Source organism: Protopterus annectens, chromosome 5.part0 (assembly GCF_019279795.1).
Source record: "Protopterus annectens isolate FY-2018-M chromosome 5.part0, PAN1.0, whole genome shotgun sequence".
Classification (NCBI taxonomy): Eukaryota; Metazoa; Chordata; order Ceratodontiformes; family Protopteridae; genus Protopterus; species Protopterus annectens.
In genome coordinates this window covers 1315699172-1315843350 of record NC_056735.1, presented here as the reverse complement: position 1 = coordinate 1315843350, position 144179 = coordinate 1315699172, and positions in this window count along the sequence as shown.

The following is a 144179-nucleotide window of genomic DNA, read 5'->3' as shown; positions in this document are numbered from 1 at the left end:
GTCTCCAATGGTTTGAGGACATAGTTTCCAAGTACATGTCACTTTCTGAGGTGGTCTTGAGACTTGTGACAAAGTTTATGGACATTGTGCTTCACAATAATTATTTGTCCTTTGACAGTGAGTTTTTCAAGGAACATTCTGGTGTGGCAATGGGAGTAGCTTGCACCCTGCTGTTTGCAAATGCTGTGATCCTATGGTAGGAGTTGGAACAGGTGTTCAAGCTTCTGGGCTTCATGAACTGTTTGGGGTATTTTCGATACCCGGATGATCTGTTAATTATTTGGAAGGACTCCACTGAGGAATATGAAAGATTTCTTAACTTCACTATATATATGGACAAGGACCACATACATTTTTTGCGTCTATATTAGATTATCGAAAGTTTTGTTCATAACTATATATTCCAACTCTGAGATCACACTACAGTGAGGAAAGGGCAAAACATTCAATAATCTAATATAGACCCAATTTTTTGGATATAGAGCTAATCAAACAACCCGGAGGGAAATTGACCACACAGATTTTTAAAAAGCCCAGGGATGGGAGGGTGGCATAATGGTTAAGGTGTTTGCCTCACAAACACAAGATGCAGGGTTTGAGTCTCACAAGGGATAAATGGCTGAAGAAAATGGCTTAACCTATGATCCTATGTAATGCATCTTCATTAGAAGATGGGTATAATCAAAAGTCAATTTATTCATATCTCGAGACTGACATCTGATGATATTAAGTGCATGGTGAGCTTTGAGCAATTGTTCATCTGTTATTTTGAAGTTGCAGGAAAAAGTGTGAGCTGGTAGAAAGGACAAATACGCCCTCATTATTTTATATGCCATCAAGGATGTCAGTAGGCACGGCAACCAATGTGACTTTCAGACTAATATGGTTTTGCATTTTGACTTAGGCTCTAGAGAGATTCAGGGGGATTTATACAGAAGAACTGGTTTTAGTTACAGCAAGATGTTTTGATTTGTAGGTACTTTCAGGAGGGGCCCTCATTTACATTTAGGAACAAGAAGAACATCAAACAACTATTGGAAATGCCTACTAAACCTGATTTTGGTTTTCCGACCACTAGGAAATGCGGGCGGTGTAAGCAGTGTTGTTTTATCAACATTGATCCTGATGACTTTTGGAAGACAAGACTTCACGGTACATGTAAAATGGGAAAGTATAACTGCTGGTCCAAACGTATGGTTTACTTGGCTACCTGTGATTCATGCAGTGCTCTCTATATGGGTAAAACCCAGAATGCATTAAACAAGAGGATATACCAGCATGACTATAGCATTAGGCACAGTGACAGTAAAAGTGCCCTGGCTAGACATGTGAGCACTTGCATGTATTTTAAAAAGTTTAGTTTTTTGATCTTGGAGCAAATTGAACTGGGGGCATATTCAGGTGATTGGAGAAACAGACTGTTACAATGGGAAATGAAATGGCAGCTTAAGTTCGATGCTACGAGTGCACTAGGACTGAATGACAATATTTAGATTGTGAGCGAGCTGTGGGCAAGAGCAGCTTGCATTTGACTGTTCTAAACAGTTTGACAGGCTTATTATTGTGACTATATTGGGTTTTGAACTAATTGTCATTTTAAGTTTATGAATGGGGTTTTGCTGTTAGCACCTGATGCCTTTAAACTATAAGTGCCTTTAAATTATAAGGTCTGATGATTGTGGGTTGTAACGGGTTTGTTATGAACAGCTGATTTCATTCAAGTATTTTAATGCAAGTTGTAGTTCTTCCTTCACAGTTCTGAAGATGTCAAGACATGATGAAAGGGCTTAACTGTGGAGAGTTTTTATTTTTTATTTTTCAGAAAGTTTTTATTGTGTTGTTGCTACTGCAGTGTTTGCTTTATTGGCTTTATTAAACATGATTTAGAAGAGAGTTTCAGGTGGCCTGGTTCTTGTTTTGTTTGGGGTATTTCTAGCTTGGAAGATCCAGTTCCAGTACTCATTTCATTGTTTAGGTTTATAGAATTCTTTGGCCTATCAATCTCCATGCAAAATATGTTCTACTCTTCTCCCCTTGGCTCCACCTATATGCTTTCCTGTCAAACATCTTTGCCTCATCTTTGTCTATATGAGTCACTTAACTAAACTGTGCTCTGAGGTCACAATTGAAATGGGACATTTACGTCCAATGGACTTATATGTTACCTAGATCTGTGATCTACCACTCATCCTTGTTTAGCCTGGCCAGTTCTATTCCTTCCTTCCTTCCCTCCTTCATTCTTCTTTTTTTATGTCCTAATTTCCCTTCTTGATCCTTTTTCCTAACTCTTTCAGTATAGCATTTGTTGCTCTTAACATTTGTATTAATGTTTTGCTAGCCTTCTTATATTGTGCTCCAACTCTTAACTCCTACATTTCACTTCTTGTAGACCATAACTTTTGCAGTAATTGCTGGCCTCATATTCCTATATAGCCACACTGGCCTTCATGTAATTTTTATCTTGTCTTCACAGCTTTGCTCATGCTCCTGAATATTCCATCCTTGACATATTTCCATAGATTTTCTCTCTTGATGTGTTCTGCATCGCCCAACATCATTAAAAACCCTCCCAGCAAAGTGTAAGCCCCTTTGTTTCCAAAATCCCACACTTTTGTCTTTGTGTGTTTATTTTTACCATTGTCCCTGCTCTAAATCAAGCAGTGATATGGTCACTGTTGGCTAGTACTGCCTTAAACTGGATGCCCCTGGCACCCTTTTTATTTTATTTATTTTATACAGTTGTTGGTTGGGTAAGCCCACTGGAGTGCGTGGACTCTGACCATTGTGTTATTTTTTTGGTTTGGTTCTTTTTTTTTATTGCAAAGTCTGCTGCATTTTCGGTCATTAATCTTTTGTGGTAACTGTCAGACTGCTTAAAATTGTAACCAAATTTCTGTCCTTTCTGATACAGTGATGCACCTGTTGGTTAAATCTCACATGGTCCAAAACTTACTGATGTAATTGAGCAGGGTATTTTGCAAGCAGGGGAATTTTTGTTGGCAGTATATTACCAATGGCAGAAAAACACGTTTATAGATAAATGTATATGATATTTTACTTATTATGAAATTCCAGCTCAGCACAAGTTCTGGCTACCTCCATTATGTCTTCTTGAATCAACCAAGTTTGAAGCATAAAAGCTTGGCAATATTAATTCATACCGCAGTGCTCAATTACTAAGAAACTTTTATCAAAGGAACAAGAACTCATAAACAATATGTGAAAATGCAATATTAAAAACACATTTTTTTTGTATTGAGACACCCTCATGCAGGGGGAAATCCCCAAATCTCCAAACTTTATTATTCTTACTCCCAACTCATTGCTCCACAAAGGGGTAATTACAATGGGCAGTGTAAAGCTTGCCTCACTCTTTTCAGGAAGCAGCTGCCAAACTGGAGAAGTTATTAATCATTCCCATGTGAGAAGTATGAGCTCCCTCACATGTTTCTAGATCAAAGTAATGTGAGCACTGAATACTCAAGTGTTTATGCCAGCACAAGTGTGTACATCTGCAATTGGTGCCCTGTATGTAAATATCTCAAACATTCCCTGACATTTCTTTCTGTTTCTCTAAATGCCTTTATTAAATTATCATTTAAGACACAGGCAAACATATATTAACAGAAAAGAAAACAAACCATATTAATTTTTTTTCTGTTGACATATATATTATAAATTGCATATCCTTTCTATCTTTGTAACTATCATCAGTCTAACATTACAAAAATTGCTGAATTCCAGCCTTCCCTTAAATCATAAGCCTTCTCCTAAACATTATTCTTCATATATTGTTTCTACAGTTTCCATGGTTCCCTATTAAAATTATGAAGGTCCACTTACCCGAATACGGAAACGTTGACACATATACATCGAACCACGAAAACACTGATCGTCCTGAAGCACAAAATCCAAAATGTTGAGTTGTCATGGTTGGCCCTTCTGCAGTATAGCTCCGTAAGGTAAGTGTGCGATAGTTACGGACCTTAGGATTAGGATGCTGGTTAAGGTAAGTGCATAGATGGTAATGTATGTAAGGTTTAGTGTAGGGTTAGAAGTAGGGTTTTGTTAAGTGTCTGTGTGTGGGTTATTTATTTTGTTTGGGTATAGCTCTGTAAGGTAAGTGTGCGATAGTTACAGACCTTAGGGTAATGGTGCGCGTTAAGGTAAGTGTATAGATAGTAATGTATGTAAGGTTTAGTGTAGGGTTTTGCTTAGTGTATGTATGTGGTTTATTTATTTTGTTTGGGTAGGTAGTATGTAGGGCGTGGTGGGGTTGGGCAACTATGACGGTTCAAGATTTTTGAATTTCGCGTTTTAGGGCATTCAGTATATTCGCGGTTCGCGTAGTATGTGTCGATGATTATGTATTCGCTGAACAGGTCTTTCGCGGTTCTAATATAGACACATTTCCATTTATGTCTATGTGATTTGCTCCTGCCCTTTCCTAAAGATTCCTCTTCCAGTTCATTTATCTCTTTCATACTATTCAGTACTTCAGATGCAATTGTTTTAGACTTTGATTTCCATTTGCCAGTAATTGCTTTTTTGGAAGCCAATAGAATTAAACTTAATAAGACCTTAGTATGTCTATGCAATTTAGATCCTGTGTCTCAGCTTAAAAGAATCATTTCCTTGCTTACAGCCATTGCTCACCCAATGTTTTTGACAGAGTAGGAAATTATTAAAATCAATCAACCCATTACACTCCCAAAACATATGTTCCCAGTTACCTCTTTCTTCCCCATCACACTTCCAACATTTGCTATCTACTTGAGGAAAATACTTATGCTTGAAGTATGAAATATCTATAACACTTCCAACCAAAGATTCTAAACCTTCTGGACTATTTTGCATGCTTGAGAGTCGTACATAAGTCCTGCCATTGGTCTCATGTAATCACTTCTCCAGAATCTCTTCCCAATCTTTTCTAACTACCTCTGATTGATAATTATAGTTGTCATGCAATATTTTTATGCCCTACTAATTATGTCTCTTTTAACAGCAGCTGCTGTTCTAGATTCAACTAAAAACTTTACTAGGTCTGTCACTTAAATCTTTCCCCATTCCTTTCTCTTTGCCTATATGCTGATATCAGTCCCTGGTAGGGAAGGCAGTCTCTAACCTACAGTCCATACATCTTCTTGGCCTCATGCCACTCTATTACCTTCCCCTCCCTAGTTATTTGCTCCCAATACCTTGATTCCTTTGCCAGGTTTCTCAAGTAAATTCCAGCCCTTTCTAGCCTACTTTCTGAACCCCAACTGGCAGTCATCCCTATTGGCAACATCTCCTTTCTCAATTACATGTGTTAACTTAGTTCTTATTTTCTTCTACTTTTTTAGCATAACATTCTGTGTGGTTGTTATTATCCTCCTTAAGGATCTGCATCTAAAATTCAGGGTATTAGACTATGAAAGTTATATATGCAGTCCTTAGATTGTCTTTTCAGGTTTAAGGAAGTTTATCATGGAGCACAATGCTGATATTGGCTGAGACATTTTACACTTATCAGTACAAGGACTGTTGTTTTGTGTGCGCAAATGTATGTGTATCTATCTACACACACACACACACACACACACACACACACACACACACACACACACACACACAGATATATATTTATCACACACACACACACACACATATTTATCACACACATAAATATATATTTATCTCACACACACACACAGATATATATATATATATATATATATATATATATATATATATATATTTATGCATATGGCTATACTTAATTTGGTTGACAAATTTATAAGGATGACAGCAAGGATATCAACCACAAAAGGCTGACGATGCAAATGTCAACATGCATATTTCAAACAACAGCAACAATAACAAAAATAAATAACATAATTTATTGCAGAGAGGCAAACCTCCCTGCACCCCCCATGTAGGTTAGCATGTGTGCTAATTATATATACTAACTTTGAGATTGCACAGTCCCTAGGGAACGGGAACAGTTGATCACCTAGTGTTTCAACCAACTGTCTCACAAACACACACACACACACACACACACACACACACACACACACACACACACACACACACATACATACATATATATGTGTGTGTGTGCTTTATGATGTCTGGGGGTGTGAATTATCCCATGTAAAAAGCAGTATTTTGCAGGTTTTGCCCCTGGAGGTGTTTGTGCAGTTTGGGTGTCTTCCTTTTATATGCGTTTGGAAATGTTAGTTAAGTGGGTCTGCAGGGATGATGCCTTAACTGTTTTGACTTGTTCTGCATATACTTGGTTTGGTTAGCATTGTATGATTAGGGTGACTGTTTTTTGCTAGTAATTCATTTTATAATAAATAATAGCATAAATACAACTCCCCTACAGAAAAAGATGTGAGATGTCCTCTCATAAAATGGGATAAAATGTATTCTTATGAAAGTTGCTACTGAAATCTGTTTGGTCAGTACCCAAAGAATGGATCTGTGATGATGAGAAGAATTTTATGTGCATGAGGAAACCTTTTGCGTTCTCTATGCAGGTGCTGAACCCTCTTATAAGTTTCATGATCTTTGAGGTAAAAAAACACTTTGAGGTAAGTTAGAATTCTTTCGATGGACTCCCATTCAGTCAAACTATCTGGGCCAAAATGGCTTGAATGAGAGTGTTCTGCGGACTGTATGAATAAGTCTATAAAGGAATAGATTTTTGTGGGCACAAAATGAACTTATTCCATATTTATCAAAAAACTGAAGAACTGTAGCAGAAACACAGTGAGTAAATAGTCAAATATAATAATAATCTATAATATAAGTGAACCAAATGAACTACATGCATTATAAAAACAAACTTATAATAAGGATAAGCGGTTATGCAAAACCACATTCGTTTCTTCAGATCACACATAAAACTAAACACCACCATCAATTAAATATGAATAATACAAACCCTATTTATCTTCACAACCAATGAACATGCAGACAGTTAAGGTTGCTATGCAATTAATTATTTCTATAAAACTCAATGTGCTTTCCTAATAAAATCTCTAAGCTATACAAGTGCTATTAGCAGCGTAGTTTACAGTAGTCTGCCTACTATCTTAAAACAATAAATATAACAACTGCACTTTGGATTTATGTCTAAAATATGTAACATTAAAATTATACAATAATGTAATAAAATTGTCACCGAATTCATTACTTCTTTAACCTTCTTGCTTTCAAGGCAGGTTGCATAGAAATATATTTAGGCCATAACCTTGGTGTGCTCTCAGCTTTAAAATCCAATGCATTTCAGCCCATTCTGTAACATTAATCAAATCCCCTCGTCTAACATTTTGATGGATGACTTCCAGCACCAAAAATGTAAATGCATGCCCTTGACCCTTCTCTATAATATGTTTAGCTATTGCACTACAATTCAAACCATTACGTGTACAATACAGACGATCTCTTATCCTTTCACGTTATCACCTATTAGTTTTCCCTACATAAGAGGAACTGCAAATTGCAAACTGGGCAACATATACTAAGCTCTTGGTGTTATAATCAGCCTGTGCCCTTACATTATAAACTTTTCTGCTTTGAGGATGAATGAAAACTGAAGACCCATTGACAGAAGAGCAGAAAGAGCAAGCATTACATTTCCTTGTCTCAACCTCCCCACCAACATTCTGCATCTCACTTGCACGTTTGGGATAGCAAAGTTTATGTTTCAGTGATTTCTTATTTTTTATAACAAAAAAATGGATTAGAGGGGGTGGGAGGCTGGTATAATAGTTAAGGTGTTTACCTTACAGACACAAGGTGCAGAGTTTGATTCTTATGTAGGGTAATTAGCTAGGCTTAAAATTATCCACAAGGGCAGTTAGCCTAGTACTAAGCTATGATCCTACCAGTCTGGCTATACCTAGATCCACTTGTAATACATGCCAGTACTTTCATATAATGTCTCTAATTTCCCGGTCATTTGTGGAATAAGTTAGCATAAAGGCTATCCCTATACGTTGAAAATGATTGGGCTGTTTGCATGTAGAAGGTGATGAAAATATGGTTTCCCTATGGTGTTCCTATTCCTACTAACTTCATCTTACACTTGTATAATATCTAATTCCTTATAGCCCTCGCTAGGAACTCATTTTTGACTGTATCTAATCTATTGTCAAATTCATTATTCCTAACAGTAAGCCTACTAGTCCTTAATGTCTGTCCCCTCAAGATGTTACCAAAAACATGCTTGGGGTACATACTTTTCCAATGTAAATACATTGGACGATAGCAGTCCTTTCTATGCAGTGTGGTGTAAAATCTGCCTGTGTCTTCCCTGATTATTTGAACATCTAAAAACTCTATTCTCAAATCTGAAAAAGTAGATGTAAATTTCATGAAACTACAACCTGCATTCAAGTAATGTACAAAAGCTAAAAGTTGTGCTTCACTTCCCTGCCAAAGCATAAATAAATCGTCAACAAATTGGTGATAGAAGAGCACATGATTTTGGCCAATTTGCGATCTTATCACGTTTCTCTTCCCAACATACCATGACCAAATTGGCAAAGCTATTGGCACAAGATGTGCCCATAGCTACGTCTGAGTTCTGCCTGTAATAGATGCCATCAAATACAGATACATTGTATTCAAGTGCCAATTCAAGTAGATAACATATAAAATCTATTTGACTCATTCCTAATATACTCTTACTGATCAAAACACTCCTCACCATCTCTATTCCCTCTGAATTAGGTATGGCTGTAAATAATGATTTTACATCTGAAGTCACCATGTATTGAACTTGCAACCCCAGATCCTTCTGCATACGTGAAAAAAGATCATGCAAAAAGTGTTTACTATCATGTAGCACCACCTTACATTGATCAAGCACAGGTCTAAGTTATTTCTGTACGTAAATAGAGATAGATTCTATGAGCCATCCCCCTCCTGCTACTATAGGTCTAAATAGGGATTTTAATGGGTCTTTATGGACTTTAGGCATCCCATTTAGATGGGTATAAGAGGATTTTCAATAATAAAATATTGAAAGAGTTCCTATGTCATACGATCCATATTTAAACGTTCTGTTAACGTTCTCAACAATTCTTCCTGCATATGTCCATTAGACTTATTAAACAGTATGTGCTCTGGTCTTGCAACATATCATTCATAGTATACCATACTTTTCATCACCTTCTACATGCACACAGCCCAACAATTTTCAATGTAAAGGGATAGCCTTTATGTTAAATTTATTCCACAGATGACTGGGAAATTAGAGACATTATACAAAAATGCTGGCATGTATTACAAGTGGATCCAGATATAGTCAGACTGTTAGGATCTAATCCATTTTTTGGTTATAAAAATAAGAAATCGCTGAAACATAAACTTTGCTATCCCAAAAGTGCAAGTGAGATGCAGAATACTGGTGGGGAGATTGAGACAAGGAAATGTAATGCTTGCTCCTTCTGCTCTTCTGTTAATGAGTCTTCAGTTTTCAATCATCCTCAGAGCAGAACATTTTATAATGTAAGGGCACAGGCTGATATTAACACCAAGAACTTAGTATATGTTGCCCAGTGTGTGTTCTGCAATTCCTCTTACTTAGGGAAAACTAATAGGTGCCCATGTGAAAGGATAAGAGATTATCTGTATTGTGCCTGTAAAGGTTTGACTTATAGTGCAATAGCTAAACATATTATAGAGAAAGGTCAAGGGCATGCATTTGCATTTTTGGTGCTGGAAGTCATCCATCAAAATGTTAGATGAGCGGATTTGATTAATGTTACAGAACGGGCTGAAATGCATTGGATTTTAAAGCTGAGAGCACATCAAGGTTATGGCCTAAATGATTATATTTCTATACAACCTGCTTTGAAAGCAAAAAGGTTAAAGAAGTAATGAATTCAGTGACAATTTTATTAGTTTATTGTATAATGTTAATGATACATATTTTAGACATATATCCAACGTGCAATTGTTATATTTTAACTTATTGTTTTAAGATAGTAGGCAGACTACTGTAAACTACGCTGCAAATAGCGCTTGTATAGCTTAGAGATTTTATTAGGAAAGTACACTGAGTTTTATAGAAATAATTAGTTACATAGCAACCTTAATTGTCTGCATATTCATTGGTTGTGAAGATAAATAGGGTTTTTATTCTTCATATTTAATTGATGATGGTGTTTAGTTTTATATGTGATCTGAAGAAGCAAATGTGGTTTTGCAAAAGTGCTTATCCTTATTAAAAGTTTGTTTGTAATGCGTGTAGTTTGATTGGCTCACTTGTATTATAGATTATTATTATATTTCACTATTTACTCACTGTGTTTCTGCTGCGGTTCTTTAGTTTTTTGATATATTAGATTTTATAAGCCCGGGCAGTTTATCATAGAGGACTTATTTTTTACTGACATTGTTCCATATATTGTGAAGGTTGCCTTTTATAAATATGTGAGGGAAAATTAAACTGATAAACATGTTCATTATACCTCTGAAAATAAAATATATAATTATATATCAATGTGTTTTCTTCATTCAGTTATCCGGAGAAAGGAGACTCAGATATATCAGATATACATTTTTCTTACTAGCATAAGATTCATAAAGTATGCCCCAACACATACTAGCACACTACAGTCTGGGCAGTAACAATGAATTTTAAATGTGTGGAATAAAAGTGTGTCATAAATGCATCATAAATGCATCACGTCCCTTCAGTATTTTTACACTGACCCTTCATTCACTCAGTCTATACATCAGGACAAAGTGTCTATAAAAGTCAGTCTGAAGATCATCCAGAAATATCTGGACTTACTACAGCTTTTTCATCTTCCTTAACCCCTTCTTCTCTGAGGTCAGGTAAGGCACAGAGGTACAAGACAAGGCATCTAGACGTATTGCTGTATTTTCCCGCACCAGATACAGATAGCAGTGATGGCTTTGATCCCCACCATCCTCGCCTGACCCATTTCAAAGAGGTGTTGGAAATGATGAGGAAGGGGGGATGGGCTGTAGACTCCACAACATCTCCAAATTGTCTTTCTCATCCCTACAGTTGTTCTACTAGGTGGTCCCTCTGTAGATAAGATGTTGGTTCATACTGTTAGGATTGCATGAGAAGAAACTAGGTTTTTAGCACCTGATCCAGAGTGCTCATACAAGATCCTCTGACCTCATGAATAACATTACTGTTGCTGCAGCATCCATTAAGAAGGATTCTATTCTGCATCGCCTTGTCCACCCACCTGAAAAAGAATCCAGACTGGTGGATAGATTTGGGGTCTAGGTTTATGCAGCTTCTACTTTTTACTTTGAGAGTGTTAAACTATTTATCACACACATTGCACTTCAAATAAGAGCTGGTCAATAAGACTTCCTGATCAGTAGATGAGTTGCACAATGGAGACATCAAGAACAAGTTACACAGGTGCAACTATATTCTTCATTTCCAACCTCATCATATGGCTGTCATAAAATTTAGGGGAAAGTGTGGCTAAGCTTTAAGTATTGGTATAGCTCTATGATATCATAATCTGATCCACCTTACAGATTACTCTGGGATTCTAATGTGTCTTTCCTTAATGATTCCTCAGATAAAGCTCTTATTCAATCCAGTACTTAAGGAGAAGCTGGAGAAAATGAAGAAAGAGGGCAAAGGCCTCACAGCTATTGGCATATAATTCTAGGTCCCACAATGATGCTTTTCAGGGATGTAGAAGATTCTACATCAGTTATGTTGGTGTGGCTAGCAACAACAAGGCAATCAGAAATCTGGGAGAAACTAAGAATGACAGTGGAAACTTCTAGAATGAATTTCAGCCCAAACGTAAGAATAGCCATCAACCACAGGAATACTTTAGTCATTCACTGGGGGACAGTAGTCATATTCCTGAGGTCTTGTCTCAGTATCCCACTCAGAAAGGTGTGCCTTCATTTTTTGTGTGGATGACCATCATGCAAAACAAGTGGAAAATGGACAGTAATATCTAGAGGTTATATGATTATCTATACAGTACCTTTGTCTTATTTCTGCCACTGCCTGTTATCTCACCTTATCAAAAAAGGGTAAAAAGAGGTGTTAAACATCACTAGCAAAACAACCATCCAAGGGATCCTACCAGAACAGAAAGGATGTAGTTATTACTTCAGAATATTTTGCATTACAAAGAAAACAAAAGCTCTCAGGCTGATTTTAGATGTAAGTGGTTTAAATTACTACATCCCTACTTAGACCTACCAGAGTGCAGTCATCTATATCTCCATGCTTAGACTTACCAAAGTGCAGTCTGTCTATGTCTACCTGCTTAGAGTTACCAGAGTGCAGTCTATCTATGTCAGTCAGCAGGAGACTGAATTTGCTGTTTGGGCTACCAAGACACCTACCAACACATACTGAGTGTCAAGGAATTCGGGAGATTTCTATATTTCTGTGTAGGAGCCAATCATTACTTGTTCTGGACTTTTGCATTCAGGATCACCTCAATCTTCAGTGAGCTTATCAAATGTATTTCCACAGCTGCTGCAAAGTAGACTCTGTAAGCTGTCAAGGTGTTTCTTTACCTAAAGAACTGGCTCCTAACTGTAGTGACTTTAGGTAGATTATTTTCAGCTTGTATATTTGTTTCTTTTCTAGTCCTTGGGAATCATGTTGAACACTGTAAAGTTTCCAGATGGAGCTCTTGCAAATGCTAATATTTATTGTCATTCTGGCCAGCAGGTCACAACTTCCTTTATATGGAATTCTTCCAGTGTAGTCTGCAGTGTCTCAGTTAATTCAATCTCAATCAGTCACAGCATCATTTTGCCTCAGGGCACTAGAACTTATGGCATTTATGATCTGTATGGTCCCTTATGCCAGGTTTCAGATGAGGATTCTTCAGTGACCTCTGGAATGTCTCAGTTACCAGATCCCATAACTTTTCAAGTAGAAATCTGCAGGACGTTCAAGCATGCCTCTCAACCTGCGAATAAATAAATCCCTGTGTTAGAGTATGGGTATTCTTAGTGAATTCGCTATAGTACATTAAGGTGAATGTTTTCATGTATGCATTTTGTTTCAGGGAAAGACAATTCATTAGTTAGGAAAATAAAGCATGAGATGTGCAGAAATACAGAATGCTCCTTTCTCAAGGGAAAGATGTACATGCAATGGAATGCTAGATAAAGAAGCACATGCAAAACAAGGTTTGGAAACCAAGGCAACACAATTAGTGAAGTTAGTTTAGTTAGTTCAGGCTGATATAAAGAAATGATTAAAAATCCAGCATTCCAGAAAGAAAGCTATAATACAGACACTTGAGCCTGAGTACAGAAGACAGGTCAAATCAGAATCAGAATCACATTTATTGGCCAAGTCTGCAGGCATACAAGGAATTTGTCTCTGGTTTCAGTGACTCTCTGAGTATGAATTACATAAATGACATGCATATCACTATTAAGAACATAACAAATGTCATACATGCAACTATTAAGAACAAGACAAAAAAAAGGAAATATACATATACATATACATACAAGGTGCAAAGTGCAACTTAGTGCAAGAAATACTGAAATAAACTCTGAAAGAAACAAGTATTAATGATATGTAAGCTATACTGCAGAATCCTTGGAGGCTTGGGAAGAAGAATACTCCAACCTAATAAGCTCAGTTAACCATTTATGAACTTGATGGCCTGTGGGAAAAAACTGTTTGTATATCTGCTTATTTTGGTGCATATTAGTCTATAATGCCTGGCTGATGGTAATAGTTCAAAAAGATGGTGGCCTGGATGTGAAGAGTCGGTGATGATCTTCCCTGCTCTTTTCATGACTCTGGAATAGTAGAGGTCCTGTGAGGAGGGAAGACTAACACCAGTGATATTTTTGGCAGACCTGCCTATTCAATGTAGCCTATTATTGGCATGATTAGACAGAGATCCAAACCAAACTGTTATGGATGAGCTGAGAACAGACTCAATGACTGCTGTATAGAAGTGAATCAACAGTTCTGTGGGAAGTTGAACTTCCTCAGCTGTCATATAAAGTACATTCATTGTTGTGCCTTTTTTATGATGGACCCTACGTTGGTCTCCCACTTTAAGTCCCAGGAGATTATAGATCCTAAACACTTGAAGGATTCCACAACTGACAAAGCAGTATTAAATATAAAGGGGGGGTAATATTGTAGTACCACTCCTAAAGTCCACTGTCATCTCCACAGTTTTAAGAGTAAAAACAGAGAGAACCAACTACAGAAGCAAAAACACAACGAACGAGGAGCCACCAAGCTGGACAAATGATTCCTTGAGTTCTACACAAAAACCACACACTTTATTACTTCAAATAAAATAACAGATAATCCACATAAATTTGTAAGTGCTTTTGTTTAACCTTTGTTAAACTTCATCAGACAATTTTTAAAAATCATGACATCACTTCCTTTTATACTATCTGAATCACTTCAATTAAGAACATTATTAATCAATTAGCTCTTAATGCTGCTGATAATAACATACTGTAGTACTTTTTTGCTAAAGAATGCAATTAATAATAAAAATAATGAAAACAAATACTTAAGTAAAATGTGCATAGTGAATAGCTCTCATATTGGAGGGACATTCAGAAACTGTATGCCATATATATTAAAATTCAAATAAACGATCTTATAAAATTTAAATAATTTAAAATGTGTGTGTATATATGTCTATACATATATATATATATATATATATATATATATATATAATTAAATATTGCATATGATTATATGAATTAATACCATGTAAACAATCTATTCTATGATGTGTATTTTTAGAAATAAATCTTTAAAAACCATATAGAAAAACATTTGAACAGGAATAAATATATTTAAACCGCATGTTACCTAATTAATGTAGGCTCCATCTAATATAATATAAATCACACAATTTTATTTCTATGTAATGTTTTCAGTTTCAATACTGGGGTAATCGAGCTGCGCTCATTTATTCCAGGCCACATGTCTGCTTGTGTTCTTATTTGCCTTTGCAATTCTTTGAGTTCTAAGTACAGACCCCAAGGTCTCATATCCTCTATTTCCACATGGTCAATCACTATAAAAAAAAAAACTGGTGATCTTTGTACTCATTAATGTGTTTTGCTAGTGCATTGTTAAGTTTATTTTTCTTTATGGCATATTCATGCTCATATATTCTTGGGCTAAATGTCTTTCTGTTTTCCCTATATAGAAAGTTGGGCATGAATTACATGTAGCTACGTATACAACAGATTTTGATTTGCAATTATATTTACCATGTAGATACAACTTCCTATTTCTAACTTGAAAGATTCATTTATTTTAATTTTATGGCACCAATGATAGGCCCCACATTTAGTCATACCTATATTCATATGAATAGGCAAATCTTTTACATGTTTTAAAATTTTCTTAAAGCTTCTGCTTTTCCTATAGACTATTGTGGGTTTATCACTGATCTGATTTCTACAATGGGGGTCCTCCATCATTATAGTCCAATTGTCAACTAGTATATCCCTGATTATGTTATGCTCTTGGGAGAAAGTAAGCACTAAAGCTCTCAAGAAGTTAGTCTCTCTCTTTGGCCCACTTATTGCATCATTATTTTGACTGACGTCACTAATGTCAAGTGAATTGTTTGAATTATGTACTATAATTTGTTTATCTAAAATACGTTTAAAATGGCCATTCAGTCTCTTGGTGATAACTTAATGTATTAAAGTGTCAACTAGTACTTCTGGATAACTTCCCATCTGTATGCAGACTCATCACCATTTCTGATGAGCCCGATGATAGTTGCATCATCTGTGTATTTAATAAGTTTGACAGAGGGGTCCTTAGAAGTGCAGTCATTAGTGTAGAGGGAGAATAGTAGTGGGTAGAGCACACATCCCTGGGGGCACCTGTATTGATTGTGTGATAGCTAGATGTAAATTTCCACAGTTTTACCTGCTGTTTCCTATTGGTTAGAAAATTGGTGATCCATTGACAGGTAGAAGCAGGAATGGAAAGCTGGGAGAGCTTCAAGTGAAGAAGTTCTGGAATTATTGTATTAAATGCAGAGCTGAAGGTCACAAACATAATCCTTGCATATGTCCCTGGGTTGCCAAGATGTTGCAAGATATAGTGCAGTCCCATATTAACTGCATGATCCACTGACCAGTTCTCTCGATAAGCAAACTGAAGGGGGTCCAATGAGGGAGCTGTAATATCCTGCAAGTGAGCTAACACCAGCCATTCAATAGTCTTCATGACCACTGATGTCAAAGTAACAGGCCTGTAGTCATTCAATCCTGTTATAGTGGATTTTTTAGGCACTGGAATGATTGTGGCTTGTTTGGAACATAAGGGATAAAAGTTTCAGTTTATATTATTCAGGAGAATCAGAATATACATGCAGAAACTTTGGATATATTTGGCAGCACTATTATTACTAACCAGCATTCCAGCATTTCTACAGACTGTTATATTTATCAGCACTGTTAATGAAGACAGTATTTGGATATTGTGAACCTTTAGTAAAGCATTATTAACTGAACGACAGTGTTTGCAGAATTCATTCTGGAACGTACAAAAGACTTGGCCCATATAGGAGAGACTGGCACCGGTTTAGTACATGTTTGGATAATTAACAGATAAAGACTTTCATTCCAGTCTCATTTCAGTTGTTTCCAGTTAATTCCAGTATATTACAGTCTTATCAATTCTTTCAATGGTGAGTCACTATGAATGGGGTCAAACAGTTAAACTAAGCCCCAAAACCCCATAACAACCATGCATCAGCAGTAAGACTATATGTGTTCTACAAAGCAATCTACAGAAAAACAGTGTTTTGTTCAAAGTGACCTTATCAGCAGTCAAACTACATGTACCAGTGTTCATTCGGAACACTTCTTCAAACTTCAACAAATACAGCTGTAGTAAGTAACCTTTCAAGTACAGTTTGAAGTGCAGCAGCCAGCTTAACATTTTTTTTCCAGTCTGTCAGTAACTACAGCAGATGTTTCATAACAGACTTTTCAGCAGCACATCAGTATTTTTCCAGACAGGAGACTGTGAACTCCATACAGAATAAGGCCACAGCCGACAGCACTACACTTACTCCTTACAGAGCTTACAGAGCAGACCTTTGGTAAGAACAAACTTTATACAGAAAACAGACAGAGCATACAATGTCTCTCTACATAAAACAATTGTAGCTGTTAGCCAAATTGCAGAGCACTGGTGTTTACTTCAGAAAAAGACTCAAAGAACTTCAACAGAGCAGCACTAAATCATCAAACTTCAGTAGTGTTCCTTCAGAACATAAAAGACATTAGCCAGTTTCAACTACCTACTTCACCATCTCTACAAACCTTCAAGTTTTCAGTGTGACATCACACAGCCAAAAAGCAAGAAAAAGGTTTAAAAAGCTGTAGATGACAGAACACATTCTTCCAGAATCATAAAGTTATGTATGCACTTTTAAGCTAACAGCTCATAAATGTTTAAGTACATCATATGATCATAACATCATAGGAAGTTACTATGCTAAAGACCCTAAGGCCCTTACAAGCCTAGCCAAGTTCTTACCCTTATTTCCATGATCAGCACCTATTTCCCCTGTCCAAGGAGGACACAGGTGGAACCCCTAGGGTGAATTTACTGTCAGCCATGCAATTGTCCAGATTGCATTTGAACTGAGCCAATGAGGTGCTCTGTTTGACATGAAGTGGGAGTCTGTTCCAAAGGTGTGGTAACCTCTGGGAGACAAATCTGTCCCTCCAGCAGGTTTTAATAATGTCACATACCAGGCTAAGGTCTTTAGAATGAGTAACCCATGTACCATTTGACTTATGGATATGCAGCATTTCTAGTAAAGCAGGGTCAGAGATTTTCTTGTATGCAAGGCAGAGATCACCTCTGAGTAGTCTGTATGAAACATAATAAAGTGACAGTGATTTCAGATGATCCCCATGGGACAGATGCTAAAGACCTTGAATTTTCTTTGTGAGGAACATTTATGGTTTCTCCAATTGCTGCAGTTGCTTGGAAAGGTATATACCAAAAGGGGCATTGTACTCAATTATTGGCCTGATGAGGGAAGAGTACATGGAGGTTATAATTTCTTTTTTCTGGAGGCAATGCCCTTACTTAATAGATGGGTAATATAGAATGCCCTTCTTACCACTGTGGAGACATGGTGGGCAAAGTTAATGTTGCTGTCAACCTGTGTGCCTGGGTCTCTCACCACTGAGTGCATTGTTGCTATTGATCTGGCATTTAGCAGGAACAATGCTTTTACTGAAAGGAATGATAATACATTTTTTGCACTGAGTTTAAGGCCATGACTTTGGCACCAATCATTTGTTTGTGTAAGACCCTCTTGTAGGATGTTGACATCATTTGGAGATTAAATGACTGCTCCCAGTTTGCAGTCATCAGCAGACTTCATCAGTTATTGACCTTTAGTTTTTGCTTGTACTTTGGAGAAATAGATTCCAAGCAGTAGGGGTCCCAGGACTGATCCCTGTGGAACACCACTGGTTACAGGTCAGCTGTTGGAGGTAGATTCCCGTTTTGACTATATGAGTTCTACCAGTGGGCCAGTTAGCAACCCATCTAATGATATAAGGGTTGATGCCTAGTTGGGTGAGTTTGTCAATGATGCCTGAGTGGTGGATAGTGTTAAACACCTTGGCTAAGTCCAGGTAGGCTGTACGCACAGATTTCCCCTCATCGATTGCCTTGGTTACTATCTCAAAGAAGTCCACTAGGTTTAACAGGCATGATCTCCCTTTGACAAATCCAAACTGAGTAGGGTCAAGTGTTTGGAGATTACCTATATCTTTGCTGATAGGGTCCATGATAATTTGCTCCATGGCCTTGCAGATAAGGCTAGTCAGGCTAAGTCTACAGTTTCCAGGGTTAGTGGAAGCACCACCTTTGTGCAAGGGAGTAACAGTGGCTGTTTTCCATTCAGCTGGTACAAAGCTGGTGCTTAGACTATGATTGAAAAGAGTACCTAATGATGTTGTTAATTCATGTTGGAACCCATGTAGGATGCAGCCTGGGATGTTATCAGGTCCCATAGAGGCTGTGGTTTTGCCCTTAGAGAGGGCATTTATGAATTGCTCCTTAGAGATACAAGATAGGGGATAGCTAGTGGGAATGTCATGGGGTGCATGAGTGGGGACAGGGGAGAGAAGTTTTCACAGAACTTGTCAGTCAAAAGGTTAGCTATGGTCACAGGCTCAGTATATGTGGTATCATTAACTACCAGTTTGGCACAAATCTGGGCCTTTTCTTTTAGGCTATGGATGTAACTATAGAATACCTTGTGGTTGTCCTTTGCTGAGGAAGCTAATTTGGACTTGTAGTTTGCTTTGGAGGACTTCACAAGAAGTCTTATTAGCTTGTTTAAGCCAAGGAGGCAGTGTTTCCAGTTTAGGAGATTTTGCTGTCTCTTACTCTTAGACAGCAATTTCTTCCTCTTATTGTAAAGCCTGTTAATGACAGTTGTCCACCAGGTAAGTCTGTTGTTCCTTGAGGAGCTTGTTTTAGTCCTATCAGGTATGGTAGAGTCAATGCAGTTATACAGGTGTTTGTATAAAGCACTGGTGAATAGCTTGGCATAGTTGCCAGTTGAGGGAGGAGAGGCTGTGAGGCTATTTATTCCATTCATTAAGAGGCTATAATCTGCTCTGGAGAAGTTTTTTTAGTTTAGTTGCTGCTGGTGGGAGGGGGGTCAGGTGTGATAGTTACTTCAAATGAGAGTGATTTGTAGTCAGATCCCACTAGGGAAGACCTCACAGTGAGAGTGCTACAGTGGTCCCCCATATTGGTCAGCACCAGATCCAGGATGTTGGCACCCCTTGTGGGGGTGTCAACCAGCTAGTCTAGGGCATTGGAGTTAACAAAGCTGAGGAACCTTTGGGCAAGTGAGTTTGAGCATGAGTAATTTACCCAGTCAATTGATGGGTAGTTAAAGTTGCCCAAAACCATAGTATTTGGATGTATAGACTCAAGTAGGTCCAAGTAGGCAGAGTGGGTGCCCTGATTCATGGAGCGGGACCTGTAGCTGGCAATGACTTGAATAGGTGTCCTACCAACAATTAATTGCACCTGAAGTGTCTCCAGGTAATCATACTGTTTAACCAATCTGGAGGTGTATTTATCTTTAATGAATATTGTTACACCGTCTCCTTTAGTTTTCATGCCTTCAGTTTGAGGTCTGAATGTGTGGAAAGAGGTGTAACTTGGTATGGCTGCAGTGCTCTCCACAGCCTTGAACCAGGTCTCCATGACTGCACAAATGTCTGCGTCTTCCAGGGTGAGGACAGCTTCCAGTGAGTGTAGTTTCTTATTGAGACTCCTGGAATTTAGCAGCATAACCTAGAGGTTGTTTTTAGATGGAGTTTTTACATTGGGAATTTTTTTCCTGAGACACAGCTTAAAAAAGGCACTATGGGGGTGGCAATAGCCTTAGCCAGTAGCCGAAATCCCATGGGTGACAAATGAAGACCATCTCAGGCAAAGCATTAAGGTTTGTTGATCATGTCATCGTAGGCTGAGCTACTGGAGTCCATTAGAATGACACCAGAAGCTGTGCCAATTATTGAAGTCAGTCATTTTCTGTTTGTATTGAGGCATCATCCTAGGTGAAGGTAAAATGCTGCTTAAGGCTAGGGACATACCTGCCTGAGACACATAGTCTGAGAGCTCAGTCATGTCTCTCTTCATATAGTCCAGAGAGGTACATCTCAAGTCATTTACACCAACATGGACTATGATGGAGTCATAACAGTCCCTGTTGTTGAGAAACTTGAGTGCATGTGTGATATGATGTATCCTGACAACCGATAGTCAGCTGACTGTGATCTTTTCCTTATCCGGCCTGGTGAAAGGGACACTAATGTATCTCATGAAGGAATCACCTATGACTAATATGTTTGATTTTGTGTTTGGCCTTAAGAGTTTGACTGGTGAGACACTGAGGTATGAGCTATTATGTGTATATTGTGTTCTGCAGAGGAAGTATTATGTGTAGCATGCTTGTGTTTGTGTTTGGGAGGTCTCTGGTGTTTAGGTATGTTTCTGGTGAGGACCTCTGCATATGTAGGTATGTGTGATGTGGGTTTGGGTGGAGTAGAAGGTGAGGTGTGCATGCTAGTAACCCACTCATTGTCATATGTACTGACTGGTGTGTGAGAGAGCATGGATTCAGGGTTCTTAATATAGTTGCCTCTCTTACATGTTGTGTTTGTGTGGACTAGGAGTAGAGGGTTGTCAGTGAACATGAGGCAGTTGTTAGACTGCCTCAGGATGCCTATGTCAACCAAGCTGGCTGGAGAAACTGTGAGAAATTACTGTCCATAGTGATAGGTAAATTTATATGATTAGGGAAGGAGGTCACACTTAGGAGTTGCTAGTGGGTGAGAGATGTGTTGCTACCTCTGAGTCTAGGCTTAGTATTCCATCTGGCAGTAGAGCAGGGCCATGAGAAAGCACTGAAGGACCACAAACAAAGTGCTAAGAGAAAATTTAACAAACAAAATGTTTGCCTCTATAACCACCAGTGGTAATCACTGCTATGTGGCAGTGTACAATGGAGCACCTCACACAAACAAGTGCAAATGCGGAGCTTAAATAAAACAAAAAATACACTTTTTAATTCAAACTAGCCAACAAGCGTGCTCTCTCTGAGCTCTAGTCCAATCACCCTCGATTATATGGGACCCATACAGCACTCTCCTCACACAAGGGTGCAGAAGGGCCTTCACCAACAAAGGTGGTGTGAAGCTGATGCTCAGAAGTTACAAAACAGACCCAAAAATAGCAAACTTGAAACTGGATAGTGCTGCAGCTGAACTAGTACAGTGTACAGTAAAATGTGACAAAAATAGATCAGACAATTCAAAAATACAGTGGATTGCAAATACAAATTAAAAGTGCAGGCACATATAGTTAGTTGGAAGCAATGGATGCCTCAGATATTTCAGTATATCAGTGAAGAGCTGGTTTTACTGCTAAAGTTATACCAAACAGTTTAGACTGAGCAAGTTTGAATTTAGCCTTTGCTATAAAATGCAGAAATACTAGAAATTCAGAGTGCATAAAATCACAGTCACAACAGCAGAGAGCAATTTAAATAATGCAACAATTCACCGTCAATTCCCAGCATAGAATTTTGTAGGCTATCCCCTCCTGACACAAGAGTTTAGACCACAAATCCTCCTAATGTAAAGTAACTGGTTTGGAACCCAAGTGCTTACATCAGAATAAAGAAACTTAGAATAACAGATACAATAAGCATTCACCAGCAATTCCCAGCTTATAGACAGTTAGAATAATAGGCACAATAAGCCTAAACCAGCAATTCCCAGCTTAGAAGGGTATAGGCCACACTCTTTTGCCAAAAGATTCTAGAGCACAACCCTAGCAATGTAACGTAACTGGTTTGGAGCCCAAGTGCTTCAACCAGAACTAATACACTTTCAGAATAACAGACACAATGAGCCTTCAACCAGCAATCCCCAGCTTAGAAGGGTGTAGGCTATACTCTTCTGCCATAAGGGCCTAGACCACAACCCTCCCAATTTAAAGTAATTGGTTTGGAACCCAAGAGCTTAAACCAGAACAAAGACACTTAGAACTACAGGCACAATAGGCCATCACCCAGCAATTCCCAGCTCAGAAGGGCAGACGCTACCATTTCCTCCCTCAAGAGGGCAGACCACAAACCTTCTTAATATAAAATAACTGTTCAGAAGCCCAAGTCCTTTAACCAAAACTAAGAAACTTAGACTAACAATTACAATTTAATCAGGCTACTATCAAGCAATAATAAATGCAGTAGAATAAATGCAATTGAACACTTTAAGAACAAGCAGCAAAAACAAAATAAACTAATAAAGTAGGAAGAGACACAAAAACAGTAAAAGCAGTGGAATACATTGTTTTAAGTAGGAAGGAATGAAACATAACATAATTCAAGGTTAAGAAACTAAGGGGATGGGCCTTCCCAAATGATCTTACTGTACACAATAGAATGAGCTGATGCGATGGGACTGGGAGGAGTGTCCAATATCAAATTTATAGTAGAGGGGGGCAACTCAAAAGCCACCAAGTTTTAAGAACACAACAACAATTGGTCAGGAGGGTGGGAGAAAAATGGAGACCGAATCAGAACAGAAGTAAAGACAAGTGAAGAAACTTCGGAACTAAACCCTGAGATATGTTCACAAAACACAGCTATTGCAGGATAATGCTTAACACTACAACCTAAAAGCAGCACAGGGTTGTTAAATATCACTGAAACAGAACAAAAAATATATACTTATATCAGCTTTGTATACTTACATCAGCTTTGTATTTCCAAAGTCATTTGCATACCTCTTGTATAAACATATCAAGTAATACTTCTACAGTTAAGACATCAATAAATGTTTGGTTTAAAGTTAAAAATTGGGTAAAACAGTCTAAAAACTGTGTCCCAAAAATGTCCTTTTAAAGTTAAAGGTTATTAGTTCAGGAATGTTAAATATTTTAGACATAAAAGGGTTAAATCACAGAAACAGACTGCAACAGATTCAGAGTGAGTCAGCTTCTATCAATAATGTAATTCAAAATGCAGAGTTAAGTTACAATACAATTTCAAATACAAATGTTCAGAATGTAATAAATTCTACTTTACATATAATTCAAAGTACAGAATTAAGTTGCAGTATTAAACATCCAGATGTCAACACAGTCAATGTAAGTAACATGCAGGCAAGGTCTCAAGTTCATGTTACAGATGTTCAAAATGTTACCAGTGCAAATATTGCACTGAGGGTGATAAGAGAGATCAGAGTGCAAATTTTGATCAGTCTGATAAAGTATATGATTAGTTCTATGAAAAAATATTTTCAGCTTATCTATAAAGGATGTGGCAGTCCAGCACCAAACCAGTACATTTATCTGTCATTGTTTAAGTTTAAAACGAATAACAATATTTCATTGTTTACAGAAAAAATTATGAAATAATGTACTGATTAATACAGACAAATCAACTTCAGTTACAAACTGATCTTTATTTGAGGACATGAATGCAGTTTTGTCAGGATTTAAAGGGTCAAAGATTACAGCAGCTAACAGTTCAAAGTATGACAGCTCTGCACTAGGTATGGACATATCATTTGAGTTATATATTGTTTTAGACTTCAGTAACAAGATTTTATGTAAAAATAAACATGCTACAGAATGTACAGTAGTGCACATAGATGACACTTGTAAGAATTTGCAGGCAGTAGTGTGTGCAAATGTATAGAATTGAAAGAATTGGTTATGACAGAAACATGCAGATTTATGGGTTAAAGAAAAAAGAATTCCAGTTCAGCTGACACACTTAAAGTGCTCAGAAAGACATATTGGGTATGACCAGTTAGAAAAAAAGGGTAACCATATGCATCTATGTTGAGTAGGGTGAGTTCCTATTAGAACACTGAAAACTCAAAATAGCAAACAACCTAAAGGTCGGAAATGCTGGAGCTTCATCTGCTTTTTGTGAGATCACTGTGCAGTGAAGAGTGGAATATTTGCCCTTTCCTCACTGTAGTGTGATCTTGGAGTTGGTATATATATATATATATATATATATATATATATATATATATATATTTAGCGGGGGGTGTGGGACATAATAGCGAGTTTGAGGTCCTGCATTTTCAATCTTTAGGTCATTCGCTATTTTAGACTTTTGTTGTTCTGATATAGACCCGTGTAGGGTATACCAGAAATGATAGTCAAGTTAACTCGCAGAATAAAGGGTTTACAGTTAAAGATTTAGAAAATTAATTTTTTGTGTTATTGTTTTGTTTAGCAGTCATTGTTAAGAGCTTTGTATTAAAGTGTTGCAATGCATGAAGACTATCTTAATACAGACAGAGACAAAAAAGCATTCACAAATATTAAATGATGTTTTGCTAGTTTACAAAAAGTAAAATTTAAAGTCAATGCTACATTGTAAAAGTGACAGTGCAGTCAAGAGTTCAGATTCCATGCAGGAAAAGAGTGCTTCATAAATATTATATGTCATTAAAGCCAGAGGTTCAACTCTTACGTTATAAAGACCAGGCAAGCAAAGTTCCAGAATTAGATTAGTTCAGCTCTAGTAATAAATGTGTATACTATATAAAGAAACTTCATGTACTTGTATAAAGGACAGACAAGTAAACTTCCAGATAAAGAAACTTCACGTACTTGTATAAAGGACAGAGAAGTAAACTTCCAGAATCAAATCAGTTCAAATCTGTTTATAAATGTGCCTATGTAATTTGTTTAAGATTGCATATATTTCACACAGAAATTGCAGTTTACTAAGTACTCCAGATCAGATTACAGCCAGCTCAGCAAGCTGATCTAAAGACAGTACTGTATGCCATAAAACAATATGGTAAAGATCAATTTAATATTCTTAGTAATAATTTATGTAGTTAAGTTCTTACTATTTATCCAAGAAAACTGTAGACAGTAATAATAAATTATTGCAGCATTCAGTAATACTGAAAAGTTAAATGACGTCAGCTAGAGAAATGGCTATAGTAAGACAATGGGTGGAGTCTCACTCACAGACCAGTATGTTAAAATCTGAGGTTCACAAGAGTAAATAAAAAAGTTCAACTGCAAAGATTAATTTTATATTGGTGCAGAAATGCACAGTGTCAAATTACTACTTTAGTGTCATTTGAGGTTATGACAAGAAAACTGAGGCTTCCATTTGATTTAATAATAAAGTTACAGCCTTTCCATTTCACTGTAGTATGTTAGCAGTTCAGTTACAGACTTGCAAGAATGTATTTATCATTTACATCGGTTTAGTTTACTATACTACAGTGATGACCCCTCTCTGGGCCAGTAATCAAGGAGTCTGAATCTTCACCACTGACACTGAAGAGGGGCATTCATTTGGAATACAAATGGATACACTCAGTTTTTTTCAGATGCAGCTCTCTCCACCAAGTACAATTTCCCTTAAGAGCATACAGGAAACACAGTCAGACCAGGTTCTGGATTTGTTTATATCTGTCTCCCTCCAGGGTCCCAGTAAGGCTCCCTACTAGCACAGCTTATGGGTTAAGTCCTCAGCTGAGTGTCCAAGACAAGTCCTTCAGCACCTTCTCTGTGAAACCAGTGTTTCATGTCCCTGCTCCATGTAGCTGACATACACTCACACTGTGATACTTGATTTTCACACACACACATACACACACACCTGGGAAAGGCTGTCACAGATTTACCCGCTCAGACTATAAGGTAGTCATGACCACTGCCACCAGACAATCCACAATCAGATACTCTGTGGCCCTTAACAAATTGTGTACAATTATACTGTGTAATATTAATACTAATGCAAATAGTAGTAGTGGACTAAAACAGCTAGGCTTTCTGGAGTGGCCCACAATATGTCACCAAATAAATATAAGCACCCTCAAAGGTAAAATACTTTCTAAAAAAACCAGCTACAATAAAAGTTTTAAATATTTTTAATACTACTTAATAACAGAACATGAAACTATTGAATATATATTTACAGTAAACCACAGAGTTCAAATCACAGGAAATATTGAAAATAACACTGATGGACAGACTCAGGCCAATAAAGAAAAATAATATCTAAACTAAACTTCACTATATTTTCCTGACTGAATCTAGGAAAATTACTATTCCCTACTTACTTAATAGAGCAAGGCAGATGATGTGGAGATTGGTCCTTCTTGCTGTCAGGCCCAAGAAAGAATACTCAATACTGAGAGATTTCTCATTGTAATATCTAAAATTTCCAAGATGGCTGGCAGAATGACCTCATCTGGTCACCTGACTCTAGGTTCTCACACAATTCTACTTTGAAGTTTGAGGCAGGATGTTAGCATAGATGTGATAACATGCATATCTAAAGTTTTGCTATGTTTATGACAGTGCTTGGTACTTCCCCTCTTTTTACTGAGCTAATGAACAAAAGCTTCTTCCAGACATGCTGTCTCTGGTCCTATTCAGAGCTGTGAGATAAGTACTTCCATGGCCCAACAGGTGGTCCAATTAACAGCATTTTTCTTAAAGTAAGAAGTAAACTAGCTGTTAAATCCCTTCTCTTTCTGTGTCCTTTGATAATATATATACATACATTCTCACATATATATTCCTTCTCTGTCCAGCAGGACCCACTGTTGATACATTTTTTAACACTAGCAACTTTACAAACACATTTTGATTTTCAAATGCCATACAGTTCTAATACATTTGTAACATAAGCATATGTACAAATCAGTTTGATGTTCAAATGCCATACAGTTCTAATACATTTGTATCATAAGCATTTGTACAAATCAGTTTGATATTCAAATGCCATATAGTCCTAATGCATTTGTAACACAAGCATCTTGTATATATCAATTTGATATGCAAAGGACATATCATTCTTTACAGAACTCCAGCTTGCTATGCTTGCACTAGCCCATATCATCATATCTCTTCCTCCTTTGAAGACTCAATCCAATTTTTCAAGTGACCCTTGAGAAATGTGGCTTGAGAGAAATAAGTCTGTCAGGGAATATGTTACCCATTCCCTGTCTTGAAACCCCATGTGCATTGGCATTGCTGACATCACTAACATGTTGTACTGTCATGTCATATACCTGCAATCCTAAGCTCCACCATAGTAACCTGGGATTTTGCTGGATGGCTGCCTGTAGTCATAGATCCCCCTCAGACTACTCCTGCTTCATATTGCAAATACTTTGCAGAAGGTCATCCCTATCATGGTAAGGTTTTATCCTGTTAACATGGTGCAGTCTGTGCTCCTGCCTCCTGCCTAGCAATTCTACCATGTAGTTAACATCAGTGAGCTTCCTTACCACATTGAAGGGTCCCTCTCACTCTGCCTGCAGCTTATTGTGTCTGTCAGGAATGAAAACCATCACCTGCTGTCCCATAGCATACTCTCTGGCTCAAGCATTCCTGTCATACCAGACCATTTTCTGCTGTTGGGCTCCTGCCAGGTTCTTCTGGGCCAAGCCCATGAGCTCCCTGAGCCTTGTCCTGAGGTTTAGGACATATGCCACAACAGACTCCCTGTGGGATTAATACTTGCTCTCCCACTCATCACAAATCAAATCTAGAGGTTCCCATATAGCAACTCAAAGGGTGAAACAAATGTGGATTCCTGGGTCACCTCCCTGTATGCAAACAATAGATGGGGGAAATATTTGTCCCACTTTCTCTCAAACTGGTCTGCAAATGCCCATGGCATGGTATTTAGTGTAGAGTTTAACCTCTCCACAAGACCATTAGTCTGGGTGTACTAGGCAATGGTCTTTAGGTGCTTCACCCCATAGTGGTCCCACAGACAAGGCAGCAGGTCTGTCATGAAATTGGCACCTCTGTCAGTCAGTATTTCTCTTGGGAAACCTACCCTGCTGAAAATCTCTAGCAAAGCATTTGCCACCTTCTTGCATGGAGGGCAGAGTAATTGCCTCAAGGTATCTAGTAGCATAATCTTCTACCAGTAGGATATACTTCTTCCCTGTGGAACTTGGGGTACTCATAGGCCCTACAATATCATAGCTACCCTCTAAAATGGCTCTTCAATCACAAGCAGAGGCATCAAAGGAGCTTTGACCTTGTATCCTGCTTAGTCTACATTTTGGCACTGCTCACAGGTCCTACAGCTATTTTAGATGTACAGTAATGTACATTTCAGTCAAGATTCAGAGTATGACAGTCATATTCAGTTATGTGTTCGGTATAGTACATTTCAGTCCAGTTTCAGAATATAACATTAATACTCAGTTATAAATTTCTGCTTCACATTATTCAATCAGTTTTAACGACAAAGTGACAGAATTATATATAATAAACTTATTAAGATAAGTTATCTAAAGAATAGGTAGTAATAGTTATTCAATATATTCAAGGGATAACAGGTCAGGCTTAATTTTTTAATTCATTTACAGATTACAGTGCACTTTACATAATTATTGTACATTAATCAGAATGTTAAAAGGACACTAACAGAAAATGCAAAGGTATAGACCTGAAATGCAGAGAGCATAAGTTTTAGTAAACTGTTATAGCTCATAAATATTTATAGGATATTTCAAACACAAATTTAGGAGGCAGACATCTATTACAGCACAAAGAAGTTAAAAAGGTAAATGGCATTATTAACAAATCTAGATGTTAATTTACAGACACAGGTTAATACAGTATATGGTGATTATGCTTCAAGACCAATTATAAAGTTATCTCTTTAGTGCCAGTTTCAGTTAATCTTCAGAATATAGCCATCATGCTTGATAGGCTATACAATAAAAAAGAAAATGTACTAAACAGTACAATGTTTGACAATTTAAATCAATGGACAACAGGAAAAGGTTCCACTGGCTATAAGTGGGAGAGAGAGAGAGAGAGAGAGACATCATGGCACAATAAGGCACCATTTCATAAAGCAAAAAAACATAGGCAATAGACAGTGTCATTTTACCATTACAGCATATAGAGATAGGGAAGAAAAATAGGCAGGGTTAACAGTTTGTACTCTATCTAACTTAAAAGACTCACAGAAACAGGTTAAGGATGTGTATAGCATTTTCTCCATACTGTCCTGGAACATCAGAGTTAAAAGAATTACCTGGCTTAATCAGTTTTTGAAACCACAGAATTAAAAGACACATTTTCAGAATAATGTGCAGGTTGTAGAGATATCACACATACATAAGAACTTAGACTTAAAGATTCTAAAGACAATGGATCTAGGTAATACGTTAATTACTCAAATCCAAACAAGCCATAAATGCTCAAGTGACACCTAGTGGTCAATATGAAAATTGCAAATTTATTTACCAGATAAAGAAATTTTATTTTCAGATTATGAGTCAGGTAGAATAAAACCACATACAGTAGTTAGCAATACAAATATAAGGTAACTACAAAAGAAGATCTCTGTAAACTTTTGTCAAGGACCTCAAGGGGATCTGTTGGTGAATTCACTATAGCACATTAAGGTAGAATGTTTCATGTATGTATTTAGTTTCAAGGAAAGACAATTCATTAGAAAGGAAAGATAAAGCATGAGATGTGCTGAAATACAGAAATACAGAATGGTCCTTTCTCAAGGGAAAGATGTACGTGCAATGGAATGCTAGATAATGAGGCACATGCAAAACAAGGTATGGAAACCAAGGCAACCTAGGCTAAAGTGGTGTGAAAAGCATTACAGGATTTTGGTATTATTAGGAAATACTTCTGACACAGTCAATGATGTTAGTTAGTTCGGACTGACATACAGAAAAGATTAAAATCCAGCATTCCAGAAAGGAAGTTGCAATGCAGACAGTCGAGCCTGAGTGTAGAAGACAGGTCAAATAAAGACTGTTTCAGTTTATATTATTCAGGAGAATCAGAACAGATATGCAGATATATTTGGCAGCACTGTTATTACTAACCATCATTTCAGCATTTCTACAGACTGTTATATTCATCTATAATGAAGACAGTATTCAGATATTTTGAACCCTAAATAAAGCATTATTAACTAAATTACAGTGTTTGCAGAATTCATTCTGAAAAGTACAGAAGACTTGGCCCATAAAGGAGAGACTGGCAACCATTCATACAAGTTTAGGTAATTAACAGATAAAGACTTTCATTCCAGTCTCATTTCAGTTGTTTTCAGTTAATTCACCGGTATACTACAGTCTTATCAATTCTTTCACCCTGGAAATCTGGCCACTGGAAGTTGCTGATGTGTGAATGTTGTGTACTTCTGCAGTAGGAGAGGAGACAAAAGCAGTGTAAACTTGGCAATAACATTAAAATGTTTGTGACCGCAAAGGATAAATTAGGTGCACACGTGTGCACACACAACATGAGCACACTGAGCAGACATACAACTGCACACACAAACACATACATGCACACACACATGGGCGTGCATGGGTTGGGGGTGTTTGCCTTACAAACACAAGGTGCAGGGTTTGAATCTCACAAGGCATAATTGGGCAGTTAGCTTAGTACTAATCTATGAACCTTTGAACCTATAAAAAACACAGGTACACACATGAGCACATTGAGCAGACGTGAGTACATACACAATCACCAACATACAAGCACACATGCACACAAATATAGAAATTGTATGGGTAACTTTCATCACTAAAAATGATGTCTATATCTGATATTTTGTTATTTAGACAGTAACAGACTACTTGATGCCTTTTAATACTTTAAGCATACAATACTGATTAGCACACATTATCACTCTCAACTTTTTTCTAACTTCTCCTTACTTCCCTTCACCTCACATCAATCCTGATTCCATTGCTTTATATCCTTTTTATTTTCTTATCTTCAACAAATTACCACTGTCCTTTTCTTCATACTAGCCCTATTCCCATAACCATATGGAGCTCTCAAAATAACTTTTCTTGAAAATACTTTCTATTCCCACATCTTATCCAAATTATTTTTTTTCTCTAAGTAAGGCCAGCATGATTCTTATTTCTATAACATTTGATTTGCTAGTTGCATAACTGCACTTACTGCTTTAACTTCCTCAACATCTGATGTTTTTATATGTTGCTTTTTAAGACTTTTTCATTGTAATCTGCATTCATTGTACTTATTTATGAAAATTATTTTGGAGCTTTTCTCTGTTGAAAAGGAATCTTTTCTATCTTCTTCCAGCTTCTACTGTACATATTTATTCATTGCCCTGTTGGATCATCCTGGTAAACAAAGGCCAATAAATGCATAAATAAATAAATAAATAAATAAATAAATAAATACATGATGGGCTATGCATTGTCTGGTTACACTGTTGTCAAATGCCATAAATATCATGCTTTTTGCAATAGGGGAGGCTATATATACACATGCATACAGGTGTGCATCAGCTTTGTATGTTCTTGCTAGTCATGTGAAAGCTGCACGTGCTGAGCTGTGCATCAGTATGAAAGACAAGTCTAATGAAGACCAGTGGGACCTGGAGCACTGCACAGGATGTTTAGAGGCTTTCAGTAAACAAACCCTATACTGTGAATTAAGCTTTACTCTTGCTGCATTATCAGTGGAGGTATGCTTCAAACTGTAAATGCTGAATGACCCTTACAGCTATAGCACACAGCAAAAAGAGGTAGAAATGCTGTATAGCACATGTCCTTCTGCTGCAGTTTGTCGATGTCTTGGCACAGTATTATCAAACTGCAGAATTATTTACTCTGTCCCAAAGGCTGCTTGTTGAGTTTGCCTACTTTTAAATTAACATGAACCTTCCTATTATTTGCATCAATTATAAAGTTAAAGACACTTGTAGTTAAAAGTCTTGTTATGCAAACAGGCTGAACATAAATGCTTTCAAAACAGTGCAGTGACATAAACCTCCTGCATCCCAAGCTTCCTTCAGCTAACAAATCTCATGTCTTCTCTTTTGGCTACTAACGTATTATTTCTTCCCACTTCATTGCCAATCCTCTTCCTCTCTCCAACCTCCTTCTTCCTCATACCCACTTCTATCTTTCTCCAATGTCTTCCTAACTTTTGTATCTACTGCACATATTTATCACAGGATATTGAATTTAATTAATATTGTGCAATACAGACTACGTTCTTGTAAAAGTGAACTCATACTAAGCTGTTTTGTAATACCTGTATTACCCTACTTATACTTTGCAGTCTTTCTTTGTATCCTTGGACCGAACCTGAAAATGATCCATTGGGATTAACGTTGTTATCATGGTGAACAAATAAAATTAAAAATAAAATAAAAAATTCATACATCTCCATCTTTTCTTTTTGATTTTGTTAAGCAAATAGATAGATAATTCCCATTAGCAGCTCTGAATATTATTATGATAGCATTCTTCTAACGTATCAAATGTAGTAGATCCAGTTAAACTTAATAAAGTAGAATAAATGTTTATATGTTATCGCTTTATAACTAGATTGCCATTACTTAAAGACATAACATTACACATTTTTAAATATATAGTTTTAGGCACAACTAATTTAACATAATTAATATATCAACTGTAGAGGATTCATATAATCAAACTGGAAATGTTCAATGACTTAGAATATACTGTCCACTAAAACCACAAGGCTGAGGCTAATTTCCAAGTATGAAAGAAGTTAAAGGCCATAAACAAAACCAACATGCTCTAAATATGCTATGTTCACAGGCTTTAACCAAACTTCATATGCTATCATGGTTTATAGCTTTGTGCCTTAACAGATGACATTGGCTTTCATAAAGAACACCTTTTAGCAAGAGGAGACAGGTAAAGGATAGGTGCAGAATGGTAAGTTAATACTTGGACATGCCCACATTTACATATTTCCTGTCCTTTGCTTACTTAATCCTGTAAACCCCTTTGAAAGTAACAGGGCTGCTATTATGCATGTATACAGTAGTTTTGCAGTGGGCAGTTGACCCAGTCTCCCTGAAGCAGGGCCTGTTCTTATGTATGCACACTTAAGTTTTGCAGTGTGCAGCTGACCCCAGGTTTGCAGTGTGCAGTTGACCCTGTCACCCTGAAGCAGGGCCTGGTTTTATGTATGCATGTTGTAGTTTTGCAGTGTGCATTTGACCCAGTCTCCCTGAAGCAGGGCCTGATCTTATGTATACATGCTGTAGTTTTACAGTGTGCAGCTGACACAATCTCCCTGAAGCATGGCATACTCTTATGTATACACTCCATAGTTTTGCTGTGTGCAGCTGACCTGGTCTCTCTGAAACTCCATGAAGCAGGGCATATTCTCATATATACACTCTGTAGTTTTACAGTGTGCAGCTGACCCAGTCTCCTCATTCACTGGCCATGTTTCTAAACAACTCCTGAACTCGGTCAATGCAGGTATAGAGGATACTTTTGTATCCCTTTTCTGATGAATCCTTTGAGCAGTGGAGTATGACACTGGGTCATTTTTGGTATTGCATTCTACTGCAATACTCTGTTTCTAGATTGCAAACAAGCATTTTCAACCTAAGACCAGTTACAAATCTTCTTGAATCTGGGGCAAAGCATTTGTGAATTGTAAACTAAATCTTTATTATTAACACATTACTTGCTTTGTCTAGGGTAGGTTTCATTTTGTATGTATGTATGTATGTATGTATGCATGTATGTAAGCATGTATGCCAGTGTGGTTTGAAGTGTTCTAAGCTACAGAAGGAACAAATGATGCCAGTAATGCATGAAGATTGAACCTGGTACAGGTACTAGTGTATGCCAACTGTGCTGTATAACACTCATCAGAATGTGATTAAATGTGGTATTTCATAGGCTCATAGCATCATAGGATCATAGGAGGTTACTAGGCTAATGACCCTAGGGCCCTTACAAGCCTAGCCATGTTTTGCCCTTATTTCCACAATCAGCACTTCTCACCCCTGTCTAAAAGGGACATAGATAGAACCGCTAGGGTGAACTTATGGTTACCCGTCCAATTATCTAGATTGCTTTTGAAGGGGGCCAATGAGTTGCTCTGCTTGACATGAAGTGGGAGTCTGTTCCAAAGGTGTGGTAACCCCTGGGAGACAAATCTGTCCCTCCAGCAGGTTGTATTAATGTCACATAACAGATTAAGGCCATTAGAGCAAGTAACCCGTGTACCATTTGACTTATGGATATACAGCATTTCCAATAAAGCAGGGTCAAAGATTGCCTTATATGCAATGCAGAGATTGCCTCTGAGCAGTCTGTATGAAACAGAATAAAATTACAGTGATTTCAGATAGTCCTTATAGGAAAAATGCTGACAACCTTGAATTTTCCTTGTGAGGAACCTTTATGGTCTTTCCAATTACTGCAGGTGCTTTAAAAGGTACATACTAAAAGTGGCATTAGATTCAATTATTGGCTTGATGAGGGAAGAGTATAGGGATGTTATAAGTTCTTTTTACTTATGAGATGAGCAATATAGAATGCCTTTCTTACCACTGTGGAGATATGGTGATCAAAGGTAAGGTGGCAGACAACATGTGTGGCCAGGTCTCTCACCACTGAGTGCTTACGTAGTGTGTTGCTATTGATGTGGTAGTTAGCAGGAACATCACTCTTACAGAAAGGGATGATAATACATTTTTTGCATTGAGTTTAAGGTCATGACTTTATCACCAGTCATTTGCTTGCATAAGACCCTCTTGTAGGATGTTGACATCATTTGGAGATTCTACAACCACTCCAGTTTGCAGTCATCAACACACTTTGTCAGCCACAGACCTTTAGTTTTAGCTTGCACTTCAGAGAAATAGATTCCAAACAGCAGAGGTCCCAGGACTGATCCCTGTGGAACACCACTGGTTACAGACCTGCTGTTGGAGGTGGATTCCTCTATTTTGACTATATGGGTTCTATCAGTGAGCCATTTAGCAACCCATCTAATGATATTAGCGTTGATACCTAGCTGGGTGAGTTTGTCAATGATGCCTGAGTGGTGGATAGTGTCGAAAGCCTTGGCTAAGTTTAGGTAGGCTGTGTGCACAGATTTCCCCTCATCAAGGGCCTTGGTGACTGTCATGAAGAAGTCCACCAGGTTTAACAGGCATGATCTCCTTTTGACAAATCCAAAATAGGTAGCTTCAAGTGTTTGGAGGTTACCAATGTCTGTTGTTAAGGTCCATGATGATTCTCTCCATGACTTTGCAGATAAGGCTAGTCAGACTAACAGGTCTATAGTTCCTGGGGTCAGTGGAAGCACCACCTTTGTACAAGGGGATAATGATGGCCTTTTTCCATTCAGCTGGGATGAAGCCAGTGCTTAGACTATGTTTGAAAAGAGTACCCAGTGGCATTGCTAATTTTATTTCAGCAAATGTAGGATGCAGCATGGGATGTTATCAGGTCCCATGGATGCTGTGTTTTTCACCTTAGAGAGGGCGTTCAAGACCTGCTCTTTAGAGATACAGGGTAGAGGACAGGTGGTAGGGATGTCTTGGGGTAAGTGTGTCAGGGAAGGGGGAGTGAAGTTTTCACATAACCTCTTGGCTAACAGGTTAGCCATGTCCACAGGCTCGGTATATGTATATCTTTAACTACCAGTTCAGCACAAATCTGAGCCTTTCCTTTTAGGTTACGGATGTAACTAAAGAACGGTTTATGGTTGTTCTTAGTAGAGGGAACTAATTTGGATTCATAGTTAGCTTTGGAGGACATCACAAGTAGTCTTTATTTGCTTGTTTAAGCTGGGGAGGGAGTGTTTCCAGTTTGGGGCTTGCTCCCTCTTAGTCTTAGACAGCAATTTCTTCCTCTTATTGTAAAACCTGTTAATGGCAGTTGTCCACCAGACAGGCTTGCTCTTCCTTGAGGACCTTGTTTTGTTCCTATTAGGTACAGCCACATCAGTGCAGTTGCTCAAGTGTTTGCATAAAGCATTTGTGTAGAACTTGGCATAGTTGCCAGTTCCATCTGAGGGAGGAGGTGCAATGAAGCTATTTATACCATCCTGTAAGAGGTTGTAATCTGTTTTGGAGAAGTTTTTTAGTTTAGTTTGCGCTACAGGTGTGTGTGTGTGTGTGTGTGTGTGTGTGTGTGTGTGTGTGTGTGTGTGTGTGTGTGTGTGTGTGTCAGGTGTGATAGTAACTCCAAATTAGACTGATTTGTGGTCATATCTCATCAGGGAAGGCCTCATAATGGGGGGTGCTACAGTGGTTCTCCCATATTGGTAAGCACCAGATCCAGGATGTTGGCACCTTTTGTGGGAGTGTCAACTAGCACGTCCAGGGCATTGGAGTTAATGAAGTCAAGAAACCAATCTAGAGGTGTATTTATCTTTAATGAATATTGATATACTGCCTCCTTTAGTTTTCAAGCCTTCAGTTTGTGGTCTGAATGTGTGGAAGGAGGTGTAGCCCGATATGGTTGGGGTGCTCTCACAACCTTGAACCAGGTCTTTGTGACTGCACAAATGTCTATGTCTTCCAATGTGAGGATTGCTTTCAGTGAATGCAGTTTTGTGTTATGACTCCTAGTGTTTAGCAGCATAGTCAGAGTGGGAGGATGGTGTAATGGTTAAGATACTTACCTTACAAACACAAGGTGCAAGGTTTGATTCTTCCATGGGGTAAGTAGTTATATTTAAAATGTTCTATATGGACAGTTGGCATAGTAATAATTTATATAAACCTATAAATATACCCCTGGGATCCCACCTGTGTCCCTGCTGGGCAAGGCAAACAGGTGCCAACTTTGTGGGAACATGGGTGATATTTTTGGCTATGCTTATAAGGGCCTCCGGGCCAATAGCCTAGTATTGTTCTATGAACCTATAACCTTGAGGATGTACTTAGATGAAGTTCTTACATCAGGAATTTTGTCCTTGAGACACTGCCGAAAAAAGGCACTAGGGGTTGACAAGAGCCTTGGCTGGTAGCTGAAATCCCAGGGGTGACAGATGAAGACCATTTCTTGCAAATCATTGAGGTCTGTCGATCAAGTCATCCCTGGCTGACAAATACTGTATCCCTTTGGAATGACACCAGAAACTAAGCCAATTATTGAAGTCAATCATTTTCTGTTTGTATTGAGGCATCATCCTAGGTAAAGGTAAAATCCTGCTTAAGGCTAGGGACACAGCAGCCTGAGACACACAGTCCAACAGCTCAATCATTTCTCTCTTCATATAGTCCAGAGAGGTATGTCTCAAGTCATTCACACCAACATGGACTATGACAGAGTCATAACAGTACCTGTTGTTGAGAGATTTGAGTGCATGTGTGATATTGCAGACTGTGGCACCGGATAGACAGCTGACTATGACCTTCTCCTTATCCAGCCTGGTAAGAGGGACATCTGTGTGTCTCACAATGGAATCACCTATGACTAATATGTTTAGTTTTGTGCTTTGCCTTAAGGGCTTGACAGATGAGACACTGGTAAGTGAGCTATTATGTGTATTGTGTCTACAGAAGAAGTATTATGTGCAGTGTGCTTGTTTTTGTGTTTGGGAGGTCTCTGGTGTTTAGGTATGTTTCTGGTGAGGACCTCTGCATATGTAAGTATGTGGAATGTGGGTTTGGGTGGAGTAGGAGGTGAAGTGTGCATGCCGACAACCTCCTCATTGTCATATGTACTAACTGGTATGTGAGAGAGCATGGATTTGAGGTTCTTACTATAGTTGCATCTCTCACATGTTGAGTTTGTGTGGTCTAGGAGCAGAGGGTTGTCAGTGAACATGAGGCAGTTACTACACTGTCTCAGGATGTCCATGTCAACCAAGCTGGCTGGAGAAACTGGGAAATTGTGCATCCATAGTGTTGGTTGAATTTATATGGTCAGGAATAGAGGTCACACTTAGGAGGGCTAGTGGGTGAGAGGTGTGCTGGAACCTCTGAGAACAGGCTTAGTGTTCTACTTGACAGTAGAGCTGAACCATGAAAAATCTCTGCAGGACCACAAGCAAAGTGCTAATGAAAAATTTAAGAAGCAAAATGTTTGCTACTATAACCACCAACTGTAACTCCCACTACATTGCAGTGAAAGATGGTGTGCTACACGCAAGAAGTGCAGACACATGGCTTATATAAAACAAGACATAATCCCTTTAACTCTAACTAGCAAACAAGGATGCACTCTCTGAGCTCAAGTTAAATCACCCCCGATTAGATGGGACCCAGACAGCACTCTCCTCCCACAAGGGTGCAGAAAGGCCTTCTCCAACAAAGATGGCTTGAATTTGATGTTCAGAGGTTACAAAACAGACCCAAACACAGCAAGACTGGAACTGGGCTATGCTACAGCCGAACCATTACAGTATTTATTTATTTATTTATTTACATTTGTTAACTGGGTGGTGTCCAACTGAGCAAATAGCCCATTTTCAGTGGAGACTCAGGGAGAAAAGCTGCAGTACAGAAACAATTTAGTTAAGAAAAAACAAAATAGTCATGACACAAATATTAACAGCAATGCAGATAAAATTACTAAATAAATAAATAATTGTGAAAAACATGTAGTATAACATAATATAGAGATGTAGATAGCTGGAATAATTAAAAAATATATCAGAAATAAGCAAAAATCAGATCAAAGACATGGGCTATAAGTACTAGCTGCTTAAAGGTGCAGCCAAGAGATGCACTAGAATACAGTTATGAAGAATAGGAGAAAGAAAATTAGCCAGACGAAATACAGGAGCAGAACCAGTTGCTGTTGAGATAGTCTTTTAGGCTTTTTTTAAATGAAGAAATGTTGGGATTATTTTTGATGTGCAGAGGAAGAGCATTCCACTCCTTAGCTATTTTATTGGAATAGAGGGAGTCACCATGATAGTTGTGAGATTGGGTAACTCTTAGCATTAGTCTGCTGGAAGATCTAAGGGACGTGCAGTTAAAGTTGGGTTTGACCAGGCTTGAAAGTGCAGGGCACATACTAGGGGTGTGTATGACTATGCGGGCAAAGGTAAGTTGGTTTAGTGTTAACAGGTTGGGAAGTTCCAGCTAGTTGAGTTGCTGAAGAGTGAATCAATGATGAGTATTATGGTGATGATTTGCTGCAAACTTAACTATTTTATTATAGCAGGACTCTAGATTATTAAGGTCAGTCTTACGTAGGTTGGTGAAAAAATTTGAGCAGTAGAGGAGGATAGATAGTAAGTGAGATCTAGTTGTGGCTAGTCTGGCTTGGTGAGTAAGGTATGGTTTGGCACTATAGAGAGTACCAAGTTTTGTAGGCACCTTTTTGATTGTTAGGGAGATATGTTTATCAAATTTAATTTATCATCTATTGTAACTCCTAGGAGCTTAGTCTGATTAGTAGGTTCAATTTTTGTTCCATTACAGGAGAAAATATAGAGAGGTATTGAGCTGAGCTTGGATGATTTGTTTGAGAAAATCATTAACTTATTCTTGTTTGGGTTAAGGATAAGTTGATGGATGGAGAGGTCATTTTCAACATCTTGGAAAGATTTTTGCATTTTGTGTTGAAGTTCTCGGGGGGGGGCTGAGCAGGTAAGAGTGGAATCATCTGCAGATTGGATGATAGTGGCAAGTTTGGTGGTGGAAATTAGGTTGTTGGTAAATATGACAAAGAGGAGGGGACCAAGTATGGATCCTTGGGGTACACCAGTGGATACTGGTAGTAGTGGGGAGAGTTTGTTCTCCCATTTTGTAGCCTGCTGACAGTTTGTTAGATAGCTGTGAAACCATGTTAGGGCTGATGAATTGAGATTGTATAATGAAAGTTTGTTGAGTAACAGTTGTTGGGATATGGTGTCAAAGGGTTTTGATAAGAGACCTTAGAACACAGGTGGACAGTAGTCTCTCCTTTGATAATCACATCACCACAGTAGTCAGGAAATCCTTCTGCATGGCACACCTCATCACAGAAGGTTTCTCATCCAGAAAAAAAGAGGTCATTGTTCCCCTCTACTCATCACTCATTAGACCCATTATAGAGTACAATGCCCCTTTTGGTATGTACAACACAAGACATCTACAACAACTGGAAAGGCTGCAGAAATACCTCACAAAGAGGATTACCGGCCTCAAACAGATGCCCTACGCAGACCGTCTCAAAAAAACTCCAGCTTTACTCCATTGTATATCGCCTACTCAGAGGTGATCACTGCCTAACATACAAAGCTATGTCAAACCCAGAGCTGTTGGACATGCTCCACTTAAAGAAGTCCCAATCCCTCCAAGCTACATGCTATAGGGACCTAAACTTTGTCACCACAATAAACAGAACATGCCAGAGGGATAGATTCCTGTCCCAGAGACTTCCCATACTCTGAAACAGACTACCTATCTATGTCAAACAGAGCCCCTCATTAGTACTCTTCATGAAAAATCTTGATGACTGGATGGGAAATAGGAAATTCACCCTGGGGATCACTTCTGTGGCTCTGCTCGACAGTGGCACAGGAAAATAATTTTCTTGGGTGGCAAAAGCCAGGGTACCCTTTTGGCTGGGCTTGTATAGGCCCTAGGGCTGATAGCATAGTACCTACCTATGAACCTATGAACATATGCAGGAAAATTGCTGAGAATAGTTGCCCATCATTTTTGAGGGGATGGATAGTATCAGTAAAGGTTATTAGAGCTGAGTTTGTACTATGTTTAGGTCTGAAGCCATGCTGTGAGCTGGATAGTAGGTTGTTAGAGGTGAGGTGATTCTGGAGCTGTTGGTGTATACATTTTTCTAGGATTCTGGTTATGGGAGAGAGGATGGCAATTGGTTGGTAGTTTGAGATATCTCTAGAGGGGCCACCCTTGTGAAGGATAATGATGTGAAAAGTTTTCCAGAGATGAGGCACATAATGTTCAGAGATAGTGCAATTGATTAGGATGGATATGGGGTAGGCTATGGAAGGCGCGGCTACTTTTAGGACATCATTGGGTAGTTGGTCAGCAGCAAGACAGCAGAGTTTTAGTTTACTTAGGAGTTTTTTATGTAAGAAGTTTGAATGGGTTTAAAGAAGAAGGAGACTGTGTTATCAGTGGTAGGGGAAGGGACTGTGAGTGGTAGGATTTGTGTGCAGTAAAATGTGGCCGAAACATTTCTGACAATTCAGACAGACAGCAGAATGCAGATACAAATTAAGAGTGCAATATAAGAGCAGAGACAGGCACTTATAATTATTTGGAAGCACTGGATGCCTCAGATCTTTCAGTATCTCAGTGAAGAGCTGGTTTTAGTGCTCAAGTGATACAAGGCAGTCATAGATATAGATTTGGCTATCCCAAATAGAAAATAAAAAAAAGTCTTTATTTATCACACAATTAAAACAAGACAGACTACTGCCTTAGCTTAAGCCTTCAGTCATTAATCAAAAGTGAAAGCCAATGCACTAGTTTGACTTGTTTTAATTGTGTAATAGACAAAGGTGGATTTTCTATGCTCTATTTGGAGTAACCAAAGGTGTACTGATGAAATTCTCTGCTGGAGTTTGAAATTGGCAGTTACCCTAAGTGGAACAGTGAATAATATGATTAAATATGGTAGTCTAAAAAACTGCAAGTTCAAGCCTATACATTTTTTTTAATTACAAATGTTATGGTAGAAGCAGCCAATTAATTGTTACCAGTTAGTATAAGCAAATCACTAGCATGAAAGAGCACAAGTAATGTATATAAGTATTAACTTGGGCCATAATAACAATCATTGTCTCCTGCCTCAAGCTTTATAAACGTCTAGTAAAGTGAATATTGTATTACAAGAGACGTTTGGAATTCTTTCATCATGTATGCTCCTTTATGTGTTAATGAGGGTTCATTTGTGTGAGTGTTTGTGCTCACTCATGTGCATGTTTCACTGCAACACAGATATAAGGCAATCTGAAAATATACTTGTTTGTACTACCTGAGAACAAGTAGCACAGGTGTTTTTCCTGTATTATATCCCATAGTTCCTTAACATTAAGTCCAATGCAGACTGAAAATAACAAGCAATTCATTCATTAGCTACTTTGTAACCTTTATGTTGTATTAGGCAAAATGCAGAAAGATTATAAATCATATTTTATTTTGTTTTTATTTAACATGTATTAGCAGTGTAAGTGAACTAGTTGAAGGACCCTTTTCAACTATATCCTGCAATATATAAGCTCACATGATAAATATGCATGTACCACATACAATATAACCTCATATTTTGCAAATTGGTAGTCAAAGAATATCATACAGTGCCGAATGCTGGTTCTTTCAAATATGTAGCAATGCTCACTTGCTCATTGCCTTATGAGTCACATCCAAATCCTAGGGTGACCCTTGTGAAAAAACACCACTGCTTCTGGAAAATTTTGTATGGGGAGCCCAAATCTCTTTTTTACATCTGGAGGTGGCTCACGAGACTTTTCTGTGATTTGACAGAGGCTGAATGTGACAGTCTGCGAACCTAATGTTTTGTCCGACACAAACATATTGTCTAATATATTACATAGAGGTTACAGGATGGGAAGAATGCTTTCCCCATAACAGAATCTTGTGAACGCTATGGAATTCTTGTATGTGTCTTACTGCTAACTGTTTTGTCAGTTTTGTTGCTCTCCTTGCTCAAACCATTCATTTGTGACAACCCTGTTGTGAAACCCACTGCATTATATTCCTGTGGGCATTGAAGGCTGATTATACAGCATGTACTAATTTACTTTTTTTCTTTTCTTGTTTGTTTTAATGGTCTTTGATTAGCCCCCTCCCCCACACACATTTTCTGTTCTGTCAGAGATTGCTGTCTGACATTTTGTTTTCCATTTGCCTCCTTTGTAGGTCTATTATTCATTTTCTTTTGTCTCCTCACTTTGATCTTAATAGCGCAGCAATTAATTTGAATTTCTTTACCAGGGTGGTAAATCTCTTTCAGATGCAGCTCACATTTAGCAGAGCAAACATCAATATCTTCTAATGAATTCACTGAATGTGCAGTACAGACCACATGCAAAAAATATTTACAGTAATGACAATTATCAAAACTATAAAATAATAAGGTTTAGAAGTATGATAATTTCCCAAATAGGATATCTCATGTTAGATCAATTAGTTCTATGATATTAATTTTAAATATGCTGTAACTTCTTGATTACCATATTTAATTAGTACCAGGCAGTATAAGCATAAGCAGGGTTCGTTCAGACATTGAAGTTAATATATTACAATATAAATGAATATAAATGATTTGATGTATTTACATATCATACACACACACACACACACACACACACACACACACATATATTTTAAGAAGTTTAAAGAGTATTAGAAATAGTGCAGCCCTTTGTGGAACTGGGAGTTGTTTATCTTTAGATATTGCCTAACCCATGGCTTCTCAGACTTTTTCAACTACCGTGTTTCAAGCCATAGGAAATACTTCAACTTATTACTAAATATCAGCTAATAACATTTTACCTCCCCATATAAATAAACATGGTTTGCAATGAGCAATGTTTTGTAAAATTCCTGATGAATATTTTATTGTAATTTGGTTAGAGTTCTGAAGCAAACTTTCTAATTCACAAATACACACCTATGTATATTATGTAGGTTGTTTTTAACCAAAGCTTCAGTCAGATGTATATATCCCTGACTAATTCAAAGCATTGCCTAAAAGCTGTTTACTTCTTCAAAACACAGACTATCCAGGCTTAGGCTTCCCCTGAAATACCCTGGAGGCAGTTTACCTTTACATGTGCGTATTGCATAACGGCAAACAGCAATTTTCGGAAAGGCAGTTTGCAAAGTTTGCAAATGCCGAATGGAAAAAGGTTTGAATGTGCAATGAGTGAATGCACAGTGAGATTCACTCATTGCAAATTCGACATTCTGGGGCGGACTGCACTGTAGTGGAGATCAGGAAATGGTTCCTTTCCCCACTGTAGTGCGATCTCGGAGTTAGAATAATAAAGTAGGGGGTGTGGGAGGATCAGCACCCCACATGGGTGCAGGGGGGCTTGCTCCCCTGATTTACACTTTGTTTTTTTTTTGTTTGACATTAATGTTCGAAAAACAGCGAATCTGATTTTCGATATGCTGTTTTTCGAACATTACAGACTGTCAACGTTTTCAATTTCGAGGTTTTGAGTCACTCATATGAGCACTCGAACCACTGTCATTCGAGTTTATGAAGGTAAACCCTTGGAGTCTCTCCAGAGAGACTGACTGTACCATTGGAGAAATGCTGGCTTAAACCTTAGCATCACAAAAAAAAAATGGCAGAATAAGGAGATAAATGGTTGTATAAATGCCTGAATGGTAGTATTTGCTTTTATTTTTGTAGCTCCTTGCAGCTGACCATCAGCACCTCTACCTGCTCACCAGGTCTGCAGGACCTGCATTAGCTTTCCCTAGGTGCTATCTGACCCACGTCCTGTGGTGTTGAGGTGGTCAGAGATGTTGGTGTAGAGTTATATTGCTGGTGGGGAGTATACCCTAATACACCACATCACACCATGATACCCATGTGAGCTATGCCATAAAGTGTATGCTCACTTTTGTACATGCACAGCATTCCATACAAGCAATGGACCTCGACTAGGATCTTCATGTTGCTATTGAAATGAGTCAGGCTGATTCACTTTCTCCATGATGGTGAGCTGGCACTGGCCACCCACTCCCATCTTCTCCCACCTGGCCCTTCCAGAGTCTGTGCCACAAAGCAAATGCAGGACATCTAGGAAGCAGGGAGGGCTTTATCCATCTGTGACACAGGGCCAGGTTAGTGTTCTTGGAGGTTTTGACTTTTAAAGATGTACAGCAAATAATGTCTTTAGATGCAGTGCTGACTTAAAGTAATGGTGAAATTGTGAGGCTCAGAATGGTATCTTAATCTGTAAAGTGATATCTGTAGCCACTGCAGAAGATGAATGGAGCATTCTACTCTTTTGTTTAACAAGCCTGCACTAGCACTCTACTCCATTGTATGACAATCCATTACAATTTATTTCACTGAAAAAAAAACTTCAGACATGTGCACACTGACATTATTACAGTGCAACCACCTCTAATTCCACACAACCACCACAATATTACTATACTACTGACCTCACATACTAATCCTTTGAACTGGCCTTTGTATCTTTTCACTGTGCTCATACATACTGCACAACATAGCTGAAATCTACAAACATATAAGCACAAAGACAAATGTGACATTAACATTTTGCTACTATGCTTATCATTCAAACTATTAGTATGGCAAAACTATAACATTGCTTCATTCATTCTCAGAGACATTCTGACCTTGAACTTATATCTTCTGGAAAATCTACCAAATTTTCATCATCTGCACACTGCTCACAACTAATGCACCATGTAAAGTAATGTGGTGCATGCTGTTTGTTCTCTTTTACCACAGGATACTACCAACTCAACTGATGTTGTCCAAGTAATACCATTTTGATTTCATCCAGTCATTTGCACAATGACATTATTAATTATGCTTATTTCTTTCAAAAAATCTATTAGATGTTTTGGTCTGATTATATATTGTTAACTCAAGCTCTACTCTGTGAGGAGGCAATGAGTTCAATCTATTACTTTGCACAGTAGCACTGTGGCATTACACTTAAGTCTGTTGTGAAATCTATAAAAAAAGTTTTCATCATTTGCACAATGCTTGTAACAGATGTATTGCATGCTGATTGTTCAGTTCTGCTACAAGTCACCACCAAAAAGAGGTTTGGTCTTTCTGCATCTCAAAGAATCAGGTACAAAGCTATGGTGGAGGCAAAGTGGTCAGTTTCCAGAACGCAAGGTGGTAGGAGTGCAGACGCCAATTGGTCAGTGAATGCCAGTACTGCATTTGTTGTCAGGGTTTGAAGTGATTCAGCACTTCATGTGTTGTGTAAGTTGTAGCAAGTGGTTTGCTACAGTTTAAAATAGCCTTTTTTCTGTTTTGGCTTTCAAGAGAGGACTTTTTTGATTTTTAACTTAACAGTGACGTGGGAACGCCAGACCAGGGAACTGCAAAGGGCACTAGAATAACTAGATATGACTCTGCAAAGGATGTTAGTTGAATTAAGTTGGTCACAGAAATGACTATGTGTTTGACAGATTAAAGATCCTGCAGATTCTGAATGCTCTTTAGAGTACAATGGTATTTTACAGGTTGTACAGTGAGATTAATGGCAGAGCATGCTCCAACTGAGGATGTTTCGGCTACAGCTGTGCAGGAGATAAATGTGAGTAGGATGGCCAATTTGTTTTTAAAGCTTGTAAGAGCCTTGTCTGTGATTATGTCATTCTGCCACTGTCTATAGAAAAAGAAAGTGGAATCAAGATTCACTGCAAGAAATGTGTAAGAGTCTATGGGTGTAATATTATGCCCACAGGCATCTTAGTTGTTGCGAGGCATAGAATGGAGAATTGATAGTGTATATGTGTGTGCGTATTCATTTGTGTATATATTTATATTTATATATATATATATATATATATATATATATATATATATATATATTATATTTATTTATTTATGTGTTAAAGTGTGTTTTATGTCAATATGTTCATTATCAATTCATATGCATAGTTAATTATACATGAAACAAATTATATATGAAACAAATGAATGTTAAAAAAGTTTTTTTCTAAGGTCACTTTAAGCAAAAGTTTCATTTCTTTATTTAATTGAAACTTTAATTGTTTAATTAACTAATTGTTTCATATCAAATGGTATAAAATGTACCATCATGATGGATTAAAATGTGATCCTTGAAGGCGAATTGCCGAGGTACCAGATCGTTGGAACAATAAAGGAATTACTGGTGAAGTACAGGCTGATTGGTGTGTATTTATTTATATTATAGAATGGAGAATTCTCTGTGTGATCTCCCACATAACACAAAACTGGTTTTAAAGGAGTTTATTAGTTAGCCAAGCAGAACACAAAATTGGTTTTAAAGGAGTTTATTAGTCACCTAAGCAGAGGTGTAGCTAAAGTGAAGCAAAGGAGCCACCCCAGGTGCAAAATGTTAGTAGGTTTGATCGGTAGATGCCTTTAAGTTTTTAGTGCATTACTGGCTTTCAGAACTATTCCGTGGTGGTGCAGCGGTAGCGTTGTTGCCTCACAGCAAGAGGTTCTCCCATTCGATTCTCAGCTGGAGTGTGGGGAGTGCCTTCTGTGTGGAGTCTGCATGTCCTCCCCACGGTTGGGTGGGCGTTCGAAAGACATGCATAAATGGGCGCGCCTTCGTTGAAGGTTGAACGTCAAGCTGGCACCTCAGCATTCGTGAAAATCTACTGCCAATCATTAGCGGACTGGAGTTCTGCTGTGGCAACCCCTAACCAGGAAAAGCCGAAAGACAACAACAACTGGCTTTCAGAACTGAATGCCAATATTACATTCATGGTTAGGAGTGCAGTGATTTAGAATTCCTTGTGTAATATAAACTATAGATGGTGCTTTCTACAAAGGTATCAAGAGAGCTCTTCCTCCCTTAAGAAATGGAAGGATGTCTGTGTACATAATCATTTTGAGTTTGTTTAAATCTAAGGAGAGCTGTTTAGTAAAAAATGAATAGACCCAAAGACTGAGTCTTGAGGAGCCCCTGATTTACAGAAAATTCCCAACAGCCACCAAATATTGTTACCTCAGCAACTCCTCATAAAAATGGATTATAACAACTATTAAAATATTTTATCACATTTGGGCATGTGTTACTAATAGTGACCCTCCCTCCCTGCACCACACAAATTTTTCAGCAAGTAGTAAAGTGGGTGACTATTTTAAAACAGTGTGTGGTTCCTTACTTTCAAAGTTCTTTTTGCTCTGAAATGCACCTTGAACTCAGGATTTTATTTTATTTTTCATTTAATTGAAATATACCACTGTTGCCTTTTTTCATTTATGACTGGTTATAATAAAATTAAGAAATATTCTTAAGGCTGGGATTCAGAAATCGTTTTCATGTCATTGCAGCCAATTTTGTGCAATGAGCCGACATGTGCCAGGTGGGGGTGATTCAGAGACTCAGTGAACATAATTGTGGAAAGCTGAAAATCTCATACTTTCTATAATATGAAAACTGGTATAATGACATTGAAATGAGCAGCAGTAGTAAAATGGTAGAAAGAACAGAGGCAAGTGAGGATAAACAATGCATCAGAGCAATTCACACAGGGAGACGCTACCATAAGGATTGTCACCTGCAGCAACATCTTGGAGCTATGGGAGACAGATTGCAAAAGCATGTACAGGTTAGCCACCACAGTAGTAAATATGTATATACAAGAGGCTGATGTTGTCGTTGGTAGCCACAGAGGTGCACATCATTACTCTTGGTGGTGCCAGTTCATCTATCCATGCCATGACACAGAAACAGTGGATTGCTATCATGTGAATAGAGGCACCATAAAGGAGTTGGTTGAGATGTATAGCACTTACATGCAGGCCTACTGAATGCATGGAGTACCTCTCCTTGTGGACATCAAGGTATGTGTTGCTTTGAGAATACTAGCTACAGTGACATTTCCGTGACAGGTGGAGGGGGGCACAGTAGTGTTTCCTAGTCATCTGCCTCAAAAATAATCCACCAGTTCCTTGATGCAATGCAGCAGCATGTGGGAGAGCATATGTGGTTATCACAGAGAGAAGAGAGGCAGCACCATACAGGTATTTTGTGACAAAGCCCATTTTCCTGAAGTACTGTGGGACATAGACTGCACCCACTTTGCAATAAAGGCTCCACAATGGGAGCAGAAACAATGGTATATCAACCATAAGGAGTTCCACTCCATCAGCTGACAGGTGGTCTGTAATGCACTGACTATAATATACAATATATTAATAGTCCAACCTGACAGTGTCCATGACTCCCACATCTAGCACTTGTGTGACTTATACCAATGGTTTTTGTGGGGTGATATTCCCCAGGGCCACTTTATTGGCTATGGCTAAATGTCACCAATTAGAAACCCATGGACCATTGCAGAAAATGCCTACAATAATGCCCTGTCAAAGACCAGAGTCATTGTCAAACATGTGTTTGTCTTGCTAAAGGCTTGATTCTACTGTCAGGATATCTCTGATGGCGCACTGTAGTATGATCCTAAAGCATGCAGTAAAATTTCTGCAGTGTGCGCAATGTTGACATGGAAACAGTTACAGCAGGGTAGCGAAATTAAGAAGGAGGATGAAGTCCTGGAGTCAGCAGTGGAGCAGTTGCCTGAAGAGGAGCTTTTGGAGGAGATGGCTGCAGGAGATGACAATGCCAGATGGATGCAGGCACAGGATGCTGAGCCACTGGCTAAGCAGCAGCATCTGGTTCATAACTGTGGACCAGAATAAGTGCACGTGTAACTAATAAATGATGCAAGCAAACCTACACATATACCATGCATAGTCTGGCCACACTGTGCATCAGACATAGGTTCGCTAAGAAGCAGAGTACTGATGACAAGGCACAATTGTCCTCATATGCACAGAGGATGTGATACAATGACAAGGGACAACAATGGGTAGAGTGTGTGTGTGTGTGTGTGTGTGTGTGTGTGTGTGTGTGTGTGTGTGTGTGTGTGTGTGTGTGTGTGTGTGTGTGTGTGTGTGTGTGTGTGTGTGTGTGTGTGTGTGCTGGAACACAGCTCCAGTAGATGAAGCAGCATTGTGCTGGTTTACATGAATAGGTCCAGAGCACCCACAGAAGATAAATACACTGACTGTGCATGTTCTCATCCATGGGGTTGTCCTCTCCTGGGAAGGTAACAGGCATGATCTATAACATGCACAGAGGACAGAGTGCTCCATGAGTGTTAATGGTGTCTTATGTCACAGGTGGTCTCTGCACAAGCACCCCATTCATATATATGTTCATGTCACCCTGTAGTGCCCTCAGCACTGGATAGTGTTGTGGATATGGTGGCACTTTGGAACCTAGACTGTGCTTTCCCCCTCTCACAATGCTCTACTCCACTGGAGGCAGAGGTGGACTGGTCATGCGAAGTAGACTGGCTGTGATATGTGGCTGCAAAGGGGCATCTGGTGCATGCAAACTCCTGAGGCTACATATCCATAATGTTGCACATCTGTCTGGTAAATTCCCAAAAGTCTTCACACAGACCATTTATGACCTTGACCAGCTTAGCTATGGCTGTAGTGATCTCTGCCTGTCCATATCTCTCTCTCTCTCTCTATATATATATATATATATATATATATATATATATATATATATATATATATTATATATATATATATATATATATATATATATATATATATATATATATATATATATATATATATATATATATATATATATATATATATACATACACACAAAATTCCCCCAACACCAGCTCTCACCAGGTCATTTAAAGATGAAAACAAATACACTCTTCAGTGCAAAATATGCTATTCAGCACTCTTCCATGCCCCTAACACTGTAAATAATGCACAAATGATGTCTCTAAATAAAGCTCTGCTCTAACACACAAACTGGTTTCACCATATAGGCATCATCAGTGTACTTGTTTTCATCTTTATTAAAAGGTGAACTTTATGACTGTGTGGTGTGAATTATTACTACGGAACCTTTATTAAATGACCTGGTGAGAGCTGGTGCTGGGGGAATTTTGTGTGTTTATAACTTGTCCGTGCACAGCTTCACTTAGGGTTAGCCATTGGTTCGTGCACCATCTATGTTGATATATATATATATATATATATATATATATATATATATATATATATATATACACACACACACACATACACACATACATACATATGCCCTTCTAACTTGCCAATACACCAAAACACTTGTACCCATAATAAGTGTCCAGGCTGTTCTTAAAAATATCTAAATTAGTACTTGCTTTAATTTAACTTGGTAGTCTGTTCCATGCATCAGCTACTCTGTTAGAGAACCAGTTAGTACACTTCTCATTCCTACAGAATCTTCTACATAGGTTGTCTGATGATTCTCTAGTACTTTTTGATAGCCCCAAAGATTCCTAGTGGTAGTTGTCTCTAAATGCCCTATATACCTGAATAAGATCTCCTCTTAGATATCTGTAAGAGACACTGTACAAGTTCAGATACTTTAGTCTTTCATAATAACTTAAATGTTCGCATTCATGGATGCTCTTGGTATATTTCCGCTGTACTCTTTCCAGTTTACTCATGCTTATTTTCTTATAGGGTTTCCATATTGTTATTCCATATTCAAGTTTGGGTTTAATGTAACTAACAAACTTCATCATTTTTGATTTTCTAGGCTTTATTAATCTTTTTATATAACATATAGTTCTATAACTATCATTAACAAAATGGTTGATATGATTAGAAAAACTCATAGCTGAATCTACCCATATGCCCAGGTCCTTAAATGAGTCTACAGTTTCAATCACTATGTGCTGCATTAAATATTCACCTTTCAGTTTATGTCTCCCAAATCTCATATGCTTAATTTTTGATGTATTTACCAGCATATTATTCTCCTGTGCCCAAATGGTCAATTTAGTCAAGTTATTTTGCAGACATGCCTTATCTGTAACACGTGTAATCAGTTTACCCAATTTCAGGTCATCTGCATGTAGACTGTAGAACACCTCAGATGAAAAATTTAGGTCTGAAAGATACAATCTAAACAGGTAAGGGCCTAGGACAGAGCTCTGCAGGACACCCTGACTGTAACCAAGGATTTCACCTGTTGAGTTGCTGTATGATACTTCTCCCATACTCTGGAACAAGCTACCCATCTATGTCAAGCAAAGTTCCTCATTAGCACTCTTCAAGAAAAATCTTGATGAGTGGATGGGAAATAGGAAATACACCCCGTGGATCACTTCTGTGGCTCTGCTGGACAGGGGCACAGAAAGTTAACTTTCTTGGGTGGTGTAAGCCAGGGAACCTTGTTGGCTAGGCTTACTTAGGCTCTTGGGCAGATAGCCTAGTACCTACCTATGAACCTATGAACATATGTAAGCCATGCAGCTCTCCATCTTATCAAGAATACATCAATACCTAGTAGTTCTAATTTATTGATCAGTGTTTTGCGTATGACCCTGTCAAATGCTGAAGTTAAATCTATATAAATTACATCACAGCACAATTTTTCATTCATACCTGTTATTATATTGTTATAGAACATCATATTATAGGTTGTAATAGATCTATTTTCAACATGTGCATCCTGATATATGGTTTCAAGTCTCAACCTACCAATTCTGACAATAACGTATCCAATATTACCTTCTCCATTATTTTTCCACAACAAGAAAGTAGTCTTAAGGGTCTATATGACTCTGGATTTGTCCTACTCCCCTTTCCCTTAAAGACAGGTTTAATAAGCACATATCTCCAATCTTGACGAATCCCCCCAAATTTATATGACCTAGTAAATAATAAATATACTGGTATCATAAGTTCTTGCTGAAGTGTTTTCAGGTCATTGTTACTAATTCCGTCTCCTCCTTGTGCTTTGTTTGGATCCAGTTTCCACAGTTATTTTTAAATATAATCTAATTTGATTCCAGTATCTGAGGTTACCTGGATGTCACTAGGACAACTTATCACCTCTTTTGTGGAACCAAACTGTTTTGCATAAGATTTTGTAAATATATCTATACTCTGTTGTGTCTGAGAATAAATTTTAGAATCTGCACACAGTTTATCGATTTGTATTTCTTTACTCCTTCCACATCTTATGTATCTATAAAAAGGTTCCCTATTATGCTTAATATCTTTATATAAATTTTCTTCAATTTTTTCTTGTTCTTGTCTCACACTATACTCAATCTGTTTGTCCAGCTTGTTTATTTCAGTTTTCAAAGTTGTAGTTTGACCTGTTTTCCATTTCTTATATCTTTTGTCTCTCACCTTAATCAGATATCTTGTTCTTATGGAAATATACCCCCTGATGTTGTATGCCTAGATCCTGATGTTAAACATTTGTTTTTGATTTTTTGCACTCAATTTCTCTTTCAAAACTTTCCACATTCCATCTGCAGTTTCAGTTTGGCAGAATTATTTAGCAACAAACTAACCTTTATAACCCCATGATCACTGCATATCAATGCTGATAAAACTTGGCTCAAAGTAACAGCAATTTCTTTAAGAACAACAAATTTAACAATCATTTTATAAATTAAATAACCTCCATAATAAATCCCCCCCCCCCAGAAACAACACTAGCACCTCCACAAACTCTATACCTCTTCCAAACCCTCCTAACTCCTTCTCTCTAAAAGCAGTATCAACTAACTATGTAAAGTCATTACTCTCTAAACTTAAACCTTGCTCCCCAACTGTTGACAAGCTACCCTCTTACTTCCTGCAGATTGCCTCTGAACCTCTTGCCTATCATGTATCCATCTTAATCAACCAATCCATTTCTGAATACTATGTCCCCACTGTATGGAAGAATTTCTTTACTCTACCCATTCACAAAGAGGGCAACACCTCAGACATATCCAACTTCAGACCGATTGCCATACCTTCTCCACTCTCAAAAATCCTAGAGAAGTGCATTCACAAGCAGGTAATGCATTACCTTCACCAGGAAAACCTTCTAACACCCTCACAGCATGGTTTCCATCCCAAGCATAGTACAACCACTGCACTTATATCATCCTTCAACATAGTCTCCCTAGCTTGTGATAACAATAAACTTGTCTCATGCCTATTTCTTGACCTTTCTAAAGGCTTTGACACTGTCACTCACCCACTCCTTCTAGATAAACTCACTAACTTACATTTCTCTCCCTCTACTATCTCTTGGTTCTCCAGCTATCTCTCTACCCTGCCAGCAATCAGTTAAATGGCTCTCTGCACTATCCTCCCCTCTCACTGTACAAATGGGAGTCCCCCAAGGGTCCATACTTGGACCACTACTCTTTAATATTTTCACCAACTTGCTCTACTCCTCTTGTCACCAGTCATCTCTTGTGCAATATGCTGATGACTTAGCTGTTATAACCATTGCTGACAACCCAACTGACCTTCACTCAACTACCCAGGCATCCTTCCACACCATTGAGACTTGGCTTAGTGATAACAAACTAATACTTAATCCAAAAAAAAAAACTAAGCTCCTACTCTTCCTCCCTAAAAACATCACCACACTCAAAAGTACATTTATCTTCTTATCTTGCAACAACACTATCATCTTAGCTGAATCGAGTACTAAATTGCTAGATGTTACAATAGATGATTAGCTTAAGTTTGATCACCATATTACTAACTCGGTAAAACGAACTCATCAGAAACTTGGACACCTTTTCCATAGCAAGAAATACTTAACTAACACTGCCCAAATAACTCTCTCCCAGACTTTATTACTCCCAATACTCAGTTACAGCTGCCACATATTCACAAACCTAAATTCTACACTTATTTCCAAGCTTGAGACTACCTATAATAAAATTGTCATATTTGCAGCTAACCAGACCTACAAGTCACACCACTGCTTAGCACTACAGCAACTAGACTGGCTAGAATTCCCTCAGCTGCTCTAACTATACCAACTACAAATCATCCACTCTATCCTCTATCTGCTCTCCTTCTGCCCCAGCCTCTCCACTGTCATATCCAAATATTCCCCTGCTAGGATGCTACGCAGCTCAAATCAAGAATAATTAGACATCTAAAACCCAAAACCAAAATAGGCTGCCTTCTCTATAACTATAACCCAGCTACATCCTGGAACCAACTCCCCTTGGAAATAAAATCCCTCCAGCATAGCAAAAGTTTCAAATTAGCCACAAGGGAATACCTAAAAACAAAGTGGTCTTGCCACTGTAGCCAACCACCCTAAAACCACCATCCTTCCACCTATTTTACCACCTCACTCTTAATGTATCTCTAACACTATTCCTCTGCCTCTTCTACCTCTTCCCTTCCTCTAACTCCAACCATTCTTAATTCTTACAGTCTCAGAACAACCTCCCTGTCTAGTCTGTCTCCTATACTCTACCTCCCCTACATCTCCTACTAGCCATTCTTACTTTCCTTTCTTGTTTCCAAACTCCTATACAACTAGATCCTACTCACTTTAAATAAGCATCTGCCTAACTATTAACTCATTTTTCTCTAAGCAGCTTAAAAAAATATTGTAACTAGTCACATTTTCTTCTGCTAATTGTTTAAAACCTTGTTTGTAACAACTCACATACTTGTCTGACAATTGTTAATATTCTGTATAATTGAATTGCCCAAGGAGCTTTTTTTCTCTCCAGGTCTCTGCTTGTAAGATCCTATAGCTGATTGTTACTACCATGTTACTAAAATTTAATAATTTGCTTTCTAGTCTGAGGAGCTTTTCTCCCCGGGTCTCTGCTGAAAATGAGCCAAAAGGTCAGCCAGACTAACCTAGTTAACAAATGTAAAATAAAATAAAATAAATAAAATAAAAACACAAACAATGTCTAGTATGTTCTGTCCCCTGGTATATTGTTTTTTACAATATGAAACAATTGTTGTTCCTGAATATACGTTGTGAATAATTTCCTTACTAATGTTGTTGAATTAATATTATTCCAGTCTGTTTCTGATAAATTTAAGTCTCCAGCTAATATTATTCTTCCCTCCTGTGTTTTGTGCAAGAAAGGTATGAATTTCTCTAGGTCATCTCCACTTGACTTTGGTAGTCTATACACTTCAACAATTGTTATATGTTTCAGGGTTGTCTTTATTGTCACAGTCACAGTTACACAATTTATAGTATTGGTGTTATCAATGAACATGTCTCATAAGTATCTTTCTTCTTCTTTCGGTTTTTTGCCGGTTACACTGCCACCTGACTTTATGTTTGTTACAGTAAAAACATTTATACCCTGACAGAACTGTTTTCCAGTCATTGTTCTTTAACCATATTTCACAAGCAATAACATCAATCTTGTGGGAATGTAGCAAATTTTCCAATAAAAAAAACTTTATTATTAATGCTCCTAGCATTAACAACCATCAGAGATGCATTAAATGTTGCTATCTGTGAACTGTTCATGTGAATTTTCAACCTGACAAAAATCCTGCCTAATGTTTGTCAAATATTGCTAAATATCTGCTGCAAAATCTCTCTTCCCTGATTTTGACAAATGCACACCATCCTGTCCGAACACGTGTGCCCAAGACAAGGCTTGGATGCTCTACACATTTCCATTTTTTTAAACAGGACATTTTTTTCCATGCAGGTATTTACCCAAACATTCTTTTCATTCACAGTGACCTGACTATCCTTTCTACAGGTGATTTGTGAAAAATACATTCTGTTCAGTCAGTTTCCTATTAACAGTCAGAAAATCCTTGTAGATGAGATCATTTGTACTGAGATGAATAAAAACAGATCAATACTTCCTTACATTAAGGCGATTCAAGGCCTGTTTCACATCTTCTATTTTTGCTCTTGGCAAGCGTAACACTATTTGTTTTTTATAACCTTCTCTTTTGGAAAAATGATGCCTTTTTCAGTAGACTGAAAGTTTTCTGATAGAAAAATATTATCATTACCTGTTACCTGTGTGTTACATAACAAAAAGTGTCCTTTTTCATAGGTATTCTCTTTACTTTACAGACATTATCAGTTTTTTATCTTCCTTGTTATTTGTTGTGAACTTCTTCCTTCCTTTCTTTTTTTTTTTTGTTTCCTTCTAAACAATCCAGATCCTCAGATTGCTGAATACTTGCATCCAGAATTCCAAAGTTGTCAGGGGCATCATCTTGTTTCATACGGGTTAAATGATCTTTACAGACAATAGATGCAGCATTTCCTAAATGTGTTTTATATATATATATATATATATATATATATATATATATATATGTGTGTATATACATACATACATACCACTTCACTGTGGCTGTCAGAACTGTCTGGACCCCCATAAAGAGATGCCAGGAGCTTGTCCATGTCTATCATAGGTGATTCTTTTAGCAAACCACCTCTCATGTCCTTCTGCTGCTGTACCAGTTGATCTGCTTTACTGCATACTGGACTGACCATGTAGGTGGCTATTCTTCAGAGTTGATCATAGTTACAGTTGTGGCCACTGACAGTGTTGATGTCATCTATAATGTCCCACCAGACATGAGCATGTATTACACTTTGCTAAGATAGGATATTACTATACCCACTGGGAATAACAGTTTACATTTCTCCTATAGCTCAGTGAAAACATTGATAGTTTTGTTAACTTAATAAGTATGATAATGCTTCACTCCACAAGCAAACTCATAATAACACACATCAAATAAGGGTTTTAGTGATCAGTCTAATAAAATGAAAAAATACTAAATGAAATGCAAAAGACAGAACATATTATATTTGTGGTTAAGTCATAATATAACTGTGATTTAATAAGCAAACTTTTTTATATTGAAAAACTAAGGCCATCTTACTATGTGCCATCTAGCCCAAAATCTCTGCAGCCCAGAGAGATCATTGTAATGTTCTTTAATGTGGTAAATATGGTAATTCTCTGCAAACTCCCAAAAGACACATTGCCTGAAGGAGCAGCTTAATAAAATTAACAATAATACATTTAAAATTCTACATAGTATATGTAACATTTATACAGCAAACCTAGTATAAAATAATTCTTATAAACATATCACTTTATAGTGAAAAAAATGACTCTATTATGACTTCAGTCAGTAAAATAATAATTGTAGCATTTCAGGGATTTGGTGAAAACAATTCTTTGAAAAGGCTCATTATTGAAATAGGAAGATCTGATACTATGTACACCAGCACTCAGCACTTTGAAAATAAAAATGTATTTCCTCCAACTTACACAAGAATTCTGAAACTCACTATTGCACCTTTAAGTAGACCCCTTATATATAATATATACAGACCACTTATATACAATAGTTTCTTGCTACTTATATACTTTAACTCTGAGACTGTGGTTCCATGGAATATTCTGAGGTACTGCAATTTCAAACTTCAGACCTGTGCTTCTCTAAATTACATGTAAAAGTTCCATATTCAGAGAATTGCAATTACAGTCCTTGGAATATCAATGGACACCACTTTGAAATATGCTTTTAGAAATTAGAAAATGAATGCCAAGCTGTTCATAAATCTCTAACAATACCTAGTGGGGAGAAAAGGTTCCATCCTTCTTGAGAATGTCAATATTATGATGCCTGATGGGAATTGTCTTATGTTTTTACATGTCAAGTTGCTCACATGTCTGTACATGAAGAAATATGAGGTATAGAATAAGTGGGAAGCTTTGGCTACTGCAAAACTGCCGTTACTCTTATTGTTTTTATTGCCTAGCTGATCAATGGCTTACGTCCCCAGCAGGGATTGCCTTTCTGCCTGCCAGGAAAGCACTCTGATTTGGTCCACATACTTATTTAAAAGAAAAAAAAAGTTAAGTGATGTTGTTTTGGTGCTGTAACCCAGTTTTGATACATCTATGATTTTGCTATGTTGTGTCTACATTTGGTTGTGATCATTTGGACATCTAATGTTTTACAGAAAGATAGCAGCTAAGTACAGTAAACTCTCAGTTAACCGGAACTCAAGCAACCAGAAAAAAACCCTGAAGAAATACAGTACAATTTTCATGTGTTGCACTTTGTTTTCCTTCTACAGAAACATACCTTACGTTTTTAGAGTTTTAAAAAGGAAGATAGGAATAAATTCCCTCTCTCCCCAACCTAAGAACAAGTCAAACCAAACAAATAGTATAGGTTACAGTATTAGTCAGACCTATTTTTAATATTAACTCTCAAGTAACCAAAAACTACAGTTATCCAGCATCTACCAATCCCCGTGGGTGCCGGTTAACTGAGAGTTTACTGTAAAAGTAGTTAACTTTATGTATGTTTATCTTGTAACTATGCTTAACTGTCTCAGTGACTATATTGCTGGACCTAAGTGTTGACTGAAAAGAGGCTGCTGTAATCTAGATCAATTATTTGTAAAACAAGTAAGACAGAAATGTTTCTATGTATTCCTCTAATTAAATGACCATTTTATTACTTAACTTGCTTTATGATGAGTAATAGCTCTCTTAAAGGAAACATTCACTTTCACCTGCAGCTCAACTCAGTCCATAGGTTTTGTTTCTCCTACCTTCAATATGGTTTGTCAGCAGAAACAAGTCTGTACTTTATAAAACTTTATTTACCTTGGATTCAAAGAAAGGGAAAGCTGACTCACCTTTTTAAAGCCTAACCTCTTGTGAGTTTTGTCAGAGGACTTTGTCAACAACCGTGTGCCATATAACAGACACAGCAGACATAGTGAAAGCTGTAGCTTTTCCTATCAGGTACTGTTTACAGTCTTACAAAGGCAGTCCTCAGTCTTGCTAATGTCAGCAGCTGATATTAAAATGTGCATAGTGTGGAGAAACATTTCTCCACTTCCTTTGTTGCAGAGAGGGAGAGAAACTGTATTGGTGCACATGGCTGACACACTTCTTGGATATTGATCAATTTTTTGGTGATTTTAATTTTTGTGTCTGCAGCCTCTTTAAAGAAAGCGCAAAAGAAGTGGAAAATGTAATACATAAAGTTATTTTGCCTCAGTTTAAAAAATTTTCAACAGCATAAATTCATGAACAGAATGATGAACCTGTTTTGCAATGTGCAATACTCTGGCAGAGATATATAAATTAGAAAGGTAAAATACATTTTATCAAATGAAAAACATTTCTCCAACATTTAAAATTTATAAAAAAAAAAAAAAACATTTTTCCAACTGCAGACCTGCAGATACTGTTGAATAGCAGAACAAGTTATTTGAAATGTAATTTAGTCGCTCCTGATTTACAGTGATAACTTTGACCCATCTGGAAGGGTGTAAGGGAAGGTCTGACAATACTTGAAGGATTACAGATGACAGTCATAACTATGAGAACAAATAAAATCAGGATAATTTAGGTAAACTGAAACATGGGTTCTGGAAGCTGCTTAAAATATGAATGACTCACACTACTGTCATTCTATTTACATGGGAGTTAAAAACACCCCATTTCCATATGTGTAGTATGGCAGATATAAAAGGGACATGAAATCAATTCTGAGAACCAGAAGACAACAGTAAAACAAGGTCATGTTAGTTCTGCACTCTCATGATGGCTGTTTTATGGTAAATCATATTAAAATATAATAAGAAACACTTAGGATGATTTAAATGTGTTAAATATCTCAGAATTCAAACATACAATAAAAATTGAGTTCTAAAATGGAGTTTTCCTTTTATTATTCAGAAACCATTCTTGACAACTAGTCATCATTGTACTAAAAAGATACCAATGTGGGTGAATTTTCTGTTTTCCATCTACAGATCTAAATTGCACATGAATATGGACAGGGATGAACTTTGTTTATTGTAGATGGTGAGTCTGTTCCAACAACAGAGGTATCCTCTGCGAGATATACCTGTGCCTCCAAATCACTCTGTTGATTTTGCAAAAGAGGTTTAGAGCCCTAAACTGAGTATTTCTGATGAGCTTATGTGCAGTAGATCCATTAGTAATTGGTCAGAGGATGTCTTGTATGCCAGACACGTCATCTCTTAGCAGTCCATAGGATACCAAGTACAGTGACAGGGTACTGAGTTGGCCCATGTAGGACATGTTGTTTAGGCCTTATATCCTTTTAGTGCATTATATTCAATTATTGGCCTAATGAGGGATGGGTAAATGGGGACAAAGACATCCCTTGATCTCAACACAATTCCTTTGTTTATAAGCTGCACAATGTAGAAGGACTTTCTTACAATAATAGACATATGCTGGTCAAAAGTTAGGTCACTGTGCACATGAATTCTCAAGTCTTGAACAACTGTATCAACTTTTAGGGGCGAAATGTCAGTGTGGTAGTTCCCTCAGGTAGATGACTTCCCATAGGAAACAATAATGCATTTTTGGCATTTAGTTTCAATCCATGATATTGGTACCAGTTATTTATTTGAGACAAACCTTTCTGCAGGATGGCTGAGTCATTTGGGGATTCACTGACTGCTCCTAGCTCTCAGTCATCTTCAAATTTAGTCAGCCAGTGCCTTTTGGATTGGCTTTTACTTCAGAAAAATAAATGCCAGACAGGAGAGGTCCCAGCACAAGCCCTCAAGGACTCCACTGCTGACTCTTCTGCTTATGGAGGTAACGTCTCCTATTTTTATAGCAGCCCCTTTAAGGAGCTGCACACAATATTTGTGAATGTTAGTATCCAACTTCTTCATATCTTATCCAGCTGCGGATAATGGCAGCAGTATTTTCTCTGATTACACCATCCCTCGGATCAAAGTCGTTTGACTGTTGTCTGAGAAAAGAAAAAAAAAAAAAGCCTCCCACTTACAATAAACTAGATATTTAGAGTTAGTGTTACCGGTGAATAGCACAGTTCATGCACTTGTTTTGTTTTTCATTCCTTTCTGTAGTTGTATGACCATAGAGTTAGTATATACAAATAAGTGGGTGCAAGGGGTATAGCACACATATTTTTCTGTTCTGGGTGATTTTGTTAGAGTTTTGTTGTATTGATTTCATTTTGACAGATTTTTGAGGAGATGGGTTTGAGTTGCCTCATAACTGTAAGTGGTCTGTGTGACTGTCACACACACACACACACACACACACACACACACACACACACACACACACACACACACACGTGTGTGTTTGGGGAAGTGGGAACATTTCCCTACATGGGGATGCAGGGGGTTTGTTTACAGAAAAAAAAACTTAATTTAAGTTTTTCACTGGACTGAGGTTTCGTAAAGAATTTGGTGGGATGGTTCCTTGACAAGATGGGATTCCACAATTCATAATGGATTCTGTCTTTTCTTGGAGTAAGTATGTACTTTATTATTATGTGAGCTTGTAGATTAATGTATTATGCTGTAGTTCAAAATCATAATATTCTGCACATGGACTGTCAGGGATAAAAGTTGGGTAGGTACAGTGTCCTATGTGATTATGGATTATGAACTGATGACCTAGTACAGTTACTTCGGTTGGAGGCATGAAACATTGCTTATTTTAGAGCATACACTTTCATCTCATATATCTGCCAGGTGTTACAGGCTTAAGAAATAACCAAGTTTTATTACATGCCGAATCAACATACTCAAAACCATTTGAAACAGTCAGTTCTTATTTTGTGTTCTAAGAATTTCATCACTTTTCTACTTAATCTTTGCTGTGTTCAGCCCTTGTTTTCCTTTGTAGTAACTTACATGGTTGCTACACAACCATATTGTCCCATGAGATGTAACTAAGGTTGCAGGGAAAGCTAAGTGATGTAAGATTCAGTTATTGACAGCATCCCTAGGGGGTACCATTAAGAGTGTTAGAAATGTCACTGTATTTCCCAGGTGCAGTGTCATGTCATGTACAATACAACAAAATTCTTAGCCAATTGTATCAATGTGAAGGCTTAAATGATATTCTCATCCATGGATGTTTTTGGGATTTCCTGTGATTGCTGTTGCACCTCAGCTGACAGTTAAATGAATTGTTATAACACTTATCAATACTTCTTCTAGAACTCCCCAGCTTTTTCTTTTCTTTTTTTTTTGGTTTTCTGTGTTGATAAGTTGATCACATCACTATGCACAATGCCAGTTACACATATACTGCAAAGAGCTGTTAAATCCTGCTGCAATGTGTTGATCTTTTAAAATGGAATCTATAAAGTGAAAGTTCCAAAACAAAAGCTAGTGAATAAAAAGAAACTGCAATGGCTGTCTCACATAAACTGCAAAACATACATCTTTCATTATATCTTGCTCTTTTTACAACACTAAAAATCCATGCATCACTATATAACTGTCATAACATCATATCATAAAATTCCATCTGAAGGCTATTATGATGTTATCTAGTCTGCCTGAGTATTGTGCTCCTAAGGATGTTAGACCTTTCCTTCTCTTGCTACAGATATCTCACATACTTTCAAATGTCCCAAATATTTTTGACCTTTCATACTCAGTTTTACAACTCATTCCACCTATGTATTATCATTTCAGTGAAGAACTGTTTATTAATGTCCATGTTGAACTAGGTTCTGTTAATCATTTTTGGGGAGCTTTTTCTCCCCTCTGCATCATCCTGTGGCTCCCTATCTTTGCCCCACATTAATTCCCAGGTCTGCCAGCCACTACTTAACTACCTGGACCTGCTCAGGGATGGAACCAATGAAGATTTTAAGGGTGTCCTGGGGGTCTTGCCATCAACATCCACTGGAAGTGCAGTATTCTTTATTACCTACCCCATTACTCTCCCCTCTCATGTGTCTCTCTTAGTTACATCATGGGTGGGGCATGCAGTGGGAAAATATGGCATTTTGCCTCATCTCTGTAGTGGTTCAGCATTGTCCCCACCTTATGGGTGTACTACTGTCGTGGTTGGTGTTACTGCTTCATGACTGTTCTGCTTTTAGAGGCTATAACTATGGTATCCAGTGCCTAGTGATTGATGACTGATCTATAGCATGTGCATCCTGAGTAGTGCAAACACCTGTGACTCTACAAATTATTTATAGAACTTTAGCAACTCTGTCCTAGGGAGTGGTGATCATTCTGTGGTAAATAAGCCCCGCTGCTGTGTTCAGCGCCTGGCTTCCCTGACCTTAAAATTCAGCAAAAATCTCATACAACTCCACCCAAAATAGTTTGGTTTTGTCAGGGGCAGATCATGTTTACTCAACTTGGAAACTTCTTTGAGATAGATACAGAGGCTGTGGACAGTAACCGCCCTGTACACATAGCATAGCTAGATCTGACCAAGGCCTTCAACAATGTATCCCATAGTTTAAACAAGCTAAAAGAACAAAACGTAATGCCCTATTTGAATAAATTGATTGTAAATTGGATGAAGGCTAAAACTCACACAATTAATGTGGCAGGTGCCACTTTAGGCTGTAAGAAAGTAACCAGTAGATTATCACAGGCCTCAGCACTGGGACCCTTCCTTTTTGGTATATACTTTTCCATCCTAAGTATCACAGACTCTGACTTATGGCTAATCAAATTTACCAGTGACTACAAAGTAGGTGTCGTCATTCATTCCTCACTGCTGATACAGAATCTGTTCGTCAAGAACTAGCCTATACAAGTCAATAGTGTTTAGAGAAAAAGATCAAACTAAATGCAAAATAAAGTGCAGTATGATTGGCAAACACCTCTCATCTGCAACTCACAATGTGTCCTGTTACCCATTCCATACTGACATGATCGTCAGGGATCTCAATACGTGTCAACAACTTCCCTCACCTTTGAGGACCATGTTGCAACAGTAACTATGGAGTCATTCTATCTAGCACTTATTTCCAAAGATATCTCATATAGATCAAAGGATGTTATTGCCTGTCTGTACTTTGCTCTAATTAGACCAATTATTGAATACTGTCCCTTTCAGCATGTACATAGCCAGTCATATCATATAGCTAGAAAGGCCCTAAAGCCTTTTGATGAAAGAAGAGTATTGTTCTAAAAAGCCTTATGTATCATGACAGACTAGAAGCCCTATTCTTTTACCCTGTCTCTTATATACTTCTGTATGGAGATCTATGCCTACCTTTCACTGCCATCCAAGACCCACCCCCAATGGATTTCTTATACGTCTACATGATGAACAGCTAAACAAACACCTGAAACAGTGATATGAATCTCTACAACAGATAAAGATAAACAAAAACTACAAGAAAATCTATCCAAGCTAGAGTTTTCACTGTGTAATACCTTAAACTTCCTGTAATAGATGCCAGTGGCACATATGCAAAGAACCCTTAAGGACATCAAGTGTTTCAGCTATATGGCTTCTGAATGTCCATGACTTTTTTCTTTTTTTGTTTTAAGTGTTTATGGATACACTCAGGCCAATAAAGCCAAACACCACTATTTGTGGACATGCATGTTTCAGCCTTCTTATGACCTCATCAACATAGTATAAGTGGACTGTTTGACTATAATGTAGAAACACAAGGTCTTTACACAGAGTGAAAACTCTAGCTTGGCTAGTTTTTTCTTGTAGTTTTTACTTATTGGTTTGCCTGTGTGACCTTTTTACTCTTTGGTTTGGATAACAGATAAATAAATCACGTTGAAGGGATAGATTCATTACCCAATGGTTGTCTCATCTCTGGAGCAAATTGCTCCTGCACTGTAAGAGAGTGACACACTTTTCTCCTATGAGACAATCCCTGATGACTAGATGGGTAACCAGTAAGCTCATCTCTGGCTTGACATGTTTTGCTCTCCTGAAAGTGTAGGGGGTACACCTTGAGGCTGGCATTTAACAAGGTACTCATGGTCTTGGTCTTCATACCTACTTCCCTTGTACTTCCTATGATTCTATGACTGCGTGAACTTCCGTATTAATAAAGTGTATAAGAAAATAAGGAATATAATGAAAAGTTGTAAGAAATCCTCCTCATCTCCTTCCCTGAAGACTGCAGTGAAACATGCCAGCAAGGAGCTTAAGAGCACTATTAGAAAATGTAAACTTGAGTACAAACTTAAGATTGCTACAGATAGTGGGGGAACTGCAAGACTTTCTTCAGTTATGTCATGAAATTAAGGAATAATGTCCAACAAGGCACTGATCTCATCCATAATAATATCGCACATTCTGATCCTGAGGATATAGCTAATATATCAGACTTTACCCTACCTACCCACATTTTTGAGGCACCCAGCATTGCAATTAAGTTAATGAATTAATTTAGGGTGAACATCTCTGAGTTTCCTATTTAATGCATCGTGTACCAGCTCTGGACTGTGCAGTAATACTCGTGTCTGCCCATGCACACTGCATAAATGACTGCAAAGTACAATGCACATGCATGAATAAGTTTAAAACCCCTATGGGACTGCAGGCTTATTAATCAGCCTAATGGCCCCTGGAGGTGCTATGGTGCAAGCATGGATATGAACATGAGTTGTACAAAGTGCAGAAATTTAAATTAGCTTGTTTTCACCAACACCACCCTGACATAATGCGTGACTATAGAGTGGCTCCATTGCTTTGCCCTCCTGCCATTTGATGACATCATTTTACACCTGCGACATGCATCATTGTGAATCTGTTGCCATTTTCCTCTAGTTTGTAACCTGTGAAGTGGACATGGTTTCTGGAAATGCTATGTGTGGAAGGGCTTGGGTTTATATCACATTGTCGAATTCGGACAATGTCGAATGGCTACAATGTCAAAAGTGACGTTCATCGAAACTGTTCTTGTGGGGGGTTGCACCCCCCCCCCGCTAATTATATATACCAACTCCAAGATCGTGCTACAGTGAGGAAAGGGCATGTTTTCTGATCCTCACTGTACCGCGATCCCACAAAACACTTTTCAATGAACATCACTTTCGACATTCTAGCTGTTCGACATTGTCATTATTTGGCAGTGTGATAGGAACCCAGAAGAGCTTCCATGTTGCACAGGAAGGAAACAAAAATTGTTTTCATACCTGCTACATAGGGATCACTGAAATTATTTGCAGAAGGAGTCCTATAAGGGTCCCCAGTACAAAGTAGATGTACAGTACTGCCTTGCCAAGGCGGTGAGTGATGCCATGGGCATCACCTGCTCTGGTGAGTATCCCTACTGTGACCTTAGAAAGCACTATGATAACCATCTTAGCCAGTGGGAAGAGGAGATTATGGACAGTGAACCAGAGTTCTACAGTAAGTATTACTAAAAAGGGGTTGCTTGTAGGCATATGTATTCAGCATGCAGAACATGTGAGACTTGGACAGCTTTCTTTTTGTTTTTTTATTTTTCAGCAGCAGAGGAGATATAGAGAAGAATAAGTTGCTTTGCCAGAGATGCTTAGTAAGAGTGTCCAGGTGTAGGCATATGTATATAACAATGATGTTATACCTGTATATGAGGTAGAGACCTGTTGATTTGTCTATTTTTGCATGGCAGCTGCTTAGTTTACCCATTGCATATAGTTTTGATATGTTCTATGTACCACATACTATGGCGATGCAGGCTGACCTGTTCTGTTGTCCATCCTACCTCCAGGAATCCACACTCATCATTATAAAATTGAAAAGTATACACTGACTTTACTTCCTCCACCATTAAATAAAAAGGTGACTTCTATCGTTTGGCATCTGGTGTAGTAAACCATGTTATTGCCATGTCAAACTGCAATCACTGCTTGAATTTCCTCCAGATGATTGTCTTGTAAAGAAAGATGCAGAAGTGTTTTCATCTTCTGTTTCACTACCCTCTCATTATATTATTTTACCTTTTTATTCCAAGATCATCTGATAAAGCTCATTTCATTAGAAAGTCCATTGCATAGGTTAATAGGTTCACAGTTACATACTAAACATAAATCACTACTTCACATGTACCTTCTACAAATATTCTGCTCCTTTAAGTCAGATTTCCAAATGTTAGCTTTTAATAACTAGAAAACATTAACAATGTTCATTTCTTTTTTCATTAAATGTAGCCATTTCTGACACCATGTTGTTGTGTCTATGACAAACTGTATACAACTAAAACCATACTGTACCTCTTGATGGTGGTTGAATGTGAGTAAAGGATTTGAAACCTACACTATATTGGATGATGCTCATTGTCTAGTGGGGTGGCACCTGTCTGATCCTCCTTATCTGTCTACCTTGATTGTCTGAAGCTAAGTCTTTCTCCACTACTCCCCAGTGCTAACTGTTACATATTGATTCAGTGATTCTATTTTCATCACTGCACCATTAACTCCCCATAGGCCTTTGCAACTTTGGAGGCTGTTATATTAAGGAAGAGAGTACAGAGGCGATGGTCTTTCCATGGGGCAGGGGTGAGAGTCTTCACCCCTCCTTCCCCCAGTGCTGATAATTTAATTTTTGTTGTCCAGTTTTGGCAAAATTGTTCACTGATAAAAACTGAATTTCTAAATGATGCCATATCCATGATTATATTACCAATCATGCATCATCACCATATGCAGCATTTTAACAACAAAAACAACAGAGTATGGTTTATCTAAAAGCAGTTGGAATTACATTTTAGTGGTTCCTTCTACCGATACTTCAACTTGGTAAACATTTCTGTGAAGTGCAGACTGGGATGTCATATTTGCCTGACAACAGAAGGAGGCCCTAAGCCTGTCTAGAGTGCCCTTTAATTGTGTTTTACATTCTAACTCTAATCCATCCCCCGTTTCTCGACCTGTTTCATGCCCCCCCTTGAATGTCTTTGTGGAGGCGCTCTATACCATTCATTTTAGTAGGTCACCCTATGGGTCTATAACCCCTTCTGTGAAGTCCTTTCACAGATCCATGAAGCACTTGTTGTTTGCAGTCAGCTCCCTTTCTTCTCCATTTTTCTTCCTGTTCAGGACAAGGTTTTGACATCTCCTCATTTGACCTTGTGCACTCATATCGAGTCATGTATCCTTGTCACTTTTGGTGTATAGTGAGAAGTCCAGCTCCTCTAGTTTCTGATTATATCCTTTTTCTGCATCTCACACAACTTTCTTTTGGCTTTAGTTTGGACTCCTTCCAGCAGCCAGTACTGTAACTAGGGTAGAGTAAAGGGGGAGATACCACAATTGCAAGCTGTCAAGGGGCACATTAGATAGTGCTAAAGAGCTGCTGTGTGTGAATTTCAACAAAGCCATGGACGATATCACAGCTGCAGAAATTAATGTCTTAGTAGGGCAAGTGTAGTATGGACTACATAGTTTTAGAAGTCAGACTGACACCTGAAATACTCTACTAATCATTTTACATATTCATGGCATTGTCCATCTCACCACAACCCTCTGGGACCTGTCCAGCAGACTGCAGTCTAGCCTTTGTCTAGGATCCAAGTTATTATGTGCACTCTGTAGAATACTTTTTGATTGGCAACCCAGTAAATAAGGAAATGACAAGACTGCATGTGTCAGGTAACCAATCTACTTTCTTGGTATGTGGAGCATGCAGCTATTGGTATGGTGCATTAATCACACATCTTAGCATAGCTGTGTAAACTTTGACATGCACTAACATTGAAGCCTGCTGTAGTACTATCCTCAAGGCTTATGAACCTTAGAGATAAGGGAGTATTCTATTACCCCAAATATGAGTGACCTCTCAGTCAGGATATTCAGTATTAAGGGATTGTTGGGGTGCAGGGGACTTGGTTCTCTGGAAAAACTTAACTATTTTAGGAGTTTCTGTTAGTGTAACCAGATATTTTCCTCTGCCAGTGAGATATTTCTGCCAGTAATATACTGACATGAATCATGTGATTGGGTGACTATGGTTTTGATTACTTCATGGTGTATTCTGCTAAATATGAATAATATGAATGAGTTCAGATAGGTCAAGTGTATTTATTAATTAATTAGTAATTTATTTGTGGACCAAGTGAATGGACAGATCTTTTTCAGCCACTGCTTGAGCCATAATGCACAAAGAGATAATTTGGGCGTTTACCATATGAAGTTTTGACAAGATAAAGTTAATAAACTCTGTAATACTTATATGTTGTAAATTGATTTTGTGCTGTATGAGTGCTGTGTTTGCTGCTCATAGTGCTTGTGTCGTGGCTGAAAATAGTCAACAGACCTGTCCACTTACCCAGTTATCAAAGTGTAAATAAATAAATAAATATGGAAAATAAGTGGATTCCATACAAATAGATAGAACAGATTGATTGCATATAATACATCATTAAACAGGATGGATAGAGGACTATAACAATGTTAACTGTCTATGACAGAACTAAACACTTACCCTACATTCCCTGAAGTGTTATTTTGCTCATAAATGCCACTGGATATAATAGAACCACTAAAAGTGTTGCACACTCTGGTTACTGGTATTTTCGTTTCTGCACACTCTCTAGTTATTGGTATTTTCGGTGCTGCACACTCTCTGGTTACTGGTATTTTTGGTGCTGCACACTCTCTGGTCATTGGGGATAATACACTGACCAATTGTAATTCAGGTGATGGCATGATTCCAGTATTGTAGGAAGAAGACATAGTGATGTATCACAGGGATGTGTGCATGCATATTCTAGCTCTATGATTAGAAAACTAATATCCAGACCTTTTCTTGCACTGGGGGACAAAGGAGATAACTTGTTTGTAGTAAACCATGAGTCACGTCAGCACCTTCCTTGTGCATGGAACTGAAACTGAGAGGTGCATTGAGCAAAATACTGAGCTATGTATGCTGTGTGCATGTAAGAAGGCTGATAAGTGGATCCTTAACCTGTGTTGACAAAGACTCCTTAGACATTTGTAGTGCCTCAAAGTCATTGGCAGCTGTCTTGCTAGCTTAAAGATATATTATTTCATGTAACTATGTCTAAATACTGCGGAAGTCTCTTTGAATTTCATTTTGGATTGCTAAAGCAGTCCTAAGTTTCAGCAGAAGTAGATAGTTTGCACCCATTTTAACATGAATCCACAGAAAGTCTTGCATGGCTTTGTGAGAACAAGAGAGTACCCATTACCAAGCCATGTGGTTATACCTCTTAACAGTCCAGATTTCCAGATTTTTGCCTTACATTTGTTGTCTGTTCCTCATAAAATTGGGGGTTTTCTGACAAATCAGGCAGGACTGAATTCACTAGATGATGATGACATAAATTTGAGTTTCAGCCTTCATATCCTTCAGAAAATGCATGGCAACACATAACCATTTATTCCAGCAACTAAGTTTGTAAGAGTAATATTTAAAATATGTCCCTATTATGGATCTTTGTCCCTCCATTATTTTTGGCTGTGTCCAGATTTCTTGTGTTTAGAGACTAAGAGGTAAGCATGTTGTACTCCAGGATTAAGATTACCTCTAAATGGACACCTCTAGCAGTTACCTGACTTGTATGGTTCATGTTTGCAAATACAGCTCCAGTTAACAGTCGCTCGTCTGTGTTATACATGTATCACACCCGTGATATTGTAGATGGCAATCCAGATATTAATCATGTACTGGAACCACAAAAGGAAAAATTAACTGTGATAGCTCTTTAGCTGTGCATTTTAAAGAGTTTCATGCAAGTAATTTTAAACTGTTGCACGACTGTGTCTTAGAACAAGTGGGGTCTATTTTTTAGACCCTGTAGCAGTAAAAAAATTGTTGTATAAAGAAGCACTTTTTACTTTGAAATTTGATACCTTGGTTCCCAAGGGTTTAAACACAGAACTTAACTGGAAGTATTTGATTTAATTTGATTTAATTAATGGTTTAATTATTGATTGAGTGAGTATATATGGGGTGAGAGAAGATGCATTGTATTTGTACTCCAAAAGCTGAGGTGTTAGAGTGTGTGAAAAGAGAATAAACTTTTTGTTTGAAGACTGTGCCTTCCTTTTGTGGTTCCAGTACATTTTGTTTGGACTTGCAGTGGCTGTAAGATATTAACCATGCTCTGCATTAGACAGCAATCAGTATTTTTCAGCAAACATCAGGGCATCATTATATACAGTCTTCTCAAATATTTTGGTAATAGGACTAAAGTTTTAAGGTCTTATTTGTTTATTTATTTGCTTTTATTTTCAGTGAAAGTCTGATTAGGCAGTGAGAGACCCCTTTTCATAGGGGGCCTAGGGAGAAAAGCTCCAAATAGGTCAGCGGCCAAGTGACAAGACTTTGGAGGAAATGCTGGAAACATGTAAAAAATGCTTGAAAGCTGTAAGTTTGATTCTAGTGGTCAGGGGACATGCAGGACATGTAAGTAAGTGTTTTTACTAATCACGGTCCTGCCATTTTATGGAAAATAAATCTTCTGGAATTTCTGAAGTGACACAAGGATTGTTTTAAATATAATATTTTCAAAACATGACAAATACCAGAATTAGTGTGGCTTGGGGGGTCTGATTAGGAAAGACTGGATTCTAGAAAAGCTAAGAAATCTGTTGTGCTAATGCAGGCATTGATGCTATCACCAAAGTCCATGTCAGGGTTTGACACACAGCTAATGCATGTTAATGACAGACTCCACAGCAGTTCCTTAAATTAATGCCAGAACAGTTTAGGATGATTTCCTAAAAGCATTTATATTTCCTAATAAATACAGATTAACATTGTAGTGACAATTCTACATTTTCTTCTTAGTCCCTAAAACTTTTGAAGGTGGTGTAGTTGTCTGCATTTTCCCACTGCAGCTAAGACTAATTGATTTTTTTATATTGTAGTTTGAGGACCAAGATTAGCTAGGGGCATTTATTTTCCCCCAGCCTTCTCACTTTTTGATGGAAGAAGTAACCCCGTACACTAGGAAGCAGGCTAAGCAAGATCTCAAATATAATAGACAGTTTTCACTACACAGAGGGCCGATATTGTTTTGTTCAGTTTGCAGTTTCTGTGCCTTCCCAGAAGGATTTCCCAGTAACATCAACAGGTTGAACCTTTGACATTTTAAATTACCTTTGGGAGGAGACAAAACAGGAGCCACTTAAAGTAGTGAATATTACTACAATATACTACATCTGCAGGCAGTTAGTGGCTATAATGCCATGTGAAGATATTGTACCTTTACCTGGATTTTGTTTTTTTTATAGGTCTCCTTGGAGCATCATTTAAGTGGCCCAGCTCTCAAGTGCCCTGCATCTATGCCGGGTCTACAAGCTTATCTCCCACTCCCACCAGACTTTCTCCAGTCTTGCTGGGGCCATTCATGGATCCTCCTAAGGGCATCCTGGTGGCTTGGCCATTTTTGCATCCATCTTGGGATGGTTCATTTGTATGTCCTACCTACTCCCTTCCCCACCTGCCATGCATGCTGATATATCCTAGGGCAACTCCCCTCTTTGGGCTAAATTTCCTCTGAGGGATCATCAATGACAAATGCCCACCTACCCAGTACAGACATGTTCATCCTTCCCTTCCTCTCTGCCAGTCATCCATGCTTCATATCAGCTGGGCTTAGTCACTCTTTGTCTTCAGAGCAGCATTACCTGGATTTAGCCTTTTAGGTTCTATAATAATTTTATTAAGTGTCAATATCTTGTGTTCCAGTGGATTTCCTTTTTTATACTGTGTACCCCTTTTCCATAAAGAAGAACCTCTAGAAGTCTGACAGAAGATGAAGATGGTAGGTAGGTTACCCCATCAATAAGGTTTGTATTGTGTTCTCACTTAATATTATTTGAGCAATCAGCAGCTGGTCATCTTCTTCTTATTTGTACTAATAATTTTTATTAGGATTAACATTCTTTTCACTGTTCTGTTTTACTAGTAGGATGATATCCTCACCAATTCTTTCCCTGGCCTATTGTGCATAAAGAAGTGGTAGCTATGTCGATACAGATATAATAACAGGCTTCATCTATGATCCATAACTCCATAATAGCAAGCCTTTCTAGGAGAAACCAGAATTATACTAAGGTCCACTTATTACTGAGGCTAGTAACAATTGACTGGCTTTCTTCAGACTTTACAGATGCTGATTGTGAGTTTATTTATTTATTTTTTGACTGCGGGTCTATTGCTAATTTTAGTGATAGTGCCACCGCCTGCCCAAATAATTGTCATAAAAGGGAGATCGAGTAATTCTCACATTTTTTTAATCTCAAAGGAAGAACCAGCTTCTTGAGTAACAATGCCTTGTTCCTAAGTTGTCTTTGTCAACAACCAAATGCTGTGATGGCAAATGCAGACATGCTACATGATTACCACAAATGTGTTTTTAGATTCTGATGAAAAGAATCGAGATTGTCTAGGAGTCACTTGGAAAATGGCAATTATGCTTAACCTAAAAAGTGGAAAGTAGAAAATCAAACAAAACATGTAGAAGCATCTGATTTTCACCAGGAAACTGATAAAGCACAATAATAATACAACTGTGCATAAAAAGGTGTTTATGATCAAAAGAAAGTGAAAAAATTTACAAAAGCAGAGGACAAGGGCTAATATCTTGGCAACATCTGTTCATTGGAAAAATGGTTTAACACATGCAGGATATTTTTAGAAAAGGGACAAACAAATACACTGAAGGATATAACATAGGGAGCTATTGCCTGCACAGTTACTAGTTATGTTTCCACCACATCTGAAATGCATGCCATCGATGAACTGGTGATGTATAATTTGCCCATAGGTTTGTATGCCATATAAATGCGTGTGCATGTGTGTTCATGTGTGTGTGCACGCGTGTGCGCTCATGTGTGTGTGTGTGTGTGTGTGTGTGTGTGTGTGTGTGTGTGTGTGTGTGTGTGTGTGTGTGCGTGTGTTTCTTTTGACACACAGCTACTGCTTGACATACCATGCAGTATAAACTTCTATCTGTTGTGCCATTGAATGCAGGGATATGCTCTAGTTCCTCATGACTCTGCAATGGATGAAGTGTGCAATTGAGCAATTAATGAATTAATGAATGACTGAAGGAATGAATAAATGAGTAGGGAATTCCATGTTCCCTGAGATGCAGAGCCTTGGAGCTGATTTATATATGTAAGGTGACCCACAGAAAAAAACAACTTTATATTTGACTTTAAACAGCTGTTTTCATTCAGAAGGTGAATCTGAAAAAAAATGTCTAGGAACTGAGGTCCTAGCACAGACTAAGAATGCATCAGACTGGATTAAATGAACCCCAGCAACAGGAAAAAGAAATATTCAGAAACTAAAAAGAACAACGGTTTCAGCAGGAGGGGGAGGGGGATATGTGTGGAATAAATGGATCTTCAGTCCCGTCTCTTTTTTCAGCTGTATTGTTACTGTAGGTATTAGTCTAAGAAGAGTTGTGTGATTCTTTGGCAAGCCCTAGGTCCTGCAGTCTTTAGATTAGTTTTTCTCTTTCTGTGAACTGTTAAGAATCCTGGGAATAGCAGGCTGCTATACAGTTTCCCAGAATCCTACCTAAAATGCTGATGTATAAAAAGATATCATTTAGTTATTTATTCATTTGCTTATTAAATGGTGAGAGAAATAATCCAGTGGAATCTTTCCAGCTATGATCTAAGGCAGAAGCAGTGCAATAAATAAAAATATAAGAAAAACAGAGCACTAAGTAATAAGATGTTACATCATATTCATGGTAAAGTAAATAGCATGGCCGTAGCCAGCTTGGTGGTATGCAGGGATGAAGAACTGGCTCCTTCCAGGTGACACTGGTTTGATCACAAGCTTAGGTATCTAATAGTGCTGGCAAGTAAGATGGGCATGCCTATCCTGCAGGATAGGCTGGGTTTGCCATCTCTCGACTGAATCTCTGATAGAGGTTGTAGCTCACAGAGATGACATTGGGTTGGCAGGCAGGAGGATAGAGCAGTCATGTCTGCCATATGGGTCCAGTGGCAAGTCATGTAGTCAAGGCTAGTTCCCATTGGCCTGACCAGCTTTACAATGATGTCAGCATACATATCTGTAAATGGTTCATCACCCGGGCCCATGCTTACACTTATGAAGGGTATCAGAACTTGTCAGAAATTTGGGATGCATGGCTAGCCTTATAAAGGCCCTTGTAGTCGTTAGCCTAGTAAACACCTATGAACCTGTGAACCTATGGTGAGGGGGGGGACTTAGCGATAGTAAAATCCTGGTGCAAGCATTGTATTTGATGCTGCAAGTCAACTAATCCATTCCAGCTCCTAAACTGCATTCCTCTTCCATTCCCTTTCAGCTGGGCGGTCATACTTGGCAAAAAAGACAAATGAAGAATGCTCCTATCCCTTCCTACCCACTTGCAGCCCCAGTCGGAGCAGGGGGGGTAGTACTGAGAGAGGAGGTTTAAATCAGTTGTAGAGGTGTGTTGATAGCCATTGGTCAAGCTGAAGCAACAGAGCCTACAAATGGTAGTATGGCTGAAAGCTGCAGCAAAATGTATAGGAGTATAGAAAGATGTTGCTGGGCTCAGGCCCATGTATGTGCTGTATTTTTCCCCACTGTTCACATAAACCCTGTACAAGCATGTTAATAGCTACATAGAGGCAGCTGTACCCACCAGGAAGAAGTACAGAACTAACTCAAAAAACAAGCCACCCTGGTGGAGTCATAAAATCAATTGGATGTATAACAGGAGGAAGAAAATCATGGAAAAAATTAGGAGGTACAGCACCCAGCAGGATAAAAGCACTCTCATTAAACTAAGCAAACAACTCAGAGGACAAATAAAGTCTACCAAAGCCAAATTTGAGGTAAGTTTGGCTTCGCAGGCCAAGGACAACCACAAAGCATTCTTTAGCTATGTCCACAACCTCAAAGGTAATACACAATTGCTTGCAGAGCTCATTGTAAATGGAGCCACCTATACTGAACCAGAAGGTATAGCAAACCTCCTGGCTGATAAATTCAGCTCCAACTTTACTATTCTGTCCCTCTCAATCTTCCCTCAGGAAATATCATCAAGTATAACTCCCCCTACTATCACTAGGGAACAGGTCCTTAATGCTCTCTCTAAGACCAAGAACACTGCATCAATGGGCCCAGGCAATATCCCAGGATGCCTTCTAAATAGCATGAAACATGACCTATCAGGGCCTCTGGAATTACTATTTAACTGTAGCCTCCAAACAGGCTTCATGCCTCATGAATGGAGAAAGGCAACAGTCATCCCTCTGCACAAAGGTGGGCCATCTACAGACCCTGGAAACTACAGTTCCATAAGTCTCACTAGTCTTATATATAAAGTCATGGAAATAATTATCATGGAGATGACCAATAGAGATATAGTAAACCTCCAGACACTGGACCCAACCCAGTTTGGTTTCGTTAAGGGCAGATCATGCCTACTCAACCTGGCAGACTTCTTTGAGAAGGTCACCAAAGGAATGGATGAGGGCAAAATCGTTCACACTGCCTACCTTGACCTGGCCAAAGCATTTGACACAATAACCTAGTCAGGCATTGTAGGCAAACCCAGGAGGTTTGGTACAAACCTGTACATCACCCAGTGGATGGCCAGCTGGCTCACAGACAGGACCCAGGAAGTTAGAATTGGGGAGTCCACCTCTGCAAAGAGGCCAGTCACAAGTGGAGTCCCTCAGGGATCAGTCCTTGGACCATTCCTTTTTGGGATTTACTTCTCTGAAGTCAAGGCCAATGTCAGTGGTCTCTGGCTGACTAAATTTGCAGATGACTGCAAATTAGGAGCTGTCATTGAATCTCACATTGACACAAATGGTCTCCAGAAGGGGCTGATACAGACAAACAACTGGTGTCAGAGTCATGGACTAAAACTAAAGCCAAGAAATGCATAATAGTATCCTTTGGGAAGTCATCCATCCCTGGTAACTATCATATTGACAACACACCCCTTAGAGTTGACCCAGTAGTCAGGGACTTAGGGAAACACATAGATAACAATCTAGCCTTTGCTCATCATGTGTCAACAGTGGTGAGGAAATCATTTTATGTTGCGCAACTTATAAACAAAGGTATGGCATCTAAGTCCAAGGAAGTCATTGTTCCACTGTATTCAGCATTCATCAGACCTATCATTGAGTACAGTGCCCCCTTTGGTATGTACCTAACCAGGCATTTCCAACAACTGGAATGTCCACAGAGATTCCTCACTAAAAGAATACAGGGCATAAGTAATATGTCCTATGCAGACTGCCTCAAGACCCTATCCCTGTATTCTGTCTCCTACAGGGTTTTGAGGGGAGATCTATTTCTGGCATACAGGGCATTGTCAGACCTCACTCTGATGGACCTCCTGCATATCCACAAAGCAAACAGTACCAGAATTACCCGTTCTAAAGACTTAAACCTTGCCTGTGATATAAATAAGACCTGCTAGAGAAGATATGTATAGATATGTATCCCAGAGACTACCCCATCTATGGAATAGGCTCCCCATCCACATGAAGCAGAGTTCCTCCCTAACCCAATTCAAGTGCAACTTGGACAATTGGATGGGAAACCAGAAATTATTCCTTGGACTGGCACCTATGTCTCTGATGCAAATAGGTAACCTATAAATGATTCATCTTCCTGGCCCATGCTTACATTTATCAAGGGTATCAGAACTTGTCAGAGATTTGGGATGCATGGCTAGGCTTAAAAAGGCCCTTGTGGTTATTAGCCTAGTAAACACCTATGTACCTATGCACTTCTCCTGTCCTACTCTTTCTTTGGTAGTTCTTTCATCTATTTCAGGAATCCTTGAATCCTTTGGCTACTCTATATTTTCCCCTTACCTATGAATGTGCAGTCTAGATCTTCACCAATTACTGCATAAAGGAGAATTTTGTAAGCTAGTCTTGACCCCATGCTGTTAGAGTTAACACTCATCACCTCAGCTTTCAGTTGTCCTTCCTCTTCAACTCCTCCCCTTTGTAGCAGAAGTATATATTTCTATTTCATCTTTTGTCTTACACACTACAATTTGCCATTTCTTCCTGATGCTTTGGCTTTTCCATTCCATTTCACCATTTTCTTGATTCTCCACTGCACTGTTCCACCAAGATCTTCCTTTTCATTTTGTTTGTGAGAACTAATCATAGTATTCCATATGTGTCCTTACGAATGCCCTGTACAAAGGGAGGCTGAACTCAGCATCTGTTTAACAAATGCCTCTGGCTGTGTACCTTGGTATTCTTGTGGCTTTCATTAGTGTTTATTCTAACTTTACAATTCAGCATAAGAGTATATTTTTTACTAATTTTGGTACCCTCACAGCTACCCATCAGCTGCTTCTAGTGTTTCTCCTTAATTGCTAGGTTTATTGATCTTGCCAACCCTTCAGTGAACTTGGTGTGACCATACTAGGGGCAGAGGAAATTGAAACATCCAGGGGCAGTGTCATATTGCTGCTGAGGCATCCATCTGTGTATATGTCTCCATCCTTACCTGTCCTATTTTCCCATACTGGCATCTTGCCTAATCACTGTATGTATATAATTGATTGAAAAAGAGATTCAGAACTTCTGCCTGGTCTCTATAATTGACAGACTTTCTTCATCCCTTTTCCAGGACCCAGTGTCCTGCTAATCCTGCTGTTTCACCTTGTTTCAGTGAATTTATTTTGCCCACTACTGTTTCATCTGGCCACTTCTGTCGCTATGGCTGCCCTAACGTTTGTGCAGAACAAGCTGCATTCTCTTCCCAACACTTTGCTAAAGCACCTTCACTCTCTTTACTCCTGCTACCTTTTCTCCTGTGCTCTTTCTCATTGTGTTTGTAATACAACCCTTTGTGTCCCTGGCCTCTGTCTTGTGCCACTGCTAGTAAAAGATCAGAGTTTGTTAACCACATTACGGCATAACCACTACTGTCCAATAACTTCTTGACCTTTTTTACCTCATGTACAAGAGTACTGGTGCAAACCAGTTCAGGGATATTCACAATATTTACTGGGATCCCCACTTTCTTTTGAAAGAAAGCTTTCAGAACTTTTTAGATTGGTATTAAATGTTTATTCGCAGAACATTCTCAGCAGTTGCCTTTAAAGGTGTTTGGTATTAAATGTTTATTCCCAGAACATTCTCAGTAGTTGCCTTTAAATTTGTCATCTAGTTTAGAGAGTAATAAATACATAAAACGCAATTCAGCAATTGCTCATGCAGTTAAACAAGAAGAGACAGACTCATATTCTGAAAGGATCTACTTCATAACACTGAACGTTGAATTTCATAACATTGATATCAAAACATCTAAATCCCAAACACTGATAACCTAAAACATTGAAAACTCAGAACATTGAAAGTGTGCTTCATAACATTGAAAACTACGATGCATATGTAAATAACATCCTCTCCACCTATAACAGCACCTAACTAACAAACACACTTTCTACTATGTTTCTGCAGGGGGGCAAGCCCCTCTGCACCCCCATGTGGAGGGCTCTGCTCCCCATACTCCCCGTAAATTAAACATACCAACTCCAAGATCGCACTACAGTGGAAAAAAGTTAATTTCACTGTGGTGACCCCTAACCGGGAAAAACTGAAAGAGTGTTTTGAATTTTTGATGTTATGATCTCAATGTTATGGAATTCAATGTTATGAAATTTCAATATTATGAAGTAGACCCATTCTGAAATGCTTTATAGCATCTTTATTCAGTGTGGTTTCAAATCTTACAAAAGTCTTTTATATCCACATTTTGTTTCACTTTTTGCAGGAAAGTTAATGCAAAAGTAGATTAAGCAGAAGGTTGATTAAAAACTATGGATTATTAAATGAGTGAAATATTGTATTAGTTGGTATAGGCAACTCCAAACTTTGTGAACTAATTTATGAAAAGCTTCTCATTAAAATGTAGCCTAATACATAGTAGGACTTGTGTGAGAAATGTATGTGTTGGAGCACTGGTGATCTGTATTTGTACTGTGTAGAACAAAATGCATATAACTTTCCTCATGAAGTGTTAATCTTAAGAGGAGATATTTAGTTTTTCTGGATAATTTGTAGTATTAATTCCTTCATGCATTCTTAGATATTTCTCTGCTACTTAATGAGCCTTTGTGATGCTTCATTTGTAACAAGTTTAGCTTCTGACAAATATTACTGGAACTCAGATTGCCAGATAGGGCTTCCTAACTTTAGCTCAAAGCACAATATATTGATCTGCTTGGTATCGTACCAAGAATGCCAAACATCCATATCAGTGACTTTCTACGACATCCAGAAAAGTGAGAAAACTAAGAAAAACCTAATTACTGTAGGTTTCATTGTCAAGATATAAAGTTAAGAAGCCTGTTAAACTTCACTGGTCAAACATAAAATTGTGTCCTCTTCCTCAGAGGAACCTTACTCTTGTGTGCCAATAAAATGCATTAAATAAAAATAAAGAAATAAGTAGAGAAATAAATATGCCATAAATAATAAATAATTAATTTGTGATTATAATATTGACTTTGAAGAGACCATTCCTCAAATGAAAAAAAAAAAACTCCTCAGCTGTATTCAAACCTATATTATACAATGACTGTCCATTAATATTCAAAAATGAGCATGCTGATTGGCCAGCCCAACCAGCGTACCCATTGTAAATCAGAGAATATACTAACGGAAAAGGGTCCGGTCGCCCAGACTTTTTCCATTAGTATATCTCCTGATTTTTTTTTTTTACTTTTTTTTTTTTTGCTCTGCAGAGGTAGCAATGGAGAAAGGAAGATCTCTGTTGCTTTTTTTAAAATATTTCGCTATATTATACGAGTTGAAGAAATTGTATAACATAGTGAGATATCGTAAAAAAAAGCAACAGAGATCTTCCTTTCTCCATTGCTTCCTCTGCACAGCACTGATGTACTGCATAAGCATGGGAACACAAGTTCCTTACGCATGCGCAGTACATCACAAATGCCCTAGGATACCAAAAATCTGTGGAAGGGCAGAACAGAGGCATTATACAATGACATTATTTAAGAAAAGTAAGTATTTTTGTCTTAAATAATGTCATTGTATAATAGCAATAACCCACGGCTGGGTATGGGCAATGCTGGATTTACCCACGGTTGGCTTTGTTTGGTCACTCAGGCTTCGCCCTCTTGACCAAACCACAACAACCGTGGGTAATTCCAGCATTGCCCACACCCAGCTGTGGGTTATTGCTTAAACATTACATAGCATAGACAATGCTCACTGCCATTATATCCTTGAGCTTCTGGCAAAACCGTGCTGCAATAATATACTTCATTTTCATTGCTACTTATGCTGCACTGTGCAGCTTTATGTATTTAGTGCTGTTTCTTCCTTTTCTGTTTCTCAGTGTTGTAGAGAGTTGGTAATAAGAACATTTGTCATTGTCTATACAATATTAAGCAGATCAATGTGCTATGCTTTAATCTAAAGTTAGGAAGCTGCCAGCTATGACTAAAAGGATGTAGAGTGTATTAAACTTCATTGGCAAGAAGGCAGAAGAGACAGCAGGTAACCTCAGCATACAAATGACTTTTGGTGAAGGTGAAATGGAAAGCTACACTGTGCATCCTAATGGCTGATGTAACAGGGCTTTACAATGACATATGAAAGCAAAGCATACTGCACATGATGTAACTAGTTAGCTATGTACAGGGCCATGATGGAGTCACACAATGATTGGCTAACAGCTCTCACTTATTCATTATCTTCTGAGCTCAGCGGACATCACAGCTCCTACTGCAGGGTTCCTAAGTAATATTGTTGTAAGGTGCATAGCCTTTTGTGTGTAGGGAGTGGTATTGAGAGCATATTTCACATTAACCTAATACAATAAATAATTCACAAGTGTGCAGACAAGTGTGTTGGTATTCACATACACATTACCAAATAACACAGCAGTATACAAGACTCACCTATCTTACGTCTAAAGTCATATAATGTCATTTTTAAGCAGCCATACCTCTCAAATGTCCATAATATTATAGGATGGCAATGATTTGTCATATGTTTTTGTCCTATCCTTCATAAAATGTTTAATTTTCTGATAATTACATATGATTATAGTCAGTCAGTGATGCCAGATATTAGTTTCATGCTTCTTATTGATCAGAAAATGCATGTTGATACAACACCCATTGCTCTATTCACTTTTAAGTGAACTAGAGTAATTTTTTTAATTGTCCCTGATTTTGGGCCTTTGTCTCCCATTATTTTAGGCTTTGTCCAGAATTCTTAAGAACAGAAGTTGACAGGTATATTAGCAATGCCTCTTATAGAGAACACTTGATGAAAGTCACTGTTCAAACTTAGCCTTACTACAGGATATGTACCCAAAGAATGGCATACAGCTACAGTGGTCCCACTCCACAAAGGTGGTGCCACAATGGACCCCAGAAACTATTGCTCCATAAGCCTGACTAGTCTGGTCTGTAAAACTATGGAGCATATTATCATGGAACTCATAAACAAAGACATTGGGAGCCTCCAGACACTGGACCCTACCCAATTTGGCTTTGTTAAGGGCAGATCTTGCCTCTTAAACCTAGTTGATTTCTTTGAAACTGTTACCAAAGCCATAGATGAGGGCAAGGTAGTCCACACAGCCTACCTGGACCTCGCAAAAGCCTTCGACACAATACCCCACTCGGGCATCATAGATAAGCTTACCAGCTTAAATATCAACCCCTATATCACAAGATGGGTTGCAAACTGGCTCAGAGATAGAACCCACTTGGTCAGAATCGCAGGTGCCATGTTCGAATCCAAACCAGTTACAAGTGGTATCCTACAGGGCTCAGTTCTGGGACCTCTCTTGTTCAGCATATACTTCTCTGAGGTTCAGGCTAACACGGGGGGATTATGGCTGACAAAGTTCGCAGATGACTGCAAACTGGGGGCCATAATCAAATCTCCAGCTGACACAAGCATCCTCCAAAAGGGTCTCACAAAGATGGATGCTTGGTGCCAGAGCCACGGCCTCAAGCTAAATTCTAAAAAGTGCATAGTCATCCCCTTTGGGAAAAACAAGGTGTCCACAGATTACCACATAAGTGGTAATCCATTAAGTACGGAAGAAGTAATTAGAGATTTGGTGACCAACATAGATAGTAATCTCTCCTTTGATAATCACGTTGCCAAAGTGGTTAGAAAGACCTTCTATATAGCCCACCTTATCACGAAAGGGTTCGCATCTAGATCAAGAGAGGTCATTGTGCCCCTCTACTCATCACTCATCAGGCCCATAATTGAATACAATGCCCCTTTTGGGATGTACCTTACCCGACACCTGCAGCAACTGGAGAGACCCCAAAAGTACCTCACCAAGAGGATCATGGGCTACAAACAGATGTCCTATGCAGCTCGACTAAAGAAACTCCAGCTCTACTCAGTTGCTTACCGTCTACTCAGAAGCGATCTATGCCTGACGTACAAAGCCATGTCAAACCCAGAATTAATGGACATGCTCCACCTCAAAAAATCCAAGTCCCTTAGAGCTACACGCTCCAGGGACCTAAACCTCAGAACAAAAATAAATAGGACATGCTGGAGGGACAGATTCATTTCCCAGAGGCTCCCCTCACTCTGGAATAGAATCCCAATTCATGTTAGACATAGCCCCTCGCTGACCCTCTTCAAGCGAAATCTGGACGCATGGATAGGAAATCGCAAATTCACCCCTGGGATCTCTTCTGTGTCCCTGCTAGACAGAGTCACAGTAAACTAATCTTAAAAGGGTACCTTCTGTGACCTACTTTACAGAGGCACAGTAGGCTAATCTAATAGGGAGGCGGAAGCTAAATACACTCTGGCTAGGCTTATAAATGCCCTAGGGCAGATAGCCTAGTATCTACCTATGAATGTCAACACAATAACTTTATGAGGTGAGTAAACCTCCCTTATGAAACATTAACCACAAGTACTGAAAAGCAGTACCAAAATAATCAATACCAAGAACTACAACAATGAAGTTAAAAAAGGGCTGACAAGCTGTGCATGTCTAAAAGATGCAAATGAAGTCTATAGGATACATCAAAAGAGTGAGATGATTTCCACATAACAATCTTATACATGTCCTTTAGTAATTAGTTGTTGTATCCACTTTATGATCTACTTTTTGATTTTTTTTTCCTTTTTGATTGCTACTGTCCTAGCAGAGTGCACAGTTTGGTAATTGTTTGACCGCAGACATGTAAGTTTATGTAATTAATGCAACTAGAAAAAACTGGTTTATTTTATGACTTGAAGACCCTTCCTGTGGCATTGTGGTGAAATGATAACAGAGTCAAGATGACACTGTTTAAGTTCATTAGAGGCATACTTTTGCCATATTCCATGGGCTTCTGTTTTACAGAAGTTCTCATACCTCAAACTTTCTGGGAAATGGAAGAGTACTTTGTGACAAGATAGGACTGCATGCCCCTTACAGAACAAATCATGCATACGACAGTGCTGCCAGGTTGAACTGTAAAAAATGTTCATGTAGGTCAGTCTACACTGGTTAACAAATGCAGATATAATAAAAATAAAACTGAGCATGCAGCAGTCCTAAACATTACCCAGTAAAGGCCTACTGTCTCCAGTAGACAGAAAGGATGCTTGATTACAGTTTGCAGAACAATGATGGGCTCCTACAATGTGAAGTGGTACTGCCATTTTTCCAGGCTTTCTCAGACACCTTGGGATAATGTAAATTACTGGCTTGTGAGGATTAAAGGAAGCCACTGATGATGTGTACAGCTGCTTCAATGCCTGCAGCTTGAACTTTTTATTTATTTCATTTGTAAGAATTGATAAGACTGTACAGTACTGCAATTAGCTGGAAACACTGTAATGAGACTGAGAACAAAAGTCACTATTTGTTAATTACCCAAACTCGTGCTGAACAGGTGCCAGTCTCTCCTTTATGGGCCAAGTCTTGTGTACTTTTCAGAATGAATTTTCCAAACACTGTAGTTAATTCAATAAGGCTTTATTAGATGTTCACAATATCTGAATATTGTTTTCACTAACAGTGCTGATCTAACAGTTGCCCCTGAGGTCCCTGATGAAAGTTTACAGGGAACTACTTCTGTAGTTACCTTACATTTATATTGCTAACCACTGTATACGGCTTCATGCTACCTCACTTATAAATTGAAAAAAAAAAAAAAAAAGTTGGCAAACCTGCAATTTTAATTTTGACCACTTGATATCAGTTGAGCATTTATGGCCTGTTTGGGTTGAAGTCTCTTAACTTTATGATTTGATTTTTATATTACCTAGATTTATAGTCTTTAGAATCGTTGTCTAAGTTTTGATGTATAAGTGCTATATTTAAAACTTGTACATTATTCTGAAAATGACTGTCTTTTAATTATGTGGCTTTTAAAACTGATTAACCTGTCTTTGTGAATTTTTATTTAAGTAAGACAGAGTACAAACTGTTAACCCTGCCTATTTTTCTTTTATATCTCTATATGCTGTAATGGTAAAGTTACACTGTTTATTACCTATGTTTTTTACCTTATGAACTGGTGTCTTAGTATACTATGATGTCTTTTTCTTATAGCAAATGAAACTATTTCCTGTTGTTTATAGAGTTACATCTTTAAACACTGTACTGTTTTTTTTATTGTATACCCTATCAAGCATGATGGCTATTTTTTGAAGTCTAATTGAAATTTGCACTAAAAAGATAACTTTATAAGTGGTCTTGAAGCATAATTACCGTATTTTGTGTTAATGTGTCTATACATTTTTATTTAAATTTGCTTTATAATGCTACTTACCTTTTTTAACTTTTATGAACATTTATGAGCTATAATAGTTTACTAAGACTTATACTTTGCATGCAGCAGTTCCTTGTAATGTATTTCTGCTATTGTGGGTTGCTCTCAGATTTGCCCAAATTTTCATGTGGTCTTTGCCTTGTTTATTTTAATAGTTTATTAAACTTATGCTTTCTGTATTTCCGGTCTATAGCTTTGCTTTTTATGTTGGTGTCTTTTTTAACTTTCTGACTAATGCACAATAATTATGTAAAGTGTACTGTAATTTGTAAATTAATTAACAAATTAAACCTACCATGTTATACCTTGAGTATACTGAATAACTATTACTACCTATTATGTAAATAACTTATTTTAATAAGCCTGTAAAAAATAATTCTGTCATTTTACCCTTAACTAATGACTGAATAATGTAATAATCCTGTTACAAATAAGTCTGTCACTTCACCCTTAACTAATGACTAACTAATGTAATTCTGTTACTTTACTCTTAATGTAATGACTGAATAATGTGAAGTAACTGAGTATTATTTTTATATTTTGAGATTTGATTGAAATGTACTACACTGAACACATAACTGAATATGGATGTCATCATATTCTGAAACTTGGCTGAAATTTACATTAGCGTATACTGAACATTTAAAAATAACTGTGTATATTCTGGAAACTAACTAAACTAAAATAATATCTTTTACCAGTGTTAACTAAACACAGATAAAAGCATAACTGAAATTGGTACATGTTATATTCTGAAAACCAAACTATTATTGCCTGAACATAGACTGAAAGCTAGTACTGCTGCACAATTGTTTGAAAACATGAGAACATTGTCTGAACATGGATAAACTGAAAACTAGTATTACTGTACAACTGTCTGTAAACATGAGAACATTTTAACTTTCTGAACATATACTGAAACCTAGTACTGTTAAATTACTGTCTGAAAATATACATACTTGCTTTAACTCATACATTTTAACTTTAAACAAACATTGAAGAAATAACTGAAACACATAAACAGTCAACTTCTGCACTACAACTCTTGCCAAATTTTACTCTGCATTATCCCAGTCACTGATGAGGTAAAGGAAAACTTGTTTTAATGTCGAAGTAGTTAGGCCTTTTAAACCTCTTCTTTTCATTTCTTGTGCAGGGCTGGGTGACTAAAGTTCTTGATTGTATTTAGTATTACGTCCTTAAAATAACATTTGCATCTTTATTAATTATAACATTGCTTATTGCCTGACCTTATTTACATTTTTCTGCATGAAATAGACATTTTCAGCTTTAACAACTATAAACTGATAGCATTGCTTACTGTGCTGATTATTTTACATTTTTCTGCATGAAATAAACATTTACTGCTAATAAACTCTTGCAAATCCTTAAGCAAACTGATAATTTCAAATGAAACTAAATAGTATGTAACACTGTGCATTTCTGCACCTATATAAAATCAATTTTAACTGCTGACATTTTTACATTTTTGTCTCTTGACCCTTAGATTTTAACATACTGTTCTATGAGTGAAACTTTACCCACTGTCTTACCATAACTGTTTCTTTAGCTGATGTCATTTAACTTTTCAGTAGTACTGAATGCTGCAAGAATTTAAATAGTAAAACTGTAAATGCATTAAATGGATAGTACTGTCTTTAATTCAGCTTGCTAGGCTGGCTGTAATCTGAGCCAACGTGCTTGGCAAACTGCCATCTCCGTACAAAACATATACAGTCTAAAACTGATTACATAATGCATTCTTTATGCATAGGAGTTGTTACTTTTACAATGTAGCATTGACTTTAAAATTTACATTCTATAAATTAGCAAACATTATTTTTGTCTCTTTCTATATTACGATATTGTTTATGCATTGTGACACTTTAATACAAAGCTCTTAACTAATGACTGAAAAACAAAAGAATAATACAAAAAATTAATTTGCCAAATCAGTAACTGTAAACCCTTTATTCAGTGAATTAATTTGACTGTTAGTTCTGCTATACCTTACAAGACATAGAGGTATATGGTTAGCATTTTTTCCTAACTGGCCACATGCAATATGTCTTTCTGAGCACTTTAGCTGTGTCATCTGAACTGGAATTTATTTTATCTTTTACCCATAAATCTGCATGTTCCTGTCACAACAAATTCTTTAAAATCTGTACATTTGCACAGATCTTGTCTAAAACAGCCTATAACTCTAATGGCATGTTTATACCTAGTACAGAGCTGCTACACTTTGAACTGTTAGCTGGTGTAATCTTTGACCTTTTAAATCCTGATAAAACTGCATTTGTGTCTTTTAATAAAGATCTATGTGTTACTGAAATTGATTTGTCTGTAAACAATGAAATATTGTTATTTCTTTTAACTTTAAACACTGACAGATTAATGCTCTGATCTTTACATATAGCTATGGAATGCATTCTTTTACTTAGCAGTGAAGTAAGTTCTTCAGTTATACTGGAATTTACTTTATTAAAATCTGGACTGTGATTCCCCTTATCTCCCTTTAGTGCAAACATTGCACTTGATTCTGAAAATACGAAACTAGATGAAGTAATGTGAACTTGAGACATTGCCTGCATGTTATGTATGTTGACTGTGTTAACATTTGTATGTTTAATACTGCAACATAATTCTGTACTTTGAAGTACATGTATTACATTCTGAACATCTGTATGTGAAACTATACTACAACTGAAATCATTATGTTGAATTGTATGTGCTGAAGCATTTATGTTTGAGACTGTACTGACAGAAACTGACTTATTAGCTTGCTTCTGTGATTTAAACATTTTGCGTTTAGACATATTTAACATTCTTGAACTAATAACCTTTACCTTAAAAGAATATTTTAGACTACTTTACCCAGGTTTCAAAATTAAACCAAAAATTTACTGATGTTTGAAATGTAGAAGTATGACTTGACATGTTTACATGCAAATGACTAACTGATTAAAATGTTTGAGCTTTTAACTAAAAAAAATACATATAAAGTCTTACATAACTGTATGGTCTTAGAAGAATGTAAGCTGTCTGTAGCTTATTAAGCTTTTTTTTTTCCTTGGCTGTGTGACATCACACTGGAAACTTGAAAGTTCCTGATGATAGCTGTTAACTGGATGTCTTTTATGTTCTGAAGGAACACTGCTTTGATTTAATACTGGTCTGCTGAAGTTGTTTGAAACTTTTCTGAAGTAAACACTGGTGCTGTGCACTTTGGTTAACAGCTGCATTGAGTATATGTGTGCTGTGTCCGTTTTCTACATGAAGTAGTGCTGTTTTACTGAAAAGTCTTTCTGCACCTGTTTCTGTTTGCTGATAAGAGTGTTTGAAATAATTGCTATTTTGTAGAGTAAAGACACTCAGCACTGCAAAGAACCAGAATTTATTCAAAAACACTTTGTAGTACTTGTTGTAAGTGCTTTCATCAAAAATACTTCATCAGACATTTTAAAACACAAAATGTTGTGTTTCAAAATGTCAAGTCTTTTTAGAAGAAGTGAAGTTAAATACTGGGAAAAAGATGTTGTCAGGAAGATAATAGGTATGAAGTACTGGGAAGTGAGGGAGAAGAAGAGGATAATTTTTACTCAAGGGAAGTACAAGAACAAAATAATGAAAAGTCAATAGGAGGAAGGGTACAAATAAGGAAAAGAAAAATAAAAGTTGGAAAAAATAAGCAAAGAAAGGGAAGGGATAAAGTAAAGATGATAAATGCGAATATGAGCCATATTAACAATTATATCAAGGGGCTAATGGTAACTAAATGGTGTAGATGAAAGCAGAAATTATGGGCTGGATTCTGTAAAGCTTGCAGAATTTGACACATTTCAATAATATCAGCACAAAAACTTGCAGATAACATTGTAATATGTAAATGTACTACAAGAAACTCAGAATAGCTAAGTGCGTAATGGAGTATCACTGTATCAACAGCACACTAAACAAATCTGCAAGTAATCCATAAGTAATGAGAAATGGTTGTCTAATCACAGTGGACAGCAATAAAGTTATGGAAAGATGATCATAATTCAAGCATCCTGATATTTATACAGACGTATACATAACAGAATCTGTCCAGTAAATTGAAGAACAGTTACAGAATCTAACTGACCCCATTATGACACCAGGAAAAAACAAAAACAAAACAAAAGTAAGCCACATATATTTTCAGGAATATACCCAGAAACATCACAGGCAACTACAGATATGTCCACAATTCATCCACTAATTAAAGTATATGTTTCAAAACTGTAATGACATTTGTAATATATTTAAACAACACTCTTTCCAGTAAGCTCGGAGACAACTATGGATATCTCTGTAACACATTTATTATTAAAATATGGCAGCTAGGAGTTACAGATTACAATTTTCTAATAAAAAAATTAAAGGCGACGGACAATCATGGCCACATTACCACAGCTAATATTTGCTAACAGTGTGTTCAGGACTTGTGTGGGAAACACAAGTAACAGACACACCCAAGGAAAGTGGGAGATAGAAAAGAAGATGTGATGTATGGGTGAAGAAGAGGGACACACAAGAGGGATGTTGGGGAAAAAATCTTAGGGAAATTCAGTGGGGCATGGGCATTTTTTTTTTTTTTGCTGGGAATAGGCCCAATTTTTAGTTTTTTTTAAAAAAAGGGAAATGTAACATAAGGAAAGAGGAGGAGAAGGACATGACAGCAGGTATACCCATAGAACAAATATCACATCACATGACAGACAAAGGCTGGAAAAAACAGGAAAGTCAGGTAAGTTACACAAATACAAAACTGCACAACACAGACAATGGAAAGTTGTCAAACAGGGTGATAATGCATACCAGTCATGGAGTAATGCAGAAAAACATATTGACCTATGCACATTATAACATGTTGCAACTGTGTGGCGGTCATACCTGGATGTGTATGAACAATGGTAGATGCGTGTTATAGAGTAATAAATTAAGATCAAGGTTCAAATTGGATAAATAAACACATATCCAATTAGTCTGTCGGCAGTGCATATGAGTAAACACAGGTCTAATAGTGGTAGATAACTCCACCAAAGGACAGAACCAAACCTATGACCATGCATGTGAAAGACAAACAACCAAGCACAGTGTCAAACAGAAGTACTGCAACTGCAGAACAGCAAGAAAAGTTGCTACATACACAAGTAGGTGTACACAAACCAAGTAAATATGTAACGGAATTTGTATTTGTTACACACATATATCATGTCAAAAGCAACACAGAGGTGTAGATGTGTATTTATGTCTGTTAGTGGCATAAATGGAATGTACATGAAAGCAAGGTTAATACAAAAACATACATCAATGACACATAATAATATGTTAAAAAATGTAACAGTACAGCATAATAAATATAACAGGTTGTGCACAAGGATGTGAAAAAAACTACACTGGGCAATACTCAAGTATAATGAAAACAAGAACACATTGCAAGTTTTATCCAGCAACTTATGTGCACATGTTCCTCATTGTAAAATGGCTGTACAGTTGTCACATGTTCACTGTGCCAAATTAATATGTGGCAATGGTTAGTAGTTGCAGCAAAGACAAACACATCTGCAAAATATAAAAGAGAAATATGAATGTGGAAGGGAGGTGAACATCCTAAGCCCACATTAGGGTAAAGCAGGACATGTAAGCTGAGACAATGCAAATGCATGTGTACAGTACACAGAGTGCTGCAGAAATCAAACAGAAATACATTTAACTAAATGGGACATGTGTCCAGATTGATTGCTGATGTCTGCAGAACTGGACATGTATAAGGCACACATACACAATAATGGGAAATCATGTCACATCAATGTGCATAGGTAAGCAAGCTAAGAAGTGCAAGCACATACACATATGCTTTCATGCAAATATCGTAATGGAATGCATGTTTATGTCAACCACCCTGCTCTTTATGGATAGTGGCCACTCCTGTGAGCATCATTACAATAGATCAGCAGTAACTCAGTGAATTCTCATTTCAAAGGTACAACTGAGTGTCATTATGTATCCAACTATGCGCGCACGCACACACACACACACACACACACACACACACACACACACACACATACACACACACACACACACACACACACACACACACACACACACACACACACACACACACACACACTTAGGGTGTTCAACTATTTGTGGAAAATACAAATGAGTGAATAAATGTAAAAAATAGCACTGGCTAGGCAGAGAGTAAAAGCCAAAATATTTAATAAAAAATATTTAAAATGTTCACAAAAATACTAGTAAAACAAACAGGATAAGTGCTTTCATACTCAAAGGTACTTTGTCAGATCATCAATTAACACTGCACTTATATAACTCAGTGTTTGAGGTCATGTGATTTTAACAATGGCTTAATGGGGATGATTTCATTTAACCCCCTTGTCTGCATCAGCCCTTAACAAATGCATCCATTTTATTTCTGTGCATTCAGTTTTTGTTTTTATGTCACCACCTCTCAGATTAAATGTGTATATTTCTAGCACCAAAAACATGAATCAATGTTCACAACTTGTTGACAAGACATGTTTGGACAGTGCATTCCTATCATCCTTTCTATTGACAGCATACACATGTTCTTTTATACAGTCTCTCAAGCAGCAGTTAGTCTTTCCCACATAGAAACCTTTGCAGATATCACAAGAAGCACAATAAACATTTTTGGTACTACAATCTGCATAAAACCACATATTAAATGTCTGTCATGTTTCTGGATGTATGAAATGATCACCCTTATCAATATATCTACAGACATTACAGTGATGGCAGGGAAAGGTCCCTACTGTCTGACTAACTATCCCTTCCTCACGATCACATAGGGGTTTATAACACAGCATTTTCTTTAACGATGAGCGATTTTTGAAACAAAAGGAGGGTTTTTCACCCAGCAGGCTCTTACAATTGTCATCTGAAGCCAAAATCTTCCAGTGTTTCTTGACAATTTCACAGACAGACCCTGAATCCCTGGCATATGTAAGGTTCATACATGCAGGTTGAATAGAGCTACTGGTAACAGGGACAAGATTCTCACTAAGCCACTAAAGTATGGTCTAGTGCATGTGTCCCTTAGCATAACTGCACCATTCTGTGCAGCTGTTATATCTAGGTCACTGTACCCTCTTTTCATTAAATTCAAGGCAAATGTGTCAAAGGAGTCATACATGTCACTGTCTCTTGTACTTAGTCTGGCTGTCCTAAAAAACTGACCTTTGAGGACATTTTGTTTAACATGTTTTGGATGCATACTGCGTGAGTGTACTTTGTTATTAGTCTTGCAGGGCTTAACGTATTGTCTCGTATGTATACCATCTAGTATCTTAATCACTGTAACATCTAGAAAAGAGATAGACTCTGTGGGCCATTCATAAGTAAATCTGAGAAAGTTGGTCGTACTATTTAAATAGGACACAAACTGGTCAAGGCTTTCTAATGTGTCTCCCCATACAAGAAAGAGGTCATCCACATAATGACCATAGTAGAGTACAGATTCCATAAACCTGTTGTTGTCAGAAAGAACATTCTGCATCTTCCATTCAACTAATACCATATTAGCATAGCTGTTGGCACACACCGTGCCCGTAGCTACCCCTGTTTTTTGTAAATAGTGTTCCTTCTCAAAGATAAACACATGGTGTTCTAAAATCAGATCCAATAGAGTGCAAACCAAGTAGACCTTATCACTACTGAGGGTGGAACTCTTCCCTAAATGCATCCGAACATAGTCAATGCCTGCATCATTGGGAATTCAGGTAAACACACATCCAGAGATGCGTAACAGACTTTTGCTTGTTGTTTGTTTATAAAATCATTGACAGAGGAACCAGATGCGCGGGAGATGTGACAAATTAGCCAAGATTCCCCAGCTTTCTTCTTCGGGACCAAGCTGATGGGTGAACTCTTGCAAGGAGGCCGGGGGGGGGGGTGGGCAAGTAAAGAGGCCAACAGCTCTTCCTGTGAGGTCATCCTTCTCAATTAATTAAAAAAAAAAAATCATTGCCGTTCCTTTCACAGAACATGGGTTTCTACCTGCTCTGGAATCCAAGGAAACTGATAATCCTGTGTTAAAACCTGAAGAGAAGCTTTTGATGAGAAATTTTATCACCTTCTTGTTGAAGTAGTTAGTGGGCTCAAAAGCCAGTTTATCCATCCTAATTGGGGGATGTGATGCTCTGGGAGTGTAACTATCCCTGAGGAAAGATTACCTCTTTGGCCATGAAAACTGGATTTGCCTCTCAAAGGGATATCCAAGCTTGCATTGGAAACTTGCTCACTTGCGCCTACCCTGGGCTTAGAAATTGGCTGGTCTAGTTTTATCCAACATGTAGCCACTGCATGATTTTTCCTACATTAAGAACAGAGGAGAGAAAACATACAAGCATGCAATGAACATCTTCTATTATTGAAAGCCCAACAGAATTTAGGTTTTGATAATTGCCTGCTGTGATATTGGGTTTATCCATTATAACGCTACTCCAGTGTCAAGGTGTCATTGATCCCACTTGTCAGTTCCTTTTAACATTCTCAACCTCTGGTCATAGCAGGACCATGAGGACTCCCCCTCCCCAAATGTGGTGATCTTCTCTAATTGAAAGGAAATAAGCCAAGAGAGGAAGGGCCTGATTAGGCTTCTCTTCAATAAGAATGGCCATGTACACCATACACCCCCAATTCAGTTATCACAATTTGTAGCTATTGCTTTCTCAGAAGCTTTTTTACCTAGTGCTGTAAGGGTCATGTATTTGGACCCCAAGATCTCAACCCTGAGGATCTTTTTAATGCCCTCTTTATCAAATCAAAAGCATCTATATAATCTATATAATCTTCCCAAATAGCTTTCTCTTTAATGTTCAAGAGTACATGAGACATAATGTGTGACCCAAGAATGGTGAACTTCAAGCTAACAGCCATCATGGGTGCCAAAAACTGGGTTAAAATGAGGTATGTGTCAATTGGCATGGCTTTCTCAAGTGAGGAATGGGAGTTTTTTGTGTTTGTGATGTGCCAGTGATGAAGAAAGCACTGAATTTACCTGTTGCACCTCTTATCCAACATTGTTAACTAGGGGCCAGTTTGACCCAAAGTTTTTCTCTCAAAACAGTGTGAGAAATTCTAGATCTAGCCTTCACTGCTAATGAATCTAAAAAATATCCCTAAATAAGCATCCACAGTCTGATCTTCTACATCTAGTACAATTCTTGAATCCACAATCTCATCATTACCTTCACCTTCTTGAGTGCCTTCCAAGGTCCATAAATGAGTACCCACAATAACAGGGCTGTGCTCTGAGCATCCTTGTGAGCACACCTCCTTAATTCTTTTTTTCTGACTGGAATTTCCACAGCCAAAAGGTCAGTTTCTGTAGCTGGCTGGAGATTTTTCTTTGTGTGGGAACATCTGTGCTGGTCTTGAGCAGCTTCCAGCCATGAAGGTTAACCATTGCCATCTGTCCTTCAGGATTTGGAGAGAAAAGCTTCCTGTAGAAGAAAGGGGGTGAGAGTTAGTGATAAGACACTACTAATAGCCAAATAACTTACTGTCTCCATCTCAGGAGTTCATCACAAAAAAGAAAAACAAAACAAATCCTGAGTGAAATATTTTGTTAATAAACGAGCCAAAAAGGGGAGAAAGCCCTGGCTGTATCTATGAAAAGTTTGAGGGGTGACCATCAGTCACTGAACTGAAAACCTTGGGATTCTGCATAAACGCAGGAGCTAATGAAATTTTATCTATGCATAAAATAAAAATTTGCATTTCACCCAACAAGAATGACAAAAAAGGGACAAGAGAGTCACCTTTCAAAATGCTAGATTATTAAACCTGAACTGGACTGCATAAATTGATGTGAATAAAATGTATATCTTCTGAGAAAATCCACACACTCTAAATCAGTCAAGTGAGCATTTGCATGAGTCTTTGCTCATTTATTCAGAGATGTTCATTGTTTGATGATGATGACAGAACTTTGAGAGATTTTGCTAACATCTGAAGCCATCCTTGACAAGACAAACAAAACTGAGTATCATTTTGTACCTGTGTTGCTTATTGTCATTATACTGTGAAAACTTACTGTGCTATTTCTTGCTTTTCAGCATGCCTTTAAATTTTAAAGTTGCATTTTAAAACTGCTGTAAGGGCTGCTGTTCTGCACTGAAGTACATTTTATTTAGTGATTCTTAGTTAGTATGGGCATCTGTTTGTGGTTCCTTAACATTTGGGTTCCAAACCAGTTATTTTACACTAAGAGGCTCAAAGTCTGCACTCTTGAGGTACGAGAGGGCTGATTTCACCCATCTGAGCAGGGAATTGTTGGTGGAAAGCTTATTGTGTGCTTACCTGATCAGCCTGTGGGCATACTTAGTGTAAAACTTGCTTTCGTCTGATCATATATAAGCCTCCCATTTGTGCAAAGCTGTTCTTTTTGCAGCAGCAGCTGTTAGTGGTGCCTTGTATATGCACAATTAACAGAAGTTGAAATTTCTCTAAAAAATACTTCAGAACTTTCCTCAGTTCCGCGTTACTCACAGAGAAAATAGTTTGCAAGGTGAGCAGCATTTATACATTTAGTTAGGACTGCTTTGGTCTACATTACCTTATTATAACATCCAGGATTATCACTGCTCCTCAGACAGCATCTGGTTTGGGTGCTGGGCAGCATTGCTGGTTAGGTTAGCTGCAGATTACATCAAGTAAGCACCCATCCCTCATCTGGTTAAAAGCACCATACCCGTGTATCCCTTGCAAAGTACACATTAGGACCTACAATCATGGATGGGCACTTTCCTGCTAACTCTGCTTCTCACTTGGTAGACATGGGCATCCTGAGGCAATGTAGCAGTTGCCTTATGTGCATTGAGAACCACTTAATTCTTGAACAGACAAATACAATGTGTGAGAGATGTAGTTACACATTGACACTGGTGTCTGGACTCTAACATACTTACACAAAAACAACAAACAGGTTGTTAATGACTCATACACACCACTCACTGCACCTACAAAGGACCACACACATAGACTCACATATGCAGAGGTGCTCACATGTAACCTAATAAAACCTCAAAAGCCTCTCAGGCTCAGTCCTCAGAAACTCTGCATGCACACAAACAAGACAATTCCCATCACAACACATAAAACCACATCTCTTTGTGTCTCAACTACCAACCTATAAGGCAAAACACTCCACAACCCAATACTGTTGTCATAGGAGACCCCATTGAGAGACACACTGATGTCCCTCTTACCAGGCTGGATAAGGCGAAGGTTACAGCTAAGTTACCTGTGAGGGGCCCGGATCCCCCACATCATGCATGCACTCTAGTTACTTAACAATAAGTATCAGTATGAGCCATTCATAGTTCATGTGGGTATGAATGACCTGAGTTGTGCCTCCTTGGACTACATGAAGAGAGACATGACTGAGCTCACAGAATATGTGTCACAGGCAGGTAAGAGCCTACCACTGAGCAGTATTCTGCCATTTACAAGGATGATGCCACAATACCAAGAGAAAATCATTGATTTTAACAATTGGCATAGCTACTGGTGTCATTCCAAAGGAGTCCAGTACTTGTCAGTCTTGGAGGACATGGTTGACAGGTCAAACGTCTTTGCCAGGGATGGTCTTCACCTGTCACATCTAGGCTTTTGAATATTGGCCAAAACATTATCCACTCCTATACTGCCATTTTTGGGCATTGCCAAACAAACACACCTTCCAAAATAACAAATGTTACTCAGACAAGCTAAAGGTGTTGCTGCTCAATCCTAGTAGTCTGAATAAGTAACTGCACTTCCTAGAAACTCTCCTCACCTTGGAGAATGTTGACACCTGTGCAGTTACTGAAACATGGATCAAAGCAATTGAAAGCACTCCAGTAGTGCATGGGTATAATGTCTTTCATATGTTCTGACCATCCTCCGAACATGAAAGAGCAAAATGCGGAGGTGTATCTATCTACATAAAGGATAATCACACTTCAAGGCTGGTCAGACAATATGACATGCTTGAGCTATTCCATGTCAAACTAACAATGGGAAAAATACATTACCATATTTTTGCTAGCTACAGTTCTCCCACCATGAGCCATGGAACCCATACAACATACCTGAAGGTACCTGAATCTCTCACCATCCAGACCAATACAGTACTCATGGGTGATTTTAACTACCCCTGCATTAACATGGAAGCATAAAGAAGTTGACTTTGTAAATGCAATTGCCCTGGAACAGCTAGTTTGCACACTGTCTAGAGGAACAAATAGCCTAACTTTGGTACTGACAAACATGGAACAGCACTGTACCCCCCCCCCAAGTGTGATGTCTGATTGGTAAGATGAGTTCACAAAGAGGTCTCCCTTGAAATAAAGATAAAAGTAGACAATCTCACCTAAACCCAAACACTTCAAGAACTTTTCTAAGGCAAGCTACCTCCTATTAAGTGATGGCATAGCTAGTTTCCAAGTTCCCCCAAATCCAGAAAACAAAGAAGGCTATGGAGAGGCATTCACAAAAGCCCTGTATGACCATATACACAACTGTGTAGAAATGGCAGTACCAGGCCAAAATAAACCCAGGTCAACTCACATTAGCAAGCCACCCTGTTGGCCCCATTATATCAATAGATTTACAAAAGAAAGAAAGTAGAAAGAATGTGCAGAACAGAGCAGGAAGTCCCTCATTATTCTAAACAAGAAATTAAGGGGGCTAGTCAAACTTTGATGTAAATATAGCCTCCAAAGCTAAGGATAACCATAAAACTTTTTCAGTTAATGTTTGCAATCTTAAGAGCAATAGCCAATAATGTGTGGAATTAGTTGTAGATGGCATGACCTATACTCAGCTAGGAGATATAGTAAATCTGCTGACAAATTCATCTCAGACCTCACATCTCCATCACCCCCAGTTCTCCTGCAAGAAATATCACTCCTCTGCCAATTATAACCAAAGAACTGGTTGCCACTGTGCTGTCTAAAGCAAAAAACATGGCTTCACTGGGGCATGATGATAAACCTAGCTACCTCTTAAGCAGCTTGAAGCAGGACCTATCAGGCCCATTGGGATCTCTAATTAACCACAGCCTCCAGACCAGCTTTGTCCCAGTAGAGTGGAGAATATCAAAAGTCATCCCTCTGCATAAAGGCAGATCATCAACTGACCCAGGAAAGTACAGACTCATCAGTATGATTAGTCATATATGTAAGGCCATGGAAAGAATAATCATGGACCTGATAAATAATGACAGAGGAAACCTCCAGACACTGGACCCAATTAAATTAGGCTTTGTCAAGGATAAGTCATGCCTACTAAATCTGGTGGACTTCTTTGAGAAAGTCACTAAGGCCATGGATGAGGGTAAAACAGTACATACCACCTACCTCAACCTGGCCAAGGCATTTGACACAATTCTTCCCTCAGGTATTATAAATAAACTCACAAAACAAGGCATAAAGCTATACATCATCAGATGGTTAGCCAGTTGGCTCATGGACAGGACTCATGTAGTTAAAGTGGGTGAATCAAATTCCAACAAGAGGCCAGTTACTAGTGGTGTGCCACAGGGTTCAGTGTTGAGACCACTCCTGTTTGGAATATACTTCACTGAAGTCAAGGCTGATGTAAGAGGCCTCTAGATGACAAAGTATGATGATGACTGCAAGCTGGGGGTAAACACTGAATACCCCCAGTGATATAAATATCCTTCAGGAGGGTCTAAATCAAATAAATGATTGGTGCCAGAGTCATGGCCTAAAACTAGATACAAAAAAATGCATTATTATACCCTTTGGGAAGTCAAATACCCTACAAATTACAACATTAATAGCACATCCCTAAGAGAAGACTTAGAGGTGAGAGATCTAGGTACACAGACAGATAGTAGCCTGAATTTTGTCTGCTATGTGTCCACAGTGGTGAGGAAGTCCTTCTATGTGGCACAACTTATAAGTAAAGGTATGTCATCCACATCCAAGGAAATTATAGTTCCAGTATGCTCAGCCGTCATTAGACCAATGCACCATTTGGCATGTACTTGACTAGGGACTTACAGCAGCTGGAGTGACCCTGAGGTTCCTAACAAAGAAAATACACGGTGTAAACAACATGTCATGTGCAGATAGACTAAAGTCTTATCTCTTTACTCTGTCTCCTACTGACTATTAAGGGGGACCTATACTTGACCTACAAGTCACTCACAAATCCAACCCTAATGGAGATGATACACATTTACAAGACAAACAGCATGAGGGTCACTTAATCTAGGGATCTAATCATAGTCAGTGACTCATAAGAAAACATGCTGGAGAGACAGATATGTGTCTCAGAGATTGACCTTTCTTTGGAAAGGCCTTCTATTCATATTAAGCAGAGCCCCTCCTTGGCCCTCTTCAAATGCAGTTTGGATCAATGGGTGGGGAATTACAAATTCACACCTGGGGTACTGCCTATGTCCCTTACGGATAGGGGCAATCTATAAAATACTCAAGGCATTGGTACAAACCTGTGTAATCTTCTTACCCCCAGGAGCCATATTTTGGGTAAAATTGGGTTATATTTGCTAGACTTGTAAGGACGTTTAAGCCATTAGCCCTGTAATCTGCTATGAACCTATGAAATATGTACAATATTTAAGTAAATCTGTCTTGAACTCTAAGACAAGCCTTCAGAGGAATCAATAGGGATAAAGAAGAAAACATTAAAGCACTACCACTTGGACTGAAGAGATATGTGAAAGTTTATGAAATCGACAAGCTAGAGCATACTTAATGCAACCGACATAAAATCACTAGTGACTTCATAATCTACTGATAAAACGTGAAAGGAATATTTCTCAGTGAACTGGGACAAAGCTCAACATAAATCAGGGACAAATCCAGAATTAATCAGGAGCAATCAGGGGCACTTTAAAACTAAAAATATTAACCTGAACTTTGACAGAATAAGATAAATGAATTAATATATGTTTGTGAATTAAAGAAGTCTATAACTCTAAATTTGTCATTATTTATTAAGTCATCCGGTCTGATGAAGTTTGCTTATTACTGGCAGACGAAAGCCCTAGCCATTAAACAGTTTGTTTGTTGGACTTGCTGATTCTGCCTCTCTTTTTTGTTTTTTTATAAGTTTTTTAAGTTGTGTATTTGTTTCACATTATTTATTAAGTGTAATATAACACTTATTCTACAAGATTTATCCGGTTTAGAAGTAGGATAAAGAGGGCGAGCTGGAAAATGTCTTGAATGCTGTGCTGCTGTGAATGTTCCAGAATGAACAGGTTCCTCCTTAGAAGTAGAGTGAAATAAGTATATCACAGATCTAAATAAAAATTCTTCCCCATAAACAGTCTGAAAGAACAATCAGTGCATTTAGGCTTTTAACAGTCCAAAACCTGAAGAGCAATCAAAAATTAAAGGAAACCACCACTGTTCCAAGAAAGGATGCTACAACCTCTATTGTCAAGCCGTTCACTTGATTTAACTAATCAATGTAGAAGGCAGAATGATCACTAGCAACACTGATCACTGCATCAAGAGAAAATAAATGATGCAGGCATATAGGTTATAAAAAGACAATTAGCCAAACAGCAACTAGCAAAACAGAATGCTAAGTCACACAGAGGAAAGCAGAATGGGACCATTGTGCTACCATATAACAACTAAATCATCCCTATCACCAAGCTAAATTTCTAAATCTCACTAAAGGGCAGCCACTATGTAAACAAGAAGCATAACTTAAAGCAGGGCATCCCTGCCACTGGGACTACCCCCAGAGCCTAGTATGCCAGCTGCTTGCAACTAATGGATCAGATGCATGAATGCCACTAAATGTCAGCTGTGAACTTTAATGAATGAAAACTATCTGAAAACAGCCGAGGTTGCTCGAAAAAACTGAGGTAAAATATATTTTAAAATCCAGCTGAACCGTCAACCTTCAATGGCAGAGCCCTTCCCTTTACCACTAAGCCAATTCAGTCTAGCAATGCATAAACACAAATTAAACAATTTTAAGTATGATAATGACCTTCTTTTGACTATTTCTTTAGCTTAATACACACTTTTCCTCTGTCACTGACAGATGTCTCCATGAAGATAATAGTAAGCGAATCATTCACTTGTTGGGTTCTGGTTCTGTTAAGCTGCCATTGAAATGATGAAATGACTTATCTGCATCATCATCATCATCAACATCAACCTTCTTTTTCCCATTTTCTACATGGGTCAATGTGTTGTGTCACTTGTCGCCATCTCTCCCTATTCAATGCCGCTTTCCTATCTTCTTTGACCACTTATGCCTGACTGTTGTAGGTCTTCTCTTTGCTGGACACCCTCATTTCCTCTTGTCTTCTTCCTGCCTGTACCAGATTGCCTTCTGTTTTCCTGAATCACCATAATCTGTTCCCTTTCACCTGTTCTGTAACTGAAGCTACTTTGGCTTCTGCTGTTATGTCCTCATTTATTCACCTGTCTCACTTTGGGTATCCTACCATATGTCTCAGGAATTTTATCTGCATCCCCTCTAGCATCCTCAACTGCTCTGTCTTTACTGCAGGGTTTCTGTACCATATACAGTAGCATTGGTTGCACCACTGTTTTATGCATCTTACTTTTCAGCTTCTTTGACATTCTTCTATCATACACTATCCCTGGCACTTTGTACCTGTTGGCTGCAGCTTCTCTAATTCTAGCTCTGACCTCCTCATTGAGACTTCTCTTCTCCTCAACCACTACTTCCAGATAACTGAAGCTGTTATCTGTTTCAATGTTTTCCCTTCTGTTTCACTTCTCAGTTTCTTTTGAATTCCCCCATTTACTGCCATTACAACTATCTTAAGTGTACTCAGTTTCATCCGACGTGCCTTTAGTTTTGCATCCCATTCCCCCACCCTTTGAAAAAGTTCTTGCTCAGTGCCTGCCTGTAATGCCACATCATCTGTATACAGTAATTTTGTGACCTGTCCCCTCTGACCTGTTTCCTAATGTAGTCTATCACCAATATGAACAGCAGTCAGCTCAGAGCCGAACCCTGATGCACACCCACTCCCACTTCCACTGTGAACCACTCTGTAAGACTGAACACTGCGCTAACTTAAGTCATTGGGTCCTTGTAAATAGCTTACACTAATTCTATCAATGTTTCTGGGACTCCAAACCACAGCAAGACTGCCCAAATCAGCTTTCTTGCAACCTTGTCATATGCTGTCTCCAAGTCTAGGAATGCCCAGTTGGACTCTTTCCTCATTTCTTGTTTCTTCTCAAGTATCTTTCTCACTGTAAACATCAGGTTTGTTCTGCATCCCAGTCTGAATCCAAACTGCTCGTCTTCCATCTTACTTTCTACTACTCCTCATATTCATTTATCAATCTGCCTGATCAGAACCTTCATGCAGTGTGGAAGGAGTCTGATACTTCTATGCTGCACACAATTATGAATGCCCCCTTTGTTCTTGTACAACGGCACCAGAATGCTTATTCTTCAGTCATGTGGGATACACCTTTCTCTTCATACCACTATGAGTACCCTCAGGAACCATTTTTTCCCTATCTCACCCGACATCTTAATCATATCTGCTGTGACCTCATCTGAGCCTGCTGCTTTCCTTGACTTCATTTTCCTTAGTGCTGTTCTTACTACTTCTAGGGTGGGGGCCTCCTCTTCTTTCATCATAGGCTGGGACAGAAAAGCTTCTGTGTGATTTTCTTCATTCAGAAGCTGTTGGAAGTACTCATTATATGTGCCTTTGATGTCCTGTGGACTGGTAAGCAGGTTGTTGCTGACATCCCTTATGAAGGGTGTCTGACTATCTTCTTTATCTTTCTGTCGTTGCCTTGCAACCTGATAGAGTTTTGTTTTGTGCTAGCTACTGAGTCACTTTTCAGAAGTTGGTATAGCACCTCTGATGCCTTTTTCTATGCTATACCAACTAATCTCTTAGTGTCTTTGTTAGCCAACCGGTATTCCTTTCTAGCCTGCTCTGTCTTTTCTATCTGGCACTTTTTTCTGCACTCCTTTCCTTTGATGACTTCCTGGACGTCAGTTTTCCACCACCAGCTTTCCTTATGTACCTTATTTCCACACCTGGCTCAGCCACATATTTGTTCTTTAGTCTTCACACATGCTGTTTTGAGGTGCTGCTATTCTTCTTCTTCAGTTCCACCCATTCCTCTTCTTCTTGAGGTGCTAGACCCCTGAGTAATTCCTTGAACATGTGCTTTCTCTCCAGTCAACATCCTGGTCTTCAGCCTGGTCTCTGCTGACCTTACAGTCTTCTCTGACCACTGCTTGCAGCTGAATGTGGCAACCAATGGTTTATGCTGTGGTCCAACTGTTTCACTGGTTATGACTTTGCAGTCTGCCCCAGTGCATGTTCCTTACTAGGAGGAAGTCTGCGTGAGTTGCGTGTTGGCCCCTTTTGCATGTGATCTTGCGAATATCTCACTTTCAGAGCCATGTGCTGGCTAACATCAAGCCATTTGCCAGACAGAAGTCTACAATGGCCTATCCTTCTTTATTCCTGTTGCCACACCCATGTGGACCCAGGCAGTTTTCATATCCTGTTTTGTCTGTCCCAATATGTGTATTCAGGTCACCCACTAATAGCACCAATTCCTGTTGTCCTGCTTTATATAGTAGGTCCTACAACTGCTGTCTGAATGTACTCTTTTCCTCACTATCACAACCGTGCTGTGGGGTCCAGGCTGAGATTATGAACACTACTCTATCATTGCACTGGACTCTGATTGCCATGAGTTTGTCACTACCTCTGATGACATCTACAATTGCATTCTGAAACCTGTCCCTTACCCCAGTTCCCACACTCTCTCTAACCTGTCCTCCTCCTGAGAAGGAGACTTTAGATCCCAAGAGAAGTGTGCCCTTCCACCTTGTCTCTTGGATAAATAGGATGTCCAGACTCCTCCTTACCATCATGTCATCCACTTCCAAACCTTGTCCTGTCAGTGAACCTACACTGAATGTGGCCTCAAGTTTGCAGGTTGATTGGTTTTACATCCAGCTTTCACTCAACAGAGCTGCCAAGGTAACCCAAGCTGGGCAATTGAACACCAGCCAGACAGTGGAATATTGACCCAGGGTTGTTGGGCTTTATAGGTTCATAGGTGTGTACTAGGCTAATGGTCCTGGATCCTTTACAAGCCTAGCCCATAGATATCCCTGGTATCGTGCCACCCGATGTTAGTTACCAATGCCTCTATCAAGAAGAGCCACAGGAGTGATCTCCGGGGTGTATTTTCTATTGCCCATCCTCTCGGCAAGATTTCTCTTTCACAGGGTGAGTGAGGTGCTCTGCTTGATGTGTATGGGAAGTCTGTTCCAGAGCATGGGCAGTCTCTAGGTTACAAACCTGCCCCTCTGTGTTCTGTTGATAGTGGTAATGAGGATGAAGTCTCTGGAGCATGTGGTACGGAGGGATTTGGATTTCTTTAGATGTAACATTTCAAACATGGCTGTGTCAGACATGGCTTTGTATGTCAAGCAGAGATCGACTCTTAGTAGACGATATGAGACAGAGAATAGCTGGAGTTTTTTGAGTCTGTCTGTGTAGGACATGTGCTTAAGACCTAGGATCCTCTTTGTGAGGTACTTTTGTGGCTTCTCCAGCTGTTGCAGGTGTCTAGTGAGGTACATACTAAATGGGGAATTCTACTCAATGATTGATCTAATGAGGGAGGAGTAGAGAGAGATGATGACCTCTCTCTTCCTGGATGCAAAACCCTTGGTAATGAGATGTGCCACACAGAAGGATGTTCTGACAAAAGTGGCAATGTGGTGGTCGAAGGAGAGATTGCTGTCAACCTGTGTCCCCAGGTCTCATATAATGCCTTCAGTGTTTAGTGGGCTCCCATCTATGTGGTAATTAGTGGGAAATTACTTTTTCCAAAATTTAATGATGATGCATTTTTTGGCATTAAGCTTAAGGATATGGTTTTGACACCAGTCATTTGTCTCAGTGAGGCCTTTCTGTACGATGTCTGTATCACTTGGGGCGTTAATAATGGCTACAACACAAAAACCTCCGAAAATGCGGACACGCTGAATGTAAGCACAACTTCTTTATTCAAAAACCACAAAGCAGCTTTTGGGAAAATCCTTCTTTAGTGTGTAAGTATGAAAGTAAAAGCTTGGACCATATTTAAATAGTAAAACCATGTGACACAGCCAGCTAATTACCTAATTATTCAATTATATTAAGCATAAAACCACATTTAAATGTACCTAAAACATAAACATAACATATTGCACAATAAACTAAAACAGATTAATGCACTAAGCTAAAATACATTAAAACTTCTTGCATCATACATTCATTTTAACAGCATCTGTTTCTTTCTTAATATTGGTTTTAAATTTACTGCTGCATTCAATCCTAGTATATGATCAGCTTCCAACTGCAGGATCCACTCATATTCACATACTTTAAGCACATTATTTAATTCGCCACCTCTTATCCTGTGGCTGGAAGGTTATCATATACCAGGATTGAATACAACAGTAAATTTAAAACCAATATTAAGAAAGAAACAGATGCTGTTAAAATGAATGTATGATGCAAGAACTTTTAATGTATTTTAGCTTAGTGCATTAATGTGTTTTAGTTTATTGTGTAATATGTTATGTTTATGTTTTGGGTACATTTAAATGTGGTGCTTAATAAATTGAATAATTAGGTAATTAGTTGGCTGTGTCACATGGTTTTACTATTTAATATGGTCCAAGCTTTTACTTTTGTGTTGTTCTTATTTGATTTGGTTCTCTGAAGCAGTTTACCGTAGTGCTGTCCATTTATTGTTTAAGATAATAATGGCTTTCAGCTTGCAATCATCTGCGAACTTGGTCAGCCAGAGACCCGCCATGTTGGCCTGGACTTCTGAGAAGTAGATGCCAAACAGGAGAAGACCCAGGACCGATCCTTGTGGGACTCCACTTGTGAATGGTCAGCAGTCTGACTTGGAGTCTGCTACTTTCTTGCTGTGGGTTATATCTGTGAGCCAATTTGCAACACACCTAATGATATAGGGATTGATGCCTAGTTCGGTGAGTTTATCAATAATTCCCGCATGAGGAATAGTATCAAAGGCCTTGACCAGATCGAGGTAGGCTGTATGATCCGCCTAACCCTCATCCACTGCTCTGGTGACTGCCTCAAAGAAGTCAACCAGGTTGAGCAGGCATGATCTACCTTATGCAAAACCAAATTGCATGAGATCTAGTGTTTGGAGATTCCCTCTGTCTTTGTTAATTAGGTCCATGATGATGCACTCCATAGCCTTACATATCAGGCTCGTCAGGCTAATGGGATGATAATTCCCAGGGTCTGTCCCCTTTATGGAGAGGGATGACTGTAGCAGTGCACCATTTGATAGGGACAAAGCCTGAGGTTAGAGTGTGAGTGAACAAGGCACACAGATGCAGTGCCAGTTCACTTTGTCGTTCATGTAGAACACAGCCAGGGATATTGTCAGGTCCCATCGAAGCTGTATTCTTGGCCTTGGACAATGCAGCTTTAACCTGTGCTACAGTGATACTGGGTGCCTGTTATTCTTCTGGTATTGTGAATGGTCCTTTAGGGGAGGAGAGAGGGGTAAAGTTGGCACTGAATCTGTCAGCCAGTATGTTGGCAATATCTGTTGGCTCAGTAAAGGAGGTGCCATTGTGTAGTAACTCAGAGCAGATCTGAGTATTGCCGTGGAGATTCTTGATATAACTATAGAAGGCTCTGTGGGTTTTTTTAGTGTCTGCTGCAATTCAGCCTTCATAGCTGGCTTTAGTGGATTTGATGAGGGATCTCAACTTTTTGTTGAGGCTAATAAGGGAATTTTTCCATTCTTGGGACTTCACCTTTTTCTGCAACAGTTTCTTCCATCTGTTGTAGAGTCTATTAATGGCAGGGAACCACCAGATTGGTTTCCTTCTTTTGGAGGAGAGCATCTTGGTTCTGTTGGGTATGACTAGTTCCATGCATTTATGTACATGTTCATACAGTGCATTGGTGTATGATTCGGCATTCATGAAAATATCTTCCATTGGCATGGGTGCCGTGAAGTTAGCTAACTCTGTTTTTAGGAGTTCAAAGTCAGCTTTGGAGAAGTTTTTCATGGTGGTTACTTTAGTGGGGTGTGGGCGAGATGAGAGTTTCCATGGTGATTAGTTTGTGATCGGATTTAACTAGGGATGAGTTGACTATTGGTGTAGAGCAATAGTTGGCCATGTTAGTAATAACCAGGTCCAGGATATTGCTTCCTGTAGTGGGGGTAAGAATGAGCTTGTCTAGGGCATTGTAATTGATGAATTCCAGGAAGCGTTGGGCCAGTGCATTGGTGAATAACTAGTTACCCAGTTGATGGAGGGGTAGTTGAACTCACCTAGTATGAGAGTGTTTGGTTGGACCCTAATAGATTCCAGGGTGCTTAGGAGCATGGAGTGGGAGTCCTGGGACATGTTTGGGGATCTGTAGCAGGCTACAACCTGAATCAGCATCTTACCCAATGTTAGCTGTACCTGAAGTATCTCTGATGTGTTATGTTGGGCTACCAGTCTGGAGGTGTGCATATCCTTTATGAATATGGAAACACCTCTGCCGTCCAAGTTTTGAGACAAAAGTTGTGGAATGAGTTATAGCCTGGTAGTGCAGGGGCTCTTTCTGCTGCCTTGAACCAGGTCTCTGTTACAGCACAAATGTCGATGTTCGCCATTTTAAAGAGTGCTTCGAGTGAGTGCATTTTTAGATTTAGACTTCTAGCATTGAGCAGCATGACTCTCAGATTGCATTTGTTTGTAGCTGTTACGGTGGCAATTTGGTCTTTGGAGCACCACCTAAAAAAGGCACTATAGGGGTGGCAAGAGCCTTGGCCAGTATCCGGAAGCCCAAGGGTGACAGATGCAGACCATCTCTGGCAAAGCATCGAGGTCTGTCAATCATGTCATCCCAGGCAGACAGATACTGGATCCCCTCAGAATGACACTAGACATCTGTATAAGAAGTTGATCATGTCTTTAAACCTCCCTTGGATATCTTCTAGCATTAACAATCTAATGTCCAGCAGGGACCATCTATGGTTGATTTGCTTGGCTCTGATGTAGTTACATTTTAACACCTACTGTCCAGTCATCCTACTCTCCCTGCTTATGAAAGTATTAAAGGTTTGGGTAGCAACAATGGCTTCATCAATGTATCATTATCAATGCTCAGCATAGCTTCAAGCCTTCTTGTGGCACTAATACTGACCTGACCTCTTGTATTAGGTTATATATATATTGGTAACATATATATATATATATATATATAAATATAAATATAAATATATATATATATATATATATATATATATATATATATATATATATATATATAATATATATATATATATTTATATATGTTACCAATTAGATGATGAAAGATATGCTGGAATTTCCATCCATTAACAGTCTAAAGCCTTTGAAACTGTTTGCCATTATAGGCTTATGAAGTCTCTGAGTTCTCTTAATTTTATTTCAGTGCCATCATATATTCTCAGACTATTTTGGTGATTGGGCATGGAGTATATGGTTGAACATAGAAATTTCTTCTTTATTCACTGTTAATGTTGGACAGCCTGAAGGATAAATGTTAGGACCATCCTAGAACCATGCTAGGGCCATGCTATGACAACTTCTCTGTACTGTACATGTGAATGACATGGCAAGTCTTTTTGGAAGCACTTATGATGCTGATTATTTCATAATTGTTCTTTCTGATAATTTGACGGTGACCATTAACTCCAAACTTTAAATATGCTTCTTCTCTTTGCAAACCTGGCTCAGCTCACTTCACCTTCACCTAAATTCTGCTAAAACAAATTTAGGCCTATTTTCATGTAAATCAAGCACTAGTTTTCCAGCAACTAACGTCATAATAACCCATGGCATACCACCACATCTTCAGTAGGTCTGAAACTTTATATTATTTCTTCAGACTCAACCCTCATCAGAGAGGTAACATCTACAAAGCTGCTTCTTTTCTGCATGGATAACAAATTAAAAACTGATCTGGATATGAAGAGAGTTATTAAAATTCCTTGCTAAATAATGTCAAAATTTTCTTCACGAAGTGCCAGGCTGACCACAGCAAACTCACTTTTCCTATTTGTCCTCCTGTATTCCACTCATCTGCCTTATTGTCTGCATTACAAACTAGAGCGCACATGTGTCAGATTATCTAGCATTGTTTCTGGCTAGCATAGTACAATGTAGCGTCATTTGTCACTGAGGAACATTTAGGGGCTAGCTTTCAGTTGTCATCTGCCTGTAATTCAGCTATGTCCTTTCCACAAACCATTATAGTCATCAGATTACTGTTCATTGTGTGTAAGTATCAACTAATGACAATCCAGTTGTAAACTTTAAGTATTGTTAAGAAGATTACTGGACATTTCAAATACTGAAAATAGGTTCAGTACTTCAAGGCTCCATGTGACTATTGTTCAAATTTGGAATATACTCTCACATAACCATAGGTACATCTCTAAAAAGATCCCCTTTACATACTACTGTCTCTGCAATTGTAGTAGTACTTAGATTGTAACATTTTTCAAGCATTTTTAAAATGAATATTTTGACCCATATGCAGCAGATTAGCAGCTACTGTTAGTAACTTACTTCGATCTCTGATGCCAAGTTACCTGACCCCCTGGATCTGAGCCAGTCTTTATTGCATAATTTGACAACAGCTTAATGCATCTCAACATAGCATCATACTCGGTGCTAGATAGATGGCCATTAAGACTAATGTCTAGTTGGTGTGTTCTCCAGCATTGTTAAGGAAGGTTAGATACCCTCAGTCTCAGTACAAAGGGCTATCATTCTGTACTACCCCATCCCCGGATAGATGAACCGGTAAACTACCACTTCATTTCTCCATCCCTCTGCCTACTTCTCAGTCTATATTTCTAGTCTTCAATCTCATCCACACTGTTACTGCTTTTTGCATCACTCAAGCAAACTTTGACTTGGTGCATTTATGATGATTGATTGATCATGGTTGTCATTTCAATTAAGTTGTAGAATTTGTAAATGTGTTATATATGACAACTGTACACAATTTAATGCATCTGTAGCTAATTAACCCTGTCAGTATTTAATTGTACAGCTAATTTTGTATCAGTTTTCTTAATGTTTTGTCTTTAAGTGTTTATAAGATAGCAGTTTGCTTAATCTTTATGACTTGCTGACTTCTCGTTTCTTGTTTCCTTTTAAAACTGCATAGTATTATCACTGTATTTTTATTTTATTTTCATCTGGACTTCTCTAAAAATGGGAATTCACAGTTGGATATTCCCAGTTAACATATGCAACAAATCAGTAACTCAATGAATTGGTAAAACTAATAAATACATAAATAAATGAATGAATGAATACATAAATTCCTACCACTGTGGAAATAAGTGCAAATGCTAGAATCAGTTGTATTATAGTGATCAGACAGCTAGGAAATAAAGGAAGCATTGATCTCATTGTGTTCCCTTTTTGGATGGAATAAAACCTAGTAACATGCGCATAATATGAGAATGGCTTTAGCTAAAATGCTTAAACAAGGTCACTGACCACAATATGCATCAACACTTCTCCAGTTTCACTCAGTCAACCACAACTATTACAGCCATACTGCTCCCCATAAATACTTCTTCAGTTTTACTATACGTCTACAATGCACAGTGTTCTAACTTTATCCCCATTTTAACTTCCTCTCTCTGCAGGTTCCTAAAGAATTCAGGAATTCCATACATACCACTGATAATATAGTCTCTGTGTGCCTAAATAAAGTGCTGATGGAACTGCATACCCTATTTCAGTACTTAAAAGATGATATATTAAAGAATATTATGTCCCAATACCTTAGCACTCTTCAGTAATTGCAGTTGTAAACAAAGGGGAAACATCTACAGGCCTATGTTAATGTATACTCATCACAATTCTACCAGACAAACGCAGATGATTCTACCATTTACTATGCCTCAAACCACTATCCAAAATCATATCCATTTTCTAGCTCTCCTATAAAACCAGACAACCTTGGATTGGTCTTAAAGCTGTAATAAAAACAAAGTAATTCTTTACCATCCAGGTCTGAACTGTTCCTCCAGTTAATCAGAAGTGAATATATAAGTGGCTAGACCCAAACTCCTTTACAAGCAGTTACTACAATTAAACAACAAGATATCAGTTTTGATCCAGTGCTAAAATTTGATAATCATACCACTTGCATCATCCAGCAATCTGTGATTAAGAACCAGGCTCCCTTTGTCAGGGTTATATCACTAATTCACCTCCCTCAAAAGCCATACTACTGCACAGCCTCTTATATGGCTCCACAGTTTCTACTGATCTAAGTTCAGCTTTTACTGACAAAATCAAGGAGTCCTACCAGCATGTTTCATTATTCATCTCCTATCATCCCCCGCTGACCCATCTACCACTGTGTATCTTTCCGAGCCAAAAAAATACTACACCAGTCAAACCCAACAGATGCCAGTCAATAAATACAATATAACTGGTGATAAATGAGTGTCTGGTTCCAAGGAAAGAGACAGAAAATACCAAAACTATCATTTATTGGTACATCAGGTTAAGCGCTTTCATCTATCCTCCATAGACTTCTTCAGAACACCATTTCTCAAACTAACAGCCTTTAAATAGTACTAATTAATTCAAACTATCCAATCCTGTGATACATCAATTTGATCTCATGAATATTAATTTCATGGATACTGAATGACTCTTCCTTACATGGATTCTCATAACACAACAACCATTTAAAATCACGAAAATACATAGTAAAATGCCTAAACAGTTGTATTACTGTTTACACATGATATAAAATTCATAGTTTTCAATAATAAAATTACATTATGAAATAAAAATAAAAACTTAAAAATGTTAAATATACAACTTTAAGTTGTGTCTCACAATAGACACACAAAACTGTGGGAAACTTGTAGCTCGATGAGTATAATCAACTTGGAACAACACCTACCCTACTATTAATATTACTTTTTTCTTACCCTTTCTAGGCCCTTAACAGGGGCTTGGTGGGAATACAGTCATTTAATCCGGGGTAAGTGGCTGCATTTAATAATATTTGCCACTTCACTTCTTTTTCCCCAATATACCTTTCATGTCACCTCCTCTGGGTTTAATCTTTACACACTCTACAATTGCAAACTTGAAGGTGTTACAAGTCTCACTGTTCCTAATATGCCTATATAGGGCATTATTAGTATCTTGCTTTCTTATACAATAAAGATTGTCATATATTCAGTTTCTTAACCTCCTCTGTTTTCCTACGTAGAAATACTGACATTTTGTACAGATGGCTAGATAAACCACAAACTCGGTCTGACAGTTGCCCTTTTTGAACCCTACTGTTGTTTTGCTGATATTATCTATAGTGCGGGTGTGCTCCTCATAAATGGCACAACACTGATTACAGTGTTCACATTTGCTTGTACCTACAGAGTTTGTGTCATTATTTCTCTCACTATTTTGAATTTTTCTTTTTAAATTCTTTCCAGTTTTATATACAAAAAGGGGTTCAATTCCCAATTTATTATGCACTCCCTCATCACACCGCAAAATATTCCAATTTTTATGTATAATACTTTTGACCTCGTTTACATAAGGGTTGAACCCCAATATACAGGCCCTGTTATATTTCTTATTGTTTTGATTACTATTAGTAGTCTCTTCGTTCATCTCCATAGCCACACCCAATAAGGGTTTGTACTTTTTCCCCAAGTCTCTTTTAACATACCCTGTAACATCACTAACAAGTTCATTGGGGTACCCCCTTTCTCTAAACGTTTCCTATATGGTCAATTTCTTTAACCATCTCCGAATAGTCCGATGTCATCCGGGCTGCTCTTATACATTGCCCCTTGATTATACTTTTCTTTTGATTCCATGGAAGATTACTGGAAAATTCCAAGTATGTGTTACTAAAGGTATCTTTTCTAGATATCCTTGACCTGAAAATAATAAGAAATATAACAGGGTTCAACCCTTATGTAAACGAGGTCAAAAGTATTATACATAAAAATTGGAATATTTTGCGGTGTGATGAGGGGGTGCATAATAAATTGGGAACTAAACCCCTTTTTGTATACAAAACTGGAAAGAATTTAAAAAGAAAAATCCAAAATAGTGATAGAAATAATGATAAAAATTCTGTAGGTACAAGCAAATGTGGACACTGTAATCAGTGTTGTGCCATTTATGAGGAGCACATCCGCACTATAGATAATATCAACAAAACAACAGTAAGGTTTAAAAAGGGCAACTGTCAGACCCAGTTTGTGGTTTATCTAGCCATCTGTACAAAATGTCCATGTTTCTACGTAGGAAAAACTGAGAGGAGGTTAAGAAACCGAATATATGACCATCTTTATTATTTAAGAAAGCAAGATACTAATAACCCCCTATATAGGCATATTAGGGATAGTGAGACTTGTAACACCTTCAAGTTTGCAATTGTAGAGTGTGTAAAGATTAATTCCAGAGGAGGTGACATGAAAGGTATATTGAGGGAAAGAAAAGTGAAGTGGCAAATATTATTAAATGCAGCCACTTACCCCGGATTAAATGACTGTATTCCCACCAAGCCCCTGTTAAGGGCCTAGAAAGGGTAAGAAAAAAATAATATTAATAGTAGGGTAGGTGTTGTTCCAAGTTGATTATACTCATCGAGCTACAAGTTTCCCACCGTTTTGTGTGTCTATTGTGAGACACAACTAAAAATTGTATATTTAACATTTTTAAGTTTTTATTTTTATTTCATAATGTAATTTTATTATTGAAAATTATGAATTTTATATCATGTGTAAACAGTAGTACAACTGTTTAGGTATTTTACTATGTATTTTCATGATTTTAAATGGTTGTTGTGTTATGAGAATCCATGTTAGGATGAGTCATTCAGTATCCATGAAATTAATATTCATGAGATCAAATTGATGTATCACAGGATTGGATAGTTTGAAGTAATTAGTACTATTTAAAGGCTGTTAGTTTGAGAAATGATATTTTGAAGAAGTCTATGGAGGATAGATGAAAGCGTTTAACCTGATGTACCAATAAATGATAGTTTTGGTATTTTCTGTCTCTTTCCTTGGAAGCGGACACTCGATTTTCACCAGCATCTTTCCAAGCCAATAACTGGCTCAGATTTGACAATAAATAATTCTTCATAATCCTATATATTCTCCCATCCAATCCCTACTATAATGGTACAATTCACCTCGCTGACTTTAGGTCCTCAGACGAGTTTGTCACAAAGCCATTGACCATTACCAAAAACATGGGTATTCCTGCTTCTTTGTAAACAACTCCAAAACCAGAAACAGTCTATCCATAACCCTGAGACCCAGAAACAAATATCACCTCATTCATTATGCCTTAAAAACACCGCATTCTTAGCTGGACCATTAAAGCCACAACTGCGTTAAGATAATTATGAATGATAGCTTATGTTTCATATAGAGTGTATATTATATGTCAACATGCATACGTATATTTATCAATAATAAGCTGTTAGACTCTGAGATGTATGCAGTGTTGTGCAATTTGAATATCTGACTGTATTGAAGTTTTTCTATTTAGGACACCCCTGAAAATCAGTCTTACCCAACTGGATTATCCTGGTCAACAAATTAAACTAACAAACAAGCAAACTAAGTAGCAAAAAACAATAAATCAGTAAACAAATGTATTCCAGAAGGGTAACACACCCGAAGAACAAATATGCCTTTGCAATGTGTTATTTTCATATAACAGTAGAACATACATAGGTAGGTGTTAATTCTGTAAATGTAACAGCATGGAAAAGAATTCCACCTTGAATGCTGTGTTGAAATACAGTAGGTTGAGAAAAAAGCCATATGGCAAAACCAGATAAAAACGAAACAATGTACAACATATTATTCATTCAGCAGTGAAATTTTAAACCTATTCTTTTCACTGTATTTATAGCATATACTTTGAGTATGTAGATGTATTATAGCTGGCAAAGAATAACAGCATATGCAATGCAGCAGTAAACAAGATACTAAAGTGCAAATGTAAATGCAAAAAAATAAATGATTTCCAGCTAATAAACTGAGAATTAGCATACAGTTTTAACAGCTGATCTGTTAATTGGCTACTGCAAGAAAGAAGAGGCTTCAGATAGGCGACGCATAGTCTTCTCTAGCTGAGAAATTGCTTAGAGCAGTCATGATGTCACATGAGAGCACTTGTATAGATGCAGGTACAATCTCTGCCATTTAGGCAACCTGAGAACAGACTGGGATCTACACAAAACAGACAGCCTTTAAAGAGTAACAAAACTATTGAAGGTTTCCAAGAAAGGCCTAGGGTGTCCACACAGGGCTAAGGCTAGCTAATAAACAGCATGAGAACATCCATGACATTCCGCGGGCATGCTCACACTTGTACACACATGCTCTTTGCATTTCATACCCTGAGAACAGGTGGGCTTCAGGTGAAAAATGTCATAAAAGAGATGGATCTTTGACCAACGTCTACTAAACCCAGGTTTGTTTAATAGTCCCAGCTTCTGACAAGTCATATGGGGGTAGATAGGCAATGTGTAGAATTTTACGACTCATTTATCCAGGGGTGGGGGTAGGGTGCATCAGTTGATACTGCAAACGTCAATGCAACACTCACTAAATATGTGGAGGAAACAGAAACATCCACACAGGATTCCATTATTGCTGTCATTGCATGTCACTGGTGTGTGGCCAGAATTAAGGCTAGAGCCAAATACTGATCCCTATAGCAGCAGGATGACACTGTAGTGGAAAACCTCCATCACCACTCTGATTTCAAATACTAGATTTGGTGTAGGGGAAAACTGGTTTCAGGGACACTGAGTTTGGGGAAGGGATCCCAGGAACAGCTGATAGGCAGCTATTGGGAAGCAAAAAATATTAAAAGTAATGATAAAAACATAGGTGCTAAAAAAAGCTGCAAATTTTTAAAAACAATACCTGCACCAGCCAGTAGAAAAGCAATCACACAAGTATATGTCCCAGCAGATCAGATTTGGAGCATTCCCATAAACTTTAGTAGACTAGAAGCCCAGAAAAGAAGAAAATGATATAGATATAGGGTAACAATCCTGCAAAGTGTAAGAAGAATATACAAAATTGCCTCTAAACATAGTAGGATGCAAGCACCAGGGATGTTAATTATCAAGACTATCTGAGCAAACGTTAGCAAGGCACTGAAACACTTTCCCATAGGGAAAAGCATGTAGTTATATAAACCAGGTATGCAGGGCATAAGTGATGCAGTTATCCAGGAGACAAGAAGTAAACCTGACAAGGGACCGAAGATAATAAGCAACCATGAACACATGATCAAAAGTGTGAGCTATTGATATTCATAGCATATTAGAGAAACAAACAGCAGTATAGCAGTTAGGATAAACAATACAGTTACAGTATTTTGCCATGCTAACATGTAGACAAAAAAGAATCTTCCAGAAACAGAGATGAAGGGTTTATCAGATTAAATGGCATAACATGCAGCAGGGCAGCTGTTTTATATACTTCTGAAAATGGGGAATAGAGAAACAATATTTTTATGCTAACTAATGCTTCATGCAAGGTGATCCCAGGAGTAATCATAGATATATGCAAGGTTCTGAGGAGCAGCCTTTTGAGAACTTATTGTATTTCTTATACAAAACAACTGGGCAGAATCCATGTATACACAAAGATTGGCATTGTTTGGTGTAATTGTTAGAAATTAACTATTTATTGGTGAAAAGTACCAAAGAAAAATAAGTCTTTGTGTAAGACATTAATTTCATTTTTTTTAATTATGGAATTCAGTGTGGCAGTTTTTCCAAATAATGTGTATATGTGGTGTGTGTGTGTGTGTGTGTGTGTGTGTGTGTGTGTGTGTGTGTGTGTGTGTGTGTGTGTGTGTGTGTGTGTGTGTGTGTGTGTGTGTGTGTGTGTGTGTGTGTGTGTGTGTGTGTATATATATATATATATATATATATATATATATATACATATATGTATATATGAGTTCCATGTGTTTGGTCAATTTTTATTTTGGTTGAACATCCAGTTTATCGAATAGACATTTTGTTGGAAGTGTTTCATCAAAACAGGTAAGTGGGATGCATAGTAGGTGTGAGTGTGTTGGCAAATGTATGTGGGTTAGGATTAGAGTAAAGGTTAGGTAAGCAGATAGATGAAGTATGTATGTGATTGTGAGCGTTTACGGTTATGGTTAGGTTAGGGGACAGATTTAGTATAAATGTATGTGTGCTTCTGCGTGTATGTGTGTGCATGGTGAGTGCCCAAACTGTATTGTGTTGTGGTAGTGCTATGAGATTTTTTTTTTTATTTAAGATGCACATTAAGGTTAGGAGAACAGACAAAGTTGGGGTTATATATGTATGTATAATGTATCTACTGAAGTTAATCTAAACTTCAAGTAGATCAATACTAAAAACATTCACCACAAAAGTTAAAAAAAAAAAAAAAAAGAGTGAGAACTTATCAGTCATGCTGCCAGGCACAACCTCAGACCATGCAAAAGAAAACAACTCTTTTTTGAAGGGGGTAAGGGATAGCCCTAGAAGCCCTATGCTAATTAAATATATTAAGTACAAGATTGTACAACCCCTGGGGAAGGGGCATATTACCCAATTCTGGGGGGAGTGTTAATCTCCAAAACCTGTTGAACATCTGTTGTCTAAACAAAACAGATGTTGATATCTGGGAGTTTCAGTTAATCAAAGTGCTGTCATATATATCTATATCTATGTCTACATCTGTATAGCTATATCTCTCTATGTATATATTTATATATAAATATATATAGACGTATATGGGAGCACTGAATATTCTTGACACTATATTTGGTTGACATCTATTTAGATGATAAAATTTGGCTGACTAAGCAGATGGTCAACATGTGGGCGAGATTCCACAATATTCAGGATAGGGTAATATGTTTTTTCCTTGATACTGTGAAGTCTAAGAGTTAATGTACATAATTAGCAGGATGTATTGTTTTTGGTTCTGTTTTAATGCTTTATTTTGCATGTGTCAAGGCTGTTGCTTTCATTTGTTTGGCCTGTTATACATAAAAGCTGCAGGACTGTGTGGTAACTGGTTTAGCTAGTAATACATGAGTATAATAGATATGCTGTCATTTATACCCAATGACAGAAAACGTTACTGCTACATGTGCATTTGCTATCATTACTGCTATTACTAGCTGACACTAAGCTGGGCATACCTCTCAACTCTCCCAATGTTCGCAGTAAAATGTTGTGGCTCTCTAGCAAATCACTGAGATGAACTGAGGACTGAAGCCACTAAATAATGACATACATTTGAGTTTCAGACTTCAAATCCTTCACAAAATGTATGTTAAAACAAACCTTGTTACTCTAGCAACTTTCTAAGTTTATAAGAGCAATAGTTAGAATATGTCCCTATTTTTTGGCCATTGTCCCCCATTTTGTCAGGCTTTGTCCAGATTTCTTGCACTAAAAGATTGAGAGGTATGCAGCTGGGGATTCTGTTCTCTCTGCATTCTAGTAGTTCCTTAGGATGTCACAGCAGCTTGCCTGCTTACAGCACACAGATCACTGCTGTGCAACCCCTGTATTATCTATCACTCTCACACAGCACAGATAAGTTCACTCTGAGCAACATCCCCACAGCCACAAAATGACAGGGATGAAAAGATGTTTTTGTTGCTACCAATGTTAGTGCGTTAAGACAGATGTGAATAAAATTGTTGTGAGGGCTGAAATATGTTATACTAGGTTTGTTCACAAGATGCCTACAAATGTGGTTTATGTGGCTATGTGTGACAAATGTCTAGCTTTTTATATAGGCAGAACTACACATAAGGTGCAGCCGAGAATTTACGAGCATATGCATGCTATAGCCACAAAAAAATTATAATAATGCTTAATGTAAGTGTACATTTATTTGTGTGGATGCCAAATTCAAGTTTGCAGTTTAAGAATACTAAAAACATGTCCTATGCAGACCACTTCAAAGCCCTATCCCTAAACTCAGTTTCCTACAGACTGCTGAGAGGTAAATAATGACTGGTATACAAACCATCATCTGATCCCACTCTGATGGAACTGTTGCATATCTAAAAAAAAAAAAAATTGCATCAGATTTACCCAATCCAGGGACCTAAACCTCATCTGCAACATAAATAGGACATGCCGAAGGTACAAGTATGTGTCTCAGAGTCTCAGGGACTACTTCTCAATAGAACAGGATTCACATTTCATGTCAAGCAGGGTTCTTTCCTAACCAAATTCAAGAACAACTTGAACCGGTAATAGGGAATTGGAAATTTACCCCTGGTCTGGCACTTATGTCTCTAGTAGACAGATGCAGCCTACAAATGCTTGACCACCCATGCCCAAGCCTTCATATACTCCGTAAATAACTCTAGGATATCAAACTTTGTCAGATACATTTCAGAATCATGGATAAGCTTAAAAAGAGCCCCCTCTTGGGTCATTAGCATAGTAATCCCCTATGAACCTATGAATGTATAAGATGATCCACATTACATCCATGCTAAATTTGCCATAGAAATATTGTGTAGAGGTAATGCCAACTGAGATTAAATGCACATGTCTTTAGCTGGTTGAAAGAGATGAAACATTTTAAGATTTATCTAAAAAGAAGTGGGCTGTCTCACTGACATTTGTATGATCATGTGACTAGATTCTATTATGTGATTAGGGAGATGCCATACAAGCTGCAACGATGGAATGTTATTTACAGTCAGAGGTACCTTTCAGGATGAAAGTGTTTATTGTAATACATTTATCTGTTTATTATTTTATGATTAAAGAGTTTTTATTGCACAGATTGTTTGTGGTTGCCATTTGATTTAAGTTTCAAGATCAACCTATTTGTTATCGCTTATTTAGAACGCTTTAGTTTTTTTTTTCCTGAGGCATGCTGTGCTAAGTGGAAACAGCATTAAACACAGAATGAACTGCTAGATTATTGTAAAAGGATATCATTTTAGGTAGATTGTGGAGATGAATTGAGCAATTTCACCATTATGTGTCAGCTAGGTAAAGAAGTAGCAGAAGGCATGTTTAGAGACAAAGAGATAAAAAGTTGAGAAAATGAGTATGTCCACATATGTTATACTTTTAGGGACAGAAATAGAGACGGTGTGGCACATGAGTAAAAAGCCATGTTTTCCTTTCTTAGTTATTGGGAAAGGTAATGGAGTCTAGGGAAATCATGTTATGCAAATGAGCCAGGCACACATTCAGGCTGGGAGATACTCAAAGGTATTGGCATGTGAGACCTGTGTATTCAAACTCAAGAAAATTAAACAGGTCAAGAAAAAAAAAGTTATCCAGACTCCAAAGGTGGCATTCTTCGTGTTAGAAGCAAGAAATGACTAAACACTTGACAAGCAAAGCATATAAACTAACCCAGTTGAAGAAAAAATATTTAAAAAGTTAACAGGATTGGAAGAAACAGGAGGTCACAATAGGATGAGAGGTATTAATAGTGATATGTTTATATCTGAAGTCAATGACAAAGCTAATGATATTTAAAATTTTTAGTTGGAAGTAACTCCTCAATATTTAGATAGCTCATCTAGATTAAATGCATATTTCCAAATGCTGATGACAGTTGTTTTTGATGATGTGGTGCAGATGTGGTGGGCATTTAGAAGCATGTTTTTTGGGAATGCCAACAATTGAAGAAATACAAGACAGATGTACAGGAATTGTCAGTTGAGTGTTTATCAGGGAAGTAATCTATTAAGGAATTTAAAAGTAAAATATACTCAGAAATCTATCAAAATATATATATATATATATATGAAAATTCTAGTGGAAAAAACAGTCACTCATGCTCACAGCAGTGATATTCTCTCAGGTCTGCAAACCCTAGAAAAATGTGTAAACAAGACCCCATTTAAAATTTATGAATTTAGTAGTATTGGAGCCAATATAAACATGTAGTATATCTGCCAATAATACTCAATATATATCTTGTTAAACTCAAATGCTATGGATTAAAAAGTTACAATCTAAAAAGGCTAAACTATCATGAATATCATGCATGTGCTATAAGGAATCTAGCTCTGCTGTTTGTTAAAAAAATAACATTAGTCTACCGTTTAAAATAGTCAGAAGTTAAAATATCTGAGCCAGTTAAAATAAGTAGTATTGCAGTACTAGCTTATCCGCTAATTTGGAGCTACTCCAAAAAAGAACTGTCTGACAGTGAAAGAAGTGTACTTTCTAAAGGGCTTACCTTTGTACCCAATTGCAGAAGCGATGCAGCCCAGGTACTGATAGACCTCAAGAGTTATGTGAGAAAACTCAGTTTAAAAGTGCAATTCACAAGAATTGTGAAAATGGACCCATTGAAGAGACGATAAACAGACCCAGCAGCTATTGCCCTCCCTTGCTGAAACACTAGCTGCATTTGAAGTAAAATGTGAAATAGACATTAGAATATTGCTACAGAAACCACCAAAGAAAAAGCACTTTAACCTCATACATGAAGAAAGAACAGCATTAATTGAACTGGGGCGTGATAAGTCTAGATGTATAATGAAGGCTGACAAGGGATGGGGAAATTTAAACCCAGAGTGTCTTCTGTGGAGTGAAGGTGTCTGGCCAGGGCATTGTTTCTACATTTAGACCAGATCTCAGATAGATGACCTGAAATCCTTCATTTCAGTTTATTAATAGAATAGAAGACATGTTGAACAGCATGAATTTTTATGAGAATTATACTTTGGATGGAATAAAGAGAGCATACAGTGACTGGAATACCAAACGTATGGCATTATATGAAGAAGATATGATTACAGAGAATTTGTACAATTACTTATGGACCCCATGCCTCATAAAAATAAAGATAACCCACCATACAGGCCCGTAGTTAAGTCCCATGGATATAGGTTAGTTAGAGTAACCACAAAGATAGAAGCTTTTCTGAGAAACCTTAACAATCTGGAAAATGATTTCTTAGCAAAGGGAATGAGACCCAAATATTAAGAAACATTTTTGAACCAATCATTGAGTTTAAAAATACCAATGTACCTACACTAAACTGACCCATTGGAAGAATATTTAAGAAATCTGTGTACAATAAATCAAAAGACAGCTGCATACTGACATATACTACGGATTGTCATTGTAGCAACAATATTATCAAGGAGAACTGGGGCACAATAACAGAAAGCCCTTATATTGTAGACATTTTGGGTGAAGCCCCAACTTTTGTACATAGAAAGGCTAGAAATATTATGAGTTTTGTAGAAGGAAAACATAAACCGCAACAAAGGAACACAAAAAATGTAAAACAAACTGTTCATTTTCCATCTACATTCAAGAGAGAGAGAGAGAGACTCTTTTTACTGCCCATATTTAAAGAAACTTATTAAGACTAATACAGACAGAGACTGCAACTTGTGGAAAAGACTATTAATAAACTGAAACGAAGGATTTTGGGTAATCTATCCAAGATTTGGTCTAAATGTAGAAACAATGCTCTGGCCAGACACCTTCAACTCCACAGGAGACATTCTGGGTTTAAATTTTAAATACTTGATCATGTAGACCTCAGTGAACTTGAAGGAGACATCAGAGATACTTTAGAAAAACAAGAACTTATGTGGCAACTAAGGCTGACCTCTTTTAGAAAGCCTGGACTAAACTATAATTGCTCATTTAAAAGTGTACTAGAGCTAAGAAATTTGCTCCATTGTTTACAAAATTAAAGGTGTGAACTTTATTTACTTATTTGTTATTTGCAACTAATAATTTTATTAACTAATAGCTTTTTAAATGTAAATTTAAAATGTAATATTATGGTAGTGGCTTATTAATTAATTCTGGTTTGGTGGATACATTTGTATACAAATTTTTATCTGTTTATAATAATAATTTTCTAAATATTTAAATGTTTATTCTAATTATATCTTCATTTTGTACTATGATTAGAATCAAGGCACATACATAAGACATTTTCTGACATTTTTTACAACTAGGACTTTTGATTACAGTAGAACTGCATTAGAGCAGTATGTGCATATTCCACAGATGTCATGACATTTTATTAATTCTTGTTTGCAACTTTTTAATGCAAACATGGACAGCGTTAATAACTACACTCATATTGAGGGGATGAACGCAACTTATTTTAGCTGTCTCAGATATTTTAACTTCTGAATATTTTAAATGGTAGACTAATGTTATTTCTTAACAAACAACAGAGATAGATTCATTATAACACATGCATGATTTTCATGCTAGTTTAGCCTTTTTTGATTGTAACTTTTTAATACACAGTATTTGAGCTTAACTAGAGCATTACTGGCAGATATACTACATGTTTATATTGGGTCCAATACTATAACATTCATAAATTTTAAATGGGGTCCTGTTTACACATTTTACTAGGGCTTGCAGACCTGAGCGAATATCACTGCTGTGAGCACCAGTGACTATTTTATGCAGTAGATTTTTCATATATATATATATATATATATATATATATATATATATATATTTTTTTTTATAGATTTCTGAGTGTATTTTGCTTTAAAATTCTTTAATAGATTTATCATTTGAGTTGAATAGACTTATGTACATATATATATATATTCTCAAGTGTTTGGTAGGTTTTTATTTAGGATTTGCTTTTTGTACTACATTTTGTTAAATAATATGCATTGTTTTTAGCCCAACAAAATTTTGTGTTATATATTGTTATTTAACTTTTAATTTTTAGTTGCTTTTCCTACTTTACACACAAACCTGAAGAAGTTCCAATAAGTGAAAGTGATCTATGTTAAAAATGTGTCTGAATGTAGGTAGAAAAGATTACTAAGGAATCTCGGAGACTTGCTTTACCTTTTTTTGATACTACAATGAAAGGCTTTCAGGAAGTTTTATCAATTATTAATGTATAATTTTTGGTTTAACTTTTAGTTTAGTTTAATGTAGTTTAACATATCCTGGAATCACACAGCTTGAAGTAGGGCAGCACTGTGTCAAATATCACACTGGTGTATGGGGGATGGGGTATTTAGCTAGTAAACATGGTAATTTGTCTTTTACAACAGAGCTACCCTAGTAAACCACTCCCATGCTTTTAAACAGGTTTAAAATAGGTGTATAAATGGAATGATGAATTTCTACCCTTTATTCTTTTTTTTTCAACTACTATTTGGATTGCTTACCTGCGGTGGTGATGCTGCAGTATAGTGTTGTCGCCTCACAGTATGACGTTGTCCTGTTCGATTCTCAGCTAGTGCGTCTTCTGTGAGGAGACATGCGTGAATGGGCGTACCTTCGTTGAAGGTTGTGCATCAGAGCTGGCAACTCGGCACGTAAAAATCTACTGCCAATCATTAGCAGACTGGAGGTCTTCTGTGGCAACCCTTAACCAGGAAAAGCCGAAAGACACAAACAAACTATTTGGATTGCTTGCTTGTGTGTTTTTAATAAAGAAGATTTATCTTGAACTAACTTGTGTGTCCCTACTTTCATTAGTGGATTTATACTTTGGAAATTTTTTAAAGAAAGTATTTCTACCACCTGTTATTAGGTGGGATATTCACAGTAGGGTATTTATTAGGTGCCCGAACTCTAAGGAACTCTAGGGAATCTTAGATCTTCCACACAGAGAAGTTTCCTCATTATTTGTTAGCTTTATAGTTTGCACTGCTTGTCATTGGGGTTCTATGCAGTGACATGGATTAATCAGTGTTGCAGCATTTATTTGCTGTGTTTTAGTCACTTTTCAATCTTACAATAAGCAGACAGTTTTGGTTAATGAGTGAGTCATCTAGAGCTTGTGCTGGTTAAACCTGGCAAAATTGAGGTGATTGCTGCAATTCTGGGAAAATAAACACAATTGGCTACAGCTTTGGCTGTTTTTCATTGGCTCTTTCATATTCCCTTTTAATTCATACTGCACAAGCAGTCAGCCATTACTTTCTTATTTCCAGACTCTTGGAAATTGTGCACAAGCTAAACCATACAAAGTTACATTTTGCCTCCATTTTGCATCCAGGAGGCAGCAAGGTACATTTATTCTACTGCACTTAAAGTCGACTGATTGCTGACGTTTTAGGAAAATAAATGTTATTGACTAGAGCATTATCTGTTTTTCATTGGCTCTTTCATTTTCCCCTGTTTAATTTATATTATGTGGAGCTGTTTTTGTGTGGGTTCACATCGCGCACTTCACAGACACAGACACTTTCCATTGACTGTACCTAATATAGCCCAACATACCCAAATGCAATCAGTAATTAGCCTCTTGCAACATACAGGTTTAGCAAGTTGCTTATAGCTGTATAATGAGCATAGCTGCACACCTAACAACTTCAATGTACTTTGTAACAACCCCAGTGGTGCTACACTGAGCAACTTAGCTCAAAGCTGATACAAATACCTCAACACTACTGTTAAATGCTCCTGGGTTGTGCTACCCAGTCATGTATATACTTCAGTTATGCATTTACTTAAATAGGCATATCTATATAAATGCACCATCCAGCCTTTAGCTGATAACTGTTTGAATAAACCACAAATATCTTGTAGTTAAATTCAGCAATTTTCTTTAAATCAATCATGCTTTACTTCTCACAGGACAATATGGAAATCAGTCTACTTATTTTCCCCTCTTTTGCCAGTCTCACAGCATTAGGTATCTTTAGAAGTACAACAACTGCATAACAAACTCCTACTAAACATAGAAGGAAGAACTTGCAGAAAAAGGTGAAGTCCCAAGACTGGAAAAGTTCCCTTATTAGCCTCAACAAAAAGTTGAGATCCCTCATCAAAACCTCCAAAGCCAGCTATGAAGGCAGAATTATGGCAGACACTAAAACCAACCACAAAGCCTTCTATAGTTATAGCAGGAATCTCCATGGCAATACCCAGATTTGCTCTGAGTTACTGCACAATGGTACCTCCTATACTGAGCCAACAGATATTGCCAACATACTGGCCAACAGATTCAGTGCCAACTTTACCTTTCCCCAAAGGACCAATCTCGTTACTGGAAGAATGCCAGGCACCCAGCATTACTGCAGCACAGGTTAAAGTGGCATTGTCCAAGACCAAGAATACAGCTTCCATGGGACTCAACAATATCCCTGGCTGTGTTCTACATGAATTACAAAGTGAAGTGGCACCACAACTGTGTATCCTGTTCACTCACAGCCTCATCTCAGGCTTTGTCCCTACCAAATGGTGGCCATACCTCCCAACCATACCAAATTACTCGGTTTTTACTGAGTTTTGGGGTCCAAATAATGGGGTGCCATGATTTCTGAGTGGCACCTCTTCATTTCAGAATTTTTCCCAGCTTTTTTTAAACATTTTTTTTTCACTTTTTGAGCTGATGTCATCACATGTGCAATGATGTGAACTCTGTCAGCCTGTCGGAATTGAGCTGAAGGGCTCACGTGCTCACATTTCTGGCTGGCTACTTTCTGCCTGGGAAGGACTTAAGGACTTTGAATTTTCTGCGAGTGTGAGCAGAAATTGAAGGACTGTTTAGGACTTAAGGACTTTGAATTTTCTGTGAGTGGAGGAACTGAACTGCCCAGGAAGGACTGTTTACTTCTGCAAGTGCAAGCAGGAATTGAATGCTGGCTGGAAACATCTTCTGGGTACTGCAGAGATACTTGAGCGAGCGTGCTGGACTGGTTTGAACTGAGGTATCGTGCTGCTTCTGCTTTGAATGTTTTGAAGGTATTTTATTCTCTTATCATGCTGCTTTGAACATTTCAGGTGTGTGTGTGTGTGTGTGTATGTGTCTGTATGTGTGTATGTGTGTGTGTGTGTGTGTGTGTGTGTGTGTGTGTGTGTGTGTGTGTGTGTGTGTGTGTGTGTGTGTGTGTGTGTATGTAAGTATGTGTGTGCATGCGCATGTATGTGTGTGTGCGTATGGGTGAGAGGATGTGATGAAGTCCCATCATTTGCTGAATTAGTATGCTTCTGCCTGACTAAATAAAGGAGATTTAACATAACTCTGAAGTGCATTTTAGTTTTATATATATAATGTAAATATGGCGGTTGTAGTGAAATTTTCTCACATTCATGAAACAACAAGGACACTGGTAAATAGAATCTACAAAGCAAGCATTCCAATTGCATGTAAACAGAAAATATCTACACAAGTACTAGATATGTTTTATCTTACACTTTATCTTTGGTCTGCCATTAGGTTAAATCGGTTTAGCTTGATTTTAAGGTCCATCTCTAGGCTAAGCCTGTTGTGTGAAAAGTACAGTACATGATCTGAATGGAATGAGAGAAGAGAAAATAGCTGAAAATAAAATTACAAAATTAACTGGAAGGTAATATGTCCTTTTTACTCTATGCAGGCATTGAGAACAGAGGTACAGGCAATGTACCATAGGATAAGCAGAGATGATATGTTAACAATTATAAGGTTAAGTATAGGAGTATTTGTCCATGTATTAGCAATATCATGAATGCTCAGTGAGCAGTTGTGAAAGATTTGGGAGCAGCAAGAGAATAACTGACTAGAAATTTAATAATATTACCCTTTTTCCAAGATGGCTGGAGCTTTGCTTTATAGATGTTTCTAGGTAAACTGGTTTGGGGGAAAACTTTCTATAAAAGCAACAAGGATAGGCATTTAAGTTTCAGTCTTCCTATCTTTCAGGAAACTGCTGATATGGCATAGTGGTATGTTGCTCTGACTGTAGTGCACAGGGTCCTGGGTTCAAGACTTGGCAGTGAAATGCATGGTGGTAACATAACATTTTATTCTAGCAACTTTCCAAAATTCTACAAGCAATGTTTAAAATGTGTCCCTGGTTTCTGGCCTCCTGCCCCCCCCCCCAAAAAAAAAAACTGAAATTGAAAATAAGTGCGAGAAGCTGTGCAAGATGCCTATGGCTTACACTACTGTCATTATATATATATATATATATATATATATATATATATATATATATATATATATATATATATATACATATATATATATATATATATATATATATATATATATATATATATATATATATATATATATATATATATATATATATATATTTATATATATATATATATATATATATATATATATATATATATATAGTTCCTTCACAAGATTGAATGGATGGAAGCTCGAAATTCATAATCTCGAGACCAGAATCTCGAACTTCCATTCACTTGAAATTGTGAATGGGAGCCTTAGGTTTAAAAAATAAAAAGTTAACTTACCTTATTGCAGGTGGCCAGGTCCTCTGTACCCTAGCAGTTTAAATGTGAATGTTCCGTGACTGCACTATAGCGGAGGAATGGAAAATCTTCCGTTTTGTGCTTACGCGTATAGCGCAGAATGAGAGATTTCCCTTTCCTTCACTGTAGTGCGATCTCGGAGTAGGTATATTTAAGTAGGGGGTGTGTGGGGGCACAACTCACCATGTGGGGGGTGCAGGGGGGTTCAAACAATAAATTTAAAATGCACTCTAAGTCTAACAAGTGTGCTGTACTATACAAGGAATATAACTTAATAAAGTCAGGAAGGTGTATCAAAGAACACATGTATGTTTCTTGTTTTGTGTGCAAGCACTGCAAGGGGCCTATGATTTGAAAACAGCCCAAAGGTAATCTTTATCCACCACTGGCCAGATGCATTTTCTTTGGATATGGTGTGGCTTTCAATGCAATTTCAATGAATGTGAGTTTCAAGGGCAGAGGAGTTTTAATGCTAAGTCTATTTTCATTATGAGACAGCATTGCTTTGTTTAGCAGATGTCTATTAGTGTTTGTGCATTGTGCTATAAAATGTAAAAATAAAATCCAAATAATCATTGTAGAAGTAAAGCAGTATGCACACATTAGTGTTTATGGTAAATGGGGCAAAATAGCCAGGTAATGGGATATTGGAATGGCTGCAGACTGCAGAGGGACTCTGGTGCCTTATTTTGGTTGTATGTTCTTCAGTTTGCATTTGAAAGGTGGTATCCCACAATTTCATTGGAGTGGGCAGGGTTACATAATTATGTATTCAATTTTTATGTTAATCATCACACAGATTTGTACCTATTTTTTATGGGTCTTGTCTAGATTTCTGATGTTTCCAGGTTGAGAGGTATGGATGGCACACTGCTGCAGTCCATAAAGGAGGAATGACTACAGAACCTGGAAATTATCGCCCCATTAGGCTGATGAGTCTGATATGTAATGCTATGGAGAACATCATCATGGACTTAATTAAGGATATAGGGAATGTCCAAACTCTAGATCCCATGCAGTTTAGTTTTGTGAAAGGTAGATCATGCCTGCTCAGTTTGGTTGACTTCTTTGAGTCAGTCACCAGAGCTATGGATTAGGGTAAGGCAGTTCATACAGCCTACCTCGATCTGGCCAAGGCCTTTGATACCATTCCTCACTCAGGAATTATTGATAAACTCACCAAACTAGGCATCAACACCTATATCATAAGGTGGGTTGCAAATTGGTTCACAGACAGAACCCACAGTGTGAAAGTAGTGGACTCCACGTCAGACTGCTGACCAGTCACAAGTGGAGTCCCACAGGGATCGGTCCTGTGTCCTCTCCTGTTTGGCTTCTACTTGACAGAACTCCAGGCCAACATAGAGGGACTCTGGCTGACCAAGTTCTCAGACGACTGCAAGCTGGGAGCTATTATTAATTCTGTAGCAAACAGTTGATGAAAACTGCAAAAGTATATCCAAAACCACACAATTATTAATTCCCCAAGTGATGCAGACATTCTACAGAAAGGCCTCACTGAGACCAATGACTGGTGTCAAAACCATGGCCTTAAGCTTAATGCCAAAAAGTGTGTCGTCGTCTCCTTTGGAAAAAACTCAGTTCCCACTAATTACCACATCGATGGGAGCCCACTGAACACTGACACAGGTTGTCAGCAACCTCTCCTTCAACCACCACATTGCCACTGTGGTCAGAAAGTCCTTCTAGGTGGCACATCTCATTACCAAGGGTTTTGCATTCAGGAAGAAAGAGGTCATCATTTCTCTCTACTCTTCCCTCATTAGACCAGTCATAGAGTATAATGCCCCATTTGGCATGCACTTCACTAAACACCTGAACAGCTGGAAAGCCCACAAAAGTACCTCACGAAGAGGATTCTAGGCCTTAAACACATGTCCTACATGGACAGAGTAAAAAAACTCCAGCTATTCTGTCTCGTATCATCTACTAAGAGGCGATCTCTGCTTGACCTACAAAGCCATGTCTGACCCAGCTCTGTTAGAAATGGTACATCTAAAGAAATCCCAATCTCCCTGCACCACATGCTGCAGAGACCTCAACCTCATTACCACAATCAACAGAACATGCTAGAGGGGCAGGTTCATAACCCAGAGACTGCCCATGCTCTGGAATAGACTTCCCATACATGTCAAGCAGAGCACCTCACTGGCATCTTTAAGACAAATCTTGATGAGTGGATGGGAAATAGAAAGTTCACCTTGGGCATCACTCCAGTGGCTGTACTTGACAGAGGCACTGGGAACTAATGTTGGGCGGCACAATGCCAGGGCACTTGTATGGGCTAGGCTTGTAAAGGCTCCAGGGCCATTAGCCTAGTACACACCTATGAACTTATGAACCTATGAACAAATAACTCTGTTTATCAGAAGTATACATATTTAAGAGATATGGTGGTCTCACTCTCATAAAAAATAGAAATAAAAACAGACCATGTACATTATGCTAATCAGCACACACACATAATGTAATATTATAAGTTGATGCTTTAAATAAATCCTTACCTAAGTCTCCTATACTTGTAAGAATTAAGTCTCAGCAAACATCAGAATTAAACTTCACTGCACATAATATCTCTCATTTATCAAACAGTCATTGTGACATAAAGGATCACAATTTCAGTACACTAGACCACTTACAAACAAAAAATGTTTTAGTGATTGGGACTCTCTGGAGAGACACAGAGATTCTTCACTCACTAGGTTGGACAAGGACAGGGTGACACTGAGTTGTCTTTTAGATGTCAGGATCTAAGATGTCTCAAGGGCCCTTAGAACCCTTACACCAGACAAATATAACTGTGACATGGCAATTCTGTATGTGGGGTTAAATGACCTGGAGCAAAAACCCTGAGGGAGGTGTTGAGAGACATGTCTAAGCTCTCTCTGCATGTCCCAAATGTAGGTAAGGCCATGATAATGAGTAAAATTCTCCCTTCTCCATGAATGATGCCTAATTTTAAAGAAAAGATGATTGGCTTTAACAAATTGCTAAAAAATACTGTCATTCTAGGGGATCCAGTATGTTTTAGCAGGGAATGAGATGCTTTACAGTTCTACTTGCTTTGCAAAGGATGGTCTACGTATCTTACTCAGAAACTGTCCCCACAATGTTGTTTGTCTTTTCCTGCTTAGGGATTGCCACAGTGGAACTTCGGTCTGCTAATGATTGGCAGTAGATTTTTATGGTGCCGAGTTGCCAGCCCGATGCCCAACCTTCAGCGAAGGCACGCCCATTCATGCATGTCTTTCGGAGGCCACTCGACCGCGGGGAGGACATGCAGACTCCACACAGAAGGCACTCCAGCTGAGAATCGAACAGGAGAACCTCTTGCTGTGAGGCAACAATGCTACTGCTGTACCACCGCGGCTTTGCTCAGTTAATGAACATTCCATCATACCAAAATGTATCAGTTTTAAAACAGGATCAAATTAAAGTGCCTCTTTTCAATGCCAGATGTCTAAACAGCAAGCAATCTGACTTTGAGGCACTCCTGAATTTGGAAGGCATCCAAATATGAATAATCACTGAAACCTGGTTTAAATGGCCAGAAAACACACCCTCCATACCCAGGTTTAGTGAATACCATGCATTCAGACCTGATAGCAACAGTGGTGGCATGTCCATATTTGCCAGAGAGCATATCACTTCTATACAGATTTCCAGACACTCAACAAATGCAATTTATTTAACCCCAAATCACAGCAAACAAAATCAGTTATCAGTTTATGGTAGGACCCCCTTCCATGACCCCAGAAGTCCATGCCAGGATCATAAATATGATAGATGGACTTCCCATAAATAATAAGTACATTATTCTGGGTGGTTTAACTACCCATCAGTTGACTGGTGTATCTATACCAGCAATGCAGGATATGCTCAGACATTTTAGATCTATTAAAGATTGTAATTAAGCCATCTAAATGACACAAACTTTTTGATGTTGTATGTACAAATGCAGAGTCATCATGTGCAACTGCCTTAGTCACTCTCTGATTAAGTCAGATCTTAAGTTAGTAACCTAATCTGTCAAACTGTCTAATCCCCCTAATACCAGTTTATCAGAATTCAAGCACATAAATCTCTTCAAATTCTATGATGGAGTCTCAAAACTGATTTATAACAACACCTCCCCAGGTAGTGCATCAACAGATAGATTTGCAAAGGATTTTTATACCCACATAAATAAATCTATAGAATCTGCAGTCCCATTCAGATCCAAATATAATGGGAAGTTGAAAAGCAAACCATTCTGGTGGACCACTGACATAAATAAATGCAAAAACACTCTAGAGTATATAGCAGATCTACAGATCCCTTAAGTCAAGTAAAATATTCAGTATTTGACTAAGACTTTTAAAAAGATTATTACATGTACTAAGGCAGCCATGAACTCAAGTTGGCATCTGAAGCTAAGGATAATTACAAATCTTTGTTCAGGTATGTTAGAAAACTAAGAAACAACACTCAGTGATGTATACAACTCATACTAAATGACAAAATCTAATCAGCCCTGGTTGACATTGCTAATATCCAAACAGATAAATGTAGTGCAAATAATACCCCTGAGATGACAATCAAAAACCATATGATCTCTATAGCATTCAACCACCCATCATTCCTAAAGAACATGTACTGAAAGTGCTGTTGAAGACAAAGAACATATCCTCCATAGCACCAGATACTATACCTGGTGGTTTGATAAATAGTAACAACCCTGGCCTGGCAGGACCTCTTCATAAGTTATTCATCCTGTGGCTGGTTACTAGCTCAGTACTGTAAGTACAGAATAGAGCACTGGTGATGTCATTTCATGCAGGTGGCCCTTCTACTGAACCTGGAAACTACAGGCCCATCCACCAGACATGTCTCATTTGTAAGGCCATGGAACATATTATAGATCTGATTAAAACCAAGAACCATACACGTAAAACAGACTATGACCCGATCTTTCAAACATTATTTTTAAATATAATCCTTTGCTATATACTACCCTAGTTCTTACGACAATCTCATTTCTTATTTCATCATCGTCTCTAAGGATGTTCCAGTTTCAAGATTTAGCATATAAATATCTGTATGACATCTGTATGACATTAGAAAAGAATAAAGTACCAATGCATGGTATATGCATATTCAACATCATCATGAGCATGCTTTCAAATTTGGGGGTCATGAAAAAAATCACAATGAGTAAGAGAGGGGGAATGTGGCCATTATATTTAGAAAAACAGGACTTATACTGGCATTTTGTATCAGAATTCCAGTTCATGGCCAGGCTTGAATGAAATGCATTGAATTACTTGTCTTCTTAAACTGAAGTCTTAAGCACAATGAATTTTAAAGTATATGTCTATGTTAATATTAAGATATGTTATGTTTTATATATGTTTTATATTTCATTAATGGATATATATATATTTTATATTTCATTAATGCATTGATGATCTGATAGGTTGAGTGTATATGTTATAGTTTTCTAACAGTCTAACAGTTATTTATACTTATTGTATGTTCAAAACAGGGGGGACCATTGCTTTAAATTGGATTTCCTTTTGGTGGCTTCTTGAGGTCATATAAAAAGACATGCCCCCGGATTCATGAAGCTCGGCGCAAGGCCGGTGTAAGGCCTGCGCCGGCTGTGCAGCGTATAAATGGTGTAGTAGCGCCATATGCATATTAATGAAGGTGCGCCACTACCACATCCACGTGCATAGGACACGTGCGCGAGTGCATGGGACGTTACTAAGCTGTGCCCGGAGGCGTGTCAATGTCAGCTGGCGATGAGCAACCTAAACTGCTGAATATTATAGCCTGCCTGCAGTAGTAATCGCACCTATCAGTGTCCGTGGATAATGAAATGTATGCAAAGCATGCAAGACATTTCCCGGCCACACAAAATAGAGAACCAAACAGAAATGCATGCAACACAATATGAGTTCCCGTCCATGGAACAAATGATATTTAAAATCATGTGCCCGTAATGTACTGCACTGTCAGAAGTTATACCCAGTGGAAGTGAAGCGCATCATGTCAGCGCGCCGCCAATACACACATCTAGCCCCATGGGCATGGTCACCAGCAGTCCCACAGTGGTAGTGATAGTACACAGCTGGGCAGTTGTGGCTATATAACAACCATAAAGAAACCTGACAGTCCAAATTGTATACCAAACACACACAAACATATGTATATTAAAATGTGCTATACACATGAACGTAACCATCACATACACATAGGATGCCATATGCGGAACTGGGATATCCAAAAGCAGAACCCATGCATGCAAATGCAATACGCAACAACCCCTGTATAGCACATAACCCACACCCATGTCCGAATGTCCACCAAATCCAGCTACCAGCCTTGCGCATCCGTACACCTACACATAGCGAGTATTCCCCATATGTAGTAGGAAGTATCGTCCTAGGCAGTGACAGGATTGCAAATATGTATCCCATGTTTGTAAACATCCCATCACAATATGTAAATCCAAATGCCCACGCGTTAATGTTTCGGCAAAATGTGTGTACATCCCGCGTGGGATAAGTAACCTGTTGAAACCTCAGAGTTGTTCACACGCCACAGTGTCCATAACTGTACACATCTGGACAAAACATGTATGTGTAGTCACGGTACTGTTCAGTTTCTACACAGACATGCAAAACATACTACGCAGGATGGAACAGCTGTCCACCATGCAGGACACCCCACTAGGGTTGACACCTGTTCAGATGGCCAAGGTGGGACATCCCTTGTAGAAATGTGAGAATTTGCATGATAAAACATACCCCCGGCCAGTGCAAAGGACAGAATTACACATGTATGCCAAGATAAAAGCTTATTCCATAGCATTTGAATAGCTTATGCTATCCCAAATAATAGTTATGTGTACCAGATACAAAATACCTGTATCATGCAACTAGTAAAGAAAATAAGAAATATATTATTGTCTTAAATTCACAGGACATTTGCCATGTCTCAGGTGTCGTCGCAGGACACAACTGTCCAAAAGTGGGACCTCCCATCGCAAAGAGGAACAAGTGGTAACCCTACTCCCCACTGAATTATCGACAGTATATATTCAACTCAATCACATACCGACACCACCTCTCAACCTATTACAGCAACAAAACCTGGACAAAGCCTAAAAGGATGGGTGGACAAATAGGGACAGATGTAATTACTGCTCTCACAAACTTCGAAAGTTCATGGAATAATAGTATGTACATAAGCATGAAATGTTGTGAAGGATGTGGGGTAGTCCGCAGTATTACAGAAGTCCATACATTTATACTGTAACAAACCGTCACATATGTTGACTGTACTACTGCACACCTGTAGTTAATTCATAGTTAAGTCATGTGCAAAATAATAATCCTCGTAAGAATGAATACAGGAAATAGTCAAATGTGAATGGGAACACCACTCACCGTGGATTATGTATTGTAACCACCCCCACCCATATTATGTATTGCCAACATCATAAGCTGCTGACAGGTGCCCAAAAACCTGTGTCTGTAAACACAGATTAAATGTTTAAAATGGACAAACCCTGTACATGTGCTTTGTCTGACATTTGAACATGGTCAGGGCAGTTCCGTTCACCAGGCGGACAAGCCTAAACCCAGATCACCACATGAACACCCTGACAATTAAAGACCTGTATGTGTCAGGTCTATAAGCCTTTGGGTTCTGAATATCCCTGCAGTGATTAAATATGCAGCTTGGGTCCAGAGCAGTAGGGAATAGGGAATGTGTAACATGTAGTACCGCATTTTTCCCAGCAGGAGAATGGATGCCTGTGACGTACGTGAAGCGGTGAGGCATATGTTAATGTAGCTATGTACTATGGGTATGCATATAAATGAGTCAGAACACCAAACGTATAGTGGTTACAGCATCCGGCCAACGTGAATGTAGTTCCGGTTGAACTACGACTACAGCACATATAATGTGAAAGTGTAATGAATGCGTCTGTGCTGTACAGACAGTTAAATATGTAAAGGTGAACGTGTGTTTCACATACATCCATTAACCGGATTACAAATAATATACTGGTACTGTCACAAGTAATAAAGCCCACGTAAGCACAAAGACTTAGTGAACATATGTAACCCACCATAAGGATATGCATGCGCGCCTGCGCGTAACCCACAATAAGGAAATGCAAGTGCGCCTGTGCGTGTGTGATCCGCTCACAGCATAGTAAATGAATGCTGTTTCCCCCACATTAGTTATACATGGCTCAAACCTGTTAACCTCGTAAAGTATGAAACCGGACAAAGCCACGCAAACTACCAGTACAAATAGGGACAAACCCCAGATATGTGCCAGAACAAACATAGAAAGTGGATAGAATAACGGGTGTGTTAGTAGCATGGATTCTCTGAAGGGTATGTAGCCGTAACCTGAACTGCTTGCCAGAATTCCCCACCGTAAATCTCAAATGAAATGCCACTACATTGCCAGATAGACACAGGTTTATGTAAAACACACCGAAGATAAAGGGGCAACCAGCTGTACACTCTGCGACAATCTGTACAGTGGAAAGGTATGGCATGGATATAGATATATGTGTATACACATAATCTACAGACGTAAACCAAAGCAAGTTATGAAATGAGGATTGTACATGTATATATGTACACACAACAGACTTATGTCCCGTAGATATGACATATGTACCTAAATAGGTCATGTTATAGCTAATATGGGTAGACAAACAGACATGCATGAAAGGTGAGTAAACCGCTGCATTCCAAACCATTGGACAGAAAGTGACAGTCCAGCAAGTTCTACACTTTAAACATGCAGATAGGTGTCCATTGCAGGACTCCAAAGATTGATCCATACGTAGTGTCAACCGACATTGACGCAAAATAAGTGACCTCAGCAAATACGAAATAGCTGTACATGCAACAGTATCAGATGCAAGGGTGATGACACATGTGTCGATAGAATGTATGACGTACAAACTGATATCCGGAGAGTGGGGAGTGCATATAAGTGTCTCCACACTTCAGTACTGCACACATTAAACATGTGTAATGGGTACTATAGAGGGTTATCAGGTATGGGAATCATGGGTATGCAGAAATGGGCCTAGGTGTTGTTTGGCAGAGATTTCGTAGGGCCGCCCCATGGGAGTGATGTGGGTATAGCACACGCCTATATTCCCAATAATGGGGCAAAACATCCACTGGATATTGCGGAAACCATTTTGGCAATATGTAGGGCCCTATATCAGTGTCATGTAGGCGATTATCATGGATGGACATGTGTACGACCAAGATGGTACCCATAACTGGCAAACTGTCAGAATAACACAGCTGCACTAAGGCATAGTACATGAAATACAAATAGGGACTGTATTAGATATACCCCAGACAAAGTCAGAACGTTGTGAGAATACTGGCGTAGCCATGAATACTGATGTTATGAGTGTTACTAATCATGTAATGGAAATGTCAGTCACTATTATCTACAGCAAGGTTCGTAATGCCTTGCCAGCAATTTACCAGAAAGGCACATCACTATGACAAATGTAACAAGGGCAAAGGTCAAACGTCAGGGCGTTTACCCATAATGTGTACAGGTTAGGGGTATGAAGGTAACCTGTCCAAAATACATGTACAGAACTAGTGATACTAGGAGGACAGGTGAGAAGAAAGACATCAGGACAAATGAGAACACATGTACAAGTCATACGCATGTACTCCGACAAATGTGAATGACAACGTATGCCCTGTGAATGTCAATGTGGAAGGTTAATAGACACAAAAGTAATGTGTCCCTCAGGGTGTCATGCAGTGTCACCATAACAATGTCTAGTCCCCCATACTCGTACATGAGCTCTGCCACTGACGGAAAGCGCAAATACCGGTGCACACATACGGTACATGATAGACCAATTAGTGTGGATAAGCAGCTGTTGGCCTGTGTGAGGAATACAACTATCTGGGTGGGTGTGTCCTGCAATATAAATGTAATGGCATGTGGCCTGTGATGCCACCATACAGTGTGTGTATTGGTGTCAGAAAGTTGATATTTTGCATCAGACACATACTCCGCAACTGTACAGATGTACGCAGAATGTGCAGAGTTCTGCCTCATATGTTTGGTGTGTTCCATGTAACAACAGTAACATTCTGGCACTTTCATGATAACTGAAGACATGAAATAATGACAAACATGTAATTAAGACACCAAATCCGACAGAAAAGCCATAGCAATGCAAAACCTATTATTGTGTCAACTATCTACGTTTGTAAGAGCAACATGTCAATACTGCCCCTATGTGTCCCACTATCAGATAAGGCCTTGTCCAGAAATTTGCTCTAGGAGGTGGAGTGGTATGAACAGAAGCAGATACATGTGTGAGGAAACAGCAATATTGACTGCAAGATAACGCAGAAGGTATGAAATGTGCTGCAGTAGGACGTGCAGTACTGTTCGCAGGTATGTGCTGACATGTCAAATGACACAGCAGTCTACATACAGAACCTACAGGGCTGTCACCTTTACAAATGATGATAGTGGGACATACCCACAGCCATGCACACAGCACAAATAGACATACACACATCAAAACTAGGCCATGATACATGAAGCCTCCGGCGTGTACGAGTACAGTAAGGATAGATGTCTGCCAAGATATACAGCAAATGCCTGTAAGGGCGTGTAACACCGCCCGTAACACGGACGTTGCATGGACAATGTTGGGATTTGCAACATACCCCATTGGTATGTGAAAGCTATGCAAATATGCGATACATGAAACAGTCAGCTGTCCATGCAAGAGGAGAGTTATGGGCAGAAAATAGATTTTATATATAGAGAGAGGGAGGGAGAGAGATACAGATACACACACACACACACACACACATGTGGCAGGGCTGGTAATCAAACCTACACATTACTACCCTATCACACTACAGCATGACGCATTTACATAACACGCTACCGAGAATACTAAACACAGCAGACACACAGGCATTCTACTAGGTGCGTGTCAACATCCACAAAGACAAAGACGTCAGCAGGATATATCTGTGTAGCGAAGCATCTAAAAGCATAACCTGAGTCCCCAGGTGGGCGGGAGCATGCACACACACACACACACACACACACACACACACACACACACACACACACACACACACACACACATCTGGCAGGCCTGGGAATTGAACTTACACCTAACTACCCTATCACACTACAGCATGACGCATTTACAGAATGCGCTACGGAGATTACTGAGCACAGCACTCCCAGAGGCATACTTCTAGGTGGGTGACATCATCCGCAAAGGCAAAGACGCCGATAGGGAATGTATGTGTTGTGAGGCATCTAGCATTACTGTGTCCCCAGGCAGCTGGAAACACACACACACACACACACACACACACACACACACACACACACACACACACACACACACACACACTTGGAAGGGCCGGGAGTTGAACATACACCTACCTACTCTAACACACTACAGCATTACACATTTACAGAATGCACTACCGAGATTACTGAACACAGCACTCCCAGAGGCATACTTCTAGGTGGGTGACATCATCCGCAAAGGCAAAGACGCCGATAGGGAATGTATGTGTTGTGAGGCATCTAAAAGCATTACTGTGTCCCCAGGCAGTTGGAAACACACACACACACACACACACACACACACACACACACACACACACACACACACACACTTGGAAGGGCCGGGAGTTGAACATACACCTACCTACTCTAACACACTACAGCATTACGCATTTACAGAACGGGCTACCGAGATTACTGAACACAGCACTCCCAGAGGCATACTTCTAGGTGGGTGACATCATCCGCAAAGGCAAAGACGCCGATAGGGAATGTATGTGTTGTGAGGCATCTAAAAGCATTACTGTGTCCCCAGGCAGCTGGAAACACACACACACACACACACACACACACACACACACACACACACACACACACACACTTGGAAGGGCCGGGAGTTGAACATACACCTACCTACTCTAACACACTACAACATTACACATTTACAGAACGCGCTACTGAGATTACTGAACACAGCACTCCCAGAGGCATACTTCTAGGTGGGTGACATCATCCGCAAAGACAAAGATGCCGATAGGGAATGTTTAGAGAGTGAGCGGTCTGAAAGCATATTACCATCCCAAGGTAGACGTACACAAACACGGCAGTGCTGTCATCAGGCCAACTAAATATCTACGGAGCTCAACAACGCTAAATAGATACGGGATGCGCCACAGATAGTACACCCTTCGAGAGAGCAACCAGTGTGTTTAATGTAGGCATCCATCGTGACATTGAAAGTGGACATCTGGTGCCTGGATGACCACCATGGCTATACAGGATGTCAATGGCCATGCCCACACGCTTAGTATCACATGTCTGTTTGGAATGTACTGTGTGTCCATCTACACAATGGCGTACTGGGCATGCTCACACACTTAGCAGTTGCAAAGGGCCATCTTGCATGCACACGGAGTCTAATCACGGAAGGGCGCAGTGTGGAATGTACTGTGTGTCCATCTACACAACGGCGTACTGGGCATGCTCACACACTTAGCAGTTGCAAAGGGCCATCTTGCATGCACACGGAGTCTAATTGCGGAAGGGCGCAGTGTGGAATGTACTGTGTGTCCATCTACACAATGGCATACTGGGCATGCTCACACACTTAGCAGTTGCAAAGGGCCATCTTGCATGCACACGGAGTCTAATCACGGACGGGCACAGTGTGGAATGTACTGTGTGTCCATCTACACAACGGCGTACTGGGCATGCTCACACACTTAGCAGTTGCAAAGGGCCATCTTGCATGCACACGGAGTCTAATCACAGAAGGGCACTGTGTGGAATGTACTGTGTGTCCATCTACACAACAGCGTACTGGGCATGCTCACACACTTAGCATTTGCAAAGGGCCATCTTGCATGCACACGGACTCTACTCACGGAAGGGCGCAGTGTGGAATGTACTGTGTGTACTGGGCATGCTCACACACTTAGCAGTTGCATAGGGCCATCTTGCATGCAGATGGAGTGTACACACAGAAGGGCACAGTAAGGTATAATTGCCCTCACGCACTGGGAGGTCACACATGCAGTGACCTGTACACACACAGCTGCCATCACAGCTGTCACAGGTGCAGGTCACACATGTACACACTGCAGTGTACACTGTAGCTGTCAAGTCAGCACCATGTAGTTGGTGCAGCACTACACAGACTTACGGTCCCACAACACCATGTGACACATGACCACTGGGCTGTACAGCGGTGTACACCAGCTGTGCAGAGTACACACATACCAACAGAGATCCAACAGGTGTTATGCATTGCAATGATACCAGTATACATGAACAGGTCGGCTCAGGACATACCATGGCCATTACACAGCTGTGACACCTGACTGTTGCTGTACACCAGTGAACACACATCTGGATATGTCATACATGTGATTGTGTGGATGTGTGCATGGACTGTACACACAACACATACATACATAGCCTTTGATGTACCTTGTGCATAACACTGGCCTAATCAATGCTACACACGCGAATTGAAGGTGGGCCCATGTCTGTTGAATGCTCACACTACAGGGGGTAGCAGTGTTGACCAGGACACATACCCTTGTACTGGTCGCCTGTGACACCCGTGATATCATACCGCAGTCCATGTGTTATGTATGTCAACACACATGTCCAACAATAGCAATGCATACAAACATGGCAACAGGAGACACATGTGACATCTGTACTGTGCACGCAGCAAACATGCATGTGCAGTGGCCGATGTCCGTAACATAGTTGCACCTACCTACGACATGCAGACGCAATGCAGACCCATCATTGACATCTGTATACGGTGACATACAAACAGCACGTATGGAGGGATGTGTGTACATAACATGGTGAACCACCTGTCTAGATGTATGTGTGCAGGGGGTGGCTCGCAGTTGTGTCACACACCATCCTATCATGCCATGTGCAAACAGTATGCTATGTCGCTATTATGTGATGGTGCTGACATAATGCATACACAGCGGTCAGGTGTTAACAACTATATGTCACATGGCACCTGTAACACCTACATCCTCCCGTGTGCATATAGCAGCACATTTGCCAGATATAGTGTTGGTACACATAATGCAATCAATACTGCTGCATGTCCATCAAACGTGTCATCATATGGCAGGTGTATCATTCCCAGCACTGCCATGTGTGTCCGAATGTGTGACCAGGGATGCCACATATCACGGGGAATATGTCCCAGTTGCTACACATCCCTGTACACCATTGTAGAGATCTGTACATATGTCAGTGTGGGAAGCATGACGTTCACCGGTGAGGTGCATCACACACGTCGGCTGTCCGTATACACATGTGTGGT